Here is a 144,179-nt window from a genome sequence, read left to right as displayed (position 1 = left end):
ACCCCATGCCTCTTGACTAGTGTAGTTATTAGATCCCTCATATATACAATGCCACACTTTGAGAGTACCCCATTTAAAATGTCCCGTTGGGCCATATCCATAAGGATCCACTCAATTAACATTCTTTCACCCACTTATTTCATTCTATTTATAATTTATTATTTTAACTAGATCATCATTAGCATATCAATCTACATCCTATCTCTATGATCTCCTCCCTAACATTCCTCATGCACTCATTAGGATAACGAGGTTTATTAGGTAGTTTTTCTTCCTCCCATACCCTCTCACTGATAATCAACATGTGTGAACTCATTTGTGCATGAATCCCTTTCCATCTAGGGTTCCTAAGCAACATACTACCATATCAAATCCTATGTTGTGCAAGTTGTGAACACAATAGTCCAAAAGGGCCACACATCTACATCTTTGTAGATTCATTGCTTCTCTCTAGCAAGCCAAATGTCAATTAAATTTCATCAATACTAATGGCCCCTTTTATATTTGAAAGCCTACAAGGTGTCTACTATCACCATATGGTGCCCCTAGAGGCCTCAATATAGGAAAGTAAACATAGATCTAAAAACTCACAAATGTCATATGCCTTGTGGACTAATGTTCCATTGCTTGAATAATCTCTAAGATAATAGCTCTCTTCTTGATTTAACGTCTACCTATGTATTCATAGAATTTGCAAGTATTTTTTTCCATCTAATTTATGAAACCATCCATGAAACCATATGTTTTATAATTGTCAAATTATATTTTCCCATATGCCAATATCTCATGGCTTCTCATCCATATCTAGGACCATGAGTAACAAGCGTGTTATGACATCAATAAACATAAAATCTCATTCATGTCCTATAATGTACTTGTCATGTTGTTTGTGTGGTAAAATTGTGTTCACTTGAGGCTCCCAAATCTTAAGGAGCATCATCGCTAGCTCTACATTAATTCATATTTTGCACATGTGTATGATATTTCTGAAACCTATCGCCTCCCTCCAAAGTGGTTGTATTCTATGTTGAAAACTTGCTAATCAAATTTGGAGACCAATATAAGTCCACCATCCTACACAACTAAGTATGCCTCTTAACCTACATATAATGAACTAGAAACTATTTCCTTAATTAACACAATAACAAACCACTTGAAAATAAAAAATAAAAAACACAAGAGAGTACTCATTGTACTTAATTTGCAACTTTTTCCACAATGTATGTCATTATTCATGTGACTAGCATCATTATCCATCCTTATAGACTTTTACAATAGTGGCCTTGCAACTAATACAATAAAACATCTTGCAAACCTAAACACCATTAGTTCCACGAATAACATCACTAACCATATTTACACTTTTAGAACAAATGTACATCATCAATCAAGGTGATGATATCATGTGGCATTAAATCTCATTAGAATGCCATCAGGTGAAAAATCCTTCCTATCCCATATAGAAGCTTCTATGAAATTTTTACTAGGTGAATTTGTCCTCAAGTATTTTTCCATCCTATACCTAAGTGCATGTACTTTGGGTACCCTCACTTTTTTAAACAATTGTCACTTACCTATTTTTCATTGTATCAACATGATCAATGATGTTCTATTTTTGCCCCTACTTGTCTAACATTGTCAATTAGATTAGAATTGTTACTTTTGTCCTCCATGGCCAAGACCACTAGATTAGCTAATGATATTAATGGGTTTTGGAAGTTAATTTTTAGGGTTTGGAGCCTTATTTACAAATTCCCTTTGGAATTTTTTAAAAAAATTTGTCAATACGCCATACTCACACTCACATTCACCTTCAAATATTTCTTTCAAGGTTAGGGAAAACACTACATAAAAGGAATATAAGTTGTGCAACAAGACCACCAATAATTTCAAGGTACAAGATCCACCTTCAAAGTATACCAAGCCTCTAAAGTTCTTAGAAGAAAATTACTAAGGTTTCTCTTATATGCCTTTACTTCACCTAAAACTTTATCTCCACAAGTGCTTCAGCTACATTGGAAAATTCATGTGCCCATAAGTCACACCTAGATAAATACCTGCAAGCCTACCTCTTTCATTTATACATATTAATTTCTCATTGTATTCATGTTGCTTTATTATAACATGATATTTACTTCCTTATCATGTTCTCCTACATTTTCCTCTTGGCTTGACCATCCTTAACCTTGTTGCCTTTACATTGTCTATTTTAAAGTCTTATATACATTGTTATCATTGTGTTTAAAAAAATACATGTTCTACCATTTTCCTTGTTGGGTGTTGATATTAAAGGAGACAATATTAATGTACAAAGTTTCTTATTAAAACATTATCTATAAGTATGGTCAAGATGCATAACTTGATGTGAACATATCTAACTTATGCCAACATTCTTGTGCTTAAATTCTAATAATTTATTTCAAGTAATCCAATTGGAATAGTTTTCAAAGCCAATTGAATATTCATTTCAATAAAAGAAGAATTATCTTTTGAAAAGGATAAAATAATAGTTCATATACTTCTAGAGTAAAACACAAACAACTCCTATCTAGAAGAAATTGCTCAAAAAGAAGATGAAGACAATATAAAATTGATCTTTTTTTAAAATGCCAAAATACCTAAAAAAACATACTTGAGGAACCAAATATTGAAGCATAAATTGATTTGAGTGAATATGGAAGCACAAATAATGAGGAAGTGCTAAATGCATGCATATAGTAAGAACCAAAATTAACTTCTTAGAAGGTATGGCTTTAGAAGTGTATTTATAGTACACAAAAATCTTGAAAACATACAACAAAGTACCACAAATGGGAAAAACATACCAAAAAGATAAAAATAAGAAATAAGGTATAGTCTTACTCCAATTCTCAAGGAGATAAGATAGTTAGACCATATTTAGTGGGGAATTTCACATATCAAGTTACCATGCTTTAAGGTGTTGGCAATTTAAATGAATACTTGAAATATATAGAGATAAATTTTGTAGAAGAGGATTTGGGGATTGTTGAATACAAGATACACTAGCCTACAATGCTTCATGCTAGTGAAAAACCAATGAGGAAAATATTCATTGGTGGGATGCCTTTAATATTTTGATAAGAGCAAGATATATGTTGGGGAGAAAGGAATATTAGATGATTTTAAAATTCAAAAGACCAGTAAAATAAAATTTTATATGGTATTCCAATGCAACTTCCCCAATAAATTTCCTTTTCCTAGTAAAGGTGAACAAATGAGAATAACTTTAGCAAAGCCCTTGCCCAAGTTTGAAGATCTTTTTGTTCAGAAAAGCACTAGCTTAAAAAGAAGAAAAAATGATGTCAAAATAACGCACTACTTTGAAACACAAGAATAACACTAAATATTACTCAAGAAAATTATATATAATATTTGTATCAATACTCATACTATAATAAACTAACCTTACCCACCAAAAAAAGAGTTGTAGAAAAGAAATAGACAAATAAATGTACTTCTCATCGTTAAGAGTTATAAGATCACAAAGCCACCTTCATTATCCTCACTTTGTATACACTTGGTCTCCTCACATAATTAAAACATCAACCCAAAATACCCTAATGATTAGTTTTATCTTTGTATCCATTGCTAGCCAAGAAAAATGACTACACTTGTGCTCATAAAAATCACATAGAAACCATAACCTAAATACAAAAATTTCTCCTATAAAGAAAAGGAGGAAGATCATGATGGGGATTTTCTAAAGTTCCTTTCAATGTCATGTCATATATATAGAGGATTTCTAGAAATACATACATGCTACTCTAACAAAGATTGTCCACACTACATTTGATGTATTTTGAAAAACCTTGTTGCAACTAGATATAGATACATTTCTACCATAGTGTTGGACATATGGCAATAATTCTTAGATTTGAAAATAGATGAGGGGTAAGTATAGATAATCCTTAGCTAAATCCTTGAAAAGTACATTTATCTCAATAAAACCTATTGAATTACAAAAGAAGCCATCAAAATTATCATAGGGTTGTGTGCATAAGAAGAAGTCCCTCCAAAAAAACACAAATGAACAAAGTCACAAAGCAATAGTTTAGACATCACAAAAATAATGAATTTTCTATAAGATATGCGATTATGGGCATCATATGGGGAGAGTAATTGGGCTACTTAATGTTGCTATTGTCCTACATGGATAACTGTAAATGTATTGTAATCTCATTATAGCAATAATATATTGAAATTGTAGTGTTTTGAAGGCCGAGTTCTTTCAAAAGGGTTTTCCGAACATGTTTATTGGTTTTTTCTTATCAGTAATATTATATTTTATTTATTAAAACTAAATAGTACAACTTCAGTAAGATATTTAGCTATCAAACCACTTCCCCAAAAACCACCCACAAATTTCATCCAAACCACCCAACAAAAAACATGAAATTCAAAACTAGTAACCTGTGCACACACTAACCCCACACCCCATTGCTATGAGTATGGAAAGTCACATATTACATCTTGCCATTCAAAAATCTGGCAAATTTTTTTTAAACAGTTCCTAATGAAAACCAAAAAGTTTAAAATTTTCAACTGAAAATTTAACTAAACCAAAACAGAGGAAATTGGCACATAGAAGTACCTTGGCATGTTGTAACAACTTCATCTCCCTTCCTTCCCATCTCCTGCATCTAAGGCGATCGATACTCCACCCACCGAGAGGGACCATTGGTCGTCACTGTTCACTCGGCTACAACATCTCGAGAATTCGAACCTTTCGCCACCCCACCAACGCTGCCAGTCGCACCACCCTGTTCAGCCTGCCTTGCTAGTGCCGTCGATAGACATCTAGTGATCGGTCTCCTGCTTCTCGACTCATCAAACAACATCTCCTCCACACCCACTTGTCGAATTACATCTCAATCTCCATAATCTGGCTGTACACCATCAAGCCTTCCCAACCACGTCTCACATCATCCTTGAACTAATCTTTAACTTTCTTTGGCAATGAAGAAATTGAATTCAAGAATGCCTCACCCACATTTCGACATTATCTTCTGGGATTCCTTCAGAGAGGTTGAATCCCCAACCCGAAACAATCCATTCCAATAGTGACTCTAAATTTAACAGGTACTCATGTGGAACAATATTCTTCAACACCTTCTTGACGTCCACACATGTGTACCCCAATTCCAGTGCCCAAGCCATGATTAGGGAGTAGATATCTGTTCTACATCTATACCTGTGGCCGATAACCGCCACCTCCTCCCCCAAAACCAGTTGATCCACCTTCAAGAACATCGGGTCTTTTTCCAGAATTATTTTCTCAAGCTTTTTCTTTGGGACAGGACCTCAAAAAAGCTGACATCAACTTGGAAGATTGCAAGGTAAAATTTGCTTCCATACTGGGTATCCATAGGAAAAAAGCTCTGCAAAAAAATCGACGAACTCTGCCAAAGACTTGTTTCCTTCACCAACACACAGGTCGACCTCATTAAATGTGCGAGAATACCTAGATTAGAAATTAAGTATGCACACTCCACAACCGCCACCATTTCAGAGGACATTCCGCATTAAATGCTCATTAACTCCAGCCAGTCTTACATCTTTGAAAAAGCTGACTGAAAGACATATATTTTGAATTTACAGGCGTACAATCTTGGCAGGGTACCTTAACTCCATCGGATAATATAATCATTGCAATCTCACCACCTCACATCCCCTATGGAAACCTCACATGCCACATTTAAAAGGCCGTCAAAAATGACATTCCCACCTCTTTTCATATGAGAAATACAAAAATCTTGGAAGGATTTTAGCTTTTCACTAATTATATGTATAAATCTATTCAGCTTCCAACACAGGGTATTGCCTTTGATCAAGGCATTGACCACAACTTGGGAATCATCTTCCAAGTGTACCTTCATTGCCTTCATGTTCATTGCCAAGTCAGCCACAAGTAAGGCTTCTTGAGCCTTCGTCTCATTGTTGGTTCCATCTAGAAGTCTTCTTGCTTTTATGAAAAGGATCTTCCCTTCATCGTCACAGGCCACACATCTCGCACCTAAAGTGCCCAGATTGCCTTTTGAGGCTCCATCAAAATTTATTTTCACCCACCCCCTTTCCGGCTTTGGCCACGTCACAACCTCCTCTTTGAAAGAAACACCCAAAGGATTAACCTTGGGGAACCCATGAATGGGTCGTACATATGTTTATTGTTATACATGTTTATGTTTTTCTATTCTTTTGTATGATGGATTCCATATATTATTCTACCATATTTTCTCACATGAAGGTTATGTGGAATTCACATTTATGGCTTCAAATTCTTAACATCATGCCTCTCAGCTAATGTAGTTATTAGATCTCTCTCATATATATACAATGTCATGTTTTGAAAGTACCCCATTTAAGTTGTCATGTTCGGCCATCTCCATGAAGATCCAATCAATTAATGTGCTTGCACCCACAAATTAAACCATATATTAGTATGCATTTTATTTTCATTCACAATTATCATGTTATTTCATTTTGTTAATAATTTTTCATTATCTTAACAAGATCATCATCAACATATCGATCTGCATCCTATCCATATTGTCTCCTCCCTAACATTCTTCATGTTCTCATTAGAATAATGAGGTCTCTTAGGTAGGTTCCCTTCCTCCCATATCCTCTCACTCATAATCAACATGTGTGACCTCATATGTGCATGACCTACTTGCAATCTAGTGTTCCTAGGCAACATACTACTATATCAAATCCAATGTTGTAGAAGTTGTGGACACAGTAGTCCAAAAGGGCCACACATCTACATCTTTGTAGATTCATTGCTTCTCTATGGAAAACCACATATCAATTCCAATGCATCAATATTAATGGGACCCTTCATATCTCAAAACCTATAAGGTGCCTAGTATCATCATGTGGTGCCCCTAAAGGCCTCAATATAGGAAAGTGAACACAGATCTAAAAATTGAATAATGTCATATGCCTAGTTGACTAAGGTTCCATTGCTCGAATAATGTTTAGGTCATGATATAATTATACCAAAATCTGATCTCTAAGATAATATCTCTCTTCTTGATTTGATGTCTACCTATGTATTCATAGAATTCTAAAGTATATTTTTCCATATAATTTATGAAACCATCCACGAAAGCATAAGTTTTATAATTGTAAAATTATATTGCCCATAGGAAAATCTCTCATGGCTTCTCATCCATATCTAGGTGCTGGTGAAAAAAAAGTGTGTATATGACATCAACAAACAAAAAATCTCAGTCATATCCTATAATGTAATTGTCATGTTGTCTAGTGTAGTCAAAATATGTTCACTTGAGGCTCCCAAATGTCAAGGAGCATCAAGGCTATCTTTATGTTAATTCATAGTTTGCACATGCATGTGATATTTCCAAAATCTATCCCCTCCAAAGTGATTGTGTTCTATGTTGACAACTTTCTAATCAAATGTGGAAACCAATATAAGTAAAAAATCCTACACAACTAAGTATGCCTCTTAACCTACATATAATGAACTAAAACTAATTGGTTAATTAACCACAATAACAAACTACTTGAAAATAAAATTAAAAAACAAAAAAGTACTCATCCTACTTAATGCGTCATTTTTTCCACAATGTACCTCACTATCCATGTGACTAGTATCATTATCCATCCTTATAGAATTTTACAATAGCGGCCTTACAACTAATTCAGTAAAACATCTTGAAAACCTAAACATCATTGTTTCCATGAATAACATCACTAACATATTTACACTTTTAGAACAAATGCACATAATGTTGGTCATTGCTGCTGCTAAGATATGTTGTTGTCATTGATGTCAACATATTCCTGTGATTTATTGCTCTGGTGGTTGCAGGTTGGTTTATTGGAATCATGGTTCGGTGTACGGAGTATTTATCGTATCATTATATTCTTTTGTATTGGTTTCAGTGATTTAGAAGTTTAATTGATCATATCATTTGATCCGGTTTGCAGTTTGGTTCTTCTGATCAGTGCTTTGCAGAATTTGGTATTTCCTCCGGTATATTCTAGTGTGATTAGATCTTGAGTTGATATTTTGGGAGATTGTTTTGGATGTTCATATGTATCTTCATTTCAGATGGATCATTATTTGGTGCTCCGCAAGTTATCTTTTCTTGTGGCAGTTGCTACTATTTGAATGTTCTTGAGTTTCAAATGTTGATCAATGAAGATTTGTTAAGTGGTGTTGGTGTAGTTATTACAGATGATTATAACGTTCTTTTTGGTGTTTCTTAATTATGATCTACCTATTTTGGTGGTCCGCATTGATCCTTGTGCGCATTCTTGGTGATTTTGTTGAACCGATGATATTCTTTGTGTTATGTGGTATTCTTGATGGTGTAGCGTGTTGCGGTTGATCATGACATGATTTCTGGTGGTGTTGCGTGTTCGAGCATTTGATTTAGGTTCATGTTATATAATGTATATCATAATATTGGTCTGGTGGTTGATCTTTGTATCGTGTGTGTAATTTTGTAATTGTGAGTTGAGGGTTTGGCTGACCTTGTAGTCAAGGTTGATGATCGATATATATAGGTGATAAAGTCATGTAAATTTGGTATTGGTGAATTGTCTGCATTATCAAAGAATGGTAAAGGTCCGAACAAGAAAATACATCCTTCGACATTGTGTCTGAGCAGAGATTGGAGTGTTGCAGAGTAGAAAAATGTGCTTAATCGAAACTATCATCGGGCATTTGCAGATGCTATTCTTTCAGTTCATTTGATTTCGGATTGTTGTCCGAATACTTTTTAAGTCAGTGAGACTTCCTTTTAAGGTAGTGAACCTTACTTGAGGGTTGTAGTCTTCCAGGTTATTGTATTTGAGCAGCGGGTTCTAGGCAGTGAGCATGAATGCATGTGCATTCCCCATTGTAATTATTTTCGCATACTACAACAGAGTATCATCTTATTGTGGGTAGGTTCCCACTGTGGTTTTCCCCTTAACTAGGTTTTCCATGTCAAAATCTTGGTGTTGTGTGTTGTGCTATCAATTTTATTATCTTTGTTGTTGTTGTAGTTAATCAAATTTGTATTTGAGGTTAAGTTTGTTAATTCAGTGAAAACTGATTCACCCCCCCTCTCAATTTTCCTTCACTGTTGTTGCCAACAATTGGTATCAGAGATAGATCCTCCGAAAGAATCTTGACTGCTTGAGGTGATATGGGATAGAAACTAGAGGTGTTTTTTTCAAGAAGGAAAGTTCGATATTCGATGGAAGTAATTATCCTATATGGAAGAACCGAATGGAGGTGCACTTGAGATGTTAGACTATTGCTTATGAGCAGACTTTAAGAGTCTTGGAAGTCAGTGAGAAAAGTTGGTTGATTGCTTAGATTGATGAAAGTTGGTTGTGACATAGGAGAATGTGCCATGCTAATTTTGACTCAATGATTAAGATTATTTCTACTCAAGCTGTTAGAGATTTGCCTAAAATTGTTAAGCCTGCTAATTCGGTATGTACGAAATGTCAAATGGGTAAGCAAACAAGAATTTCTTTCAACAATAAGCAATATACATCTGATGGATTGCTAGTATAAGAAGTGTGCGTGGTGACAAATATTTCATGTTGCTGATTGATGATTATTCTAGAATGATGTGGGTTGCCTTTTTGAGGGAAAAATCGAAAGCATTGGACAAATTCAAGATATTTAAAGAAAAGGTTGAGACTGAGATCGGACTAAAGCTAAAATGTTTGAGATCTAACAGAAGAGGGCAACTTTGTTCCAGTGAATTTGACACATTTTGTGAGAAGCATGGGATTAGTAGACAATTATCTACTCCTAGAACCCCACAACAGAATGGAGTTGTTGAAAGGAAGAACCGAACTATCTTGGATGTTGCAAGGACTATGTTGATTGAAGGAAATGTTCTGAAGATTTATTGGAGAGAAGTTGTTAGCATTGTTGTTTACACATTCAACTAAGTGCATATAAAAGGTGATACCGGTAAGACTCCTTATGAGCTATGATTTGGCCATGTTCCTACTGTGAGATATTTTAGAATTTTTGGAAGCAAGTGTTATATCAAGAGAGATGAGGATATAGGAAAGTTTGATGCAAGAAGTGATGAAGGAATTTTCTTGGGATATTCAACAAAGAGCAAAACCTACTGGTGCTAGAATAAGAGACTAAAAAATATAGTGAAAAGTGCAAATGTGAAAGTTAATGAGAACTATGGAAAATAAATCAAAGCATGCAGATATGATGATGATCATAATGTTCTTTTAACTCAAATTCAGACAAAAGAATTGAAGCAGAATGATCCAGTAGAAACTATTAATCCAGATATTGTTGTTACCAATGAAGTGGTGCAGGAACCTGAAAATCAGAATAATTAGAAGACTCCGAGGTATGTAAGATTTAATCATTTTGAAAAATCAAATCATTGGTGATAAAAATAAAGGCATGATGAGTAGAAGAACACTTGCTACTAAAGAGGTATGTTTGATTTCTAAAATTGAACCTAAAGATGTTGTTGAGGCTTGCAAAGATGAAAATTGGATGAAGGCTATGGAAGAAGAATTGAATCAGATTGAAAAGAATAATACATGGGAACTTGTTCCTAGACCTAAAGACAAGGATTTAATTGGTACTGAATGGGTATTCAAGAAGAAATTGAATGAAGCCGATGAATTTGTTAGAAATAAAGCAAGACTGGTATGCAAAGGATATTCACAAAAGGAAGGAATTGATTATGAGCAGACTTTTGCTCTGATACCTAGACTTGAAGTTGTTAGACTATTGCTTGCATATGCTTCTTACAAGGATTTCAAGGTATATTAGATGGATGTCAAGTCGACCTTTTTGAATGGTGATCTTCAGGATGAAGTCTATATTGAGCAACCTGATGAATTTTCATTATTAGATGATGGAGACATGGTATGCAAACTAAAGAAAGCTCTTTATGGATTGAAACAAACCCCTAGAGTCTGGTATGCTAGATTGGACAAGTATTTGCTAAAATCGGGATTTAATAAAGGCACTGCTGATAGTAATCTATATTTCAAGATTGAGAATGATAACATCTAATTGTTGAAGTTTTTTTTTATGATATTATCTTTGGAGGAGATGATAACTTGAGTATGAAGTTTATCGGTGATATGTAGAAAGAATTTGAGATGTCTATGATAGGAGATATTAAATTTTTCTTAGGCTTGCAAATTTCACAGACTAGAAAAGGGATTTTTATATCTCAAGCTAAATATGTGAAGGAATTGTTAAAGAAGTTTGGGCTAGAAGATTCTAAACCGATTGGAACTCCAATGGCGTCTGGCTGCAAATTATCTAAAAATGATGAATCTCCGAAAGCTAATCAAACCTTGTATAGATCTATGGTTGGTGGACTTCTATACCTGACTCAAACTAGACCTGACATTATGCATGTTGTGTGCATGGTTTTTAGATATCAAGCTGATCTGAAAGAGAGTCATGTCACTACTGTAAAGAGGATATTCAGATACTTGAAAGCAACTGTGGATTATGGTTTGTGGTATCTGAGGAATGATGATTTCATGTTATGTGCTTACACTGATGTTGATTGGGATAGTGATGTTGATGATCGGAAGAGTACCTCTAGTGGTGCATTCTTCTTGGGTAAGAAATTGGTTTCATGGGCAGTAAGAAACAAGATTCAGTTTCCCTATCTACTGTTGAACCTGAATACATTGTTGTTGCTAGTAACTGAACTCAGGTAGTTTGGATGAAATAAATGCTAAAGGATATCAAAGTTATCTATGATGATCCTATTGTCATATATTGTGACAATTCCAGTGCTATTAATATATCAAAGAACCCGGTGCAACATTCAAAGACTAAACATGTATCAATCAAGTATCATTTCTTGAGAGAGAAAGTCAGTGAAGTTAGAATATGTGTCTACAAAGGAACAAATTGCTGATATTTTCACCAAGCCTTTGCCTACAGATACATTTGTCTACTTGAGTGACGAGTTAGGGGTATCTACCTCTCCTGATGGGAACTAGATGCATTGAGTTGCATCAATCTAGTACACTTCTTAGTCTTATCTTTTTGTCTGGATTGATGAATATATGTTGCTCCTCTGATGGAGTAGTTTGTTTGTGATTCAGTTTGACTAGTTATAATCATGATTTGTTTATCTAAGGGGGAGAGTAAATTTGGTTTTCTATTTTGAGAACCTTTGTCATTGATGTCAAAGGGGGAGAGAAGCATGTAAATACTATCTTATCTATTGTTGATGAGCTTGATCTTAGGAGGAGTTTGTTGGAGATGTTTTCTTTCTTTGCATTGATTGTTTTTCACATCCATATGTTTCCATCAATGCCAAAGGGGGAGATTGTTGGTCATTGCTACTACTAGGATATGTTGTTGTCATTGATGTCAACAAATTCTCGTGATTTATTGCTTTGGTGGTTGCATATTGGTTTATTGGGATCATGGTTCAATGTATGGAGTATTTATTGTATCATTATATTCTTTTGTATTGGTTTTAGTGATCTGGGAGTTTAATTGATCATATCATTTGATTCAGTTTGCAGTTTGGTTCTTTTGATCAGTGCTTTGCAAAATTTAGTATTTCCTTCGATATATTCTGGTGTGATCAAATCTTGTGTTGAGATTTTGGGAGATTGTTTTGGATGCTCATTTGTATCTTCCTTTCAAATGGATTGTTATTTGGTACTCTGCAAGTTATCTTTCCTTGTGATAGTTGCTATTGTTTGAATGTTCTTGAGTTTCAAATGTTGATCGATGAAGATTTGTTGAGTGGTGTTGGTGCAGCTATTACAAATGATTCTAACGTGCTTGTTGGTGTTTTCTAATTATTTTCTACCTATTTTGGTGATCTGCATTGATTCTTGTGTGCAATCTTGGTGATTTTGTTGAATCGGTGATATTCTTCATGTTATGTGGTATTCTTGATGGTGTAGTGTGTTGCGGTTCATCTTCGCGTGATTTCCAGTGGTGTTGCATGTTTGAGAATTTGATTTAGGTCCATGTTATATCATGTATATCATAATATTGGTCTGGTGGTTGATCTTTGTATCGTGTGATGTAATTTTGTAATTGTGAGTTGAGGGTTTAGCCGACCTTGTAGACAAGGTTGATGATCGATATATATAGGTGATAAAGTCATGTAAATTTTGTATTGGTGAACTATTTGCATTATCAGAGAATGGTAAAGGTTGGAACAAGTGAATCCATCCTTCAACATTATGTCTGAGAAAATATTGGAGTGTTGCAGAGCAGACAAATGTGCTTAACCAGAATTGTCATCAAGCGTTTGCACATGCTATTCTTTCAGTTCATTTGATTTCAGATTGTTGTCTGCATATTTTGTAAGTTAGTGAGACTTACTTGTAAGATAGTGAACCTTCCCTGAGGGCTGTAGCCTTCCCAGTTATTGTATTTGAGCAGTGAGCTCTAGGCAGCGAGCCTAAATGCATGTGCATTCCCTATTGTAATTATTTTCACTTACTCCTACAAAGTATCATCTTATTGTGGGTAGGTTCCCACCGTGGTTTTTCCCTTAACTGGGTTTTCCACGTCAAAATCTTGGTGTTGTGTGTTGTGCTATCAATTTGCTTATCTTTGTTGTTGTTATAGTTAATTATATTTATATTTGAGGTTAAGTTTGTTAATCCGGTGAAAACTAATTCACCCCCCCGCTCTAAGTTTTCCTTCATTGTTTCCAACACATCATCGATCAAGGTGATGATATCATGTGACATAAATTCCATTAGAAGAAACATGCTCCTATTCAGTATAGAAGCTTCTATGAAATTTACATTAGGTAAATATCTCCTCAAGTAATTTTCCATCCTATACCTAATTACATGTCCTTTTGGTGCCCTCACTTTTCTTTTAAGAAGGGTCATTTACCCTATTTGTTCTCATACTAACATGCTCAATGATGTTCTATTTTTCCCCCTACTTGTCTAACATTGTCAATTAGATTGTAAATGTTACTTTTGTCTTCCATGGCCAACATCGCTAGATAAGCTATTGACTTTGGTGGTTGTTGGAAGTTAAGTTTAAGTTCAGATAAGCTATTGACATCACCTAAAAAATTTATCTTCACAAGTGCTTAAACTAAGTTGTAAAATTTATGTGCCCATAAGTAACCCCTAGATAAATGGTTTATAGGTTCTCTTTGTGGTCTACTGTCGAGAGACAAATATGTGTTCTTTGATACTAGATGATTTTGAAGACAAGAGTTACAACCTTCTTATGTGTATTGGTGGAATTTTGAATGCTATAGTTAGCACCATACTATAAATTTTCAAAGTAGTGGGAATCCTAGGGAGGTATATGTATCATTGGACTATGGTACAAAGTTCTTCAAGTCTTTTGTATGTTTGTATATATTATTAATTGAAATAGATTTTGTGCAAGAAAATGTATTTGCAGAAACTTGGGATTGCATATTGGGTTGGATTTGGATGGTAGAATGTCCACTAGTTTGTTTGTTAATATTAATTTGTGGTGCAATTGATTGTGTGTGTGTGTGTGTGTGTGTGTGTGTGTGTGTGTGAAATTAGAAATGGTCATTGTTCTAGCTATGCAAGCAAGTACTTGCATCTACTCAAACTTAAGTGTTGCCATTTGGATTTGGTGTTTTTATTCAAATATTGAGTTGAAGAAAGACGTAGTAATGCTTCTATATGATAGTGTATTGACACCTTTGCTAGCATCTTATCTTTCATGCATTTGCATGGAGGATGAGAGGGTTTTGGTTGAAATTTTGGCCACCTTAGTTGATGTTTTAGCTAGAGCATGTGAGCGCAATGAATTATGTATGGTGCAAACTATCTATGGGAATTATTCTCTAATTGTTTTGAATTTATCCATAACTCCTTATGCATTAAATACAACAAGTGAGAGAATGTTGAGAAAGGTATGTTGCACACCTTGCATTGTAAGGTAACATTCTTATTTTGTTGTGGTGCATTTTAAGATGTGCATATCACACAAGGATGGGGACACTTATAAATTGTATGTGACATTTGATATGTATTTAATTTCAGGAGTCTTGACTTAGTGAGAACATGGTTTATATAATAACACTTAGTGGCCTTATGCAAGCTTGTCCTAGAAAGTAAGCACATGAGTGGTATGAGTATGCACCAAAGAGCATATCAAGAAGGCTGCATATGTGATATAATCTTGAATAAGGCATGGAGTGGGACATGTTACTCCTTATGCTTTTGGATTGATCACATGGGGAGCGTAAATGGGCTGCTTAATGTTGCTCATGGCCTATATGTATAACTATAAATGTATTGCAATCTCATTATTGATATAATGTATTAAAATTATAGTGTTTTGGAGGCCAATTTTTTTTGAAACAGTTTTCCTAACATATATTTATTATTATCTCTATGTTTATATTTTGCTATTATTTTGCAGGATGGATTCTATATACTATTCTACCATATTTTCTTACATGAAGGTTATATGGAATTAGCATTTGTGGCTTCAAATTCTTAACATCACACCTCTCAACTAATGTAGTTATATGATCCCTCATATATACAATGTCATGCTTTGAAAGTAACCCATTTAAAATGTCACATTGGCCCATCTCCATGAGGATCCACTCAATTAACATGCTTGCACCTACAAATTAAACCATATGTTAGTATGCATTTTATTGCCATTCGCAATTCTCATGTTTTTCATCATGTTTATAATTTTTCATTATCTTAACTAGATCATCATCATCATATCAATCTACATCCTATATATATGCTATCCTCCCTAACATTTTTCATGTCCTTATTAGGTTAATGAGGCCTCTTAGGTATTTTTGCTATCTCCCTATCGTTGCACTCATAATAAACAAGTGTGACCTCATGTGTGCATGAATCTCTTGCCATCCAGAATTCCAAGGCAACATACTGATGATATGATGAAAGAATAAGTATCTGGTAGATTACTGAGAGGGGGGGGGGTAAATCAGTAAACTGAAAAACTGATACAAATTCCCAAACTCAAAATAAACTTATCAATCAAATAACTCTGTCAAGATAATATCTCAAAGATTACCAACATCAACCAATATCAACCGGTTTGACTATTATGACAAATTAACAGTAAACAAATTCAATCTTGTAAACATAAAAAATGCTTAATCATATGTCAATATATTCATCTCTCAATGCTTCCAGTTATCATGCCTTATCAGAATAGTTAAGTAGTTAATCAAATCAACAAATAAGATCATAACCACAAAAGAATTCACCACTTGACACAAATATTTATACGTGGAAAACCTAAATAGGTAAAAACCACGGTGAGATGAGACTCACAAGGATAGCTATCTGAACTCTTCTGAAGTTTGCCCTATTAGGAGCCAAGCCTGTTAAAGCTTTTAGAATAAGTCCTGTTAAGAACTGATTCTGTTAGGAATCACCCGGTTAAGGGATTTACAAATATGCCTTGATGAAAAACACAATATCCTGTTAGGAGTAACCTCTGTAGAGGATTTGAGAATCCAAACTAAGGGACCACCTTGTGAAAGGATTTAGAAAGTAACCAAGCTTGTTAGAGCTTACCCGGTTAGGGGATTTCAATTCTGTTGTAATTGTTAGAAAACAATAGGTTTTCTTGATCTGTCTGAATAACACTACATCTGCTTGATCAGATCCTTCTTAAGCTTCAATCTTCTTTCACTCAAAATGCAGAACCATCCACCGGTTAGGCAACCTCACACTCAACTGGTTTCTACCAATCTTGTCAACTTTGCCAACACTTAACAAAACAATATCATCGACCTTAAATACAAATCAACTAGGTTGGTAACACAACAAAAACCTAATTCTCATCATCAAGATTACAAACAAGTCAGTACAATCTTGACCGTTAGAAATTATAACAATCTCTTCACATTAATCAAGAAAATTCCAACCGCTCCATGATCACCGCTTCATCGGACTTGTAACTCATCACGCGTTATGCATTTGATGCAATCCACTTTGCTCCTTTCCAAGACAACAAACGCACCAAAATAACTTGAACTTTTCCTCATACAATGATCACATGTGTCTCCATCATTACCGCTCAACATTAAATCTTAAACCAACAAACTTTGATCGGTTAGGGTTTATCACTAACAACTGGTAGGGTTTACTGGTTACAAAACATAGAAAGGTTTAACCCTTTACACCGATTCAACTTACAAACTACCATATATCGGTTTACAACATCTTCCTCAAAGTTTATCATACCAGTTACAAGACAATAGCAATAACAATAATAACATCAGCAATATCATGAATACCATTCACCAGTTCAATTGACATCAATGACAACATATCATTAATGCAATATATATGCAAAATTCCAACAATCTCCCCCTTTGGCATTGATGGCAATACAAATATCAATGCCTCTAATTGTTGTTGTGGATTGGTGAATGAGAATCCCGGTTTACATTACCAAGTATTCACCATGCTCTGTCTGTATTCAACCTGCTACTGGTTCACCTAATCATACAAATAATTCTTCTCCTCAATCACATAATTCTTCTCCCCCTTTGACAACAATGGCAAATGGAAAGTAAAACATGTAATTCCAAATTCTCACTGTGCATCAACAAACTGCAACTTGATGCCCCCCTTTGGTATACATCCACTTCCACATCAATCCATGTAAGATTCTGCAAGTAACTCAGGGACTGATGCAATCAACATCATGTTCAACTGACCTCATGAAGGGGTACAACCCCTAGTTGTCTTCTAAGACACTCAAATGTAGTCTTAGGTAGAGGTTTGGTAAAAATACCTGCAAGCTACTCCTTGGTAGAAACATGCTCTAAGATAACATCTTTACTTTGAACTTTTTCCCTCAAAAAGTGATACTTCAGTTCAATGTGCTTAGTCCTTGTGTGCAAAACAAGATTCTTAGAGATATTTATGGCACTTTTATTATCACATAAAATCTTTATAGGTTCTGAGATCTTCATCTTAAAACCTTCCAAAATGTGCCTCATCCAAATAGCTTGTGTGCAATTCATATAAGCTGCTACATACTCAGCTTCCGTAGTAGATTGTGAAGTACAACTCTGCTTCTTACTACTCCATGAAACTAGCCTTCCTCCTAGAAAGAATGTTCCACCGGTAGTACTCTTTTGGTCATCAACATTTCCAACCCAATCAGCATCTGTGTACACCTTCAAATCAAAATTTCCTCCATATGGATACCATAACCCATAGTCAACTGTACCTTTCAGATATCTAAAAATTCTCTTGGTTGCTATCAGATGTGCTTCGTTTGGATTTTTCTTAGATCTAGCAACTATACCAACTGCATGGGCAATATCCAGTTGGTTGTGAACAACATAGTGTAATTTGCCAATCATTGACTTGTATTCCTTTTCATCTATAGACTTAGATGCATCTTCCTTGGACAATTTACAACCTGTAACCATTAGAGTTCCAACTGGTTTATAGTCACTCATGCCAAAAGTCTTCAAAACTTCTTTCACATACTTAGATTGAGTAATGAAAATACCATTCTTCATTTGTTGTATCTGCAAGCCTATGAAATTTTTTATTTCCCCTAATAATGACATCTCAAATTCATTCTTCATTTCATCTGCAAAATTGTTTCTCATGACATCATTACGTCCAAATATAATATCATCAACAAATACTTCACTGACCAGTATTTCATCTCCTTCAAACTTGAGATAAATATTGTTGTCAACACTAGTTCTTGCAAAGCCTATCTTCATCAGATGTGTACGATGTCTTTCATACCATGCTCTAGGTGCCTGCTTTAATCCATATAAAGATTTATGCAATCTGCATACCATGTCTTCCTTATCTGTCAATGTATAACCATCAAGCTGCTCTATATAAACCTCTTCTTCCAATATCCCATTCAAAAATGCAGACTTAACATCCATCTGGTATACCTTGAACTTCTTATGAGCTGCAAATGCAAGTAATGTTCTGACTCCTTCCAGTCTTGCTACTGGTGCAAAATTTTTACCATAATCTTCTCCTTCTTCTTGCGCATAACCCTTGCAAATTAATCTTGCCTTGTTGCGAACTACAACACCATCTTCATTTAGCTTGTTTCTGAACACCCATTTAGTACCTATGACATTCTTGTTTAACGGTCGAGGTACCAGGGTCTAAGTGTTGTTCTTCTCAATCTGATCCAATTACTCTTCCATTTCTTTTACCCAATGATCATCACCAAATGCCTCCTTAGCTCTTCTTGGTTCAAAGGTGGAGACCATGCAAGAGTTCTCTCTAATTCTTCTTCTAGTTAGTACTCCAACATCCTTATCCCCAATAATTTGCTTAGGACTATGATTCAGTCTCACATATCTAGGAATGACATGATCATTCTCTTTAGGTTCAACTTCATCATCATCTTCTTCCTTTGAATTTATCTGTTTTGGTTCAACAAGTACATCAAGATTTGCCTTAGCGGTTTTAGATTTAATTGTTTTAGGTTCCAAAAGCAAAATGCAAGGATCTTCATCCTTTTTCTCTGAACTGGTTCCTTCTGAAACTTTAAGACATTCATCTACACGAGCATCAACACTCTCAACAATTCTCTGAGTCCAGTTGTTGAAGCATTTGTAGGCCTTACTCTTGCTGGAATAGCCAAGAAATATGCCTTCATCACTCTTCACTTCAAACTTGCTAATGTAATCACCTCTTTTGATAAAAAATTTACTACCAAAGATCTTAAAATAGCTAACATCAAGTGATCTTCCATACTAGTACTCATAAGGTGTCTTGTCCTTACCTCTTTTCACCAGAACTTGGTTCATTGTGTAGACCGTTGTACTTACAGCTTCTCTCCAAAATGTTTTCGCCACACCTCCTTGTATCAACATTGTTCTAGCAGCTTCAACCACTGACCGATTGTTCCTCTCTGCTATACCATTTTGCTGTGGTGTCCTTGGTGTAGAAAGCTTCTGCTTGATACCATTCTCATCACAATACTTAGTGAATTCCTCAGAAGTGAATTCACCGCCTTGATCTGTTCTCAGAGATTTCATCTTTTTGCCACTCTCTTTCTTAGCTAAGGCTCTGAATACCTTGAATTTACCAAAAGATCATGAAATATCTATCACCTGAACAATCATCAGTGAAGATCATGAAATATCTATCACCTGAAATGCTTCTAGTTCTTATTGGTCCACATAGATCTGTATGAACCAAATATAACAAGTGCTCTGCTAAGAAGGAATTGCTCTTGAAAGTTGAAGAAAGTCATCTTTCCTAACTGACATTCTTTACAAAGAGCATTAACCGGTTTGTCTATCTGAGGTAGACCTCTTACTGTCTTAAACTTGCTTACTTTAACAATATTGTCAAAATTTATATGACAAAATCTCCTATGCCAAATCCAGCTATCATCTATCTTTGTAATCAAACAGTTGCTAACTTTAGGATTAAGATGAAATAGATTACCTTTGGTCTATTTTCCGGTTGCAATCAATTCACCTTTGTTGTCAAAGATTTTGCACATACCATTAAGTTGTGCCACACTCAGAAGATTATGCTTATGACCTTCAATCTAATAGATATTGTCAGCTTTGCTCTTCCCATTAAGAGAAATAACTCCCTTACCTTTAACCATATAGGGTGAGTCATTGCCAAATCTGACAACACCACCATCAAATTCCTTCAAGGAAAGAAATTTGCTCTGATCACCGGTCATGTGATGTGAACAACCACTATCAATGATCCAATCATCAGAGTTATCCATCCTGGACACTAATGCATTCTGGTCCGATTTCTCTTCCTTAATAGCCACAAACACAATATCTTCACTAGCATCATCATCAGATTCATCATCAGTAATACCACTGTCAATAGCTACAAGACAATCTCTCTTGCCTTTACCCTTATACTTCTTGAATTTGTCTCTCTTGTGTTCATTTTCACTATTAGGGCAGTTAGTTGTTATATGACCAATTTTGTTGCATGCAAAACATTTCACCGATAGCTTACCTCTGTATTTTCTAGTGCCTCTAAGAAGTCTTTTTGCCAACAATGCTTCAATCTCCACTAAACTATCTTCATCATTAGCATCTCTGCTGGATCTTGATTCATAGCTATGGCCAATATCTCTACTTCTTCTCACAGATGGGTTAGAGACAGAAGCTTTGAATGCAGATTCCGAATTCTAAACACTACCATCATAGCCATTTAGTTCAAAAGTAGTAAGTTTGACAATGATAGAGTCAAGAGTTACCTTTGTTTTGTCAATGGGTTTCAGCTCCTGAATAGCTGCAACTCGAATAGCATAGACCAATAGCAGGATTCTCAGTATCTTGCTGGTCACTATGGCATCTTCCACTTTCCCTCCTACACTCTTTATTTCACCAACTATCTCTTTTATCCTTTGACCATAATGCTGGATATTCTCACCTTCAGACATTCTCATGTCATCAAAATTTCCTCTTGAACTCTCCTCTTTAGCAATCTTAACATGTTCATCACCACTATAAATCGCTTCAAGTTTTTTCCATACTTCATAAGAAGTTTCAAGACCATGAACATCTACATATTCAACATCAGACAAGGAACTTATAATAGCCTCTAATGCTTGATGATTCTCTTGTTGTTCTTTCTTTTGATCATTAGTCAGGGTTCCAGTAGGTGCAACATACAAAGTTTCTACATGATCCCAATACTGACTTCCAAGACTCTTAATGTAAATCTTCATTTTGTCGCTCCATATCCTATAGTTATCTTTGTTGAAATTTGGACCTTCCTTCTTCATCATGATCTACAAGATCTTTTCCTCAAGATGTTAGGCTTTAGATTAAAGAGGACCTGAGATGCTCTGATGCCAATTGATGGTATGATGAAAGAATATGTATCTGGTATATTATTGTGAGAGGGGGGGGGGGTGAATCAGTAAATTGAAAAACTAATACAAACTCCCAAACTCAAAATAAACTTATCAATCAGATAACTTTGTCAAGATAATATCTCAAAGATTACCAACATCAATCAATATCAACCGGTTTGACTGTTATGACAACTTAACAGTAAACAACTTCAATCTTGTAAACATAAAAAATGCTTAATCATATGTCAACATATTCATCTCTCAATGCTTCCAGTTATCATGCCTTATCAGAATAGTTAAGTAGTTAATCAAATCAACAAATAAGATCATAACCACAAAAGCATTCTCCACTTGACACAAATATCTATATGTGGAAAACCCAAATAGGTAAAAACCACGGTGAGATGAGACTCACAAGGATAGCTATCTGAACTCTTATGAATCTCACCCTGTTAGGAGCCAAGCTTGTTAAAGCTTTTACAATAAGTTCTATTAAGAACTGATTATGTTAGGACTCACCCAGTTAAGGGATTTACAAATATGCCTTAATGAAAAGCACAATACCCCGTTAGGAGTAATCTCGGTAGATGATTTGAGAATCCAAACTAATGGACCACCTTGTGAGAGGATTTAGAAAGTAACCAAGCTTGTTTGAGCTTACTCAGTTAAGGGATTTCAATTCTATTGTAATTGTTAGAAAACAGCAGGTTTTCTTGATCTGTCTGAATAGCACTACATCTGCTTGATCGAATCCTTCTTAAGCTTCAATCTGCCTTCACTCAAACTGTAGATCCAACCACCGGTTAGGCAACCTCACACTCAACTGGTTTCTGCCAATCTTGCGAACTTTTCCAACACTTAACAAAACATTATCATCAACCTTAAATACAAATCAACTAGGTTGATAGCACAACAAAAACCTAATTCTCATCATCGAGATTACAAACAAGTCGGTACAATCTTGACTGTTAGAAATTATAACAATCTATTCACATTAATAAGAAAATTCCAACCGCTCTATGATCACCGCTTCATCAGACTTGTAACTCATCATGCACTATGCATTTGATGCAATCCACTTTGCTCCTTTCCAAGATAACAATCGTGCCAAAATAACTTGAACTTGTCCTCATACAATGAACAAGCGTGTCTCCATCATTACCGCTCAACATTAAATCCTAAACCAACAAACTTTGATCGGTTAGGGTTTATCACAAACAACTGGTAGGGTTTACCGGTTACAAAACATAGAAAGGTTTAACCCTTTACACCGGTTCAACATACAAACTACCATATACCGGTTTACAACATCTTCCTCAAAGTTTATCATACCGGTTACAAGACAATAGCAATAACAACAATAACATCAACAATATCATGAATACCATTCACTGGTTTAATTGACATCAATGACAACATATCATTAATGCAATCTATATGCAAAATGCCAACACATACTACCATATCAAATCCTATATTGTGGAAGTTACGAACACAGTAGTCCAAAAGGGCCACACATCTACATCTTTCTAGATTCATTGCTTCTCTATGACAAACCACATATCAATTCCAATACATCATTACTAATGGGTCCTTTTATATCTCAAAACTTGTAAGGTGCCTACTATCACCATGTGGTGCCCATAAAGACTCCAATGTAAGAAATCAAACATAGATCTAAAAACTCAAGAATGTCATATATCTAGTGGACTAATGTTCCATTGCTTGAATAATGTATAATCCATGATATAATTATAATCCCATCTCTAAGATAATAATTGTCTTCTTGATTTGATGTATACTTGTGTATTCATAGCATTCACAAGTATATTTTTCCATCTAATTTATGAAACAATACATGAAAGCATAAGTTTTATAATTGTCAAATTATATTTTCCTATAGGATCTAATCTCTCATGGCATCTCATCCATATTTCGGTAGTGCTAAAAAAATAGAAAAAAAAAGTGTATTTATGATATCAACAAACATAAAACCTCATTCATGTCCTATAATGTACTTGTGTTGTCTAGTATAGTCAAAATATGTTCACTTGACGCTCCCAAATATCAAGGCGCGTCAATGCTAGCTCTGCATTAATTCATATTTCACACATGCATATGATATTTCCAAAACCTATCCCCTCCAAAGCGATTGTATTCTATATTGACAATTTGCTAATCAAATTTGGAAACCAATGCAAGTCCACCATCCTACACAACTAAGTATGCCTCTTAACCTACATATAATGAACTAGAAACCAGTTGGTTAATTAACCACATTAACAAACTACTTGAAAATAAAAATAAAAAACACAAGAGTACCCATCGTACCTAATTTGCTATTTTTCCACAATGTACCTCACTATCCATGTGACTGTGTGAGATTTTCCCAAGATCAAGAGCTCAATGAAATGTACAAAATAGAGAGACAAAATATAGGACAAGAATAACTGTATTCTCATCAATAGATAAAATGATCAATAGTTCTTACATACAATGAATATGAGCTTGCATATATAGGCAAGGCTATATGGATATGTGAGCACACAAACATGACATGTGGCTCAATAAGAAACAAGGGTAGGTAGGAAATAAGTGTGGTAGGTAGAAGAAACAATAAAATATTCCACATGAGGTGGATCACCCACCGAAGGTGGAATTATCACTCCACAATAAGTGGATATGATAAAGTAGTAACAAGATCAACACCATAAAAGGTGGAAATTCTCCTACACACTATCCCAATGTGGCACAAACACCCAACTATCTCATACCCAAACTACTATAAGATGCATTTCCTAAGTAAACTTAAGTAAGGTGTAATAATATTCAACATGAATAATTAATTACACCAACACCCCCCCTTAAGTGCAACTTAGGGAAATGCACTTAAGTCTACAATGCAACTAAGCAATGAAAGATGGGTCCCAACTGCAAGGCCATTTTAGGTACCCATGTATAAATGCAAATGCATGCAAACCAATGCAATGAAATCTCTCATAAAGCGAGGAAAGAGAGAAAAACCCAATAGGAAAAAACCGTCCCCTAAAAGAGAGATGAAAGATATACAAGAGAACTCTCATAGAAGTATGTGAGGAACAAAACCCCATATGAGGAAAAATTCCCCCCCATATGAGAGAAGAAGAGAAGCTAGGTAGCTCCCCCCTCAATATAGAATCTGCACCAATGATAGAAGCTCGATGGTGTATGAAGAAATTGCTCCATGAACATCGAACAACATTCCTCCCCTTAGGAAGAAACAAAATAAAAGGTGTATCCATGAAGTCTCCCCAATCATGAAGGGAAGATGTATGAAAAAAATTCATGATGAATGAAGTCTCTGAAAACTGCTCAAGTGTCCCCATGTCAAAGAATGAAAGATACCCCTTCCAAAGGTGGTAAAGTTCTCTATACTGTTAAAAAAGGCACTCCAAGATCTAGTGGAGATGAATGTAGAACATCCCAAAGACTCACATGTCTCCTCTAAACATAAAGAGACCTCCTCAAACTGTTGTATATAAGTATCCACAATCATGTCAACCTCGAAAGAATGATCATGTAGAGAATGAACAAGAGGGCCAAAGCTCTCCCTCGCAACAATCGAAGAAGGATCATCTTCATCAAAAAGAAGATGAATATCATCAATGATGTCTTCCAAATCCGCAATGTAGGATTCCACAAACAAACATGCAATGTCTGTCAAGTACTCATCCCAAGAAACTAAAGCTGGAAGACAAGGTATATCATGTTGCACTGAATCACATGAAGGCAAAACTGTCGCACTATCCACATCATTAGGTGCAATAGGTGATGTGATATCAACAGGGGGATATGAAACATAGGGCTCAAGAACAGGGAGACATGTGAGAATCCCCATGTTCAAGTACCCAAAGTTCTCAAAATCTGAATCATCACAAGAAGTGTGATCATCATGTGTAGACTCATCATATGTGAAATCATCATCATCAACAAAATCTGAAAAGGAGTATAACCGAGATGCATGATCAACCACCCCAGTCGCAATGATAGCTCTAGTCTCCAAGTCTCTAATGAAAACTGACTCAGGTGTGAACTCCACAATTCTCTTAGTTGCCCATGTTTGTTTGTCAAATGGGGTACACAAAACACATCATTGAAGGAGTTATCCCAAATAGCAATAGTTCCTTTCCCAGTCACATCCATGCATGTATGATTGTCCATCAAAATCTGCGGCATGGTGCAAGGCTCAAATGTAGAGAACATAGATTGCAAAGATGCCATATGATGAGAAGCCCCCAAATCTATAAGCCATCTCCCTGAATCATGACTTCTAGTAGCACAAAGATCTTTTCCTTTTCTTGTCCCAAAAGAGTGATTCTTCCCACTTGTAGAAGCCATGAATGCTTGCCCTTTCCCTTTTGATTGTGAGAAAGTGGAAGTTGATGAATCATCCTTCTTGTAGACATTAGGCAAATCAATGTTGCACTTTGAGGATGTGTGTGTGAGCTCATCAATCTTCTTAGAATTGCAACGACGCTCCTCATGACCAACCTTTTTACAATAGGCACAAGTAGGTCTCTCCCTCTTTGGTGAATTGTCCCTCTTGGAAGAGGACGAATCTCCTTGTTGTGGAGAAGGAGAAGGTGATGCTTTTTCCTTAGGCTTTGATTGCCATTTCTTCTTGTTTGAGTTGTCCTTTCCTTGATTTATTTTGTTCCCTTGATTTGCCACTAATGCTTGAGACTTAGAAGCCTTAAGAATGCCCATGCTTATCAACTTAGTTTGTTCCATCATCAACATTTCAGTGAAAGCATCAAATGTAGGCATTATGTAGCTTAAACCCATTGTCATCCTATGGGTTTGGAAACTAGAAACAAATGTTGTATATTCTTGTGGAAGCTTGCCCATCAAATTGAAGATCAATTGAGTATCCTTCTTATCAATGCCACAATCCTTGAGTTGTGCCCTCAACTCTTTTTCCTTAGTGACATAATCTTGTATAGTATCAAAGTACTTGGGATCCAACATGGTGAGATCACTATCAATCTGATATCCCCTAATCTCATCAACTTGACCATACAAGTCTTGAAACTTTTGCCAAGCATCCTTGATTAGAGTACATTTCTCAATATGAAAAATGAGATCCTTTGATACATACTTTCTTAAGGTACCAATTGCCATAATATTTTTAGTGAACCAATCCAAGTGACCAACATGATCAGCCTTAGGATCAATGGGAGCAACAATAGTTCCATCAATGTAGCGAATTAGTCCTTTTTCCATAAGTTTACTCCATGCATCAATTTTCCAAGTAGCATAATTATGAGGAGTTAAGAGAGGAAACTTAGAAGAACCCATAGCAGCAAAAAGGAAGGAACACAAGAGACACCCCCCAAATTCACTCAATAAAGGAAACCCCCCCCCCAAAAAAAAAGAAGAAGAAGAAGAAGATGATTTTGGCACTTTATATGTAGTGCGTGTACAATAAGCCACTTGCAAACAATGGAAAGGTGGAATTCTGATTTTGTTTTACAACTGCTCAAATAGGCTGAGAACTACAATGCAAAAGACCAAGAAGATAGATCTATGCAATACAAGTGCCAAATTGGTCAAAAAAGACCATATGCTGAAAGTATAATTTCTACCCAAAATCGCTACAAATTGATAGCTTATTATGAGAGTAGACGTAAAATTATGCACTTTAAAAAAAGAACACTTGAAAAAGAGTTCGTATGAGTCCAAACGGAGTCCCGGAAGTTGCAGCTACGGGGATTGCACAGGTAGTCACCAAAAACTGAGATTTCTAAAAAATTTGTCCATCAAAATCAGAAAATAATGCCACCATGAGAAAGTACATGAAATTCTAGCCCTTTTCAAAAAATATTGCACCAAAAAAGGAGCAAAAATGAGCAAGATATGGCCATTTGAAGTTGAACTACAAAATTAAAAAGCTCAACGGAGGGGGCTTGCCAAATTTTTAAAAAATGATGACGTCAGAAAAAACACGAGGTTAAATTTGACGGTTGTATAACTATCGTGAAAACTTCACCTCCCTTTTGACTGGGCATCTGTACCGTACGAACGAACACGTGGCAGAGTCTGATTGACTAAAAATGCTGATGTGGCAGTACATAAATGCTGAGGTGGGCGATGACGTGGTCAATGATGTGTAGGTCGAGTGGGCGCCAACTGGGCGACCGTATTGCTGATTGTGTAGGGTGACTCTGTTGTGGCGTTGACTGTGCGCCAAATGGCAGTGGGGTCCGTGTGGAAGCACGAAGGGCAGCCGGGAAGGCGGGGCCGGTGCTAGCGGGCGGCGAGGGCGGCGGTTGGAGGGGCCGCTAGAGCAGGAGTGATCACGGTCACTGGGAGAAGTGCAAGAGCCGGCGGGAAGGACATTGGAGGCCGGGGTGTGTACGAGGGGCGATGGCCCCAAGCAATTTTGTGAGCCCTACAGTAAAATGATAGAGGCAAGCTATGGTACAACTTGCAGAGTACGACGATCGGCGGGGGGGGAACTCCCCCCGAAACTATAATAATTTTTTTTTTGATTTTTAACAATCCGAAAAAAAAGGATTTTTTTTTTTTTTAATTTCAAAAATATGTACCGTACCGTCTAAGTTGGGCAAAAAATTTCTCCAAGCCCAAAATTTCACTTTCACCTAATATAGGCAAATTTATATTCAAAATTCATGGAAACAGCCACCCAGACGCAATGGCAAGGTCGGATCTGGTCTAGGATGCCTCCAAAAGATGCTGCTCCTCAGATCTACCTCTTGACGTCGTAATAATGCCTCTCAAAGATGAATCAATGACGCTCTAATGACTCTGATACTATGTGAGATTTTTCCAAGATCAAGAGCCAAATGAAATGTACAAAATAGAGAGACAAAATATAGGACAAGAATAAACCGTATTCTCATCAATAGATAAAATGATCAATAGTTCTTACATACAATGAATATGAGCCTGCATTTATAGGCAAGGCTATATAGATATGTGGGCACACAAACATGACATGTGGCTTAATAAGAAACAAGGGTAGCTAGGAAATAGGTGTGGTAGGTAGGAGAAACAATAAAATATTTCACATGAGGTGGATCACCCACCGAAGGTGGAATTATCACTCCACAATAAGTGGATATGATAAAGTAGTAACAAGATCAACACCATAAAAGGTGGAAATTCTCCTACACACTATCCCAATGTGGCACAAACACCCAAGTGTCTCATACCCAAACTACTATGAGATGCATTTCCTAAGTAAACTTAAGTAAGGTGTAATAATATCCAACATGAATAATTAATTACACCAAGAGACTGGCGTCATTATCCATCCCTACAAACTTTTACAATAGTGGCTTTGCAACTAATAGATTAAAATATCTTTGAAACCTAGATATCATTGTTTCCACGAATAATATCACTAACCATATTTACAGTTTTAGAACAAATGTACATCATCGATCAAGGTGATGATATCATGTGGCTTTAAATTCCATTAGATAAATCATGCTTCCTATCTTATCTAGACGCTTCTATGAAATTTCCACTAAGTAATTTGTCCTCGAGTAGTTTTCCATCCTATATCTAACTTCATGAGCAATGATGTTATATTTTGGCCCCTACTTGTCTAACATTGTCAATTAGATTGGAAATGCTGCTTTTGTCCTCCATGGCCAACATCACTAGATAAGCTATTGATTTTGACAATTTTTGGAAGTTAATTTTTAGGGTTTGGAGCTTGATTTACATTTTCCCTTTGGCATTTTTTAAGAAACATTATCAATATGTCATGCTCACACTCTTATTTACCTTCAAATATTCCTTCAAGATTGAGGAGAGTACTACATCAAAGGAATATAAGTTGTGTGACAAGACCACTAAGAATTTCTAAGATACAAGATCCACCTTCAAAGTATACTAAGCCTCTAAAGTTCTTAGAAGCAAACCAATAAGGTTTCTCTTATATGCCTTTACATCACCTAAAAAAATTTCTCCACAAGTGCTTAAGTTACGTTGGAAAATTTATGTGCCCATAAATCACCCCTAGATAAATGTCTATAACCATACCTCTTTCATTTATAAATATTGTTTCTTATTGAGTTCTTGCTTCTTTATTATAACATGCTAATTACTTCACTACCATGTTCTCTAACATTTGTCTATTGGCTTAACCACCCTTAACCTTGTTGCCTTTACATTGTCTATCTTAAATTCTTATATACATTATCATCATTGTGTTTACTAAAAGATGCCTTCTACCATTTTCCTAGTTGGATGTCTATATTAAAAGAGAACATCTTAGCGTACAAATTTCCTTATAAATGCATTATCTATAACTCGAGTCAAGATGCCATATCTTGGTGTAAACATATCTAACTTAAGCCAACTTTTGTGTGCTTAATTATAGTTTCTTTCAAGTAATCCAATTACAATTTTATACTTCACTCCTATTAAATTATCAATCAAGGCGGGTATGTGTTCAAGGTTATAACTTATTTTCTCTTCGCTCTTCTATCTTTACTAGTAAACTAATAATTGAAATTCAAGGTATCAACAACACACATTCTTGCCCTTGGTTCTCAACCGTGTTTAGAATATAACTTATGAAAGATGCAAATGAAATGTCTTTTCCTATATCTTAGGCCTAAACCTATCATGATATCAAACATGGTTTCAAAACTAAAAAATAATTGTGTTTTTTCCATTCTTGTCAATGAATTTCAATTTTGGCATCTAGATTGCTTCATAATAAAGGCATAGTCTAGGGTTTTGCTATTACTCTACAATAATAAGAATCACAAAACATTATTGTACTCATAAGGTTGAATTCCTTCTCAATTATATATATAATTTTAAATGTTTATCAAACCCAACTTGAAAACAAAGAACAATATTGTGCCTAACATGAAATTACTTATACTGCTTACAAAAGATTGTTTTATTTCAATATAGTGAGGACCTTGCATGTGTACATCCATATTTTGGTTTTTACAAGCCCATTCAAGTGTGATTTTAGCAATCTGTATATGTAATGAATTACAATGTTTGTAATAAGGTGGTAGAGAGATGTCTTCCCTCATTGCTCTTCTACATTCTCAAATCTCATCACCTTTGTTCCAATGGCATATTACTACTGATTTGATTCAATGAAAGCAAAAAGTTAAAACCAATGGAAACATTTATCCTCCTTTCAAAAGTAAACTTTACACTTTCATAGACAACAAGCCCGATTTCAGCAATGGACAATTGTAAACAAAGAGATCTAAGTAGCTCCAATAATATTTTTTATAAAGCCTTGTGATATGAAATCTCGCATTGTTGCCTCTACAAGTTCAATTCAAAATGATAAGGATTTCATATTAATTAATGTACCCATTTTAAAATATTGGACCAATATAGGAAAGAGTGCTCTGGGGATCTTAAGGGTTTTATGCAATTGTTTTTTCATTAGTCAAGCAGTATTAACTAGGGCGAGGACCCTTAACATAGTCAAAAAACTATCAACATAAAACAAGCAACATCAAGAGAGATGATGTTGGCAATTGTTAATATCTCTTCATGGGTTTAGTTTTATTTAGATTAATTTTTCATTAGTTTATTTATTAGGTTTTTCTGTTCCGACAGTTTTGTATAACAGTTTACAACTGTTTTCGCCTCCTCTTTATATCTGCTTGTTTATTTTATTTTGTATGTACAGTTTTTTTATTTGAATATAAATTATATTCAGATTGCCATTCTTTCCATTCTTTTTTATCTGCTGCTAACAGAGATTCCAAATTGTTATTTTCTGCCTGGGCTAACAGTGGTATCAAAGCTTCGGAGTTTGGAGTATATTTTTATGTGAAGCATTTGAAGATTGCTGCTTTCTACATAATCAAAATACGGAAACAAAAATTGATTTAGGTGAAATCAATTTATTTATTTGTACAAGAATTTTATATCTTGTTATATTTGGTAAAGTTTGGTAAGAGATTTTGAGCAATCCTATAAATTTGCAAACTGTGCAAATTCTATATACATTTATTTTCAATTTACAATGCAGTCTATTGTTTCATTGATTAGGGAAATATTAACTGGAAAAAATACTTGGTTGGAATGGCATAGAAAAGTGAAAAATACATTAATTTTTAATGATTTATGGTATAAAATATGTGATGGAGATACCCAACCTACAGAACCAACAGATGTTAAAGAAAAAGAAATTTGGAATTATAAAAATTCAAAAGCCTTTTCTTTGATAAGAGCTTCATATAATGGAGATGTATATCGTCATATACAAGGATGCAAATTTGCTTGGGAAGCCCTTGACAATTTAAAAAAATTATTTGATTCTCATTCAGAATTAGAATTTATTCAATTACAATTAAAATTGTTCAATCTTGAATTAAAAAATGGTGATGTTATGAGTTTGGCTTCTGAAATTAGAGCCATAAAACAAGATGTTAATGCTGCTGGTGGGAAAGTTGATATTTATCTCACTGTTTTTATTAAAGCACTCCTTCCAACACATTTTACTTATCTAGAGTCCCTTCAAGCAAGTAACCGATTGAAACCATTACTTTTGATTTTTGGTTGAAAAGTTGGCTGAACGTGAAAAAGCTTTTGGAAGAAAAATAGATAATACTAATGAAAATGTTTGTTTTGCTCACCAAGAAAAACCTTTAAATAAGAGCTCTTCAAGAGGAGGTTATAATGATAGAGGCAAAGGTAGAGGTCAATGGAGGAAAAATGATAATCAAAATGATAGGCAACATTTATATTGTAAAAGTTGTGGTAGAAAAGGAAGTCATGAAGCACATGAATGCAAGTTGTCATGGGATAAGATATAAAGTTTTAAAGAAAATACTTTTAAGCAAAAAGATAAAACAAAAGTTTATAGTGATGATAAACATTCAGATGATAAAATTCCAGGAGCAGCCCAATTTGCTTGTGATAGTGATGGTGATCAATGTGTGCTTTCTGTTTTTGACTTTGCATCTAATTCCTCATGGTATGATTCTTGGATCTTAAATACTGGAGCCACACAACATATGACATTCCGGCGTGATTACTTTGAGGAATTTCATGAAAGTGCATGTGGTCCAATTTATTTAGCTGATAAATCAAGTCTCAAACCTATTGGAAAAGGAATTGTTCGATTTAAGTTGCCTAATCTTCCAGACTTTGTGCTTCATGGTGTATTGTTTATTCCTCAATTGCAACATAATTTGTTATCACTAGTATTGATTCGACAACAAGGCTACTCTATTCTGTTAAAAGATGGGCAAGTTGTTGTTAGAAAACAATCAAATAATCAAGTTGTATTCACTGGATGTGAGGATGGGAGATTATTAAAACTAAATGGCACTTCTTTTTCTAAATTTTTTGCATATCTTACTGAAGAAGGTAGTCTATCTCTTGTTCTTTTATGGCATGCAAGACTTGGGCATATTGGTTATGATAACATTCATATCTTGCAAAAGAATGGTGTTGATGGATTACCTGTTTTGCCTAAAACAATTGAAAAATGTGAAGCATATATTCTTGCCAACCAACATAGAAATTCTTTTCCTCACTCCACTTGGAGAGCACAAAGAAAATTGCAGCTTATTCATTCTGATTTATGTGGGCCTTTACCAGTAAATTTTGTGGGAGGATCTAAGTATTTCATGTTGTTTATTGATGATTAGAGTCGCATGACTTGGATTTATTTCTTGCAGCAAAAATCAGAAGCTTTTGAAATTTTTACAAGGTTTCGTGTTATGATTGAAAAACAAGCTCAGTCTCAAATTGGTACTCTTCGAACAGATAATGGTGGAGAATTTACATCTCTAGTTTTTGAGGACTATCTACGTCAAAATGGGATCCAACATCATCTTACTGTTCCAGGTACTCCTCAACAAAATGGTGTTGTTGAATGAATGAATAGAACTATCATGAATATGGTTCGTGCAATGTTATATTTTAAAGGAATCAAATTACATTTTTGGGCTGAAGCAACAAGAACTGTAGTTTATCTTCATAATAGATCTCCATCATCTGCATTACACCAATCTATTCCATATGAAGTGTGGTTTGGATATCCTCCTTCTATTCGACATCTTCGCATTTTTTGTTCCACTTGCTATGCTTTAATTCCCAAGGACAAAACAAGTAAGTTACAACATCACAGTATTAAGTGTATTTTTCTTAGTTATTCAGAATCTTCCAAAGCATATCAGTTGTATGATGAAGTCAACAAAAAATTCTTTATTACATGCGATGTTGTATTTGTTGAAACCTCCAACATTGCTAAAAATGATAAATGTAAATTCAAACAGCTTGATACAATTACAAATTTTTCTCCTTTGATAGAAAACTCACAAGAGTTTTCCACATATAGAATCTATATCACCAAGTGATCCAATTCATGTTGCTCCATCAATAAATGACCAAGAAGAAGCCCATCATGATGAGCTTGAATTCTCTGAACTATTAACCACTAATACAACATCTAGTAATGAAATGGTCACATCTTTTGTGCAACCAAAGTCTTCTCATTAGTGGGAAAAACAAGTCCAACAAACATTGAAAGATTTAAGACCTGATGAAATAGGTAAAACAGGTACAAGAAGCTCTTACAAAGCAAGGCTCCAAGCTCAAACCAATAGTGCAGATAACTTGGAGACCATTGGTGAAATCAATCTCATAATTGACTTTGAACCATCATCCTATAATGAAGCCAAAAATATTACAGTATGGAGGAAAGCTATGCAAGATGAGTATGATGCTCTTTTGAAAAATGGCACATGGCAGTTGGTTGATCCTCCACTTGGTTGTAAACCTATTGGCTGAAAGTGGATTTTCAGGAATAAATATTAAGCAGATGGTACACTTGACAAACACATAGCCTGACTTGTTGCCAAAGGTTATGCTCAAAAGCAGGGCATAGATTATGATGAAACCTTTGCACCTACAGCAAAATGGACCACCATTCGTGCTTTGTTGGCCCTTGCAACTCAATATGGGTGGAAAATTCACCAAATGGATGTTAAAACAACATTCTTAAATGGTGATCTCAAAGAATCAGTTTATATGACTCAACCAGATGGGTATGCAGTCAATGGAAAAGAACATCAGGTATGCAAGCTTGTCAAATCATTATATGGTTTGAAACAAGCTCCTCGAGCCTGGTATGAAAAACTTACCGAGTATCTCTTAAAGTTGAATTTCCAACATTTTGAATTTGATGATGCCACACTTTTTGTTAAAAAACTTGATAAGATTATTGTCTATCTTGTTGTTTATGTGGATGATTTATTTATCATTGGTCCTGATGAGAATAATATTCAAAATGTGAAAGAACAACTGAAGCAAGGTTTTGATATGACTGATTTGGACCATCTTCATTACTATTTGGGTATTGAGGTAACTTGAACACCTCATTTTATTTTTATCACCCAACAAAAATATATTGGTGAACTTTTGCATAAGTTTGGCATGGCTGATTGTAAACCCCTTAGTACTCCTATGGAGCAAAATCTTAAGCTCTCTTCAGATGACCCTTCAACATTGGTTGATGCAACTATCTATAGGAAACTTGTTGGTAGTTTGCTTTATGCTACAACTACCCATCCGGATATTTCTTTTGTTGTTGGAGTTCTTTCAAGGTTTATGCAACAACCTAGAGAAACTCATTGGTTAGCTGCCAAGTGCATTCTTCATTATTTGCAAGGTACTCAACACTATGGGCTCAAATACTCCAAGACAAAACAATTTTATTTGGTTCTCTATTTCGGTTCCAATTATGCAGGGGATTCCACAAATGGAAAATCTACATCTGGGTATTTAATGTATCTTGGATCTGCTGTCATCTCTTGGAGATCTAAAAAGCAATCTGTTCCAACCCCCTCTTCTTCCGAAGTTGAATATATGGCCACCTTTGAAGCAACTCGGGAAATCTTATGGTTTCGAAGAATTCTTGAAGACTTGCAGACACCACAGATTTCATCAACTCCACTCTTCATTGACAATCAATCTGCTATCAAAATGGCTAAAAATCCAGTATTTCATGATAGCACCAAGCACATCAATACAAAATTTCATTTGATTCGGCATTATGTGAAAGATGGTACCATATACCTTAAATATTGCCCCACTGCAGATCAACTAGCAGATATTCTTACCAAAGCTTTGGGGAAAGAAAAGTTTGAGAAGCTCAAAGAAATGTTCGACTTAACCCCTTCAGTTTAAGGGGGGGATGTTAATATCTCTTCATGGGTTTAGTTTTATTTAGATTAATTTTTCATTAGTTTATTTATTAGGTTTTTTTGTTCCGGCAGTTTTGTATAACAGTTTACAACTATTTTTGCCTCCTCTTTATATCTGCTTGTTTATTTTATTTTGTATATACAGTTTTTTTATTTGAATACAGATTATATTTAGATTGTCATTCTTTCCATTCTTTTTTATCTGCTGCTAACAGAGATTCCAGATTGTTATTTTCTGCCTGGGCTAACAGGCAACAAGAACAACAACCCAAAGGTAGTTAGCAACAAGCACAATCAGATAGACAAGGAATCATATCCAGCCGAAGAACGAAGAAGACCCCAATCAAACGGAGGGAGACACACCCAAACCTCAATGGGGGGGGCTTTGGGGTAGGGGAGAAGACTTCCCCTTCCCCCTGAGAAAAACCATATTCTAGGCGATGTTGTCATTAGGTCCATCAAAAGAGAGATCGATCGGAAGGGACCCCACAGGGTTACAATTAGTGGTGTCAATAGAGTGATGCAACAAAAGAGTAAGAGGTTGTGGTAGAGCAGCAATAGGCTGTGACAAAACAACAATAGAAGCAGATCCAACAATAGAAGAGTGTGGTTGTAGAACGGGAGAAGCAAGAGTGGGAACCTCGGAAAATGAGGCCACAAAAGGAGCAACGGGAGCATCTGTAGCCATGAGGGGCACGACATCGACATCATCCTCATGAGAGGAGCCAACAGACGCAAAGTCAAGAGCATTGATTATTAAGTGGTCAGCAGTAGTATTTTTCATCAGGTAGAGACACCTTTGTGGCATGAAATAGAGTAGTCTGAAGCAAGATGACCCGTAGAGAAGCATCTTCTGCAGCAGAAGGGGAGGCCTTCAAAATCTAGCAATTGTGACCAAGGCCTATCCCCCACCATAAGAACCACATCTCTCAAGAGAGGAGAGGAGATGTCAATGTCCACAAGAATGTGTGCTAAGGTAATGTGGTCCATTGAGGACGTACCTTCATCGACCTTCAAGAAACGACCAACAGAGTTACTGATAGCCTCATAATAAGAGTGCTCCAAAAAATGAAGAGGCAGACCCAAACTGGACGCACATTAAGTGGTTCAGTGAGAGGGTTAAAAGAAGTTGTCAAATGCTTAACAGAGAGAGAGTGCACTCCCCAAGCCCACAACATGCCCAAAACCAAATCCCAATCAACTAAAGAAGTAAAGGAAGTGACCAAAAAGCCTTTAGCACAAGGAAAAGCTCAATATTGTGAGCCACCAAAAGTCACCAAGAGTCACTTACCCAACGATGAAGGTTCAGTAGAGAAGGCCAGAGCCCGAAGAATCTGCACACAAGAGCACAACGTTGGTAGAACCCAATGTTGTCCATAACATCCTGTCCACAAACCACCATAGGGGAGGATTTGGCACAAGGAAGAGGATGAACCCCCTTCGAGGGTTGGGCAAAAAATCTGGCCACATGAGCAATGTTAAGATATAGCCCTCATGAATCTAACTAATGGTAAATTGGTTATTATTTGGAGAGTGATATATTAACAGAGCATACAGTTTGGAAATTAAACATAAACAAACTAATTGTTATGAACGGTTGCCTCTGTAGGGACATGTCCATACGTGGCAACTGCCACGTATGGACATGTCCCTACGTAGGCAACCTTTCCTCTTGTATTTAAACCAAATTCAATGATGGAGACGATCAATAACTCATGGCAATTAGTCTTCCAGAACTGCCATGTATGGACATGTCCCTACATAGGCAACCTTTCCTCTTGTATTTAAACCAGATTCAATGATGGAGACGATCAATAACTCATGGCAATTAGTCTTCCAGAATCGCTGTCATTATTCTTCGATCCATATTTCACAACATGGTATCAGAGCCAACATATTAAGAGAATAAATTAGACAGCCATATTACTCATAAGCATTTATCGGAAGTAAATAACAAATCAATGCAGAGGCTATATACGCAGAGGATATATCCGACTAAGAAAATATTCAAAATGTTAAGTAATATGAGAGTGGAAGATAGACTCGAAGGAGCCTCCAACTTCATTTCCTGGAAGATACAAATCATTGCCATTCTTGAAGAACTAGAATTAGAGTCTTACATAGAAGAAAATCTAGACATGCCAAATGATGAACCAGAGAAATCTACCTGGAAAAGGCGTAATAATAAAGCAAAGAAAATAATTATTGACTCAGTCAAAGATCATATTCTTCCATCTATAGCCAGACTGCCTAAAGCATATGAAGTATTTAAAACCATTAAAAATACATATGAAGTTAACAATGCGAGCAAAATGTTAACCTTGAAACAACAACTTTTAAACATAAAGATGAATAAAGATGATACAATATCTACATACTTTTCAAGGATATCTGAAGTAAAAGACCAATTACAAACTATTGGAAATGAGGTAGATGATCAAGAAATCTCTCTCATAGCCCTAAGAGGATTACCAATTTCATGGGAATCCTACATTCAATGTATTAGCAGAACACCCCCCTTACCCAAATTTGAACAACTTAAGAATGAGTGCATTAAAGAGGAATCTCGACTAATCTCAAGAGGATTAGGGACAAATAAAGGAGAAATCCAAGCACTTAATACATATACCTTCAACAAAAAGAAAAAGTTCTCCAAACGAAAGAGAAGAAATAAAAACCATCAGAAAAGAGATATGTATAAAATTCAATGTTATAAATGTGACAAATATGGGCACACTCACAGGAATTGTCTAGAAAGGAAGAAAACACAACCTAGTCTAGCCGAAGTCAAAGGAGAAAACTCACTTTTCTTCTTAGCCCTATCAAGCGAAATAAATACAAATAAAAACACTTGGATTGTAGACAGTGGAGCATCAAGGCATATAACTGGATTCAGAAATCAGTTTGAAACACTTAACAGACACTCAAGTGAAGAGGTTACTATTGGAGATAATTCCACATATCCTGTGAAAGGAATTGGGACCTGTACTATCAAACTAAGAAATGGAGTATCTCTACAATTAAAGGATGTTCTGTTTGTACCTGGAATAAAAAGAAATCTAGTCTCAATCTCAGGCCTAGCTGATCAAGGATATCGGGTTACCTTCAATGAAGATAAAGTTCTACTTTGGCCTACAAATACAAATATCAAAAATGCCATAACAGTAGGTTCAAGAGATGGTAGCCTATACAAACTATGCAGTGATCAAAAGGAAGCACTAAATCTTGAAGTTTCAAATAATAATGAATTATGGCACAAAAGATTAGGACACCTAAGATATAGTGCTCTATCCAACATAAAGAAGATTACTTCAGGACTGCCCCAACTAAAATCTGAACACACAGGCATTTGCAAAGGATGTGCCTTGGGAAAGAATGTGAAAGTTTCTTTTCCCTCAAGCAAGCACAAATCGAAAGTTAGTTTAGAACTAATTCACTCAGACCTATGTGGTCCCATGTCAACACCATCCCTAACTGGATCCTTATACTACATAATCTTTGTTGACGACTACTCTCGAAAAACATGGATATATTTTCTAAAGTGCAAAGACTCAAATGAAGTACTATCTAAGTTCAAAGAATTCAAGGCACTAGTAGAAAACCAGTCAAGGAAGAAAAGTAAGGTGTTAAGATCCGACAATGGGGGAGAATATACATCTGACAACTTCAAAGACTTTTGTAATTCTGTTGGGATTAAGAGGGAGTATACTGTACCATATAATCCACAACAAAATAGACTTAACCGAGTGATGGGGATGCCACAAGGTGCAATATATGATGGATGGATATTCTATTTCATCCAAGATTTTTTCGAAGGAACATTAATTAATTGGTCAAAAATCATAAGTCACAATCTGGATTTTCAGCTGACGAATGTGGAGAGATCCAAGTCATTTGCCATGACTTCCTACTTGATGTACCTACTTACACAATTTGTTGCCTACAAAGGGTTGATATGCAGAGATGAAGTCGAGAATGTTAAGATATAGCCCTCATGAATCTAACTAATGGTAAATCGGTTATTATCTAGAGAGTGATATATTAACAGAGCATACAGTTTGGAAATTAAACATAAACAAACTAATTGTTATGAACGGTTGCCTCCGTAGGGACTGCCACGTATGGACATGTCCCTACGTAGGCAACCTTTCCTCTTGTATTTAAACCGGATTCAATGATGGAGACGATCAATAACTCACGACAATCAGTCTTCCAGAATCGTTGTCATTATTCTTCGATCCATATTTCACAACAAGCAAAGCTACGCTTGCCAGTAGGTTTGGGCATAAAACCAACAACATCAACAACAGTCGACCAAGAAGCACCACCAGAAGCCAGAGAGCCGACAACAACAACACCCTCAGCTATAGAGCCAGGGGGTGTGGGTGTTGCACCTGACAAATCCCCATGGGGGACATGGGGAGACACAACAACAACCACCCAAGGAGCATCAGACCACACAGCAACAGTGGTATCGAACATACCGTGGGTCACAGGAGCAGGAGCCCCCCTGCAAGGAGGAAGGAGGGGAAGTCAGAGGACGAGGGAATGCCACAGACATCCGCAACAGATAACACCGTAGAAGAAGAAACCACCGTCGAACCAAACGCACCAACAACACCATTCAAATGGAGAGAGGTGGGAGAGTCGTTGGAGAGAAGCGGGAGAGCCATTTTTTTCGTTAACATTTGTGCAATTGTTAACACTAGAGTACTGCTTTCATTTTAGCAATCTCAAATTTGTTCTCTTCGCAATGATTGATAACACTTCTTCTTCCTTTTCTTGTTTTGTACTAGGAATTGTTCTACTTTTGTGTCTTTTGTGACTCTACTTTTGCATGTTGTTTGGATTGTATGTTTTACTTGAACCCTGATATATTGATGTTAAAATTTCAAAATTTTCTCACCAACCTTGCATTTATTGCCATTAGAGTTGGGTTAGTTAATAAACCTATACTTTGAAGAGGAGTTGGTTTCCCCTGAGCCCTCCGACTCCTGGGAGAAATTAATGTGCTTGATGGTGGTGGAGATAAGTTGTCAGGACAAAATAATGAATTCATAAACATTCAAGAGTCGTCCCCTTAGAGCCAAGGTGAGTTTCAATCTAAGCCCTCATTCAGAGAAGCACTCACTAGAGACACGACTAAAGTTTCGGGCCTTCCCTTGACGACCTTCAGTGGAGAATAGAAAATGGACCAAGATTGCTCATTGGAAGTCGTAGAACTTTTATGAGTCCCAAGGGTGGGTGCTAAAAGTGGAGGCGTAATTGAAAATGGAGACAACGAAGGAGTAACAATGGGTAAGGGCCCCTCTTCTACACCGAAAATCCTCTCCATTTTACTCAGTGGAGATATGGTAAAAGCTTTGCAAGCAAAGGAAAATGGGCTTAGAAATGTAGCAATTTTTTAGTATGATTCTATTCTAATTTGCTTCCTTATAAATTCTTTGATGACTGGATTAATTTTGTATGGGGTAAAAAGATGGGTATGTACGTCATTTTTTGTCGAATGGTGCATAGGGGTTTATTTGTTCTTTCATAATCACATGTGGGAAAGAGTTACCAAAAAAGAATTCTGGAATATAGAGCAATCCCTATTTCGGGCATTCCATTAGAACTCTAATGGACATTTAGAAGAGGTGGTGGCCCGATCGGCCCCTAATTGGTTGAAACTTAAAAATGTCCCTCAATTCTAGAGATTCATCCTTTAAAACCTATTGGGAATGCCATAGAGGTTGAGAAATCTAGGGTTACATTCCCAAATTTGAATGTGAGGGTTCTTATTGCCCTAGACCCTAAAGCTATCATCCTGAATAAGTTGAAGGATAAACTATTGTTTGGGATATCGAGGTTCAGGGGCACTTAAATGCCTTTTTTTTTTTGCAGAAGAAACTCACATCTTAGAAAAGATTTCCCTCTAATCAAGCCAAAACCAGTGAGGACCTTTAACTCTAATAGAAACAAGAATGAGGTTCCTTCTAGTATTAAAACAAATCATAATCCCTTAATTAGGACTACTAAAACTAGTTATGCTCCTCTAGATTCTATTTTGCAAGTCTCTCAAAATGTCAATGATGTGGTTATGGAAGAAAGTAATGACTCCCAGATGGGAGAGAAACAAGACAATGTGCCCTTAAGGGCAAAAAATCAATCTGTCTCTTTATCTGACCCTCATCGAGGATGAGCTTGTTGTTATATTGGCTAAGGATCTTTTCATTCTCAACTCCTACCCTTGTCCTTCACCAGGATAGAGTGCTAACCCTGTTAAGGGTAAGAAAAATCCTCAACAACTAGCTTTAGACTCGATTCAAGGCAACGCTACACAAATTAGAAATATTATGGGCCTCCTTCCTCGTTGGGGCTAGCTGCTTTTCAAAACATTGATCCTTTTCTCAAGCCCAAAGAGGGTTTTACTGGTAAAGAAATTGTTCTTGCCAATAAGTATAATGCATTGGCTGAAAATATTGCTCAAACTCCCTTAGGGGGTCAAAATGAAGAGAGGAACAAAACCACAAAGAAAAACCCACTGCATCATACTCTAGGTTTGAAATGGTTGTTTCAAAAAAAGGCAAAGATATGCCAAAATGTTTGGATAGGTAGTATAAAAATCAAAAACCCCTTCATCCTGCATGAATTTCAATATTTGTTGTTGGAATGTCAAGGCTCTTGAAACTAGAGACAAGAAATATGTGGCTAGGGCCTTTTGTAATTCAAGGCCTAATTTAGATTTTCTCTATTTACAAGAGATTCATGTGGTAAGGTTTCAAGCTGAGAATATGATGAACTTTATTTGAAAAAAGTCTACTTACTTCGTCTCAAATCACGAGAAGGGCAAAGGTGGTAGTGCTATTTTATTGCACCATAAATGCAAATAAGATTGTGCATCTTGGCTCCTCTCCTTGTAATAGAGATATTTGGGTTATTTTGAATGATGCTAATGGACATTGGCATATGCCCTCTCTAGGCTTCCAATGATTATACAGAAAGATTTGACCTTTGGAACTGGATAGCCACAGCTTCCAAAGGTACCCTGGATCTGTATTGGAGATTTCGATATGATAGAGAATAAGGAAGACAAAATAGGTGGTAATGATTCTCTTTTGAAAGGTGATGAGTTGTTTTTTTGGTCAAAATTCAAAAGGCACCTCAACCTGTCTGACCCCTTCACAATTAAGAGAAGTTCCTCTTAAGGCATATGGTTTACTTGGTACGATAATCAGGCTTTGAATAATAGCATATACTCTAGACTTGATAGAGTATATGTTGACAAGGACTTCTTTTCATTTAACCCCTCTATTGACGATACCCTATCTCTGTCATCCTTGCTGCTATTTCTGATCACTCCCCTATTGCATCTAAGATCATTCGGAACAACTCTTCTGAGACCTATTCTGAGCCTAGGCATGGGCTTTTGAAACTTGAGCCTTCTTTGCTTAAGGATGATGATATGATTGTGGCAATCAAAACTGCTACATATATTATTAAGTCTCTTCATAAGAATAAATCTAATTCTGGTGTGGGATTCCCTTGTTGAGGTGTGGAGGAACATGTTTCAAATTGTGGGTAAGAAGAAGGCCCTTGACAGGAACATGATTGAAACTTGTTGCATCAAAAGCTACTATTGCTTGAAATTCAAGTTCAAGATAACAATCCAAGCCCTCAATTAGAGGCCATATTGATCAGAACTAAGACCTAGCTTAGGAAAATATAGTGTTACAGATTTCAAGGGCAGAAAGTGAGACAAGTATGAACTGGCTCAGGGAAGGCGATAGGGGTACAAAATACTTCTTTAATTATATTGGTCCTATTTTTTATGAGGGGCAAGTGTCTAATGATCCAGGTTTCTTGAAGAGTGCCTTTATGGACTTCTTCCAGTCTCTCTTTTCCTCTAATCAGGGCAGCAGGAATAATCAGGCTAAGGTGTTTCGTTTAAATTTGGTCCCAAAGGTGTCTAATGTAGATACCAAAGCACTAGATAGGAGGACCGATGTAATTGAGATTCAAAATAATATCAAGTCTTTACCAAACGGAAAATCCCCAGGGGCTGACGGTCTAATAGTAGAGTTTTACAAGAAAAATATAGAATGGATAAGCCTTGAGTTGATAAATGTCTACAATGCTACCTTCAATCAAGGTTCCCTTGGCATAAATATTAATAAGGGTGTCATCAAAATTATTCCCAAAGATGGAGATAAGTCCCAAATCAGAAATTGGCATCCTAATGGCCTATTAAATGTTTCCTATAAAATTCTGGCCAAAACCTTGGCTAGGAGGCTCATTGAGATTTTGGGGAAAACTGTGTCAGTGACTCAAATAGGATTCATCATTGAACTCGTGAAACAACAAACTCACCTATTTTTCCATCATGATGCAGGTTTCTGCTACAATGGAGATCCCAAAAGACAGATTTATGACTTTGTTGCAGGAGAGAGTGATGCTTGTGTACAAGGCTGACATATGTTCAGCTCATTTCTTTCCGCAGGGGAAGAACAAAGTCAACAAAGAAGAACTTGAGTTGCTGAACAAGTACCTGGAGGAAAAAACAAAGATCACCAAACAGGAGATAGACAAGAAGAAAGAAGAACTTGAGTTGCTGAACAAGTACCTGGAGGAAAAAACAAAGATCACCAAACAGGAGATAGACAAGAAGAACAGCGAAAAGAAGACTCCTTATGAAATCAAGTGGAACACTACTGTAGATCCAGACATTGTGCCTCCTTTAGGCACTTATGAGTGTGACAATGCTGATTGTAGTAATAATTTCATAGGCTCTTGGGACTAGTTCAGTTTCATAACTCTCTCAAAATTACTGGTTTGAACTGTTACTAGTATCTTGCTATTTTGTTGTGTTGGTGATCATTTGATCTGAAGTCGTAACTCCTCATAATGTAATCTGCCTTTACACACTATTGTTAATAAAAAAAAATATTGGACAAATATTCAAAATACAATAAGGACAAGCTCTGATTCCAGCTATATAAAAACTGATTTCATGCCACTTTCAGTTTCTGCAATAAAAGAGAGCACTAAAGATAAGGACATTTTGTATGTAAAAATTCCTGGCAAGTTTCATATCAGACACAAGGAACTGCAAGGGGTTTCTACTTTTATCTCAATTAGATCTACATTAATTATTAACTGTATAAATCTCAAAAACAAACAAAAAAAATACTATCTGAATCTCAACCCAGTAGGTATCTGATTCAAAAAAATAAATTTAATTATGAAGTTTTAACTTAAACAATTTATGCAAACACGGTGTAAGTTTTAATGTCAGACAATTATTTCATGTCCCTATCACTCTTCTATTCTTCAAAATACTTGCAGTAGAAATAGGACATGAAAGATTATGCAAAGTTCAAATCATTGTGACAGCAAGTGGAAAAGAAGCGAAAGAAAATTATTATATACACTCTATCTTGTCTGCACAATGATTGAAACTTCCCAATAGATTTTCCAATGTAAACAGAAGGCAAACTGATTATATTGGGGTTCCATATAGTTCAACTAAATAACTTCCCACGTCTTAGACATGTATAGAACATTTAGAGAAGTTAGGCCTTCGAGAATGGACACATGATGTCAAAATGTTTCATTATCTATTACTGTTTTCAGTAAGAATTGTAAATAAGGTCAAAGCCAGTCACATTCATGACCATATATAAGGGTTTCTGGAAAAGTGAAGAATCTTCTCGGAACAACTAAAATTTTGTAACCCACGATTACTAAGAAAAATCTTTGCTTAAAAACAAATTAACAAAATTTTATCCCATAAAAAAATCTCTGCTGTTAAGAACCCACATCTATCTCTACAAAATGCAACTTGATGAAATTGGTTCTTTTAATATACAACAGACTGACTAAGATATTGCTCACCACAACTCATGGGGCGGAAAAAATATTTTGAATACATAAGTTTTCAACAAACTTCACATTGATGCATAACTGCAATTAACGAGATTCAACGAGAATATATAAAGGTTTTCCATCCAACCTTTCCCGACTCTGCAGAAATAAAATTCGCATTAGAAAATAGTACAAAAACAATGAAGGAATATTTGTGCTCCTTTAAACAAGCTAATCTGACAAACATACTAGAGTTGAGAACATAAAGACTTCACATATATAGACGGTAATATGGAAGAGTAATATTAAGAACTGTTATGCCCCAACAATTTTTTTGTTTTAGTTCAGAGAACAAAATTTCATGCACTTCAAGTCAGATCTTTCACATATTAAAAATGAGCATAGATATTTAAATTGAAGTCTTTCAGGTTCAAATCTCATATATGTTACCAGAACCATGGGTGCTAATGTCAGTGCAGCAGGATCCCTAAAAAATGGATAAAGGGACTCAGCAGAATAATTTCTGTAGGCCAGCAGCATTGCCTGCTAAAAATAGCATTTATTTTATTTTTTCTTCTATGTTATTTGGGTTCGTAGTTGAAAGAGATACAATTCTCCTGTAAGAAGATGTTTCCTTATCTGCTTTTAACAGCCAGCAATATTTCTGTACATCCATAACATTCCCAGCAAATCACACAATATTTTTGAAATATTTTTAAGTACTCTCATTTATACTATATATTGCCCAGCCACAAACCCAGCTTAAATCACTCAGATAACATGGAATCCCACTAATTACACAAGTGGAACTTGAAATTTAAATCAATCAGATAACATAGAATCCCACTGATCACACAAGTGAATCTTTAAGGGTCCAGATTATTGAATAATGGGTTTCTTGTGGCCAAAGAGCTAGACTTCAAAGTAATCGAGCCACATGGACTAAATAGTTTCATCCCTACTTTCAAATTTATATTACCTGTGGTCCAGAGAGTCAAAAAAAAAAACACTTTCTGGAATACTAAATCCTATCCTGGGAGGAAAGTTCCAGGTTTGTTCTAAGATTTTAGTTCCCACTTGTATACTAATCTTGCTAGCTCCTTCTGAGGCTGCCTATCTCAGGCTTGAACATCTGGTTTGCGATTTCCTTTAAGCCACCTCTGGAGCACCAAGGATTTTCACAGAGTGACTGACTTTCAGCTGTGGAAAGAAGAAACAAATAAACAATTTTATTTTTTAGCATGCTACTATCGATTGCCATTTTTTCAATGGCTAACAAAGTACTGGTGATTCCAAATGTCATGCTAAAGATTTAACTTTTCAAGTGCAGACCAAGAAATTGAGGCTGGAAATGGAGCACTTATAAGTTCTCCTTGGCAATTGGGCAAATGCCCCATGTGTTGTTAGCCAGTCTCATCCTTTTAAGGCATGTCAACAGGGAGAGACAAAGAAATTATTCTAGCAGACAAGGTTCCTTGTCATGTTCCGGGTAGCTTTCTCTTCAACATAATGACAATGGAGTTGGTGGTGCTGCAGACATTGATCACACAAGACCCAATTGATGGGCAGTGCTCCCTCAGAATAAGTTTCCTAGGTTGCCCCCCTAGGAATTTTGCTAGTTAGGCATACAAAAATGAAAAATCATAATCCAAATATTACATTTTGGGCAGTTGGAAGTCCTTCAGGAGTCCTTGATATGGCAGATCCCACCAGAGGCAGCTGAGATGACAAACCGAATGAACCTATGCCACCTCCACCTGGTGGTCGTTTAGTGGCCCTTGTTGTCTAAAATTGTTTCTTTACTTGCTAATCATGCCTGTTAATTATAGTTTTCTTGGAAAATGCTAAAACTTTCATGGGAAGATTTGTAGAAGATATGCTTTCATAACCTCTTCTAATGAAGTTTTTATGTTGAGAGAAACATTCCAATACATTTTGCAGCCTTTTCGCATCAGAGGCACAATTCATTGGCTTAGTGCCAAGGGCTGAGGGATATCCATTCCACCAAATTCGCCTGGGACTCAAACCCAGCCTAATCCCTTGTGATAAAATGCCTTTGCACTTGGTAAGAACTGATCACTAATGGTCTCTTTGTAAGCCAAGCAATTTCATCAAAAGACCAACAGCCAATTGATTATTCTAATGATTTTGATTAAAATTACAGTTCGATGTGATTTTCCTTTCCTTTGGCGTGTGAGATCCCCTTCCACCTGCTTTTTTTGTTGGATTAGCAATGTACTTTAAATTTTTATTTATAATTAATAGAATGTGCTATTCAATGAAAAACTATATTGATCCTCAAAAACTTTGAATGATTGAACTTTTCCTTATTGGTAAATAACCAACCCTCATAATCATACTGGAAACCAAAAAAGGTTAAAGTTTGTTATGAACCTATACAGAAATCTGGAAAAAGAAATATGATAAAATCCCACAACACAATATCTGTAACTGATGTGAGAAAAATAAAAATGCTATGGACTGATTACCTGCATCGGTGAGTTAATGACACTGTAATAACGGTTATTTTCTCTATAACAGAATTGTGGTAGCAGAAACATATTTTGGTTATAATAGCAATAGATTAAGCAATAACAGTGGTGTGATTCAAATATGAAATAATAATCCATCAACATAACCAAGTGATTTTATCTCTAAAACCAACAACATAATCACCAGACATAATTATTTAGTTGGGAACTCAGAAATAGAAACATTCTCAGGGTGAAGATAGCCAAGTGATGTGTGGTCTTTCTTGGCCACAAGATCTCACTTTAATGCCTAGGAGCCCATCTATACCTAATGACATATATTTTCCTTCCGTTAAACAAGAGACAATACATTACCTTAGCCCTAAATTTCTTTGCCCTAGAGGCCAATTTTGCCAAAAGTTCAATAGTAAATACAAAGGTTCCAAGATGAATCATTTCTTCAAGTGAAGCACCCGTTGCTATTTCAAACAAACTGCATAGTCTGGTAGTTTCTTAGTATTACCAAAGTAGCAAAGCCTTATCACATGAACCAATGAGCACATTTGGTATCAAGACATGTGCTGCTAAAATTGTAACCACGCTTACAATATTTTCAGTGAGTGTACAATTTGTCAATACAATTGAACCAATGGAAAAATCATTACTTATAAATGTGTCAATATCTCTCTTTGAGGAAGGGCATCTATTCTTTTGAAAAATTTAGGTTTGTACCATCCCTCTCAACAATATTGTACTCTCAAAACCCCTATGCCTTGGGTTCCATCTTTGTTTTACCTACAAGTGCTACTATGCTTGTGACCAGAAATTGATGTCAACATGAGGCATATATGCTACTAATATGGATCTCACTAACTACCTATGATGTATTTTGAGTGCCTTGTCCCTTATTAACTCCTCACACGTCCCATAAAGGGACAATCCACAATGCCGGAACTTTTGAGAGAAGTTGCAGCATAACTTATAACTAACTTGGACTTGAAGTGGGTATAACGGCTAGTTTCCTTGATTTTTGGATATTTGGCTCACCAGCAAAGCTTTTGGAGCACACTTGGTGATCGTATTTTAGTGTTGTACCTTGCAATATTGCAAACTTCTCTTAGCTATTATTTGATCTAGAATATTCCACTCGATTCACCAATAGGATTAGATTGAGGAGCTAATAGTAATCCATTTAGAGTTACATAAACCTTCCAAAATCACACTACTACTGCACACTTGTTAGTTGCTTCAATGGTCCTACTTTGTAGGATTCATCTCCTTTATTTTCATCCTTGCATCATAAACGATATAAGATCATTGATAATGTCATCTCAAGTTATCTTTGCATTAAATTCATATTGTATTTGATCACATGAGAGTGATGTTGTGAAAGTTGCATCCTTGATTCAATCCAATGTGTTAGCAACGGACAAGACGCTTAAATAGTTAAAATGTGTTATGAATAGAAGCACAAACAAGTGTAACAGAGTGCAAACATCAATTCAAGTATTATATGATGAGAAAATCAATGAACAATAAGACACCATGTAAGAACTTTAAAACACAATTTTGTATTGTGCAAAATTGTACATAATTAGAGAGATTGGATATATGGCACAAATGTCTATCATCTATTCCATTTTGTCATTTCTCAAAGAATAGCATACATTAATATATAGGAATTGGAAACGAGGGGACATCATGGTGGTTCCAAGAAATGTAATTGATATTCTCCTATTAGATTGTATCCATTATTTTGTCATTTTTTGGAAATGACACAAAACAATTGTACAAAGCAAGGGTACCACAATTGGTGTTGTGCAACAGAAAAAAGAAGCTAAGTTTCTTGGTATTACCAAGTGTTTTAGAAAGGACCTGAAGCTAGCGGAAGATGGCATTTTGGCAACATATCCATTTGATCAAAGTGTTAGATACTTCAAGAATAGTAGCCCCTCCTAGAGAAGAAAGCATCCCAATGGACTATTGGAATCTTGAGAACCATTTTCCTTGGAAAGGAACTTGACCTACTTTGATGGTCTGGTTCAAAAGAATCTCTTAACTTCTAATGTGTTTGACCTTGGTGTGAACAACTTCATTGGTTTTTGCTAGAATGCTACAAACAGTATTAATCACTACTAGTTAAAGTGAGCCACGTGATACAAGAGTTCATCCTACAGATAGCAATATACAATACTATATGAAAAATGAATCCAATTTGTAAAAGATTTGGCCAAGCATAAGTCTTGTGTCTAGATGTGTCATGTCCATTGAAAGAGTTTGGACCAAAGGTCAGCTCAAACATATCTTGTACTCTATTGGCATTTCCCTTCAAAATTGATGATCAAGTGGAATTGATAAATATATGATCACTTTTGATGTCACTCATATTACAACTTGTTTTATGTTTACTGGAACTATAATAATTCATTATAATATTATTTTCTTCCCCAATATGCAGTGTTTCCAACATTACATGCCTTGTAAATGCCTTAAAAGTCTTGGCCATATACAAGCTGCTTTCTCATAGATGCAATGAATTCCTCCATGCAGTAAGCAACTGGGTGACCAAATTGAGTGAGGATTGCTCTAAGAACATACTTGGGTGGATGAACTTAGTTCTCATATAGCTTTTGATGGTCAACTAAGGTAAACATTGACATGGAACAAAGTTCATACTTGAATTAGTCAAATGTCTTTTGTGGTGTGAAAAATTATGCAAGACTTGCTTTGGTAACACCTTTGCTAAAAAAAAAATCAATTGCAAAATGATGTGAGAAGAACTAAGAACAAACTTCTTTAGAATGTTGCCAAACCTAAAAACCACAAAATAAGAGTCTTAGGTATAGGTCATTCTTGAATGACACAAATCTTGGATGGTTATGCATTTAATCCAAGTTAGTCAATGATATACCTAAGGTATTGTATTTTCTTGTATGGCAAAAGAACAATTTCAATGGAGTTCACCTTGTGTTGTTGCAAAGTGTTTTGCACTTATTGGTTGTGCAACGAATGCTCCGTTTATGTTTTATTGAAAACGAGAATATTATTAAGATAGAAAATAACAAATGAAGCTGTGAACATCCAAAGAATATCATTCATTATCTATATCTATATGAATCTCAAGGGAGCAATAGTCAAGCCAAAGGGTATAACTAACCATTCAAACAAACCTTCCTTGGCCTGGTCAATTGTCCTCTACGTATTAGAGGGTTCAACAGAAGTTTGATGAGATCTATCTTAGCAAATAATTTGGTGTTGTGAAGCTAATCTAATAGGTCAAAAATCCTCGAAAGAGGATAGCGAGCTCTTCAAAGTGACATTGTTGAAACTCTATGCACAACCTCTATGTGCCATCATCCTTAATGATGCACAATGGGGCTGCCACAAGGAGAAGAGCTTGCCTAGTTTATAACTTTCAACAATCTCATAAATCTATCATTTAATATCTTCATTCTCTAGAAATGAATAATATAAAGAGGCAATCAAAAGAGGTAGACTATAACCAAATCAACATTATGATTCATTACACATTCCATTGAAAACAAAAATTTATTAAAGAAACTAATTAGCTTCTTATGTTGCTTGAAATCATATGAATTACTTATGATATGCAATATCCATCTTTATCATCATCTACAATTACATTTTAGGATTTCCTAGCTTGCATAAAGATGAAAAAGATATGAGTGTCAAGTTACACGTCACATGCTCCTAATGACGCTATATCAAAAGGATTATATTGGTTTTGTAGAACAAATGACACTTATAAGTGACATGCTTCTCAAGACCCAAGCTAAAACCATGAAATGGAGTATGGTTGAGGGTGAGGTACCATTGCAAGTTTATTGTTTGCACTACTTCCAAAGAAACTAAGTTCTAATTACCATTGTCAACAATGAAGTGTACATGTTGCCCATTAGCCCACATTTAAAAATGGAACAATCCTTGCTTCTTGTAGATCTGAATTGGAAGACAAGGTCATTATGGTAGTCACTACCATGGCACTCATCTTACAATCAAGATTGATTTTCCTCACCATGTTCTATTTAGTATAACCAAATGCTGACTTGCTGTCATACAACTTCATCCTCAATCAAGCCTAGGTAGCTGCTATGAATGTTTTTCCTTCCATTACCTTTCATAAAGTTCAATTCAAATATGAAGGAAAGGTATGTGTCATTCTTACTAATCCTGATCCTCGGGCCTACATTGAGAATAAATCAAAAGATTAACCACTTTTCTCGTCCCTCATGTTGTCTCTCATGAATCCATTATTTTGTCCAACCATGTAGGACATGTTAAATTCACACCAATGACTGGAAGGAAGCATTCAAGTTCCTCACAAGGAGGCATATTATTTGTCCTTATTTGGGAACTTTTTTAATGATTTTGTGATCACCCATCACCTCGTGCCCTTGTTAGATTTAAAAGTGAATAAAGGATCCAATGTACTAGTTTCAGCACAAACTTTAGTTCTGAAGCATCCAATGCAATTCAACAACTTAAATTTAAGTTAACACAACTCAATATTCAACATCTCTTCGATAAAAGGAAGGCATATAAGAGCCTCATGAAAGCTGCTACAAAAGAGCACCCATCTCATTTGCAAATCACTGATGAGATTTCCTTGATCTCCACCTCTAACTCGAAGAAATGATGACTAAGAAACTAATTTTGAAATCTTGGAGGTCCAAACTAAGAAGTCAACCATGAATTTTCCTCTAGTCCTTGAGTGGAAGGAGGGATTGGAGTTAATCTCTCTCCTTAATTAAGAAGTTGATCATTCCCATGAGTAGGTTGATGTATTTGCATGGAAAGATTCAGACGTACAAAGGATAGATTTTTCTAGCAGGGTCCATAGCATTATAACTAATTGTGACTAGAAAAATATATGTCAAAAGCAATAGGTATGTCTCCCAAGTAGGGGAGAGACTAAAAGGCGCAATCATGTGGGGTTCCATAACCTTGAATTGCTTACTGAAAGGATAATTCTCCTATGACACATGCTGGCATCATTTTTGATACCCCAAATGGATTTGAGATGCTCAAACTTATAGTTAGTTTCTTGGCATACAATGAAGTTTGCATTTCCCCTTGTGACAAGATTCATACCACCCATCAAGGCATATTATATTGTGTTGTGTCATTTACTTTGAAGAACACTAGGCTGCTTACCAATGAGCTATCACCCATGTTTTCATCACCTCATTCATAAGATAGTGAAATATAATGCAAATGATCTTCTTGGAAATCCAATAAGCAAGAGGTGCTTGTTCATTATCTACATCTGAGTTCTCAACAGCTCTAGAAATATGATCTTAGCCATAACCCCACACATTGTCTTGGCATCTCCATCGGCAACAATCTTGGATCAATTGTCATGAAATTTGTGCCCCAACGCTTGAAATCATCTAGCTGTTGAGATTTATATAAGATACGGCCAGCCGTATTCTCTTTCCTGCACATTGTAGTAAGCATCCACAATATGCACTTACTCAACAATGCTTTCAAAGCTGAACTTTGATGTGTTACATACATCCCAAAACCTTGCATTTCTAGGAGGTTCTAACTTTCCAAATAGGTTGATGACATTATCTTCATCTCCTCTCAAGGTTCTTTGCTTGCCATCACTTGTTCAATCGAATTTCATCAATCTTGCCTTTTGCATGTGAAGTTAGTTAGACCTTACATACAAGCAGTGTTCCACGGGGACGCGTCCCCCCCCTTTTTGGGTGCGCCCCCCCCCTTTTTGGGCGCGTCCCCCCGTCAGAGACGTCTCAGGGATGGGGGGATGGGGACGCGACGTCCCCCGCCGCCCCCCCACCGCAACCCAAACGCCGCGGGACGTGGAGACGTCCCCGCGTCTCTGCGTCTCCCAGGGAGACGTGGAGACGTCTAGGCGTCTCCGTGGGAGACGCCTAGGCATCTCCCCGTCCCTCAAGAGACGTCCAGGCGTCTCTCAAGGGATGGGGAGACGCCCAGGCGTCTCCCACGTTCCCACGCGAAAAAAGACACTATTTTTATTTTTTTTAAGTTTTTTTAAAACATGTGCCTTTTGGGGGGGGTTAAGGGGTAACCCTAATTGGACGTGGGCCCCACCCTACCCCCCAAAACAACACAAAAGCATGTTTATTTTGGATTTCACTCTCATTTTGGAAAACTGATTTAATTTCCAGCAACTTGAAGAGGAGGAAATACTTGAAGAAGATTGATTGAAGGGGTGAGAAAAGTGACTGCAAGCGTGATAGGAGCTAGAAGAAGCAAGAAGAAGAGGAAGAAGAAGATTCTTCTACATTTTGGAGAGATTTTTCAAGCACAAGGTAGGGTTTTTCAACTTCTTCTTGTTTTTTTTTTGTTTTACTTTTTGATTTTCATTGTTCTATGTCATTTTTGGTTTTTTTTTCCCTATTCATCTCAAGACTCAAAATGAGATTTGATGTTGAATCTTGAGGGCATCATTTTGCCCTCAAGATTCAACATCAAATCTCATTTTGAGATGAATAGGAAAAAAATTTAAAAATATATTGTTAAACAAGGCTGATTTTATTTTTATTTTTATTTTGTGAAATGTAGTGTCAATTTCACAATGAGCTCCCAAGGCACGAGTGAAGATGACATGGAAATCCATTCTCATAGTGAGAATGATTCAGAATATGAACCTGAAAATGAGGGGGGTGACCATGGGGCTGATCCTGGAGCCCAATCTAGTTCTATGGCAAGTGCACCAGCTAGTACAGGTTGCCCTTCAGAGTTGTTGGCACCATATGCTAGGGGTCATTTTGATCCTAAGTCTCCTCTAAAATAGTTTGCTTCACAAATATCAGTACAAGGCACTGCATCACATTCAAGTGGGAGAACAAAGAAGTGGAAGTGCAATATTTGTGACAGAGAATGGTTCGGTAGCATTAGCAAGGTGAATGCACACTTTCTGTTTTGGAGAGGAAAAGGCGTGAAACATTGTAAGTTTTTGGAGGAACCCAAAAATATACAGTACAGAATTGAGTTTAACAGGCTTTGGGGGGTTCCAGATGACACAAATATTTCAATGCCTACTACTTTGTCTGCTAGGGCATCACTTCACGACAACCAGAATGTGCCAGTGCCACATACTTCTCATGCTTCGCAAGCGGGAGGAATGATGTTTGGATCTCCATCTACTTCCACTTCTACTGCTGCCAGGGCTGGGAAACGTAGGTTGCATACACCACAGAGCAACCCCATTGCTAATATGTTTAATGTGCAGCTGAGAGATGAGATAGATGAATCCATTGGCAATTTCTTCTTTGCCAATGGCATTCCATTTCATGTTACACGGTCTCCTTATTATAGGAAGATGATGGATATGGTGGCCAAGGGAGGACCATCTTATGTGCCACCAGGGGAGACGAAAATGAGGACCTCGATCTTGGATAAAAGCTATTCCAAGATCAATATTTTGATGGAGAAGATGAAGGCATGTTGGGCGGCATCGGGGTGCAGCATAGTTATGGATGGATGGACGAACATTAGCCATTGTCCACTCATCAACGTCATGGTCACATGTGCAGAGGGCCCATACTTCCTTAGAGCAGTTGATTGTACAGGGCATCGTAAAGATGTTGATTTCCAATTTCAAGTCCTCAGGGAGGCTATTGAGGAGGTTGGGCCACAAAACGTGGTCCAAGTAGTGACAGATGCAGCCTATGTGTGCAGAGCAGCAGGGAGACTCGTTGAGGCAGCCTATAGACACATTTGGTGGACCCCATGTTGTGTGCATGCCATGAACAATGCACTCAAGAACATGGGGAAGATTGACTGGATTAGAAGAGTGGTCACCGATGCGAGAGATGTGCAGATGTTTATCTGCAACCACCACACTTCACATGCACTCTTCAGGACCTTCGCGAAGGAGTTCTTGAAACCAGTTGAGACTAGATATGCATCCTATTTCATTCTCTTGGAGAGAATGATTGAGTTGCAAGAGGCATTGCAACTCATGGTTATGACTAATGAGTGGAATAGGTGGGCTAAGGCCAAGACAGAGCAGGGGAGAAGGGTGAAGGAGATAGTGAAGAGTGATGTGTTTTGGACTGATGCGAAATACATTGTCTCCATCATTTCTCCAGTATTCCAGGTGATCAGATATGGGGATGGGGATGCACCTAACCTTGGAGAGGTGTATGAGTGCATTGACTCTATGCTTGACCAGATGAGGGCTGCTGTGCGAGTGAAGGACCCCTCTCTAGCATTCTACAATGAGCAAATCCAGCCTATCATTTAGAGTAGATGGGACAAGTTGAACACTCCTTTGCATATGGCTGCCTTTGCCTTGAATCCTAAGTGGTACAAGGCTAGACCAAGTAGAATGACACCGATTGAGGATGATGAGGTGAAGGCAGGTTTCTTTAGGTGCATAGAGAAGATGTTTGATTCCTGAGATGTCGGCACAATGCGCACTGAGTGGGGAAGATTTGCCACTCTTAGAGGTTATTCAGATGCGGCAAAGATGGATATAGACACTATGGCATAGGAGGACCCACTTTTGTGGTGGACTTGTCATGGCCCGAAATCTTTGCCCACCACTCTAGCCATCCGTCTGCTATCCCAGGTTTCCAGTTCTTCAGCAGCTGAGAGGAACTGGTCTACATATAGCTTCATCCACTCTCTTAAGAGGAACAGACTTACCTCTAAGAGAGCAGAGAAGCTTGTGGCTGTACACAGTGCTTTGCGTCTCATAGACCGCAAGACACTCGTGTACAAGGAGAGTCCAACGGCAGCTTCACAGATTGATGAGGATGATCCTACCACTTCAGATACAGGGCTAGTTGGTGTGAGCTTGAGGGACCTTGATCTTCAAGAGTCCAGCAGTTCCAGTGAGGAGGAGTTCGCAGATGATTAGAGGCCTCCATTAGCTACATTTTGAGTTTTGTCATTTTGTCTTTGACTCTAGTCTCTTTTGTAATGCTATTGCTACACGTATTTGTATTTGGCTACTCATTGTAATGATGAATTATGTAATCATCTTTATTATTATAGACTTTGCAATGGCATCAGATATTCGTATTTTCGTTTTCCTTTTTCGATATTCATATGATAGAAATGAGAAATCTCCAATTTGACAATTTCATTTGTCAAATTTTATTTAGCATTTAGCAATTAGTATTACTAATCTAAGTAATCTAGGTATTTCCTATAGTTTCATTTGAAATCTAATTCTTATACTGTTATACATCTTTTCAAAACTAGTTTTTCAAGTACTATATGTATATATATGAGCACCACCACCCCCCCGCCGCCGTCCCCCCCGCCGTCCCCAAATTTAGGCCCTTGGTCCCCCCGTCCCGGAAACGGGTCCCCCTCGTCCCCCCGTCCCCAACGCCCGTGGAACACTGCATACAAGCCTCATTAAATAAAAACAATCGATAAACAAAAATAGCAAATTTGTTTACTAATAAATTAATAAGTGAATTTGTAAAGAACACATAAAGTACCAGTAACTAATACTTGTTTTGCTACGCACAGCACACCCCTCTTTGCAGGGGACCCCCAATTTTGTCTATCTTCCAGCAAGAGAGAAAGAGACATTCAAAAGAACACAATGTGCTGAGTTTCAGGTTAAAGAAAATGCGTCTAATAACAAAGTCACTAAGAGAAAGAGACATTCAAAAGAACACAATGCGCTGAGTTTCAGGTTAAAGAAAATGCGTCTAATAACAAAGTCACTCATTTAAAGAAAAACCTAATGAAAGTTCCCTCAAAACACATGAACTGCCCGAAAAATCAAGGGACGTTTTAATGTCTCCCCATGCCAAGCAAGTGAAAATCGCACCTTTGGGCTATATGGCCCGAATTTCGTTTTTTGTGAAATGGTAGTCGAATAACAAATCGCGCACAGGCCCTCATTTGGCCGAGTTTAGGAAGGACGTGTTAAAACGCAAGGAAGAAAATCACGCATTTTATCTGACAATCTCGAAGGTAGGGTTTTGCAAAAGACAAAAGTCGCACCATTTCGGCCGAATACCCGAATATTTTTAGGGCAAAGTTGCCAAGAAAGTCGCGCGAAATGCTCAGTTGGCCTGAACATCGCAAGGCACAATCAAAATCGCCCGTTTGGAGGAAAACATCCGAAGTTTCATAAGGTAAGACAAAAATCGCGCAGGTAAGGTCAAACACCCGAAATTGCTTTCACATCGTTTTAAAAAAAAAAATCCAATGCCGAAAAATCGCGCAAATCATCTGAAACTGTTGAATTGCGTAGAAAGCCTAGAATTGTGCGAGTGGGGTAAAATGCGCAAAGTTTTAAATAAATCATATCCCACGTGAAAATCGCACAAAAAGACCAAAAAGCCCGAGTTTAACATCAAGGTGAAAAGCGATTAGAAAGAAGTTGCACATTTTGGCCAAAGTGGCCAATGTTTTTTTTTAAGAAGGTTTGAAATTGGATGCCAAAAAGTAAAAATCACACATCTTAATTAAGAGGCCCGAAAAATTTAGAGTTTGCCAAAAGATCTTTTTTTTTTTTGCAAGAGGCCAAAGTTGCGCATTTAGTTGAAACTGGCCGAATTTTAACCAAGGGGTAAGTTAGGCATTAAAGAGCAAGGTGTTTAAGCTTAAGTGAGAAGGCTTTGAGTGTAAAATAAAGTTCGCTCATTTAGTTTGAAATGGGCAATTTTTATTACAAAGGGAGAGGTCTAAAACTTGAAATAGAAAATTCTCACAGAAGGACTAAATCTCTCGACCAAAATCACACAAAACCTTTAAAATGTCCGAAATTCATAAAAGCAAAATTATTAAAACAAAATCGCTCTCTAAGACAAATCGCTCGACCAAAATCACACAAAACCTTTAAAATGTCCGAAATTCATAAAAGCAAAATTATTAAAACAAAATCGCTCTCTCTAAGACAAGTCACGCAAAGTGCAAATTCGCTCGAAGTTTGGGGGGGGGAATTATATCTTTTTAAAGAGAAAATTAAAGTCACCATTCAGACCTTCAAACCCTAATTTCGCAAGGGATGTTTGAAAGTTAAATATTTTTGTTAAAATTTATTTAATTTTTCAAAAATGGTTAATTCAAAGTGAAATTGATTGTTTGCAAATTGACGACAACCTAAAGGGAAAACTAAAGACCTAATCGTGATTAAAGGTAGAAGTGAAGAACGCACTGCAGATGATAAAATGGAACACGGGGAAGCGCGCCACCGCTGAATCAAAGTTGAAGTTCGCCCTCAAGACCGAAGACGAATGAGGCTCAAAATGCAACAAGTGTATGCATTCTCCAAAATGCACAGCTGGAAGAAATTCTAGAAAATCAGTTTTTGAAACTGAAATGCTTTATTGTACAAAATTGTCTGTGGGCCCCATTCAAGATATTTTAAAACAAAGGAACACAGGACATTTATTTCCAACTACCATATTGACCTGAATTGATGTCAAATAGTGGTCCACAATTGAGAATGTGGTTGGGAGGATAACTGAGGATTAAATGGGCATGGGTTAAAGCTGCCAAGTTCTAGAAGGCAAATCAGGACTATTGGATGCAATCAATCCTGGCCTTTGATTCAATTTGTAAAATCTATAAAAGGCAGGATGCCTCTCATTGTAAAGGGTTAGACAGCTAGAGCAAGTTAGAGTTTTTGTAGAAGGAGATTCTAGTTAGATTGTTAGAAGGTTAGAAATTAGTAGTTAGGAATAGAGTAGAACTGCTGCAGAAATTGTTGTAATGACAGCCAAAAGCAATATATGAACATTGAAAATGGTGTTTGTTATCTTGGTTTTCTTTTGTTTGCATAGTTTCCTTTAGCGGGTTTAGATAGATCCTTTTGGTGTGCAAGTATTTGATGGATTTGGGTTGATACCATTGGGAATATGTTGATTGTGTATCCCTGTGTATGGTTAGTCTGAGCCTTTAAAATCATGCTTAGTTCAATTGCAGGTGTCCGTCTGAGTTGCACCAGAATTGGGTGCTTAGGCATGCACTTGCCGTCTGAAATCTTCTAAGTCTCCCTTGAAGATTGCAATGTTCTTGTGAGGTTCTGAGTTATTATGGCCAAGCAGGGATTGGTTAGGTCGAATCCGTCTACTTGCACACCAGTCTTGTTAATTTTAGGTCTCCTATCCCTTCTCTTTTGCTTTTGTTTCACAAGTTGAGAATTGCAGCAGACGAACTTGTTGTAAACGTAAGGCCCCTTGTGTTCCCAGCAAAACACATCAAACCACTGAGCTATCCCACAATCATGAACTGACAATTGGAACCTTGAGGTTGTCCCCATTGATCAATTAGAACAGCATTATGGATTCCTTATACAAGAGAGGATAGGATACTCAACGAGAACATTATATTCTGTGTTGGCCGGATATAGTTGTAGCAATACGATTTTAGCCACGTGAACAATACTGAATAAGACTATCTTCACGCATCGAAGCCTATTTGCAAGTGCAAATAGTGTTATACCTAAAGAGTAAAACATTTTTTCTAAAGACTCAAAAATAGAGTACTTTCAAAAAGTGGGATATGATTACATTTCAAGCTCGGAGTGAACAACATACTATTTGCATGTAAAGTTGCAAGTCAAACTATATTACATAAATGTGTACCAAGCTCTAGCCCCACTTAGTTATTTTTGTCAAGAATTCAATACGTTACAAGACAATTTATTTGTATCATTAGAGAGCATTTAGCTGAATTTTGTTACCTTGTTTAGCTAATTTTAGAAATCTCATGGATTAATTAACTTTAGATTCTTTTCACGATTTGAAGATACAAAGAAAATCAAACAAGTTAGCATGATACTCAAAATGTGTTTCTTGAAAATGATAGATATATAAGACTTAAACAACAAAATGCAAAAACATATGGAACTCTCTATGGTCATATGTACAAAAATGCAAAGATATCAACATAATATTTTCATCAACCAAATTCTAGAAAAGGTTAATGAGGTCCACGATGTTGTGTTTCAATGCTAAAATGGTGCACTTGTAAAGAGGGTAACTCAAGTTCAAATTCCCACATTGGAACAACGCAACCCACAACTTGGCAGACAACTGTGTACAATAACATGGGCATGACTACGGCCTGTTCATCCCTAGAACTGGTCTAGGCCTGGTGATGTATCCAGTTATCCTTAACAAAAATTGATGAGAATGGAAGTTTGACAAACCAACTTCAACTCGGGTACCCAATGACACAGGCACATTCTACGACCTCAACAAATGTCTACTGTAGTCAAAATATGTTCGCTTGAGGCTCCCAAAGGGCCAAATGTCAAGGAGCATCAACCCTAGCTCTACATTGATTCATATTTTGCACATGCATGTGATATTTCCTAAGCCTATCCCCTCCAAAGTGATTGTATTCTGACAACTTGCTAATCAAATTTGGAAACCAATATAAGTCCACCATCCTACACAACTAATTATGCTTCTTACCTACATATAATGAACTAGAAACCAATTGGTTAATTAACCACAGTAACAAACCACTTGAAAATAAAATTAAAAACACAAAAGTACCCATTGTACTTAATGTGCCATTTTTTTCCACAATGTACCTCACTATCCATGTGACTAGCATCATTATCCATCCTTACAGACTTTTACAATAGTTGCCTTGCACCTAATTCAGTAATACATCTTGCAAATCAAAACATCATTGTTTCCATGAATAAATTCACTAACCATATTTACACTTTTGGAACAAATGTACATCATTGATCAAGGTGATGATATCAAGTGGCATTAAATGCCATTATATGAAACATGCCTCCTATCCAATATAGAAGCTTCTATGAAATTTCCACCATATGAATTTGTCCTCAAGTAATTTTCCATCCTATATCTAAATACATGTCCTTTTGGTGCCCCCACTTTTTTTTAATAGTTGTCACTTACCTTATTTGTCCTCATATTAACATGATCAATGATGTTCTATTTTTGCCCTTGCTTGTCTAACATTGTCAATTAGATTGGAAATGTTACTTTTGTCTTCCATGACCAACATCACTAGATAAATTTTAGGGTTTGGAGCCTAATTTACAATTTCCCTTTGGCATTATTTAAGAAACATTATCAATATGCCATGCTCACACTCACATTTACCTTCAAAGATTTCTTTCAAGATAAGGGAACGCACTACATGAAAGGAATATAAGTTGTGCAACAAGACCACGAAGAATTTCAAGATACGAGATCCACCTTCAAAGTATAGTAAGCCTCTAAAGTTCTTATAAGCAAACCACAAAGGCCTCTCTTATATGCATTTACGTCACCTAAATCTGTATCTCCACAAGTGCTTGAGCTATGTTGGAAAATTTATGTGCCCATATAAATTTTAACTTCGTGGTCTATTGTTGTGAGACCATTATATGTTCTTTGATGCTAGATGATTTTCAAGACAAGCCGCAACCTTCTTATGTGCATTGGTGGAATTTTGAATGCTATAGTTAGCACCATACTAGACTTTTCCCAAGTACTGGGAATCCTAGGGAGGTATATGTATTATTGGACTATAGTACAAAGTTCTTCAAGTCCTTTGTATGTTTGTGTTTATTATTAATGGAAATAAATTTTGTGCAAGAAAATGTATATGTAGAAACTTGAGATTGCATATTGAATTGGATTTGGATAGTAGAATGTCCACTAGTGTGTTTGTTTATCTTGATTTGTGGTACAATTAGTTGTGTGTGTGCAATTAGTAATTGTCATTGTTCTAGCTATCTAGACAAGTAATTGCATCTACTCAAACTTATTTGTTACCATTTGGATTTGGTGTTTTTTTTTTTTTCAAATATTGAGTTGACGCAAGATACAATAATCTTTCTATTGATAGTGTGTTAACACCTTTGCTAGCATCTTACCTTTCATGCATTTGCATGGAGGATGAGAGGGTTTTGGTTAAAATGGTGGTCAACTTAGCTGATGTTTTAGCTAGAGCATGTGAGCACAATGAATTCTCTATCGTGCAAACTAGCTATGGGAATCATTCTTTAAATGTTTGAATTTATCCATAACTTCTTATGCATTAAATACAACAAGTGGGAGAATGTTGAGAAAGGTATGTTGCACACCTTGCATTGTAATGTAATATGCTTATTTTGTTGCGGTGCATTTTAAGATGTGCACACCACACTAGGATAGGGACACTTATAAATTGTATGTGACATTTGATATGTTTTTAATTTTGGGAGTCATGGCTTACTGAGCACATGGTTTATATAAAAACACTTAGCGGTCTTTTGCAAGCTTGTTGTATAAAATCAAGCACGAGGGGTATGAGTATGCACCAAAGAGCATCTCAAGGAGGTTGCATATGTGATAGCATCTTGAATAAGGCATGGAATGGGATGTGTTACACCTTATGCTTTTGGATCGATCACATGGGGAACGTGATTGGGCTGCTTGATGTCGCTAATGTCCTATATGGATAACTATAAATGTATTGTAATCTCATTCTTGATATAATATATTGAAATTGTAGTGTTTTGGAGGCTAAGTTTTTTCGAAAGGGTTTTTCCGAGATATATTTATTGTCATCTATGTTTATGTTTTGCTATATTTTTGTATGATGGATTCTATATACTATTCTACCATATTTTCTCACATGAAGGTTATGTAGAATTAGCATTTGTGGCTTCAAATTCCTAACATCATGCCTCCTGACTAAAGTAGTCATTGGATCCCTCATATATACAGTGCCATGCTTTGAAAGTACCCCATTTAAAATGTCACATTGGCCCATCTCCATGAGGATCCACTCAATTAACGTTCTTGCACCCACAAATTAAACCATATGTCAGTGTTCATTTTATTTCCATTCACAACTCTTATGTTATTTCATTCTGTTTATAATTTTTCATTATCTTAACCAGATCATCATCAGCATATCAATCTATATCCTATCTATATGGTCTCCTCCCTAACATTCTTCACGTCCTCATTAGGATAATGAGGTCTCTTATGTAGTTTTGTTTCCTCCATATCCTTTCACTCATAATCAACACATGTGACCTCATATGTGCATGACTCCCTTTCCATCTAGGGTTTCTATGCAACATACTACCATATCAAATCCTATATTGTGGAAGTTGTGAACACAGTATTCCAAATTGGCCAGATATCTACGTCTTTGCAGATTCATTGCTTCTCTATGACAAACCACATATCAATTCCAATGCATCAATACTAATGGGCCCTTTCATATCTCAAAACCTGTAAGGTGCCTACTATCACCATGCGGTGCCCATAAAGGCCTCACTATAGGAGAGTGAACACAGATCTAAAAGCTCTAGAATGTCATATGCCTAGTGGACTAATGTTCCATTGTTCAAATAATGTATAGGTCATGATATTATTATTACAAAATCCGATCTCTAAGATAATAGCTCTCTTCTTGGTTTGATATCTACCTATGTATTCATAGTATTGACAAGTAGAATTTTCCTTCTAATTTATGAAACCACCCATGAAAGCATAAATTTTATAATTGTCAAATTCCCTATAGGACAATCTCTCATGGCTTCTCATCCATATCTAGGCAGTGGTTAAAAAAGAAAATCAAGTGTGTATATGATACTCATGGATTAATCAACTCAGATTCTTTTCACAATTTGAAGATACAGATAAAATCAAACAATTTAGCATGACACTCAAAATGCATTCCTTGAAAATGCTAGATATATAAGACTGAAATAACAAAATGCAAAAACATATGGAAATCTCTTTGGTCATATGTACAAAAATACAATGATATCAGCATAATATTTCATCAACCAAATTCTAGAAAGGATTAATGAGGTCCAAGCTGTTGTGTTTCAATGCTAAAATGGTGCACTTGTAAAGAGAGTAACTCAAGTTCAAATTTGGAACAAAGCAACCCACAACTTGGCAGACAAGTGTGTACAATAACATGTGCATGACTACGGCCTGTTCATCCCTAGAACTGCTCCAGGCCTGGTGATGTATCCAGTTATCCTTAACAAAAAAATGATGAGAACGGAAGTTTGACAAACCAACCTTCAACTCGGGTAACCCAATGACACAGGCACATTCTACCACCTCAGCACCAGCACGCTCTGCAATTGCAAGGAATGAAAACTGATCAATGCATACAAAGAGATACAGCTCTCATGCGAATAAGTTCATAGAATACAAGCAGATTGAGAACAACAATTTCAAAAGCTTCTTGACATTTACATGCTATTAGTTCAGGACCCCAAATTCCATAACGGATTTATAGTCTCAGATAGACTATAAAAGCCTCTACCAGAAAACTAGGAATATCTTTTCAAACTTAAAGATAATGAGTATGTTCTGATAAAAAGTCTATTCAACATGCAAAAAAAAAATGTCTATTCAACATAAACGTGACATCAATGCATTGAATATTAACTTAAGAACACAATATTAACACAACCATGAATCAGCTCAACCAATTTTGGATTCATAGAGAGAAGCTGTTAATTGCAACACCCATTAGACGAATAAATTATCTAAAAAGTTCAAATCCATCATATACAAACTGACCTTAAAGGAATGCAGAGTTAAACAAACGGTTTCTACACTAGCAATCTCATGAAATATAAAGAAATGACCATATTCCAGGTACAACACATAAGAATGAAACAAAACCATAATTTGAAAAGTATTAGACATACAGAATGCAACAATAGTAGTTGTGGTTGTATGTCATGAATCATCCGGCATTTGTAGCCTTTTCTCACTTCTGTTTTATGGTGTATATCCTTGTGCTAAGCTGGCATTGCCAGCTTTTTTCCCGTTACCACAGTTCTTTGGCCTCAAATGTTAGAGGGGGTTCTATGCAACATTGGCTACTTCCTAGGGTTGTCCAGCCTGACCCCTTAGCTCTGGACCCTCCCCAATAAGCATTACCAGTCTCCGCATTGGTACTCCCATTGTGACTAATGAGATTGATGTTTGCTCCTCCAAGGCATCTGGGAACACGGACACTTGAGGATTCTGGTTCCTTACCTGGATGGACTTTCTGGTTTATTATCCTTGCAGGGTTTTCCACCTCCTTTTTTATATTTGTACTTGCTTTGCAGATTTGCCCCGTTTTTGGTTAGCCAACGTTTGTGTTTGTTTTGGTCTAGGAAATCCTTTATTTTCCCTAGTCCTTTTCTATTGTACCTGTTGTATGTTCCAGTCCAGTTGATCTGTTTGTGGTTAATTGTGGGCATTAATATATTTTCGTTTCTTTCTTACATTCTTTCTAAAACAGCATGACCTCTACTTGCATTTTTCTGCTCTATTTCATCAATGTGGAATCAACTCCCTGGAAGTTAAACCATTATCAGGCTAGAAATAAAGCTTATGTAGCTAAACTGCAATTCCATATTTTCTATTATAGAAAATGCAAAATATAATTCCTTTTTCCAACAAATGATTGCACTAGAATGTACAATTTATAGGTTGATCTAGGGAAAATGTAAACTGAATTAATTCCTGAAAGACATGCAATTGACTTGTAAATGTTTGTTTCATCTAACAATGATGATTTCTTCAAGTCCTGGGTACTGGCTTCTTATTATCAAATATGTGTATTTCTTAACTATTTCATAGATTTAGGTTAAGTTCCCTTTTAATTTGTCTCACTTCAAAACACTAAAAAAAATGGTGGGTATTTCACCTGATTGCTCACATACATGCAGTCGATTCTATGCAAAACAGAAAATATTTAAATACAATCAGTATTTTCTGAAATCATCCGATTGGCATAAACTGTTGGAAATATTGTTGTCATTGATGTCAAAGGAGTATAGAGAAAAAACACTGCTATCATATTGCCACTATCAAAGGTACATTAATGTTAGAGATAAATTCTAAAAAGGATAAAACAAAAAAGGAAATCTTCATTGAGTTTTAGATGTAAATTTTTGAGTTTGATGGGCTGGCTGACCTATGCACTTTTGGCATCCACATTTCTTGTAAAAAATGAAAAATTAAATCTAATTTATGGCGCCCACACTGGTGAATTTTGCCCACCTTTGTTATGGCCCGACCATGCATGGAGATTCACCCCTTTGGGTGAAATTAAAAATTAAATTTGTTGTTTTTATTTGGGCTGACTCTTCTTGGGTGAAGAGGCATAAGGAAGGTATAGATAGAAGTTGTGAGGGGGTAAATGATAGCAAGCAATTAAAGAAATACCTTTCTGATTTATAGCATACTTTCAAGGAGATTTATAGCAGATTTATTAGCAGATTTACAAGAAGACTTATAAACATAATTTTGTGGAGGAGATTCACATGATTATTATGCTTTGAAGAAGCAATTATCAAGAAGACGAAACTTCTGTTCATTTGGAGTTTGGTGCCCCCTAATAGAAAAGATTGGTGTCTCTTGCTAAGTTGGTGCTTAGTGGTGCAGATTGGTGTCTCTAGTGGGTTAGTGCCTACGAAGATTTGTAAAGAGAATTTCATTATTAGCTGGATTTGGATAGTAGATCCAAGAAGTCTTTTCTCCGTGGTTTTCTCCCAAAAGGGTTTCCACGTAAATCTTGTCTCTTAGTTGGTAGATCTTGTGTGATTTCTATTTTCATGGTTGTTGGATTTTAAAAAAGTAAAAGTTTAACTTATACCGATTCACAACACCCCATCCCCTCTCTGTATAACAGTGTGCTCATCAAATACAATCAAAGATCTTTTCCCCTTGGTTTTGCCTTTCCTACTAACCAAAACACTAATGACATCTTGATTTTATTAGAATTCAATCTCCTAAATAGTTAGTAAATAGAAAACCCGTGCTTGTAGATAAGATGCCTTGCTCAAAGAAACTTTCTTTTAGTTTTAAATATCCAGCTTGGCATGTTGGCTGAAGGAGCGAAAATTCAGAACATAATTATATATGAGTCAAACTCATCATAGCTCCATAAGTTTGAAAGAAGAACGCCAAAGATTCGATAAGCTTCTAAAAACTAGCGGTGAAAAATGTCTACATGATAATTTATATGATGTCAACAGTGCAGACTTACTCCTAACAGGTGAGGATTGCTTTCACCATTTATGTGCTTTAAGAAATATTAATCCCCAGGTTTGTCAAGAATAATTTTTTCCAATCTTCATCCATGGTATTTAGTGAGAACCCTGAATTTATCCTAAGGAGGAGAAACCAATGATGCATATCATGACTATCTATGATCAGACATAGATCAATCATGCAATTAAAGATATTCAGTAGTAACGCAGAGTTAATCTATTTTATACAAAAACACTCTCACAGACACATATACCTGTCTCTTTTTATTGATATTGCAGTGCAATGACTGCAACTTCAAAGAAAGTATATAGCGCAGGGGCAAAAACAACTGATGATATTTGTTATAAATGATACATTGTGCATGTATATATCTACCAAGTTCCACAAAGCAAGTTCTCACCTAACAACCTCATGGCTGCACACAAGGTTCCTCCAGTTGCGATCAGATCATCAACAACAAGGGCACGTTCGCCAGGCTGTACTGCTCCTATATGCATCTCAAGTCGATCAGTCCCATATTCTAAAACATATTCCTCAGCCAAGACCTCACCTGCAATTTGCACATGAATATTACAGGATAGAAATCAGACAACCCAGAGCAAATGTACATACAATTTCTTGCAACATTTAAATCTTCTCAAATTAAAATGAACATTATTTTAGACAAATCATATGATTATTTAAAAATGAGATTACAGAAATCTTTCCTGATCCCTCCTTAATGGATATATGCAATTTTAATTTTCTATTGTGATCACCAGAAACACAGGTATATTAACAAAAAATCTGTTGCCCAAAACTAAACCCAAAAGGAGTTTGCATATAGCCTCTGCAAGTAGCTTGAATATTGCTGGTTGTGTAGCATAATTTGGTGGGTTCCATACATTTTGGAGTAGCCCACAGGATATATATTTCTTGTAAATATAAGTGTGTTTTCCAAATTCTTTGTTCTTCTTCCTTCCCAAGTGCTTAATTGTTTAACTATGAGCAAATTGTTAGCTAGTTGTTCATTTGACCTACTTGCGGGTTACATCAAGTGGTATCAAAGTAGAGCCAAGTCCTATGAGTACGCGTTGTGTGAACTCCGTAGCAAAGTACATGTGTGCATATGAAACGTTGCAGGTGGACCAAAGTCGATATAGCACACAAAGGAAGAAATGGAATAGGAAACAAAAGAGAAGCCAAAGGATTGCGCTTGACAAACCTGATGTATATGATGAGAGCCCTTTAGGTGAGGTTCAATATCATGGGGATCGCACAAAGAATATAAATAGTCATGACAAAGGGCATAAATGAGAATTAGAGGAAACATATCGCCACACAAAAAGACATGACAACTAATTTTGATGAGGAAGTCACTATAGAGAATATGTTTTCCTAAGCCACAATGAGAGCTGAAAACAAAAAGGGATTTAATCTTCCAAACTATTCAAGAAGCTTATACCCAAAACACTTGATAGATTAGATAACAAAGTTGGACAAATATTTTGAGTTTTCAACAACTAAGCACCCCCAAAGAGTTAAGTTCACGAGCACAAAGTTTAGGTGGACATGTTGCATTGTGATGGGAATTTCATTAATGACAAGCACCAAAAAGGATAAGAAGAATGTCTCAAATTTGGATCAAATGGTCACTAAGCTCTAGGGAAAGTTAATGTGCAGAACTACACAATGGACTTGCTCAAAACACTTCAAAATTTGCACCAAAATTATACATTTGAAAGAGTATATGGAAGAGTTCTATAGACTCCACATGCAAGCTAGTCACATAAAAGATGGCACACACAAAGTTTCCAAGTATGTGAATACGTTGCACATCTCAATTCAAGACAAAATAGTTTTTCTATGAGCGCATCCTATGAGGAAGCATATCATCTCGTACTCAAAGTAGACATGTCTTGTAGACAAGAGAATGCAAGAGGCAAGGTTAGAGTCAAATAGAGAAAGAAACATACATACAAAAGGAGAAAATGTGCATGCTCAAGTTTTGCACAAAGGTCCAAGGCAAACTGAAATTCCATTCACAAAGAGGGAGGAGGGCACAAAAGTGATGGATTCAAAAATGATTTGCTTAAAATGTGGAGAAGCTAATTAGACAACTAGTATTTAAATGTTTGAAAGTTGAGTAATAACAATGTCATTGGGTAAAAATGTGCATACATGTCGGGGAGTGTGTTGTGACGTTTTCACACATCGCCTCATTGCAAATGGGGACCCCTACTTTTTTTCTTTTTGGAGTGGTTGTCTTGGTTCAGTTGCCTAGCTTAGCAGTAGTTTTGGAACTTTTAACCTCTTACTTGGAAGACGATGCAATGCAGTTTGCAAGTCGTGTCCAAACATGAATTCCATGATAAAGGATCAAGATAATTGATAATCCTCAAGCAAATTTGTATTTCAATGGATAATGATAATTGATAGGTAAGGGATGTATGAAAGAGTGAAATTTGGAATATCAATGGCTTTCCTTGGATTTCCTAAAGGAAATTCAAGTATAAAATCTTCACGAGAGGGAGTTTGCCCTTCCTTTCTTCCACTTCACCTTTGTCCTTGATCACCTTCCATCCTTTTGTCCATCTTCATCCCGCATCCTTCACTCCTTCCTTGACCCTCACCCCTCCTTCCCCATGGCATCCCTTCCAGCCTCCATCCTTACATCCTGCATCTCTTATCCTTCATCATTGCCATCCCTTAAGCCCTCACCACATTCTTCATATCTATCCATCTCCTTCCACCCACATCCTTCCTTCACCTTCATCTTACACTCCATTCTACCACACATCCTTTACCTTACACTCATCCCCCTTCTTTCATCCTCTATATTACATCCCTTATCCCTTCCTTCCATTTCCGCTTCCCTTCACTTCCTTCCATTTCACCCCATATCCTTTACCCTCTACCTTATCCACCCTTGCATCTTTCCTTCACAACTTCTTCCCCTATCCTATCCCATATCCTCCATATAACCTTCACCTTAACCTACCCCTTATACCTCCCATGCCCTTCATCACCTCACACCTAAATATCCCTTTGCACCTCACCTACCTAACCCTCCATCCCTTCCTAACCTACCTATCCACATTACCCACACCTTATATCCTTTAACTTTCTTCACTTCCCTACCTTGCACTACTCCCCAACTCCCATTCGCCATATCTTCTAACCACCTACCTCTGAACCCCATCCTTCACTACATTATAACATTACCCTTCCACCCTTCATAACCTCACCTACCACTACCGACATCCCATCCTAACTATCACTTTCACCCTCTACATCCTTCATCATTTAACCTTCCTATGTTATTCTATCCCCTAGCTACCTACCTTCCTATCCTTCTCTCCCCCCAACATATCCTAAATTTAATTCATTACCCCTACTACTACTTCCCTACCCACCTAACTATCCCCAACTCCCACCTTCACTCCCTAATTACCTTTTTCCTAGCCTACATCCTATCCTAAACCACCCTCTACTTAGCCTAAACCTACCCTTCCATCCTACATCCTAACCCCTACCACTACCTTTATCCCATCCTTTAATACCCTCTCCCACGCAACATCTTATCTCCACCGACCTTCCTTGCTTCCTCTCTACTGCGGCACATTCATCCTTACATCCCTCACTCCCTTTCTACCATGGCCCATCTCAATTCAAGACCCCCCCCCCCACCTTCCTTCCTTCCTTTCCACTGCGGCATCTCCTTCACCCACATCCTTCCCTTCCTCTCCCTCGCGACACATTTAACCTCCCCTCCTAAAGCATTCAACGGGCATGAAAAGAAATCAGCGACAGCAAAGAAAAGAGGGTCCCACTCAAAAAGGAGACCGACCCCACTTTGATCCACCAAGATATGAGAATGAGCTGGCACCAATGTGAATAAGGAATACCAACCTCTTAAAGGAGACATTTCATTCAAAACAAAAGCTGTTGAAAATAAAAACTAATAAAATAAAACATTTTAAAACAAGTTGGTCCATCACATTAGAAGAATGAAGAATTTAAAAACAAAAGCCTAATTTGGCTATGGTGAAAGGATGTGTCTTTTAGAATAAAGCACATATAAAATGTAGATGCGTTCATTTTAAAGTTATTCATGAGCCGATTCTGAGAACAAAATGAAGGAGCAGATCTGCGAATTTAGAGGGCAAACTTGAAACCAGACCTGTTGCAAACTTGTTAAGGCCTTCTATCATCCAATTTTGAAAGTTTTTTTCATTTCTCAGACCTGAACGAATTTCACAAGCAGATATTAGGCGAATTTCATCAGATTCCTAGAGTAAATTCCTTCCATTTTGTGGCAAGTTTATGGATTGAGCATTGGACGAGCTTGTGAAGGCTGATTTGGTGTGATTTTGAAGACATCTTCACCATTTTCAGGGCATGATTTGGTGTAAGTTTCAAGCTTGCAGAGGCATTTTCAGAGCCATTTCTAGATTTGTGATGAGATGCTTAAGGCATGAAAAGTTAGTAAAGACTCCTTGGTTTATCATGAATCTCTCTTACTCTCAGTTTTATTGTATATACATATGGATTTCATTCATCAATATGATTCATTTTCTTTTTTCTTTCTTTTTCAGGTTTGAGACTAGCAATGAAGTACATGGAGCATAAGGATGAAGGAGAAACAACAAAGACATGTTCCACACACTCAAGACAAGGAATTTTCTAATTATAGGGCAAGTCAACATCATCACAACTCCAAGCCAATATCAAGATTCAAGACTAAGAGGAAGTCAATATATACACTTTGCACCTTCATGGCTTTCAGCATTGAGACATTCAAGAGGATAGTTTCAGAAGAGTTAATCAAAGTTAGAAGATTAGCTTGAACAACATGATATAATTTGGGAACATGCCTTCATCATCATTAGTGTCGAAGCTCGATAATGTTGAGTATCAAAAGATATTACATTAAGGCATCAACATCCATTCATGATAAAGTATCAAGTCTACAATGCAAATTGAGGTGGCATCCCAGTCACTACTCACCCAATTAGGAAGTTCCACATTAGCATGTCCAGATGCAATGCACCCGACTCATCATATGAAGGCACAAACTTTGAGCTACCTACTCCCATTTTCTATTGGTTCACATTCAATATTGAACCTAAGTGTAATTTTCTCATTGGCTAAGAAAAGTTTGTTGTAACAAACCCTAATTAGGGTTTTCATCTTGTAATCTTGGCCATTGAACTGAAATCAATCCTGTCCACTATAAAAGGCTTCTCTCTCTCATTTGTAAAGGTTAATAGTTTAGAAATAGTTAATAGTTCAACAATAGCGAATAGTTGATAGATGTTAGATAGCAAGCAGTTAAAATAGAGTAGGAGAAGAAGAAATTGTTGCTAAGGCTTGTAAATGGATATACTCTTTTCATTGAAGATATGGTGAAATGTGTTATTTCAACAAGCTGCATGGTTTCAAATTCTCATTTGCTTTCATGTTGATTAGATGAATGAAAGGAATTGTGAATGACTTAAGAATGATTAATGATGAAATTCATATATCCATACCACTAGTGACTTGTCGATTGTAAGTTTGCCTTGTGTGGTCAACTGGAATTCTTAAATGAGCTTAACTTCAATTGCTATTCACACTTTGATATGCATCGCCTTGATAGTATCTTTGTTGTTGATAGTGATTAGAACATCACATTCCCACCTTAGGAGATCGCACTAGCTTTGTGGAGTTGTTTGTTGATGGCAAAGCAGAGCTTAGTTGAATTTCATCCAATCGTCCATTGTCTCTTGCATTCTTAGGAGTAGCGTAGTCTTCCTAAACTTATCTCTTTTGCTCTTTTATTTTCCAAGCAAGTAGTTAAAATCTGAGTTCCAACAACATCCAAGCGTTCAACATTCATGCATTCAACGTAAGTCCCCTTGGATTACTAACAATCACATCAACCAATTGAGCTATCCACATGTCAAGACGTGACTAAAGAAACCTTGGAGTCGTCTTGGTTGATCACATCATTTAGCATCCAAGAAGATTTTGATCAAGAGAGGATAGAATACATTTGGTATTTTATTTTGTGGTCGATTGTGCTAAAAACCACATCAACAAAGTGAAGCATAAAAGTATAATTCCTAAGCATGGAAAGAATTTGATGTTGCACAATGTGTTGCTAAAGCAAACCAAAAAAATAAAATGAACAATGGTTGAGGAAGTGCATCTTCCACACTACAAGCAAGTCAAGTAATGTGTTGTTGTAATATCCCATACTGAAATATACTTGAAAATTTGCAATTACCACAGACAATGCATGCTCTATTACCACTGAAATAATCTTGGTCTGATTTTTGCTTAAAATTTCCGATTTCTTTGCATTGGCATTTTGTCAAACACTTGACATTGGGTTCAAAATTTGCAAATTCTGAATGTGTTTTCTGAATAAGTGCTTGAGTAAATGAGAAAATTTTATAACATTAACTTTTGCGACTAATTACTACATTCAACATTCGTTAAACTCAGAAGCAATACATCAAACACTTGCCATTCGTTCCAAAGATTGTCAATAACAATATCATCACTTGCTGTTCTGAGTATCACCATACAAAATATTAACATATAACTTCATATTCCAGCCCTTTCAACTGTTTGGTGGTAGTATGTACTCACTCCCAAACCCACCACTAAACTTCCAATTGATTTCAGAACCTTCAAGGGCATCAATCTATGCTCCAAATGGCTTCTATATGCTGCATGCCTTTTGCATTACGGTCACAATACCTACACCAGCCATCTGGAGTTGTTTTCGATAAGCAAAGAAACCTCTATATAAGGTGCGCCAAGCATAGAGGGGATCCTAAGTTGTCACACCTTCCCAAACCTGTAGTGGCCAGCAAACATGGAGTTTTCAATATCTACAAACACCTTCCAAGAAGCACCCAATGTGAAGAGGAATAGCAATAAGAATGGAGAGTGTAAAAACCCACATACCTCCTAGAAAGTCTCATGCCAGCTTGTCTTTTCAAATGGCAGCCAGCTATCAAACTTAAATCCCCCCAAATTACCAAAAACTATCACCCACAAAGATATGTCATCTTTATTATCATGTTATCCCAATCTTGCACTCCTTGAATATGCCCAAACTGATAATAATCCTTCACCTATCAATTGGAGTAAAAATAATAATTTATTGTTTACCTGCAAACCTCTGATAAATTATTCAATCTTCAATCATTCGAAACTAGTGTGAAACTTGTATGATTTCACTTGCAATTAGCTAGTGAGGAATCTTGCACCACCAAAGCCAATCCAATCCATTAGCTGCACCTGTGAATCTTGCATGAATCCACCGAGGTTGGCTGAATTGGGTTTTTGTCCAATCAACCAAGAAGAAACCAATGGTTTTGCGTCTTAGGGCTTACTAAACTGAAAGCAAAGTTCTCCAAGAAAAATAACAAAGTCAAGAATGATCAAATGAACTTTCATAACCTCCTTATAAAGCCCTCCTAGAACTTTCTGGAATATCTATTATAAAATCACTTTATTTTAAATATTAATCTCTTTTTGCTCATAAATATTCCCTCTCATAAAGTGACCCACTTCATAATATTCAGTTTGTTGATTTTTTGTATGCTCGATTTACCATGGGCAATGACACAGCATTGCCCTCCCAACCATAGACGATAAACTCTATCGTCACCCCCGAGCACATCTCTTCTCAATATATATATCTGCTATATGATTGAGTGTATATCTATATGAATGGAGATTCGATCTCCTTTAAATGCACCGCTTATGCCTTTTCTCCAAGAGTCAACCCTCTCCTAAGCAACACGTCTCAATACAAAGAGATGGCGGACATCCAAGTCAGCCTCAATCGATTACTATTAAAGCAAGATGCTAATCGACATGCACTAAGACCTTAATTATGCTTAGCAAAAATGAATATAAATCAGACCTATAATTGTCTAAGGCCGATAGACCAATTAGACAATTATATTAGCTATGTCGGCCATAGAAGGAATCCAACCATAGCTACAAACATCAACACTCCCTCTTGGCTAGGGAGGAATCCTTCTCAATATCTGAATCACATAGTGACATCCACCATGGCTACTCCCATGTATGGAAAGGTAAGTAAACACAAGTGCTTCATCACATAGTCGCTCAACATGATGTTGTCACCTCAATATGAGGTTCACAATGGCTACTCCCAGAGGGTGAATAAGCACAAATGCCAAGTCATGGAGTCTCTCACATGACATCCACCATACCTACTCGTAGAGGGTGGAACAAGGGTTGATACCTCAAACTTCTCTCACAAAGAAGAATGCACAACAAGGGCTTGCACCTCAAACTTCTCTCATAGAGAAGAATGCATTAAACAAGGGATTGCACCTCGAAATTCTCCTCACAGAGAAGAACTCATTAACAAGGGATTTCACCTTGAACTTCTCTCTCTCAGAGAAGAACTCATTAACAAGGGATTGCACCTCGAACTTCTCTCTCACAGAGAAGAACTCATTAACAAGGGATTGCACCACGAACTTCTCTCTCTCAGAGAAGAACTCATTAGCGAGGGCTTTCACCTCAAATTTCTCCATCACAAAGAAAAATGCATTAATCAAATCTTCATGATGACGTGGCTCCCTCTGAAGCAAATATCAACCTTCTGACATCTTCATCCAAGGTTACTTCTGACGATATGTCAGACTCCCTCTGAATGCTGATTCTTCCTCTACGAAGAAATGCAAGCAATTTTCCTTCCTCGAATAGAGATTCGTCAATGCCTGAACCTTGGGTAGAGGGACCACCAATGAAAAGCATAATTCTGGCAGCAGTGTCAGGCACACAAGCCCCAACCGACCACGCTGAGAGTAGTGCTAGTGCAACATGCAGCTCTTGCATCCATCTGCACCGCCCATGGACCCTTCTGCAACTCTTCCAAAACCAAATTCAAAGTGAATTCACACTGGGAAGCTAGCAACAAGAATAGGGCGATGCTCTTAGCAGAGAGGTCGTCCTTGACGTTGATTACATCATCAGCAAACTTGCAGATAGCATCAAGCATTCTATCAATCTGCTGCCGCAAATTAGGATTGGGAGCAATACTAGACTTACTAAGCCAATAATGCCCGACCATGCCGCCCTCGTCCGGATTGGCAATCGAACCAACCTCAAGCTCTTCCAAGGCCTTAAAAGCGCTTTGAAACTTGGGTTCGATCACCTCCATGAATTCATCTGTAAACCCGATTCAGTGGACATCGATATACAATCCGAGCTCCTTGTGCTGATAAAGCCAATCCAAGTACCAATTCCACAAGGCTACGGGCTTCGTCTCTAGCCCTTTCTTCTTCTTCAAAGAATTTGTAACGAGCACAGAAACCTCTCCAGCCACAGCAGCCTGAGTTCGAATCACAAGTTGGCATCTTTCAACGCTGACAATGTCGAGCTTTGAAATCTTGGGCGAAATCCTATGACTGGGCAGTAGGCAACTTTTTGCACAGGTGGTTGTTTGCGTTTCCCCACGGAACTTCAGAAGCAAAGGATTTTGGGCCATCATACTTGTTCTCGAGGCCTAGGGAGACTCGATACCCTAATTGCCACTTGATTTGTTTAGATGCCTAACCAACGCCACTGTGAAGGGCGAAGGTCAGCGAGTGTAATCGCTGCATTATCCTCTATAGTCGCCTTTCGATCTAGAAGAGATCTTAAATCTACAATTGTTTTTGATTGAATTTCCCTTGAGAGCACAGGATCTACCTTCAAGCGGTTAGGCTCTATAGAAGGAACCCGCTCTGATACCATGTTGATTTTTTGTATCCTCGATTTACCACGAGCAATGACACAGTGTTGCCCTCCCAACCATAGATGATAAACTCTATCGTCACCCCCGATGTAATGTGCCCACTTTTTTTTTTCGGTTTTCAAGCACAACAGTATTACAATGCACCCATTAAAGTTAGGAAATATAATTCCAATGCCACTGAAAAGTAACCCTTCCACTTTCTCATCACCAAGAGCCCAATGTGGGAAGGTGAGAGCATACGGTGACAAGGGGTTCGTTATCTCTCTAATCCGCTAGAAATTACAATGCAATTCAAAACTGGGCGGCAAACCAACCCCTTCCACTTTTCAGCGGGATGAAGAACACAAACTTGGCGGTAAACCAGCCAAGGCAACAAAGCATAATAGAACCAAATCACTCTACCGCTTATGCATCGGGAGGACTTTTAAATAAAACTATCACTCAATCACATATCTCAACGAGAGGACAATATCACTCAACCACTTGCTCAGTGAGAGGACAAAACTGAATTACAAACATACAGGCGGCTAAGCCATTCTCTTCCACTTGTTCAGCGGGAAATGCAGCATAGAATGAATTGGTCAGTACTAGTGAAGCAATTCTTACAATGATAGAAATGTGAAAGGAGATAGAGTGAAGTACATATCTTTAGAATTCACTAACACATTCTAACCAATAATACTACTTGCTGTTTTGAAATCAAATACAAGGAAAACGCAGAACCAGCCATCCCGAAACCCACTAAATTGCTTGTAACTCTCTCACAACCCAATGGAATCAAGCCAATCAGAAGCTAATGAAGCGTATGACATAAGCAAACAAAACAGTAGCTTGAAACTGCAAGTGGAGAGCATCAACAGCAATGCACGCAACCCGAGGCAAATCTGGTCATGGCGTTTTTGCTGAATAGTTCGATTTGCAACCAAAAAATGGAGAGTTCTTCATATGCCACGCCAATATAGGGGAACTATCGTCTCTCCGGTACGCTTCCAATGAGCCCTCGCCCAGAATGATGCACTCAACACACCGGCAGCTATGAACAAAAATGCACTTCCAGCCAACACACCAGCAACACCCAAAAAACCAGCAACACACCACTTCTTCACTCACACACCTGAATATCACCAAGAAGCTCACAACTGCACACCACAGCTAGGAGTGATGTCTCACACTCGAAACCGGAAGGAAGGATCTAGGAGGTATTCACCCTCGAAGAATGTCTGGAGTCATTCCGACAGCATAACAATATAATTTCTCTGGTTAATCAAATGAGGAACCCAACACCTATTTATATAGCTTTTCCAATCTGAAATTCAAATGAAACAGCCTTCCAAATTCGCCTCATTCAAATTGCATTTCATTTCATGGTGGACCGAAAGTGGCGCCCACTTTCCTAAGTCAAAATCACGCCAAGGAGAGGGGCCACGATTTTGGCATTATAAAACTTTTTAAAATATAAAGAATAAAATTTCCTTTTAATCTCCAAATAAATCGCCCAGGCATGACTTAAGTAAAAATATCATATTTTGCACAATTTCCCATAGCATCAATCAGTAATAAAAAAATTAAATAATAACCTTAGGATAAGGAATAATATTTAATTGAATTGCTTATAGCTCCAGTACTGATTATCAACAAAATCCGGATGAGGCTGAGCAATGAGGATCACTGAACTGTGTCGGGTCAGGACCAAGTCCGGGACTGCCAAAAATAGAATGCCCCAAACTGCCACTTACTAAAAATAGTAAGTCATGAAATAATGCTCTGAAAATCGTGATCATCGCAACCAGAGAAAGAGTTTGGTGAGATTAGCAACTTTGCACCATCCTGATGACCAAACCCTAAGTTGCTAAAAATAGTAAGTTCACATTCCAACCCTGACAAGCTTAGTCGGAACTCCAAAGAACATGGAAACCCTTAATTCACCTTTCCACATAGCCTACGGGTCTCCGGAATAGGCCAATGGACCACTGAATGCAACATCACAAGGAAGGGGATATTACACCCGAGCACATCTCTTCTCAATATATATATTTGCTATATGATTGAGTGTATATCTATATGAATGGAGATTCGATCTCCTTTAAATGCACTGCTTATGCCTTTTCTCCAAGAGTCAGCCCTCTCCTAAGCAACACGTCTCAATACAAAGAGATGGCGGACATCCAAGTCGGCCTCAATCGATTACTATTAAAGCAAGATGCTAATTGGCATGCATTAAGACCTTAATTATGCTTAGCACAAATGAATATAAATCGGACCTATAATTGTCCAAGGCCGATAGACCAAGTGGACAATTATATTAGCTATGTTGGCCATAGAAGGAATCCGACCATAGCTACAAACATCAACACAGTTGACAATAATAAAGTCAATTAAATAATAAAGGTTCAACATTTAATTAATTAAATATAAATATTCCCGAGAAGCTTAGGACTATTTAAAATTTAATTAATTATTTATTTTTATGACCTTTTTAATAATTAAAATTAGCCATTTTTAATTTATTTATTTTTCAACAACTTAATTTTAATCATTTAATTACTCTCTAAGGTCAAATAAAAGGGGGCATTATAGTTGCAACTTGATAATTGATGGAGGCAACATAGACAACTTGGCATCAACAAAGATCGTTAAAAAACTAGGGTTAAAAAGTTGTCACAGACCCCGTTCCTGACATAGTCTCTTGGTTACAAAGGGGACAACTCATTGAGACTAAATTTGTAGGGTTGCATTCAATATTGCAAGTTATGTAAATAAGGTGTGGTGTGGTGTGAGCCCAATGAATGCATGTAATGTGTTGTTGGGTATGTTGTGGTAGGATGAGAGAAATCGAATCCATAATGGAAAACAAAACATTTTCACAATCAGAAAGAATGGTTATACATTTAATTTGTTGTCGACATAGGTGAAAGAATAAGGCAGAACAAGCCAAGTGACACTTATAAGCAACAAGGAGTTTCTCAAGGAGGTAAGAAATGCAAAGAAGTGCTATACGGTAGTCTTCAAGCCCATGCAAGAGGATAAGGTATCGCACAACTCAAAGGAGCTGGAGGATGCCGCACTACTCAAGGACCATGTGGACATGTATTTCAAATTGCATTGATCCAATTCCAAGGTTCACTTTGCAAAAAAAATACACCACACAAAATGTGTTGAGATATTGGTGTGAAGCTGAATAGATAAGTAGAAGAGTTGTTGGAAAGAGGTTTGGTCAAGAGTGCTCCCTTGCACAATGTTTGTTGTACTTGCACCAAAGAAGGGATGTGACTAGATAATGTGTTGATACTTTACACAAATGGATGACCTATTAGAATATTTGGGTGGGTAAAAAATACGTTTTCAAAGAATGACCTCAAGAATGGTTATCATTGAATCAAAATCAAAGAAGAGTGGAAGACCACACTAAAGACAAAGGATGGCTCGTATGAGTGGATATTGGATGCTGATGTCATTCAAGTTAATAAATGTCCCAAGCATGTTCATGAGGTTGATGACCAAGGTTGTGAAGACATTTCTTGGCAAGTTTGCAGTTGTGTAACTAGATGATATTCCCTATTCAACAAGACAAATGAGGACTATCTTACAAACTTACAACAAGTTTTTGTGCAATTGAAGAAGTTGGTTATTAACTTGACGTCCAATTTAATGAAGAAATTTGTATACTTGGGATTTGTGATATCTTACAAAGGGTCGAGGATAGGCCTAGACTTAGAGAAATTTTTCTACAAAGTGATGCAGAAGTCAAAAAGTTTCATTGTCTAGTGAGCTTCTACAAGATCCTTAGAAACTTGAATGGTATTTGTCTGCCACCAACTCGTTGTATTTGCAAGTGTGGGTTTGACTACATTGTTGCCACCAACTAGTTCCAAACCAAAGGTGCAAGGGAAACCCTTCAACTCCCACACCTATGGGAAGATCAAACATTACCATGTCAACATAAAAGGTGATTGGTTCCTCTTGTGATGGTTGTTAAAATGATACCTCTAGTGTTAGGCATAATTGAGCTTACAAGGGGACAGATTCTAATGTAAAGTCTTTGCAAGTACGTTAAATATTGTTGGTTGGTTAGTATAGATTTTGTGGATTCCATACATTTTGGAGTGACCCAAGGATCCTATATTTCTTTTAAACATGATAAGATTTGTGTATCCATGTTCTTTGTTGCTCCTTCTTTACTGCTTTCATTATGTCACTTTGAGCAACTATTAGCTGGTTGTTCATTTAACTCACTTGCAGTTTGTGTCACATTGTATTTAGATTGATTTGAAATATCTTTATCATCTAATGATGGAAAGAGAAAGCAACAAGTAGAAGATGACCTTCCTAACTCATTAGCCACTGAAAAATTTGGCTAATTTTGGACAAATAAATGCTCCAAGCAACTCTAAAGCTACAATGAATTGGATTCTAAAGACCTGTTAAGAATTTTATTCTAGTTTTCTTTTATAATAGCCCTTTTGTAGCAAAACTATGAAGGATCATCTCAAAACCTTGAAAGATAAATTTCAACTAAATTCTATATTTGCAAAAGAAATCAAATGTATCTTTGCAAAGAAGATTGTACATTAGGATGCAGAGTTTATGAGGGGTCTGATGAAAGCCAATTATGTTCTATTTTATGCTATATTTTAGCTTATTTCATACGCCTTCATACCCATTCCCACATTCCGTTTCCATTCCATTTCCATGCCATTTTACCATTTTATGTTGCATATGATTTAATATATATATAAGTAATATTTAATTTAGTTTCTAGATAAAATACGTGAATAAATAAATATTAGATTGTATTTATTGTAACATGCTAATTATAGAATGCAGACTTCCTATCTCCTTCTATGCAGGAACCTTCCGGTCATTCAGCTCTTTCTTCCATCAGTGCTATGGTGGACTTTGCTCATCATAATTGTCATGGTATCTGCATTCCTGCTTCTGACATGTGTGCTTTATCGGCTTCATTTTTATCTCCTGCTGACCGTATTCTTCCTCAGCATCTGGTGGATTTGTTCACATTGTTCTAGCCATCTACATTTGATGTTTGCTATCTTTGGCTATAATATATATATATATATACAACAGCCACCTTTCACCTGCAAAATGGATTCTCCAGCCCAGCACGTGACTTCTCCAGCTCAGCACATAAGAAGGATCGAATTTAAGCGAAAGAATTCATGATAACAGTTATGCTCGTTAGTAGTTTGGAGAAAAAACCAAAAATCTGTTATTTCCTATTCTCGGCTGCTGTTATAACAAATTTGTTTTTAATCCATGGGCAGCAGTAAAGGTCTTACATAGACCATTATATTATTTAGTTTGGTGGCTGCAAGCAAAAACAAATAAACTATTCTTGTACACGGTTATTATAGGCTTTGTATATATAAGCAGTGTAAGGAAAACTTCTGCATAGAGATTTTTATGTATTACCTCTGGGAAATAAAAACGACATTCTGGTGATCAATCCAGCGTAACTAGCTCTCTTTTGTTTCATCACTTGGCGTACTGAGGCAGGGCCCACTTCTCAGAATGTCGGCGATTTCAGTAGTTTTTATTATTTCAGTTTGTGTGTTTCTGTAGCGTTATTTTGTTATTGATTGGAGTGAATTATTTCTGCATTAATCATGAGAACAGTTTGATTCTTATCGCTTGTAATTCGATCATGAATTGTGGTATTACTTGTTGAACGATTTATCAGTACTTTATCTTACTGTAATTTTTAGATCGAAATGTTTTAGAGCTATAAATTATTGATGTTCTTGTCACAGATTGTTGCAGCTCATGTCATAGTTGTCACAGAAATAGAATAGAGGAATTAGACTAGATTTTTACTTAAGTAGTTTCTGTGGTTCCTAGCTGCATTTCATCCCCACTCAGCTTTCTACCTACAGCCCTTGTGCAAATAGCCATGATACCTTTCACAAGATTACGATCCCCGGATTGACACTTAGACCAAGCTGAGCCTAGTTTATTCTTTACCCTAGTTTCGGCCTATCAGGGTCAAAATTGATCCACCTAAGACTCAAGGCGTCCTATATTAGATAACCACTGAGAATGTGAAAAGATTAATATAATGATATATACAATTTCTATAGAATATTTGTCAGAGGTTTCAAAGGATTCATGGCACCCGAAGATTATTTTTTACTAAGAGCTAATTATAAATATAAGTAGATGCAAATAGAGGCCACTTTCCAACAAATAAAACAGCTAGTGACTTTCAAACTTGTACACTTCAAGATATTTTGCAATCATCTGTATTGCAATGATTCCTTTCCATAGGGGTGGTTATCATGCAAAAATCATCAACCAACTGATTTTGAAAGCAGTATATTAGATTGAAAGGAGACCTTACAATGCATTTTTGATAAAAAGAATTCTGCCTCTCATGAATGTCACATAATATTCAAGTTGTATCTGTTGGCAATCCTTCATCATCAGAACAGACCATCAAATCCTAAAACCCATTTTATTAACCTCGACTGAAACGAGAAAGGAGTAAGAAAGTCTTGAGGATTTGACTTGGCAATCAATAAAAAAAGGGTGCATAAAGTGGTTGTAGATTCTTTGTCTAGGCCAGCTAGTGTATCTACAGATGGACCCTGATGGAAGAAGTATACTGACTAAATATTCCAAGGATGAGAGGGTTCCTGATATGCTTCAAGATCAAGAGAAGGCATACAAATATTCCAAGGATGAGAGGGTTCCTGATATGCTTCAAGATCAAGAGAAGGCATACAAAGATGTCAGTTAATACATATTATCTAGCAAGATGATCTTATATGAAAACCACATACTCCTTGCAGCTAAATCTAGCTTCAAAGATGTCTTATCTGAATGCAATCATCGTCTGTTGTGAATAAAATTTGTTTATTAAAGACTTATAACAACATCAATATTCAGAAACACAATCTTGCTTATAACTTGACAGCGAGTCAAAGACATAGATATCATGTCCTGCCAAAAATGCACATGAACATACAAAAAGTCTTAACAACCCGAAAAGCGCATATAACAAGCCAAGCATTAGGAACAAAGGTAGTGTAACAAAACCTGGCAACTTTCTTGGTTTCCTCATTGGAATGAATTTGGCACCTATTGCTAATGCAATGGGAGGGCCGAAAATAAAACCTCTTGCTTCTATTCCTGTAAAGCATTGCAAGCATCAAAACCACTATGTAGATCCAACAAAAAAGTTTCACATAAAGCAATCACATTTTAGAAAGCAACTCAATTAATTAATTAAAATTGTAAAAGACAGTAGGCATATTGGTATCAATGCAGATCACAAAACAAAAGGAAAGTGTGTTTTCTTAACAGCTCACAATTAAGCACATAAAACATACAATCTTAAGAAACCAAATTGTTAGAATATTTCCTGTTCAAAAACCACTTTATTCCAATGCAAACAACAAAGGTAGTCTTAATTGAGCAAGGCTCGAACACAAAGACAACATCTATGTAATGTCCCCATCCTAGTCAAGGACTTGGGATTGAGGAGTTAGCTTATTTTTGGACCCTTGTAGGCTAACAGAGTATGGATAAAGGGGTCAATAATGCAGCATCTTGAGGAGTGGTTTGTCTATTTGTTCTAGTTCAGTGTTGAGTTCAGTTCTGGTCTTCATTTCATCAGTTTCTGACACTTTATGAGGATTTCCTATTTTTTTAGGGAAAAATTGCTAAAAATAGACATGGTCCTATTTTCATTGACATGATGAATTGTGACCCTAGCTTCTGACAGATTCAGTTTCCGAGCAATAATGAGAGAGATATGAATTTTTTAGTGGTTCCACAGGCAATTAATATTTTAATGAAATATTAATATAAAATCATAAAGTGCATCACTTAAATTTATTTAAGTGAAGATTTATTATCTCCTAAGCTAGGTGTGACTTTTAGGGTTAAGTTGGGAACCCTAAAAGCAAGTTATTATTTTTAAATCCCTAATTGCCAAAAATCACACCTTTTGGGTATTTAGGCAGCCAAGATGGAAATTAAACCTCATTCTTGATATTGAGCATTTGACATTTTCTTCTGAGCACTTGGCTATGGCGGCTAGGGTTTGGACCTGTTTTGGAGAGCGTGCATTCTTCAGAATTCAGTAGCTTTGAGATTGTGAAAGATCAATCGAATTGTTGCAGCTTGGTTGGCTTCATTCAGAAGTCAAATTGAATTGAATTGGGGCAGATTTGGCTTCTTACAAGGCAGATTTGTTGTAGGGTTTTCCTATTTACTGTTTTGTTGTTGATTCTTCTATGGTTTGGAGGCTTCTTTTCCCAAACACACAGCTTGCTCATTTATTGGCACCATCTTCCACTGTTTGGGTGTCTTAGTATTTAAATAAGAGCAGATCTGAATTGTTCCAGAATAAAAATCAGAACTTTGTAAGTTGCTGATTTATTCTTTCTTTTCAATAAATTGGCCAAGGACCTATGGGTATGCTTCTAAATTCTCCAATTCATTGTTTCAGTTGATTAAATTCATGTATTATTCAATATGTGTTGCAACTTAAAGAAACCCTCTTCTGCAACTTCTGTCTATTTCTGAAAGACCATCTTAATAATTAAAAATTACAAAGAAGATCTACAAATTACAGCAGGTTGAAGAGTTGAACCAGCAAGGGTTCATCACAATCTAGCTGATGTTCAGATGATAAGAAATGAAAAATCCAGTTACTGAAATAGCAGTTTAAGCAACAAGTAACAAGCCACAAGTCCTCTTCAATCATCGGGGAAGAAGAAAAATTCCATGTCTTTCTTCCACTTAACACCAAACATTGACTCAGTTCATATATGCTTATAACCCAAAGAAAAATTCATCATTTGTATTTCCTGCACAAGCTCAATAGTTTCAGTTTTGACTTGTAGAATATATCTATATCAAACAAAGTAGAGTGAAAGCATGATAACCAGGGCAATAATTATTCGTATGCACTTCTTGGAGTTCCAATTATGTCACCATGGACATCTAGTACAAAACTAAAATGGCATTCCATACATAAAAATAAATAACGTTTTGATTACGACCTGAAGAGTAAGGACTTAGTCATTAAAATAAGAAACCTTCACATTGTACAAGGAGACTCTTAAAAAGGATTTTCTCAGAGCACAATTAATAGTTTGTCAAACCATCTACAAGGTAGTCACTAATTTTAGTTATATTCAAGTGCATCAACATCCTAAAAATACATAAATGAAACAATATAACTTGTTGAATATGATTGGCAGCAACGGAAGTGTTCATCATAACTAAAACTAAATGTCATAATCAAGAGCGGACAGAAACTAGTCATTAAATCTTCAGAACATCATTTACCATTGTAATCGAGTCTTATAATATATAATTCAAGGATTCTTGCATTATCAATACTATACCAAGCATTCAAACAAACCATTTACCCCTGAATCTATTTATTTGAAACAAAAAATTGCCAATTTATGATTGAAGAAACTATCTTTGTTCAGGAGGGGCATGCATATCTGTAGGAGCCTTTGGGTTGAGTTGAGGAAGCATATCTACAATTGCATGGGCTGGAAACAAAGCACCCATATGAATGAATCGAGCTTGTTGGGTGGAATGTGCACCTGATGACTCAGAATTCTGAGCCATAAACAGTTTTATGTTTCCTCAATATACACATCACATAAATCCACAATTTTGTGTTTTCTTTCATCAATCATACCTTGTGGTGTTGTTGCTGAAAAAGAAGGATTTAAAATAGTTGGCACAACAAAATTTGTAACCAATTGCATATAAGGCAATCCGCTGTACTCCTTAGTTTATGTGACTAAATTAAAGTCTAAGACATGCTCTTAATACTATTATGATTGAAATAGGAAAGGCATAAATACACAGTTAAAATTGAGAAACAGAGGAACAGTTTACGTGCTGGGCATATCTGAGGACCCATTGCATTGAAAATTTTGTTATAGCAGCAGTGTAAGAAACCTTGTAAAAGTTTCAAAAGAATAGGAAATTATACAGCAGTTTCAAATATGTAGGAAAACGTATCATTTAAGACAAAATAGTATAATTAAAAGTACAAAAAGAAGTTGATTTGGTAATTCTTCTGGTTTTTCATGTGGGAGGCCTTTAGAACTCTCTTTACAGTTCATTTGTTTATCCTTAGCATAATTATACCCCATAGGCATCATGTAAAGACATTGAAGAAGATTCAGTTCCATTGAAAAGAATTGCCAGGTGGTAGTAGTTCTTGAGGTATGACGTAACCACAAAAAAAATGTTTCAGCAGTTGAGCATGTCAAGTAATCCACAATAAACAAGCAAAGATAGCATTGTAAAGGTGCTATCAAAAGCCATAATGCCCTTGAAGGCTCAAGCTGGGCACTTGGCTATGTTGGTGTTTTAATTTGTCTATTTCAAGACTAATTAATGTAGAAACTGTATGAGAAATCTTCTCTTCAAATTTTCCGAGGAAGCTCCCTGATCTAATCTACTTTCTAAAATCTAAGACCAAGCTTTTAACGCAATATGATCTTTTTAGAGTTTTGAATGTGAAGAAGAATTTCAAAGCAAACATGACCAATCTAGATTGTCAAAGATATGAGCATGAGACATAAAAATTCTCATCTCCACCACAAAGATATCTTTTTTATAGAACTAAGCTAACCAATTCTACCTACCAATTAAAGAAGCAACCAGTAGGTGTATATGAACTGCATTGATTTTAAATACTAAGGGTATTTAAATGGCAGTCACAAATGTGATGCAAGATTGCTGAACGAAGCAAGTACTTCAAAGAATATAAAGGTACTTTGAGGAATTGAAGATAAGTGCTATGCAAAGTTAAACAAATATCTCCCTTTATTGCTGACTTTCAACTTCTCACATCCACAAACACAATGATTCGACTTCAAAATTTGAATAAAGAATTATGTCGCATAGCAATCATAGCATCAGCTCCTATATGAAATTTTATGCCCAAGGCACTTATTTAATATATAATCCCTTTCACGCTCCACTTTAAAAAAAACCTATCACTATCCTCCATAACAAAGGATCCCAAACCAAACTAATTCTAAATCAACTAAATAAATGAAATCCTACAAATAAGTTCCCAACAGCCCCTTCAAAAAAAGCAACATTTGCCATTTAAGCTATTTTTTGCAAATTAGAAATATCTTTGACTTGCAAATTTGGCTGAATCCTCTACGCTTGGCAAACTTTTCCTGGAACCCATGGAATTTGATTAACAGTCCATCTTTGTCTTGATAAACACTTCATCTTGTCATGATAAACACTCTTCACTTTTCCAGATGTTCTAAAACTGAAACTTTGGATCAAAAATAACCTCAAGCTGGACACTGATGAATTTTGAGAACTATGAATCATGACAACACTAGATCATCCTACAGGATTTGAACAAAAGCTGTAGCCCAAACCCCCATTTTCTACTGCAATTCTAGTAGCATAATTGTATACTGGATAAATTACTCTTGTTTGTGAAACTTGAAACCCTCATTCACGGATGTCTCCATATGTTTTGAACTGCAATTTACCTTTCTTAGCCAATTTTCACCAGGCAAAACTTTGTCAGGCATTTCTCATACTTGGGTGAACTTTTCCCTTGGCTCAAACACTAGAAAAGTGCACCTAGAATGACATATTGCATGTTTCAATTTAAAGCATTCGCTACTTAACGATTTGCCAACATCTAGGCACTATTCTCACATTGCTAAACCAACTCCAAATTGCAACTTTGACTTGCAATTCATAATTTCTACTTGGGCACAGATTTCTACTTGATTAACCATGTTTGGGGAGAAGTTTGTACCATTTTAATTATTGATAATGCACACCTGATTTGTGGCAAAGTGGTTACAAAGCTACACCACTAATTTGGCATGTTTTGTGCCTAACAAAAGTGCACTTGGAATGGTCTTTATGGGACTTTATGTGGCTGGAATGGATTTCTACTGTTTTAACCATGCTTTTGCCACTAATTTAGAACTGTCAAACCATCTTCAAAGCATGCCCCATTTCCAATATTTTCATTTAAGTTATTCGTCACTGATCCATGTGACATTAGCCACCATTTGAGCAGAGCTTTGGACAGGTGGAACTCATCTAATTGTGCACCCGAACGTAAGGCAAACCTGACTAAAGTTATATGGTGTTGATTTGGTGGTTATTAGACCTCCTTTTGGTGTAGATTAATGTTGGCCCCACAAAAATTTAAGAGTGCCATATAAGTGGCATTCACCTTGTCAAACATAGATGCTCAATTATGACTACTTAACCATCTCCTAGGTGTTGATATGTGTCAACTTGACCCTTCAAATAGTGAGACTGAGTCCATAACTTGCCATTTTATTCCCTTTTCCTTATATTCATTTGTCCAAATTAAAGTTCCTCTAAATGACTTCATGATTTCATTGCCTGAAACATCTCTCGTCACTTTTTCTTGAGTGTGACATAATTTAACCCTTCAATCCTTCTACACATATATTTATGTCCTTCATTGTTTCCATAGTTTTGAACTTGTTGAAATCACCTTCCTCTTCTACAAAACAATGTCAAAACAAATAAGACCAACAAGAAGACCACTTTGACAAATTTGGACTTGCATGCACATCAACTAGCTTGTCCCTGATGTGATACCCATGATTTGTCAACAACATACTAACAGGAGGTCAAAAAAACAGAGTTCTGTAGGGGTAACAACTGGCTAGTAAGAACTTGCAAGATGACAATAGAGATTAAAAAGCATATGTTCACTTGTTTTGAGAATTTCCACATTGGTTTTCTTCAAATAAATCCTTGTGACTGTCTCTTTTTCATGTGTGTTTTTTATTCATTTGATTGCTTCACTAACTCAAGCACTTGAGAAAGCATCTAATTGAATAGAAATTGAATTCAATGCCACACAAGTTAAAGAACCACATACTCTTCGCTACAATATTGATCTTGTGGAATAATGAAGAGCCCCACATTGGTGGTAGCTTGGGAAGGGTATGAAATCTGGAATATAGGCTTTAAAAGAAAGAATATTGGCATGTGTGTAATTTAATAAAGAAGATATGATGTCGGAAGAAGTCATAGAGTTGTTCCGGCACAAACATACAACCTTAGGCTGTTGTTTCACTATCGTAGAAATTTGGATCAGCACATAAGGAATGATAAGTTTGTATTGGCAAATCATGAATCGAATATTCATGCTAATTATGGATTAGATGGTATCAAAGCATTAAGGGAAAAATATCAGGCCATACAAGTGGAAAATTTTGAGCAGATGTTTATAATTTCTAGATATTTATTTTTTGGGTATTTTTCCTACGTTTTGTATTTCACATTTTCTAGCTCCTTGAGAGTAGAATTTGGTGATGCAACTATTGGACTGTTCTTACATTCCAATGCAGATTTATCAGTTCATTGCCTAGGCTTTCCAATATATATAATAACTTTCAATTTTGAATAATGGGCTAGGAGGTATGACCTCAAGAAGAGTACCAAAATTTAATATCTCCAATTTCTTTTAGTTTTGAATAAAGTTAAGACTTATCTGACAATACATCTCAACTTCCAAGGCATACATTTGTCACTACCAAGTGTGGTGTCCCTTTGGTTCTGGCAAAATTCCTAATCTACTATTTTTATTAAGTTTTTTGTTTGTTGTTCTCCAACGATTTGTAACAAATATATCCAAAGCATGTAAACGAACTAGAATGCATACATCACTCCTATAGAGTTTGTTCATTTTTGCATAAACTCTCAATTTAAACAAGAATCTATTGACAACTGTATTTTGTTTGAGTTTATTCAATTTCTCCTTATAATATGCTAGGTTCCTCAACTAAAGTATTGTCCTAATTCACCAACTTAATTCAGATTATGTAATGTCCCATTTTTCAGCAATAATGGAAAAACAGATAATTATTTAATTATTATTATGTTGTCCTAAATTATCGAAGGCAAACAATATTTAATTAATAATTATTAAAAACAAAGTGATGCTTGGTTAATATTAAAATATAAATAAATCACTTTATGGCAAAAGTATCCAAATAATAACTAAGTGACCTTACCTAAAGTCATTAATGAGCCAACCATCGAAAAACTGAAAAAATAAGGTTATGAACGGAATCCTTGGGTTTGAAAAAGGTATGGAATGATTTATTTTCTCATATTTTAGTTTCTGAGAAATAGCTAAGATTTATAGGCTCGAGATGGAGACCTGAAAGAACTATCTTCAGCAGTGAAACTATCTGCCCTAGCTAGACTTGGAGGAACCAATCAGATTTCTCAGTTGGACTGAAAATGGAGTTTTCAGGAATTAGAATATTGAGCAGAGTAGCTGGAAACTCCTATGTCCTTCCTTGGGCGGGCGTATCCTTGTATCCGAAAAGGACAGGTATCCGATACAGCCCGGATACACATCGGATATTGTACCCATGCATGCCAAAAAAACCTTGATTTCCAACCATACCATAACTACATGATTTGATTTTTTAAAAACTTGATGTAAATCTCCCTAAATTTAATTTTAAAAAACTTCATTCATCCAATACTCAAAAAAAAAATGGTATAAACAAAACCTACGCAAAATGAGAAAGACAAATGAAATGTTTTTTTATTTCAGCGACCCAATATTTTGGGTTATCTTCCAATGCAACTCCACTATTTTTGCATATTGTAAATTGTTAAATCAACTTATTATTATTTATGTAGCAATTATGCGTCTATTGCCTTTGGAGTAATGAAAATCTCCTCTAATAACTTAGAAAATTATGTTGTATATGTGCATGTGTTTTTTATGAATGCCGTATCCAGCCATATTCGTATTGGGGGTCTTAAAAAATGGCCGTATCCGTATCCGATACCGTATCTATATTTGTATATGTATCCATGTCCATGCAACTTTGATCTTGAGTTATTCACAGGGTTTTAGTATTCAAGAAATAAGAGGTACTTATTTTATCTTCAGAATATAATGATATCATGCAGGTGTTGTTGATTAATTAATTGGAAATTATGTTTCCACTGCATCGGAATTGTATTTGGTGATTACTGTACCATTCAGAATATTGAGATAGCTGATATCGTAACAACAGTCTGTATTGTATTCGAATGCCTGTGCCTAATTTTATATGGAAATTACAGTTATATTATTCAACTTATCTGATGTCTATTTGGCTTTAATATACGTATTAGGATGAATAGTGGTGATTAATATAAGGAAGTATAATGGGAACCTATTGTCTGGCTAGCCGTGGTTGGCCAATATAATTTAATTTGAAGTCTATCATGCTTTAACATATTTGATGTGTGGAGGCGAATGAAATAAAAAAACTATATTAAGTATTTTAAAATATGGAAGTTTGTAGTGATTTGTTGGGATTATACAAGAGTTTGATTGGAGTTTCTTTGGATTTCTGAATTGTGCATGAGTACAGGGAAAAATACGGCAGGAGTCTTTTATTCTGAGTCTGCGTAGTAACCTATGTGTCCCTATTGGTATGAGAGTCTGACCCATATTCCTTTACCGAGTTCTCTCCAGGTGGTGAGATAAATGATGATATTATCGTGGTACTGTTAAGACTGAACAATCTTTCTGGCTTGGTAATGGAAGTGCAATTCTTTGTAGCGGAACAACAGAACATCTCACGCAACATATATTACCTTGGTTCTCATATTACTGTTGAACCTTGACAGGCATGGATGATATCAACCTTATCTTCGGGCTATGAGTATTATTGAGTAGAACATAAGTATTTCGGCTCAAGGTGAAAGTTTATTTGTTGATGAAGATTACGATTGAATGAAAATAGATGTGGCTATTGATATTGGTTTGGTAGCGTAGACATTGATATTGTTCAGTATTGATCAAATGCACGGGACAAAGGAAAAGTCATGTGAAAGGGCTATTCTGGAGTTTTTGTATCCATCAGTGCTTCCAGGCCCATGGGAGTAGCATAAGGTATCACAGAAGTCACAGGTTGACTATTATATATCTGGCAGGGCCTGATAGCCGTCGTAACTAATAAGACGATTCAAAATTATTCGTAACTGAAGATTATATTTACACAAGTATGAATAATGACTGATTGACTGCACCAGAATTGGCTATATACCTTTGCTTTGACTGGGTGATTTTATCAATGATAAGTGGAGACAATGTTCTGTAGCTAGGTTACCGGGTTCGCCTCTGGCCCCCCCTGGTACCGGTCCGGTTCGACCAGAGTTCGGAAAACCCAGAGTGGGTTCAACCCTAGTCGAACCCAGTCGAACCCGGGCGGACCCAGTTGAACCCAAGCTGTTGGGCGGCCTGTAAAGTCAAAAAACAATGAAAATTTAATTTTTTTTTCAATTCCGCCTTGTAAAAAGTGAAAGTTATAACCTAAAATTGACTTCTAAAACATTTTATTGACTCATTTCACCTCATTTGTGTTGCAAACAAAAGTTTTATGAGAGCAGGTTGAAGAAAGGGTGAACAAAATTTGGCTTCCAAGATCAAAGAGGAGGAGTTGAAGACTGATTTTTGAAGCTTCAACAAGTGTTGCAGCATCATTTCCATACATTTTCAAGCTTCCATTGGCTGCAAGAGGTAGGTTTTTAAACATTTTTTTCCAACTATTTTTGTTTCACAAATTGTCAAACATGAAACTTGAATTTTTTTTCATTATTTAGTTTTTGTTTTTGAATATGTTTATATTATTTCTTGCCATAGGAACTAGAATGGCATCTACATCTTCCTCCATTGGCAATGAACAAATAATTGCAAAACAAAGAAATGATCCAAATTCTCCCTTATGGAAATATGTGGACATTATAAAACAACTTCCGGGAGGTGGGGGATTCCGTTGGAAATGCCATGGATGTGATATTGAACATAATAGTTCATATTATCAGGTGGTAGGCCATTTGTGTGGAATAAAAGGAAGAGGCATCAAAAAATGCCCTCGAAAAAATGGTAAACCTATACCAGATGAGAAAGTGATGAAATATATTAGGGAGCATGAGGCAGCAGAAGAGAGGGAAGCCCGTAGATTGAACCAAACCGCATCAAAGAAAACAAAGGGAATGCAAGGCCCTTCTAATCCCACTATTGTAGTAGAAGACCACCCCTTCTTTGCCACAAATGAACCTCAAAGTGAACCGCCCTTGACACGTAAAAGAACAAAGGGGCCTTTAGAAACCGCATTTCAAAATGAGAGTAGAGACAATGCTGACGAAGATATAGCAAGGTGCATTTATGCAAATGGGTTGTCATTCAATGTTGTTCGCTCCCCGTATTGGAAGCAAATGATAAAAAGTGTTAATGAGGCTCCAAAAGGGTATAAGGGCCCCGGTTATGAGAAGGTACGTGGAACATTATTGGAGAAAGAGGTGAAGAGGGTTGAAGATGCATTGAAACCCATAAGGGATTCATGGGTTGAGACAGGTGTAACAATTGTTTCAGATGGGTGGAAAGATAGCAGTGTCCCCTAAAGGGGCAATGTTTTTGAGAGCTATGGATTGTGAGGGCCAAATAAAAGATGGCCAATTTATTGCAAAAATTCTCATCTCTGCCATTGAGTCCGTGGGATCCCGCAATGTTGTCCAAGTCATAACGGACAATGCAAAAAATTGTAAAGCTGCTGGTTTGTTGGTTGAGCAACGCTATGATCACATCTTTTGGACACCTTGTGCGGTACATTCACTCAATCTTATGCTACAAAGGATTGGGCAAAAAATAAAATGGATCAGAGATGTGTATGCAAAGGCTGAGGACATCCAGATGTTCATCACAAACCACCACATGTCTCAAGGGATTTTTAGAACCTATTCGAATTTGGAACTATTGAAGGTAAGTGAAATAGTAATTTAATTTTACATTTTCTGACTTTTTTTAATTTTCAATGTTCATAATATCATCGTGTAAGCTATATTGTGTATTCTTCTTTTAAGTTTGGCTTTATTTTTTAATCATTTGGCATTAATTTGTGTTATAGGTTGTTGAGACCCGTTTTCATCAAACACAATCTTCTTAAGACTGACTTGTGAAAATTAGAGTGGCACTACGCAATATAGTGATCAGCACCAATTGGACTGTATGGAAGCAAAGTAGCACTGAGAGGGCAGAAAAAATTAGGGATAGAATATTGAGTGAGAAATGGTGGGATCTTGTTACATATCTCCTAAGTATCACTGAGCCCATCATGAGCATGATTCGCTATACAGACATGGATAGGCCTTGCATAGGTGAGATTTATGATGGCATTGACTCAATGCTTGAAAAAATAAAGGTCACTATAAATGAAAAAGAGAATGATCCTCAAGAGAAATTCTTCAAAGAACTGGAAGTAATTATTGTAGAAAGGTGGAATAAGATGACCAATCCTTTGCACCTTCTTGCCTATGCCTTGACACCTAAGTACTATAGCAATCAATTTCATGATAAACCAGGAAGGATTCCACCATGGAGAGATCTAGAAGTATCTGATGGGTACAAGGCAGCATTTCTTAGACCATATTCCGATGATGATTTACGAGATGTTGTTACAAATGAGTTCATAGAATTCGCAAATGGGAATGGTCTAAGTGTTGATGCACTTCGTCATAGATCCAAGAAGGATGCTCATAGCTGGTGGTACTTCCTTGGCACATGCTTCCAACACCTACAACCCCTCGCTATAAAAGTTTTATCACAAGTTTGTTTAATTAATTAAAATTTTTAATTTACAAGTTTTAGTTTATTTAATTATTTATAGTTTACTTTGTCTTCATAAGTTGCTAGTAATTTTATTTTTAGTAATGTATAACTTTAATTGTTTACTTTGTCTTCATAGGTTGCTAGTTCATCTGCTTCAGAAAGAAATTGGAGCACATACTCTTTCATCCACTCTGTAAAGCGCAATAGGCTACTATCAAAAAGAGCGGAGAATTTAGTATATGTGCATTCCAACCTACGTCTTCTTTCACACAAACAACATGACTACACACAAGGGGAAACAAAGATGTGGGATATAGAGCCAGAGCATATTGATTTGGATGCTCCTGCTTCTCAGCTTCTTGCATTGACACTTGATGACTCGGAAATTGAGCCAACTTATAGTGCAAGTGCAAGTGGCATTGGCTCATCTAATGTCAATGAGGAGGAGGAGGAGGAGGATGAATTAGATGATCCATTTTATGATTAAACTTTAAGTTTATATTGTTGAAAGTTGAAACAATGATACTTGAATATTTTGTCATTTTGATATTAAACTTGATGTATATGATGCTATTATGGTATGATCATGATGCTATGATTACAAGTTTATGTTTGTTTTGTTGTTTATATGATGCTATGTGACATGCAAATTTTAATTCATGCTTATAGGCTTCACAAATATCAAAATATATATATATATATAATTTACATGTTTTTGTACTAACGAACCCAAACCCGTTTTCAAAATTTTGCCGTACTGGGTTCTTCGAACCTGAACCGGCAACCTAGTTCTGTAGCCATTCACTACTCTTTTTCTCATGCTAGTCATAGATGCTTGTAGAGTGGAGTGCGTAAGGTATTTGGAGAATTGGTCTAGCTTTACAAGGGAGACATGAGGAAGCACACCTCACAAAAGACAATGCGTCTGAATTGGTATTTTCCTAAAACTTTGCAAACAATTTAATTCTCTGTGTAATTGATTATAGTAAATATAAGAATTTAAAATGTAATAGGGGATTGGTTATATATTTGATGTAATGTTCTTTAGAGATGTTGTGCAAAGATTTCTACATTAATGTGTACTACAATTGTTACACTGAATCAAGAATTTGCCACACAAACAATACTCAGGAATCTCACATATACAATTAGTGCAAGGTGTCTAACGAAATTTCAATACACTAAAAGTAAAAAATACAGAGATATTAAGGCTAAATAAGACGGGATGTTACAAATTAGTTGTATGAGAGGCTGAGTGCTCCATAATATACCATCGAACATAGTTAGGATATTCAAAACATGGGTTGAAGACAAGAGATCCATTAGATTATCATCTTGATAGACACAAATGATCATAGATTGGTACCGATGAATGAACTATTGACTCCTCATATGCCTTCAAAGAGTTTATTAAGCAATTCTCAAAAGATGGATGTCTAAGATAATTAACGAGTGTGTCAAAATCATGGATAGAAAGCCTGGTTAGTGGCATTCAAAATCTAGGTAAGTTTTGGTACTCCAAACTTTAAGAGCAAAATTGATGTAGATGTTTTTTATGATTGAATTTCCAAATAGGACAAGACTTTTCTATAAATAATTCTCAAATTTAGAGAAAACCACATCCACTCTCCTAAAAGTTGAACCTCATCTTCACGTGTGTTCGAGGGCAACTTGTTGGTTCTCTATGTATGTTGTATTTTCATGTAGAATTTGGTTGTCAATCCACTTCTTGTATAGGTAGTCTACGAAATCAACTATTGTATGACATTACTTTGCAAAAATTAGAAATGCATTGCATGAACCAAAGGAAGGTATGATCAAGCAAAGACCTCTCCACAATTTGGATGTCTCCATAGCTGACCTAAATGAATTAGGGAATAATCTGAGTGACACAAGATTTCTCAAATCACAATTGCTTATTTTTTGCATTAGGTATTAGTTGGTGTGTCAACACTATAAAGCATAGCAAGGCTTCCTATAATAGTCTTTTATTTAGTGAGTGATAAATATTACTGATTAGTGATGGATTATTGAAGTAGATTTATGTTGTGCGATTGTCTCTTGAATCTTTGATTTGTACATGTGTGCATCTCTAGTTCCAATTGGTAGAATGTTGAAATGATCAATCTTTAAATTTAATTGTATCTCTCTTGTTCCTCTTGGTAGTTTAGGAGTAACTTAGGTTCTACCCACTTGTATGATTCAATTTTATAACTTGTGTTAAGTCGTTTGTGGGCTCAAGGTAATAATCATTCAAAGGATCACACATGCATGATCTCTAAGTTGCACATGCATAAGCAAAGTTGAGGGGATTCAATTCAAAACATACAAAACTATTTTTGATCATTAGTTGCATGTGCGATCTTATCTTTATTTGCTTGGTAAAGGTTTGTAGTTATGTCCATAGTGAACAAGTATAGTCGATGTTTTGTCCCAAGGACTAGTCAATATGGGGATGCCACACAACGGGATGGCAAGGGGATGTTTTGTCCCTATCCTATCAATACCCAAGACATCATTGTTTCTACAACAAGAATTTCATTTAGGAGACACGTCCCCAAGGAAAAATGGTCATGGTTGTGTGCATGTTGTGATTAATAGGTTCAAAAAAATGGCAAATTTGATACCATACAATAAATAAGTCTTTACAAAAAACATAACCAAGATGTTATTTGAAAATGTAACAATCAATTTCAGTCTACGACAACCATTGTTTTCAAACAAGAACATAGATTTCTCAACTAGTTTTAGTCTTCACTATGACATGTTGAGTAAAAATGCCTAGATCCACAGTATTCCATTAATAGATAGATGAGCAGTCATAAGTTTTCAACTACACATATTACACATTCTCCAGATGTACCACTTCAAGCATCCATCCACATGGGATGATAACTTGCCCCATATCCAACATAGCTACACTCGAGCTCTACATGCCTCCGCTAGACACAACCTATTCCGATTCTGCCTTCAACTTTCAACCATTTGAACCGATTGACATAGCATTGTTTGTTGTGTTAAATGAGGTATCACCAAATGTAGATAAGGAATTCGATAGTGCTGCTAGATTTGTCAAAAGGATTCAACATAATCAGCAACATGTTCACAAGTTCTTGCAATGAACCATTAATAAATACAAGCAACGACATGACCAACATCATATACTTCATCAATTCTAGGGGATACAGCCTTTGCTTGCACTTAAATAAAGAAAGACTTTAAGGCCCAAATAGGAAACTTAGGCATTCATGATATGGTCTATACACCATTACCAGGGAGGAGCATGTAAATGGATTTGAATCCAACTAGCAATCATGTCTTTGGTTGCATCTAATGTTCAGTATAGGATTACATCGGCCATATCTTTCACCATTATTGGACACATTAGATGTTGATGAACAACTAAAAAGCATAGAATTGAACCCTGACACTGCCACTCCAATCCATACAGATCAGATAATTAACACATTAATCAAGGAGGTGAGGAATCATCAAATTCCACTCCATCATGTAGTAAAGGGAAGGCATTTTCTGCATTAGGGTAAGTGATTCACCAAGGTTCAAATTAATCAAAAATTTCATCATCTTGTGCAGAAACCAGAAACTAGGAACAAATGGGCCCATTACTTCTCAGGAAGGAATGAAGAATTTTTAAAAACATCCTAGGCCATCCAAGCGCAAGTTTTGACCAAATTTCAGAACATCTTTCTCTGTTTTTATATTTTTCTACTTCTGTATTTTGCATTTTTTAAGCCATTCAATTTGAAACTGGCAACTGTCTCTGCTTATGTGACTGTCCAACCTAAATTCGTTAGTTATCAATGAAATCTTTCCAATGCATATACAAGATTCGAATTCAAGTATGGGGCTAGGAATTCTAACCTTGAGAAGTAGAAAATTAAATAACTTTAAAGAAATTTATCAGCTTCCTAATAAGTTTGTTCTTATTTGACAAATCTGTTGTGAAAACACCCCTTTTTCTTTTTAAAAAACTTATCTCAGAAAACATCAAGATCATGAAATGCATTGAACATGTAATTAACATATTTGTAATCACAAGTTTGATATAGTTTGCAAGTTGCATCCTTCAGCTGTTACAAACTTGGCATTAAGAGTCGACTAAATACCTTGCAGTATTCGAACCCACTGTTGTTATGAGATTTAGAACAGAAGATAAATATTTATTCACTGTCATAATTTCCAACCAACTGCTGCTCATAAAATTGGTCATAGACTCACAAAGTTAACATTCACCATATAAGGAAGATTTAAATGTTCAACATCACAAGTACCTTGGTAAGAAAGCATGATAAATAAAATCTCAGGTCTGCTACAGCTGAAGTTAACAGTTACAACAGCTGCAATCCTTAAATCATGGCCAAGGTAATTGAAAACTTCAAGGATTCTTGTCCAACATTGCTGGAACAGACTACACCAACAGTAAGAGCTCCTTCCTAAAGCCTGGATTCCCACAAACAGCTGCAAAGCAGCTCAAAGGGCCATATGCAATTCTGGAAATTAATTTCAGTCTAGCCCACATTGCTGATCATTGGAGAAACAGAAGCAGTTTTTACGAAATCATTACCAAAGCACCAAACTGACCCAAAAAAATTCCAAATACTCTGTAAACAGTAGCAAGTATCTTGATGCCTCTTTATTGGTGAATAATAGTCTCCCTACCGCAAATCATTAGACTCCACAAATCCCATGCCAACTCCCTAGATAGGTACGGCCTTTCCAGAAAGTTAAATCTGCTGTAATAACACTTAAAGGATAGCACTAATTCGATCACCCAAAATTGAAGAAGCAAACCCAGTAGGCATTTGAAATTTGTGCAACATTTTCATCACTTTCTGAGCATGGATATGGGGTACAACCTTCCCTAGGTAGTTGTATGGCCAGTCTCAAACCCCTGCAACATTACCATTAGAAAAAACTCTAAAGACTTCTAAAACTCATCACTCAACATTATCCAAAAATAAAACTCCAATCTGCCATCAAAAGACCATGAAAATATTTATTTCTCAAAACCTTAGATTACCAAACTCTATAAAAATCAATGTGTTCCCTGTGGGAAAACACCAAACCAGCTAGATTGGATCTTTCACCATGGAAACCAATGGATATTGACAAGGGATTCCATCCTCAATCAACCTCGGAAGAACTTCTCAATTCATTCCAACAACATCCTGTTATGTATGCAAACTTCCATAAGGAAACGAGGGCCAAAACCCCTTCATATAGAGTTGGAGGAAAAGAGGGCAATTTAAATAATCAAATAAATTATTTTCCCTCAAGCCTTTGCACTTTTAAAAAAAACTTTGTCTAAGCCCCCTAGATGTCTACTTAAGGGGGACAAAACCTTAGTTACATGACTCACCTGGACTCACCCAGACTTAGCAAGTCCACAGGTGAGCCAAGCTACCTGAGGCCTAGGGACTCGAGTTTTGCAAGACTTGCCAGACTTGGCGAGTCCCAAGCCTCAGACTTTGCCAAGCGGATAGACAGAAAAGTCAACAAAAAACAAATAAAAAACAATTTTAACTCAAAACAAAAGCACTTAAGATTGTCCCCTCCACCCTAAAGAGTCATTCATTTTGTTTTCAAGCACAAGGAGAGAAAAACAACCTTTTGAGCAAAAATTGTATGCCATTGGAAAGAAAACCAACAGATTTAATGAGGACAAAAAGTAATTGGAGATCATTTAAGCAATTTAGTAGCTGCCATTGACGCATCTAGAGGAACTTAAGAAGGATTTGGAGGAGGCCATCACTGATTTGTAGCTGCATTTCTTCACTTTTTAAGCAAATTTGAAGAGGCAAGCTGGTATTTTTTTTTTTTTCTTTTTTTTTCAAATTTCTATTTTGTTCTACATTTGTTTTATTTTATTTCATTTTAGGTTAATGAAAAAAAAAAAAACTCTAGCTATCAAATAATCAAACCCTAGCTGTTTTTTTTGTTTTTGTCCTTAATTTTTTAGCTACAAACCCTAGGTGATGTGTGGGGACTTAAATGGTTTTTAAAACATACTTATGAGGGCTTTCGAGAGGAAAATAAAAATAATTGAAATTTATAGTGTCCTAATCCCTCCTAACTCTATAAATTGGAGTTTAGGCTCTCATTTCATGATTTAAAGTTTGCACACATAACAAGAATTTGCTGAAGTGAACAAAAAAGTTCTTCCGAAGTTGATTGAGGACTAAAACTCTCGTCAAACCACTAGTTTCATTGGTGAAAGATCCTCCCTAGCTCGTTTGGTTGTGTTCTACCTCAAGAAACACGCTTACTTTCACGGTTGTAGATTGGGGTTTCAAAAAGAATGAAAATATTTAAGGTATTTTGATTGCAACTTTATGGGTTTGCTTTTTGCATTCTTTGTAGATATTTTGTGGTGATTTGGAGGTGTTTAAAGTATTCTCTATGCTAGATGTGCAACTGAAGGTTTTATTATCTTATTGGAAAGGTCTGTTGATGGGATTTTTCAAGATAGCAACGGGTTTTGAAGGTGTTGTATAGTTGGAACTAGCACCCAGAAATGTAATGTCCCCTTTTGGGATATACATATTTTTTGTAAGAAAACAATTCCAACAAATGCAATTTATTTACAAATAGAATTCTATAAAAAATTACATAAATGTTATGCCATTTTAGAGAAAATCCTAATTTAGGTCTTATTACAATATTAATTAACATCATAGTATTAATATCAAGAATCTATGATCGTATACAAGTAATCTCTATTAAAATCGAAGTATCCTAAAATCATTCATATATTTCATAGCTTATTCCCATAGTCAACCATATTAGGAATCCAATGGAAAAGCTTGATGGGACGTCAGGAGACTGTCCCCCTCAACCAAACCCAAGGGCACAAAATGAGCCCCCAAGTCATTCGGCCCCTTGGCCTACAAGTATGGTAAGACCTCCAATCCATCCAACTTGGGGTTGGCATACTTGATGAGGAAAGACCAATGTTGCTTCATCTTCCTATGTTCACATTCATTTCAAACATGACTGCTGATGGAAATTAGGTAAATAATTCCTAACCCTATATTTCCTCAGAGATTGGCAATTTAATCAAATAAGACAGACTTGAAGCTTCCTAACAAATTTATGTTCAGATAAATAAACAAATATAATAATATTTCCATACCAATTACTTTTCTTAATATTATAGATTCTTGTATTTCATTTCTGAATTCTTTTTCCAAATCAGACTTGATGATTTGATGATTGATATTTACATGAACGATTGAATGATCGAATGAATTCCTTTGATTGTATGATTTAAGATATTAGTGAGTGATGATTAAGTGATTGGTGATTAGATGAATGATGAGTGATGATGTAATGAATGCTGGTTTGATATATTGGTGAAAGATGATTAAATAAATGTTCATTTGATACAGTGATTTGCTGATTGATTGTTTGCTAGGTTTGATAATTGATGATTACTTTTGTGGATTCATAAGTGATGATTGATAACTGATCCTTTAATGCTTGAAATGATTTATCCTTTATACTTTATTGGTAAAAGGGTCACAACCTTTCATAAGATTTGAGTCACCACCCTCCATTGCTGTCTTTTTATAGTAATAACTTATTTTCCAAATGGATCTCTCTTGCATGTCCTCCTTAGATGGGCACTGGCTATGGCGGGGGAGAATTTCCACCCCCAGATCATTGTGCCATGTATTGCATCTGTGCACCCGTCAGAATACCCTGCAGAATGTTGGTACACTCCTCCTGCCCCTCGGTAGAAGGTAAAGTTAAATATTATTTTTTTATAAAAATTTTATTTTATTTTTATTTTTTTAAGTTATAATTTTTATTTTTTTTTTGGAAAATGGGGTAAAGATTTATTCAGAAATCAAAGAAATACAAAGATCAGGCCTTAGGCCCACCAAGACAACAACAAAAACTAAAAGGATCCTAAAATAACCACCAACACAACCACTACAAAGTCCAGTGACCATAGCATTAGATCCGACCGTCGGATTTCCAATGATAATACCTTTTCGGAAAGCCCTCAAAAAGATGGTGTAATTCCAAAGTAGGGCCAAAGGCCAGCTACTTTGGAATTACACCAAAAACCAGGCTCATCCGGAGCCTTGAAGGGCCTCAAAAATGACAATGAAAAGGAAACAAACATAAAAGGGAAATTGATCCTACACCACTGAGTGCTCTTGCATCATCATGTCTTCTAGCATTAACCTATCTAAAGTTTCAAGATAATTAGGAGGTAGACCATCCCTTCCACTAAAATCCCAACCATCAACATGCTCTAAAGCCCACTTGGCCAAACAATCAGCCACTCTATTCCACTCCCTAGGAATATGACAAAAGGAGACAAATTCCAATGTATTACACAGTTGTAAAATCTGTTTGACCACAGAAGCTAATTGCCAACTCACATCATTCAAATTTTGTTTGTTCAACATGTCCACAATAATCTGAGAATCCGACTAACAAGTAATCTTTTTCCATCCTAAAGAACAGCCTCACTCAACAGCAATCTTAATAGCTAGGGCCTCCATAAGATTGTTAGAGTGCTGCCCAATATAAATAGAGAAGAAAAAAACTGCATAACCATCATCACCTCTACTTATACCTCCAATACCTGCATGTCCAGGATTCCCACGGGAAGAGCCATCTGTATTAATTTTTAAGATTCCCATAGGAGGGGGAATCCACCTTCCATATCTACTTATCCACTACTTCGCATGTCGACGTCTATTTCCTGCAGCACAGTCCATTTTAATGTTTTCCAATTGCAGATTCCTTACAATAGCATAATCACCCAGATCAACATTTTCAAACAAATTGCACTTAGCCAAGATTGTCTCTTGAAGCCTATTAACTATCTTCTGCCACAGCTGAGGACTCCCTACATGTGAATCACAAAAGACCATTCGATTCCTTTCCAGCCACAGATTCCAGATAATAAGGGTTGGCCCAATAGCCCAAGGCACTTGAAGAAAGGAGGTCTTTGTTGGGGGTCTGCCCAAGCTATCCCAAAAGTCACTTAAGGAGGTAGCATGAAAACAAGCATGTTGCCAAGTCTCCCACCACTTGTGCCAAATCTCCCTAGAGAAAGGCCATAGAAAAAACAAGTGAGAGCAGTCTTCCTCATTATGCATACAAAGATAACAGATAGATGGTCCCTGGAAGCCCCTCTTACGAAGATTCTCCCACGTGAGGCATTTCCTCTGAGCAACCAACCATAAGAAAAAAACTACATTTCGGCCAAGAGAAGCTATTCCAAACCTTCTTCCACAAGGGAACATCCGTCAGGCCATGCAATTGCCTATCAAGCTGAGCATAACTTTCAGCAACAGAAAACTTGCCTTTTGGGTTAGGACCCCAAGCCAAAATATCTCTCTCCTTGAGGGAACTACATAGCCTACCCTCCAAGATATTAACCAACACCACACGATCTTCATCCGAGCCACCCAAGGGCCATTCAAGAGGATCCTTCCAGCAAGTCACCTCAACCTGTCCAATGCACCTAACTGTTTTAAAATTCTCCACCTTAACCCATCCAGCATCAATGAAAATGTTGCAAAGAGGCTGAAGTTGTGGATAACTAGACAGAATAGGAGGGTGACCATCCCAAGAGTCCTACCAAAAAAGAGCTTCAGAGACTCTATTACAAATCCAGAAAAGGCCATCTTTAATAAGTTGGGCACCATTTTTAAGAGTATCCCAGATACAAGAGTCCCTGCCCACTAAACTAAGATGCAACACCTCATGATCATTAGTACCAGGGAGATATTTGTGGGTTAAAATCTTGGCCCAGTCCTAATCCTGATTGTTACACCACCTCCAATACAGCTTAGCCGCCAAGGCCTTGCTAACCAATGCAATAGATCTGAGGCCAAGACCCCCAGCATGTCTCAGTTTACAAACAGAGTCCCATTTAACTAAACTCCACTTAGAAGAAAGAAAACTACCAAACCAAAGAAATTGACAGGAAAGTGCATTGAACTCTCTCACAAAGCTGGAGGGGGGAGCCTACACAAAACACCTATAAATGGGAAACGCTTGCACCATAGTCTTCAGAAGAATCACTCTTCCAGCAGAGGATAACCACCTATAAGTCCAATGATTAACCTTGCAACAAAATTTATCCAAAATTCCTTGGCAAAAATCTTCGCGCCGAACCCCCAAACCTAAAGGAATCCCAAGGTACAACAAAGGAAGGGACCCCGTTTGAAATATGAGGATCCTGGCGATCCTATTCTGAATAAGCCGAGTATTAAAGAAATATATGGATGATTTATCTTCATTAATTTTTTGACCTAAGGCTTTGCAATAGATATCCAAAGCTCTCCTGAAATTCACTGCCTCATTGATTCTAGCCTTGCCCATCAAACCTATGTCATCCACAAACTGAAGATGAGAGTAGGGAGGTAGAGCATTGCTCCAACTCCAACCCTGAATAAGACCATGTCTCACCTGGGAAGTGAGAAATCTGCCAAGACCTTCAGCCATGAGAATAAATAAATAGGGAGATAAAGGGTCCCCTTGCCAAAGCCCCCGCGAAGCACTAAACAATTCCGAGGGTTCCCCATTAATAAGGACTAAGGAGGTAGAAGTCACACAACTAAAAACCCAATTCACCCACTCTTCTCCACAACCAAAAGCCAAAAGGATATTCTGTAAGAAATCCCAACTCACCCTATCATAAGCTTTGGCCATGTCAAGTTTAATAAACATAGCCTTCTCCTTAGAGGAAACCATCGAATGAATAGCCTCCATTGCTATCACAACTCCATCAAGGATCTGTCTTCCATCAATGAAACCACCTTGCTCCTTAGAAACCAAAGTGCAGAGGAGAGGTTTGAGTCGTTCAGCAATCAATTTAGTGATTATCTTGTAGACAACATTACATAAAGCAATAGGCTTGTACTAATCCAAACTATTAGCCCCCTCCTTCTTAGGAATGAGAGCCAAGAAGGTAGAATTCATAGATTTGAGCATTTGTTTATGCCTATGAGATTCCTGAACCACATCTAGAAGATCATACTTTATAATCTCCCAAAATTCTTGAAAAAAACTCAATAGGAAACCTGTCAAAGCCAAGAGCCTTGCCTTTTTTCATTTGAAACACAACCCCCTCAAGTTCAGACAACAAAATGGAGCGCAAGAGAGCATCATTCATTTCAACAGAGACAAGAGAAGGAATACAGTTCAAGATGGCCCTCTCTTCCACCATAGCTTCAGGATCCTCTTTGGTAAACAAATTAGAAAAATAACTGACATTTTCCCTTGCAGTTACTTCTTTAGATGAAAGATGAACCCCTTCTGAAGATATGAGAGAGGTAATAGAGTTACCATACCTCCGAGCCTTAACAGAATTATGAAAAAAAGTTGTGTTTCTATCACCTTCTTGGAGCCAATCCACACGAGACTTTTGTTTCTAGAAAATTTCCTCACGCAAATCCCAGTATTGTAAGTCCTTAAGAGCAAGGGACTCGACCATACTGAGCTCCACAGTCATCCCTTGATCCCTAATTTGAAGCGTAACCTCATCTAGCTTGGATTGAGTTGCCATCTTGTGTCTATGCAGATTCCCAAAACATTGTTTATTCCACCTCTTCAGCCTATATTTCACATGTTGTAATCTCTTCCCAAAGGTGTACATAGCCCGTCTGTGGGTAGGCACCCCTTCATACCACCAATCAACCATAAGATCCTTCAACGACTGATCACAAAGCCACATCAATTAGAATTTGAAAGAGGGATTTTTGAAGGTTCTAAAAGATGTAATAGAAAGCTTAATAGGCCAATGATCAGAACCCCTCCAATCAAGAATTTCTGAACTGGTGGACCACCTATCATGCACCCAATAGCAAGAAACCAAAAATCTATCAAGCCTTTCAGAGATAGCCTCAACACCACTCGTATTATTCCATGTAAAGACACCATTAATTGGCTTCACATCAATGAGATTCAAGAGACCAATATTATCGCTGAGTAAATTTGAGGAAGGATCAACCCTGAATAACCCACCTCGCTTTTCCTCCAAACTAGTAACGGCTCTCCAGCCAAAATCCAAGGGAGAAAAGGATCTTGAGTCCGAACAAGATTGATGTGAGCCCAAAGATGTGACTTACCCACAAGATCAGTAGGAGCATAAGTATTAGAGAAGAGGCATCTTTCTCCAATCTCAAAGCTAGAAGTGACCATAGAAATGGAAGACCTGCTAGAAAACCACCACAAAGGGGAAACTTTCCTCAGGTTCCAAAAACAAGCAATCCCCCCTGAACTACCATGAGAGCTCACTCCCTGCCCAAGGCCCTGGGGCCAGACATGCAAAGCACAACTAGCCAAACCATCCACTGAAAGCTTGGTTTCCTGAATAAAAACAACATCAAGAGACTCAAAGTCAATTAATCTACGAACAGCCTTCTATCTAGGGATGTTGTTCAACCCCCTTACATTCCATGAGAGCACGATCATTTGTGGTTGAGAGAAGTGGGAATCAATGGGCTTCATAGACCCCGACTCAATCAAAGTATCACCAATAACCTTAACCTTTTCCTGATCCGTTTTTTGTCCACTCCTTAAAGGTTTGTCTAAAGAACCCTTTTTGAGGGTCTTCTATTGCAAGCCTAAAACGAGCAGGGCTTTGTTACTCTTCACAGAATCTGAGACCACTATAGTGGAAAGAGGAGTAGATGCCATGACCACTGCACCTCCAGGGACCTGTGACCCACTAAGATCTTTGTTGTCTTGAACATGGGAAGGCAAATCCATAACCATTTGAACATCATGTTGATTCTCCAAAGATAGGGTCCGACCCTCTTTCTTGGAATCCCCATCCAGCACCTCATGCTGAAATTGGGCACCCAAGGCCATTTCAACTAGAACTCCTTCCTCTTGGACCAAATCATCTAGAACATCAAACCTATTTAGGGTGACATCATTTTACCTATCCAACTAGGTTCTCTTCTTTCCTTTGCCTTTATTCTGAGGTTTGACAGGAATGAAAGCCATCTTTATCAGCCCATCAAGCATAGGGGCTTTCCCCTTATCTTCTCCTAGAACAGAGTGAGGAGGACCAGAAACGGCCAATTTAGAAGATTTATTTCTAGGAGATCTCCGTTGTAAATGACCATATTCATGACAAATTATGCATCTAAATGGTAGGGTCTCATAGTCCAACTGTTGGATCCAAGAAGATGTCCCCAAACAGATTTCCATAGAGTCTGGCAAAGGATTATTTAAATCAACTTCTACACATATACGAGCGTAGGAAATTACCTTTCAATCTTGAGTTTGTGAGATCGAGTGAAGAATATTTTCTCTCCAAAATACCAACGGAAGCCTCGGCAATCCGATCCACAAGGGCACACGAGAGGGAAGCTCCTCAGCAGAACTAAAGCCAATATGCCAAGGTTTGATAAAGAGTCCCACCTGGTTGAAAAAATAAGGGGCACCCTCAAAAGCCTTGTTCCTCTCTGCCAGCTTGTAAAAAATAACCAGAAATAGTTATTGGCTACCATAAGTAGCTCCATATCTCCTTCAGGATTCCAGACACGGTGTGCCCAAGACTCTAAAATAGGTATAGAGAGGCAAAGACCGATAAATTTGCATATGAGAGCATGATTACACCAATATTCAACATCCTCCGAAATTTGCTTAAGTTGAATAACCAGAACTGGACGATCTTGGGATCTCTCCAAACAACCATTCACCTTTTTCATGCGAAAAGGCTCTTTCGAAGAAGAGACGCCTGCCCCTGATTGGGAATTACTAATGTGTTCCTTTCCACATGCATGCATCAAATGAGACGGATCCGCCATATCCAGATCTCTAGAGGTCATCTGAGAAGAGGATAATCCTCTACTCTCCATGGACCCAAAGAAAATACCAAACTAAGAAAAAGAAGAGGGGCAGAAAACCCAACCCCAAAACCCCGCACACGCCCAACGGCAACCCAGAGCAAAAGAAACAGAAAAGGGTTGCAAAAAAAACCATGCGGCAGCCTAGAAAACCCGACCACGGGCAAGCAAAAACCGACCCCCAGCAAGCAAGAAACCCCCCCCCACCTCCCCGAAATGAAGCAAGCAAAGAGTAGGGCACATGCTAGGGCACGTCGGCCCTAGCACGACACCCATGCAAACGCAAAGCCATCCAACAATCCTTTTTTAAGTTATAATTAATAACAAAATAAATTAATAGTTTATTATATATTTAAACAATTTTAATAATAAGTTATATGTTTAAATTTTTTTTTTTAAAATATTTCTTTTTAATAAAAAAAGTCATCATATAAATAATTAAGTAATTTTAAGATATATATTATATATAAATTTTAATAATATTACTTTTAACTTTTTAAAAATAAATAGATAAATAACAATTTTTTTAAAATATATATATTTATTTTTAAATTATAAATTATATGTTTAATTTTTTTAATTTTTGTTATTGTTTATTTTAATAGTTATTATTATAGTATATATTTTAAGTTAGATATTATTTATGTGGAATTATATATTTAATTTTTTAATGATAATATATAGCTTAAAACATAATTGAACATATAATTTATCATTAAAAATTAAATATATAATTTAACATATAATAATATATAACTAAGTGATTTTAACATATATATAAAAATGAAAATTAATATATATAATTTACCATTAAAAAATTAAACATATAATAATATATAACTTAACATATATAACTAAGTTAGATAATATATATATAACTAAGTGATTTTAACATATATAAAAAAAAAATGATACATGTGAAAATCAATAAGATAAATATTATGTGTTATAATATAATAATAACTATTAAAATAAATAAGAACAAAAAATTAAAAAAAATTAAACATATAATTTATTATTAAAAATTAAACGTATAATTTATTATTAAAAATAAATATATTTGTTAGAAAAAGCTATTATTTACCATATATATATATTTAAAATGTTAGTAAGACAAAGAATAAAAAAAAAATGTCCAAGGGGTTGAGCTTGGTTAAAGCATTGATAACTCAATGTGGAGACCCAAGTTCAACTCCCATGAGGGACACCTTTGTGTAGAATTCTAAGTTGTGACTCTTGGTCTTCCATTGGTTGTTTAAAGTGGATTTCTAAGTTGTAACCCTTGGTCTTCCAATTGTTGTTTCTAGTTTGGTGCTCGAAAGGAGCTAGTATTTGTAATAAGTTTGCTCGAAAGGAGCTGGTATTTGTAATAAGTTTGTAATGTGGATGCTCAAGGAGCAAAAAATGAGCTTTGTGATTCTATGATCTTTTCCCTTCTAGTTCTTTTTGATGTCCGAGTGCCTCTATTAGCTCTCGCTTTCTTCCTCTTCTTTCCGGGTTTCTCAATCTCTTCTTTCGGTGCACTTGAGGTTCCCTCATCCTCCGAAGACTAGGAATCGAGACTGCCCATCATATGGTATGTAAATTGAATTCCTTCATGGGTTAGTCTCTCAATCTGCTGGGATAACCAATGATCGGTATACCTTCCTGGAGCTGCCATAACTGCCTCAAAATCAGTAATCGGATCTTGAGACCAATCAATGCCCAGCAAGGGGTATTTTACTGCCTCAAACTCTTGGAAATACAAGCAATTGCCAGAATCTGTCACTTGATCTGAGACCCAACGGTACTCATAAAGCCGCATTTGCTCAACACTTAACCTCGAATACTCACGTCGTCGGACCTCATAGTCATCGGAACAATTGCTCCAATAGTCCTCAATTGATGTCTTTGCTCTGTAGCGCCTGCCATAGGCTCTTTTTGCCAAATTGTCATGATCGAAACACTTCCTTGGGAAATGTTCATGTAGGCCATAAGATGCTAATTCAGCGAGTGACTCATCAGCTTGTACCGAATTCTTGAAATGCACATCGGGGGTACCCAAAATCATACGGAAGGTGAATCCGGACTGTTTTTTATCTCTGAGTAAGCTGCCCGTTGGATGTGCCTACCTTGCAACTTCCATAAGGACTATTTTGTCTGTGGAATAGCGTGGAAGTCGGAATGGAGCTCCCTCAAAGCCGGCTATCCTGACATAGGTGAACCTAGGGAATTGAATAAACCATGCGTCGTACTTTTGTACCAAAATGGTAGCCTGCTCTGAGAGCCTTATGTGCAATCCCCCCTGCATCAACCTGACTAGGCGCATTGTAAAGGCGTCATTGACACGCTCATATTGACCAATTGCATAAGCAGTGTTGTTCTTTTCACTTTGAGCAATGTCATGGTAGTGCAGTTGAGGGTAGCATTCATACACCTTGACTTGATTTGGGTTGTTCCCGATTTCACCCTTCTTGATTAATCCTGTCAGTGGCTAGTGTCGGGCAAACATGTAAATCGGGTAGGAGGTCATGGTGAAGTACTTCTTTTCCTAAAGTTCGACCAGCTGTGTATGGATATTATCACTGATGATCTGAGCCCAGTCGAACTTGGATTTCCTAGCAAAGACTTGCTCCGTAAAGTAGAACATCCATTCTTCAAAAAAGTTAGACTGAGGGAGTCCAATAACCCGGCTGAGTAAGGTGACCATATCACCATGCTCGTTATGAAAGTCACTTCTGGGGGTCTTTTTACTGATCCTAATACTCGAGGGCCTTCTCTCCTTGTACCATTCTTCGTTTATCAATGTCCTGCATTTAGCAGGGTTCATGTCGTAAGCAACTTGTGCCTCATCTATAGTTGTAGCAATGGGATTATCAGGAAATGGGATGTCAAATGCATCCCCAATGGCCTCAAGTGTGAAGTCAGCTAGCACCATATTTTCTAGAACCACTAATCTGGTCTCTGGCTGATAATGTTGGGCAGCCTCAACTACTAGCTCATAATTTTGCACGGATGGAGGGAAACCTGCTGCCTGAGCGATACCACTTTCCATCATCTGCCTAGGCTTGCCATAGGCGTTAGGAGAATACACCCTGTTTCTGAAATCTTGAATGTCTATGTAGCCCAAATCAGTATCACCTATGTTCTCCCATATGCTCTAGACTTTTGACTTCCTCACTCCTCCTCTTTGATACTGGTACTTCATCTTCTCGCCTTTGTGGAGAATGTCAGATTTAGAGACCCGAGATGTTTCGGTTGCACTAGGTGTTTTTGAGGATTCTACCGCCGATTTAGGCATTTATCCTACACAACCGGACGCGGATTACGAGACGAGGTGAAGGAAGTGAACAGGTTAGTCAAAATAGAGGATGATGTTAGCACATAAGGATCAACGGGAAAACCGAAATTTGAAGAAAGTACGATGCTTTAGTAAAAGAGCCTACTTACCCAGAAGCGAAATGCTACCTGAACTGGAAATTAAGCTCTTTGTTTAAAATTTGCCACTTGGCTGCAGTTCAGTTTTCAAAAAATGCTCAAAATTTCCCCAAGTCTGAATTTTTTGCTTTGCCTTTACGCTATGCTTAATGCTTTGCTTAATACCTTTCAAAAGAAAATTATGATCTACAAAATTTCATCTGATTAATTCTCCATTAACCGTTAGGCATAGTGACCAGTTTTGCATTTATTTAATGACTTTAAAGGAGACAGAACGAGTCATACCTGGTGAACAAGGTGCTTATCCTGCGATCTCTCCAAATTTCGGGTTAGAAAAGCTTTGTGCAAGTTTGGCCTGCAAGGCCCTTTTGTAAACTTTGAAAACGCCCTCCTTGCGATATTTGGACTACGGAGGGGCTTTGTAAATTGCGCGGGCCTAATATCTCTTCCCCACGTGATTTCCAGCTAGGAGAGGCGCTTGGCAAAGCCCTAAAGGCCCTTTCCACACTTAAAGTTTTCGGTATAGGGAGGGTTTTTTGCGAACTTAAAATTGGAAAAAACTCCCTACTCCTCTTTTGCAAGCAATCTTTGGACTGAAAAGAGGAGATGCAAAGATGGGAAAGCTTACGCCCAATCACCTTATTTGCGATTTACCTTTGCCTGTCCAATTTCGGGCCTGAAGACTAAAATGCAAACTTTCAATCGCCTTTGACGCAATTTCCAATTTCATCGATGCTTGCCCATTTTCAGGTTAGGAAGTCTATTTGCAAATTTATAAAGTCTAATGCCTTCCTATTTATCATGATTTTCACTCTCCTTGGCGATTTTCGAGGCAAAATGGAGTTTTGCAAACTTGAAAGTGAAACGGCCCCTTTTCTGTCTTGCGAAATTCGGCCAAGAGAGGCCTTTTGCAAAGTTACGCTTGTTATGTCGGGTTTTTCGGCCAAAAGACATTTTTTGAAAAGTTTTACCTTTCAATCGCCCTTCACTTATACCCTGCGCGATTTCTGTGTTTGCCCAATTTCAAGCCAAAGAGACAAAATGCAAACCTAACCTTTTCGGCTTCCTAGGCGTGTTTGGAAAGTTCGTGAATTATAATGCCTTCACTTTGATTGGCATTTTCGGGTTGTGAGGCCCTTTTGCAAGGTTTTATAATTTCGCAATTTCTAGCGTTTTATCCGATTTCGGGGCAAAATAGAATTTTTGAAAAGTTCACTTAACTTGCATTTTCGGGCTAGGCGTTACTTTTGCCAACTTCACCATTTTCAGCCTGGGCGCTACTTTTGAAAAGTTTTTAAGATGTGTTAACTCTTTGCTTAGGCGATTTTCGACCTATGAGCCCTTTTTGAAAAGTTTTTTAAGTTATCGCGATTTCACTCTCTTTGCCCAATTTCAGGCTAGAATCAACTTTTGCCAACTAAAAAAAATAACGCCCTTTCCACACTTAGTGAAATTCGGCCCATAAGGTCTTTTTGAAAAGTTTTAAGATTTTAACGTTTTCACTGTATTTGGCAATTTTCAGACCAAAGGCGACTTTTGCAAGCTTTTCAAACTTAGACGTTTCTCCCTTGGATTGATTTTAAGCATTCAGATTGCGACACTCAACTCCGCAACATGACCCCCGAGCCACACGACTTAAAACTAATAGACACCCCATCTCCTAATGGCAACATAGCTCAAAGCTTCACTACTACTTGTTGGATCCCAAAAATGGTGGATAAAAATTTACATTTGAAACTCAGCAGGACGAAGGCTGGAAAAGAAATGAGGGGGACCCTGTCGGCGACAAGGAGTGTGTGCAATGCACAACACTATATAAAAACAATGAAAATTAAAATATATAGGGAAATTTAAAATATTTATATGAAAACATATAAATCATGCACATATACATTATAGAACCTTAACATATAAGAACTAGCAGAGTTCTTATGGCAAATTTGTGTTAAATTGAGAGTCAAAGTCAAATTGCTTATAGATTTCATTGTCAAAATTCGTTGTCCATATGCAGAATTTATGGGGACATCCCCTAGGAGTCCTATGTTCCCAAGACGTACCCGAAACGTGGACACCTGAAAAAAAAAACATAGGTTCTCTCATTTCCCCTTATTCGATTGAACGTCTTTTGATCTAATTCTAGCCAATTAAGTTGAAAAAATTTGATCTCCTTTCTTCATCATAATTAGTATAGACCAAAATTGATCTTTTGCCCATTGCAAATTCTGCCCTATACATCTCACTTTCCTTGAATGATCAATTCTTCACAAACCAAGGAAATCCGGAACATGTCTAGCAAGGGTACCATCTAGTCTTCCTCATAAGTTAAGAATTAGAGAAGAACAAAAAGAAGGAAATAAAAAAGAATTAGTTGCATTTAATTTAGCTGCACATTGAACAATAACATTTCATTTGTGTGCATAAGCATAGCATAAACAAATGATCTATGAGTGCATAAGCAAAAACAAAACATCACATAAATTCGTAACAGCATTTTAGTCAAAAATCAATTTATGTTTGTGTATATATTAATAGTGTGAGTTTGTACAAAATCTCTTTGTAAAATAGCTCCTCTTAAGTCCAACATTTGGGGGCAAGAGAGTTTAACCGTAGTCTATCTACAAGAACCTTGAGTTTCTATTTGTCTAGGACTCCTTTCTCTCTCATGGCTAGAGGTCCAACCTATGAAATCTTGTGAGAAAGCATCATTCCTTTGTTGCTCCCTCCATGTGTGGAGTTGCCTTTGTGCCTATGTGAGACACTAAGATTGGTAACCTCAGCCCACAATTTGGCTATCTCTACTCAACCAACCGCTAGCTCCCTCAAACAATCCCACATGGGTGCAAAAACATCTAAGCACCTCCTATTGCACCTATCATCTCTATGATCACCTCTAGGCTCTCTAATGGATGCAATTTGAATAGAACTAATAATTGGTGGCTCAACACTCAAAAATCTCTCAAGGATACTGTTATCACAAAAGTTTGCACCCTTGTTGAGCTATCAACTCAGCAACCTTGTGAAACATGGAAACAACCCCGAAGGGTGGGACCTTGCGCAAGGGGGATGAATCTCTGGAGAAGACCAGCTTCCTTCTCAATCCAAGTGCAGGTGTTGAACCAACTCAACACTCCAAATCTTACTTCTAAACCTATCCTAACAGCTTGCAGAGGAAAAGGGAAGAGAGAAATGCTTAAAATGAAAGGAGGTGACGCACCAAGATAAGAGATGTTTCTCTTCCCACCCGAAATGGCACAAAGAATCAACTGAAATACCCAAGATATGCACAAATTTCAGTTCCATGAATGATCTCAACGCATGTATGGAGGTTAGACCTTGTTGAATGTCAAGGGGGAGAAGGTTTCCCACAAGTCACACCCAGAAACAGGTTAACACAGCATATATGTGAAAGAAAGCCACAAAAATACACTCATAATGAAGGTAAGAACACATACACAACATGCATAAGTTGAAGTAAGGCAAGAATGATGATTTCAATTCATTATAAGGCCAGTGGCCAAACTTTTAGTTGCAGAAATGCAAGATAAATACAAGTCTTCAAGAGAAGTGAAAGAGCATAGAAAAGCTCAAGCCAGCAGGGAGAGAACCCTTTACAATGAGGCTTAACAGCCTTTATATAGAAAACTGGTCACAAAGGAGAGACCATCAGTCAAGGAAGAGAAGCCTTGACCCTTGTGTGTGCAAGAAAATGTCAGTCAAGGAATGCAGGGAAGTGCATGCACCTGACATTGTGTACATGCAAGCAACCTGGCCATACCCTGACAACGCAATCCCAAGAAGAAAGGGACTTCTAGAAGGTAGATTGTTTGACATTCCAAAGTCAAAGCATGCAGACATGACATAAGTAACCACAAATAAGCATGGCCATGTACTTCTCTTGATGAAAATCCTGCAAAAAATCATTAAATGCGCCCCTGTAGCTCCACGAAAGAAAGTGTACAAGTCGCAAGAGTTGGTGGAGCATTAAGAGCCTTGAGTGTTGATCACGCTATCCGAAAGTGTTGCAAGTCGGAAGGAATTCGGAAACTTGAGTTCCCGAAGTGGGGAAGACTAAAGACTTCGGAAACACGGGTTCCCGAAGTTGGGAAGACTTAGGCTTGGGACCTCAGGACCTTAGGGTTCCGAAGTTCCAAGGAAGAGAAGAAGAGGCTAAGGAAGGAACTTCGGAACCTCGGGGTTCCGAAGTTCCGAGGAAGAGGAAGAGGAACTTCGGAACCTCGAGGTCCCGAAGTTCCGGTGAAGAGAAGAGGAGGCTAAGGAAGGAACTTCAGAACCTCGGGGTTCCGGAGTTCCGTGGAAGAGAAGAGGAGGCTAAGGAAGGAACTTCAGAACCTCGGAGTTCCCGAGTTCCGGGGAAGAGAAGAAGAGGCTAAGGAAGGAACTTCGGAACCTCGGGGTTCCGGAGTTTTGGCAAGAGAACACTTCATACTTCATAATTCCATTGCTTTCTCCTTGATCAACTAAGGCAGCGTTGGTCCATAGAACATATCTCTGATAAGTTCTCACTGATGGACCAAGGGTGTCATAAAATGCCAACATTTTTGGCGACCTCTGCGGGATGCTTGCCTGCTAAGCATAAAGTCCAGAAGCCTTGAGCATCCATTGGGCACTGAGTCATTGAAAAGACCCAAAACATGTGTGTGCCATCACTTGGAGGGAAACTGGAAACTAAGCACACACCCTCTTAAGGAGAATGCGGCACGTGCACAAGCACTTATGAAAGCAATACAACCTCTAATCTACTATTAACATTGTCTTATATGGAAAGGAAATCAAACAAAGCCATTGGCTGGCTTATCAAAATAGTTGCCTTTCCTAACCAGCTTCTGATGCTCTTCATGTTTGTGGACAACCAGCCAGGAAAAGAAAAATGATAGGCACCCGACAAGCTATTGGAATGCCTCCCAAAGCTTAAGAACAATGAAGTTCACCCATGTTTGAATGTTGTCCTCCTCAGGTGGATGGGTGAAAAGAACTTGCTCTCCTTCATGCTCAACTTCATGCTTAGAGGTAAGCATGACATGGGACGACCTACAAATCTCAATCCGTGCCAGATGCCTGATTGGACACCCTCTTGAAAATTCTAAGTTCAAGCAAAAAACATTGAACTCGCTATCTTGCTCAACTGCCTTGATATCTTGCTGGCTAGCGGGGGTTGGCATTGATGACTCATCTAATGGAGTGTGAATCTCTTGTTGTTGTTGCTCATGGCACTCCTCCAGTTGAGGAGACAATGATCGGATGTGGATGGATGAGCAAAAAACTTCCAACTCATCCCAGAATTGATCTTCATCAATCTCCTCCATGCTAGGAAATGCCCCCACATCACAACAATCCTAATGATTATTGGGAGAAGTATGAAGCTCCTCCCTTTGGAACATCAATTCTATTGTGATGTTATGCATAGGTTGAAAGACACCCCTATGCATGTCAATCGTTTCATCCTCGAGGAAAAAGTTGTGCCCATGCTTTGCCACTTCCATCTCAGTCTCATGCTCATGTTGCAACTCCCCATCATCCTTGACTTCCATCTGCTGATGATTCAAGACCTCATCAACCGTGGGCATGTCCTCTTCCTCATTCTTAAAGAAGAAAGGAAGCTCATCAAATAAGAGGAATGAATCCTCTTCCTTGTTGCCATTGTTTGCCTGCATAGAGGTTCCTTGAGAGTGATTATCTTCAATCACCTCATGCAACAAGCCTGACAATGCACCCTCATGAGCGTGTGAGAGCTCACAAATTGTAGGCTGCAACTCCCCCTTCCCCCGCTCATTGGCATGGTCAACTCTCCATATGACACGTCCGCCCTTGAAGAGCGAAATAGTATCAAGACAAGACGGCTCAGTGGGTGAAAAATTTTGCAAGGGCTGAGGCTCGAATTTCTGGCATAGGAGAAGACCCCTGAGGTGGGCACCTCTGCGAGAAAGTGGATTGGGAGCCTCTAAATTTTGGGATGTTGAATCTTGGAGGCTCAATCGAAGGCTTAAAGGGTGCCCCCTGTCGGAAACCTGGAATTTCAAACATGGGCACCTTAGGGGCAGACCCTTCTTCCTGCATGAGCTACCTCTCTTGAGCTGCTAATTGTCTAATTTGTTCCTCATAGACAGCAACCTGCTCTGAGAGGAACTGCTCATGTCGTTGTTTATGTGCCTCCTCATGTTGTCGTTGGAGTTGGGCTTGATGAGCAAGTTGCGCCTATCGTAGGTAGCTCTCTTGCTCCAAGTCAATGGCCTTGAGTTGCTCTTGAAAGCTTTGCATCATACTTCTGATGCTCGGGTCTTCTAAACTTTTCACATTTTGATGTTGGCTGGGAGGATGTGGATGTTAAATGGGAGCAACAGAGGCATCTTGGGGTTGTTGATAAACATATGATGGATGCCAAGAAGGTTGAGCAGGGGTGGGTGGGTGGTAAGCACTAGGAAAATACCCACCTGCTACTGAAGTGGAGTTGCTTGGGTCGAAACTAGGAGCAGGCCTAGTTTGATATTGTTGGCAAGGAGGCGGATAATAACTTGCATATTCATGAAATGGAAGGGGAAAAGGGCATTGCTTATAATATCCTTCCATGACAGTAACATAGAGAAGGCCAAAGCCTATCTAAAAGATGTTGTAAATAAGAGTAACAGGTCTACTCTAACCAGAGAGCTGGGCACATACCAACAGGGTCACCAAATTGATTGAACCACGGAGTCGCCAGGTGCTTGAAACGTGCCTATTGAAGGCTAAGTGTACTGAAGAACGCACCAATCTTCATCTTGATGAAGAACTTGTCCCACCGGGCGTGCCAAAAATTGTTATCACAAAAGCTTACACCCTTGTTGAGCTATCAACTCAACAACCTTGTGAAACATGGAAACAACCCCGAAGTGTGGGACCTTGCACAAGGGGGTTGAGTCTTCGGAGAAAGCCGGCTTCCTTCTCAATCCAAGTGCAGGTTTTTGAACCAACTCAACACTCCAAATCTTACTTCTAAACCTATCCTAACAGCTTGCAGAGGAAAAGGGAAGAGAGAAATGCTTAAAATGAAAGGCGGTGATGCACCAAGATAAGAGATGTTTCTCTCCCCACCTGAAATGGCACAAAGAATCAACTGAAATACCCAAGATATGCACAGACTTCAGTTGCATGAATGACCTCAACGCACGTATGGAGGTTAGAACTTGTTGAATGTCAAGAAGGGAGAAGGTTTCCCACAAGTCACACCCAGAAACAGATTAACACAGCATATATGTGAAAGAAAGCCACAAACATGCACTTATAATGAAGGTAAGAACACATACACAACATGCATTAGTTGAAGTAAGGCAAGAATGATGATTTCAATTCATTATAAAGCCAATGTCCAAACTTTCAGTTGTAGAAATGCAAGATAAATACAAGTCCTCAAAGAAGTGAAAGAGCATAGAAAAGCTCAAGCCAGCAGGGAGAGAACCCTTTACAATGAGGTTTAACAACCTCTATATAGAAAACTGGTCACAGAGGAGAGACCATTGGTCAAGGAAGAGAAGCCTTGACCCTTGTGTGTGCAAGGAAATGTCAGTCAAGGAATAGAGGGAAGTGCATGCACCTGACATTGTGTACATGCAAGCAACCTGGCCATAACCTGACAATGCAATCCCAAGAAGAAAGGGACTTCCAGAAGGTGGATTGTCTGACATTCCAAAGTCAGAGCATACAGACATGACATAAGTAACCACAAATAAGCATGGCCCTGTACTTCTCATGATGGAAATCCTACAAAAAATCATTAAATGCGCCCCTATAGCTCCACAAAAGAAAGTGTACAAGTCGCAAGAGTTGGTGGAGCATTAAGAGCCTTGAGTGTTGATCATGCTGTCCGAAAGTGTTGCAAGCCGAAAGGAAGTCAGAAGACTTCGGAAACTCGAGTTCCCGAAGTGGGGAAGACTAAAGACTTCGGAAACACGGGTTCCCGAAGTTGGGAAGACTTAGGCTTGGAACCTTGGAACCTCGAAACCTCGGGGTTCCGGAGTTCTAGGGAAGAGAAGAAGAGGCTAAGGAAGGAACTCCGGAACCTTGGGGTTCCGGAGTTCCAGGGAAGAGAAGAAGAGGCTAAGGAAGGAACTTCGGAATCTCGAGGTTCCGGAGTTCTAGGGAAGAGAAGAGGAGGCTAAGGAAGGAACTTCAGAACCTTGAGGTTCCAAAGTTTCGGGGAAGAGAAGAGGAGGCCAAGGAAGGAACTTTAGAACCTCAAGGTTCCAGAGTTCCGAGGAAGAGAAGAGGCTAAGGAAGGAACTTCGGAACCTTGAGGTTCCGAGGAAGAGAAGAGGAGGCTAAGGAAGGAACTTCGGAACCTCGAGGTTTCGGAGTTCCGGCAAGAGAACACTTCACACTTCATAATTCCATTGCTTTCTCCTTGATTAACTGAGGCAGTGTTGGTCCATAGAACATATCTCTGATCAGTTCTCATTGATGGACCAAGGGTGTCATAAAATGACAAGAGTTACAACTTTACAAGTGAAAATTGTCATGTCCCTTCCTAAAAATAGCCACTTTCTAAAAGTAGTAAGCCGACTGTCCCAAAATGGCAAATCAAAACTTATCAGCAAAATGGAAAATAATATTAATGTTAGTGATATGGTTTGAACAAAGATATTATTTTATCACCAAAAATAAATAAATTAAATAAACTTTCCAATTTGTGGCATGGGAAATGGGAAAGTTTCTTTTGGCATGTTTTGTGGCTCTTTGGAAGCTTATGGCAAGTTTTGACAATTAGCAGTTTGCATGGAAAGTAGGAGAGCTTGAAGGAAACTTGGCAACAATAATTTCTATTCTTGGCATTTTGGTGCCCAAGCTTGCATTTGAATGTGGTTTTGATCTATATTCACTTTTGCTATTTGTTGTTAAGCTTTTCTTTTCTTCAAGGCTGATAAACCTGTGGAGATAGAGGCTCACAAACAGGAGTTTGAGAAATTCCAAGTTAACTAAGGACAGGAGTCTGAGGATCATCAAGGTGCAATCTCATTTAGAGTTCTTCACTGTGCAAAAAGGTTTCAAGTTTCATAGTTTGTTTCAGCAATTTGCAGGAGATTGCCAGTAGATTTGAGTAATATTTGTAAGATTGCATTCTCAGTTTTCTGAACTTTTAGAACAGCTTAGAAGCTGTGTTTTGCTGTATTTTCATTACCAAAACTCATATTTTGTCATTGAGATCAGATATTGTTTGGTAAAGTTTCATTATGAGATAGTGTGATTTTGTAGTGCCTGTCGGCACCCTTTTTGGCAGTATTTTGGGTTTCTATATAATCTGAGTTGCAGAAGCCCATTGGCAGCCTTGAGACTGTGGATTTGTTGTTTTTGATATGTATTTTCATGCATATTCTCAATAAATACTTTGCTGTGAAGTTTTGTGGAGTTTGTTTGAAAATACAGTTGTTCAGCAGTGGCTGCCAATATTTTGTGTAATGATCCTACTTTGAAATATAATTTAATAATAAATAATAATAAAATTAAAATACAAAAGAATAAATATAAAAATTAAAATTAAAATATAAAAGAAAATAATTAAATATAATTAAAATTTGATTAAAGTTAATGAAAAGTCAAAAGGCATGAAATGATAAGTTGTGACTTCCTCAAACGTGAGATATAAAAGGGAGAAGAGAAACTCATTTGAGGGGGGGAGAATTTGAAAACTGAGAAGTGCAGATCTGATTATGAAAGGTTATGTCCCTTTCAAAGGGCAGAAATAATGAAGAGTTGCACTCTTTCAAAAGGTGCTAATGGTGAAAGGGTGTGTCTCTTGCCAAAGGGCATGCATGATGAAGAGGTGTGACCTCTCCCTCACATTGAGAGATATAAAGGAAAGGATTCAAAGCATCCAATAACATCATCATGGATTGATAAGATCAGAACTGTTATTAAGTTACAAGCAGTAACATCTTTGTTCTTGGTGGTATGCATGGGGATGAGCTGAGTATGTATGCTTAATATATGAAACCTGATAATGTTCTTATGCAGAATTAATAGTAATATTAATATGGACTGCAATATGTATGACAGTCATACTTAATTTCATATATATTCATAATACAAAAGAAATTAGTATACTTATAGTCTAAATCATGTTATTACTGTCAGTATTTAAGAAGATGCGAATGAGATGTTCCAAAGAAGGGCAGTCTAAATCCAAGCAATAGGTTAAGTCCCAAGATAGGGTGGGGATCAGCGACCCATAAGCCTTGAGGGTATAGACCCAAGATAGGTAAGGGCTTGAATCTGTAAACTTTGAGGGAACCTATTGTATTTGATCTCTAAGCACTTTGGTAGCATACATAGACCTTTCTCCCTTAAAACTGAAGTAGTAGCAGGGTCTGATATCTATATTAAAAACTATGAATAATGAAATTAATCATCTAATGAGGAAAATAAATAAGAACTTGTTAATAACAAATTGAAAAATATCAATCAATTTAAGTATATATTGAAAAAGATCAAGTAGGGGACATTACATTTTGGTTTTTAGGTTTGAATAATTGTTGAAGAAGCTATTTGCTGTGTAAAATCAGTTTATGACAATAAATAAAGACTCATTTCTTGTTGCAAATCTGAGTATTCAATTATAGAGCAAGTTCTGTGTGGATTTGTCTCTTTCTAGTGAGTTTATTCCAGCATATTCCTTGGCAGTTTTGATATAGTTCAAGCTGTTGATAAATACCAAATTCAAGAAGTTTAAAAAGATACCAGACTTGAATTTAAATTATTTTCAAGGAATATTACAGTGGTATCAGCTTTAATTCTGGCAGCTTAAGGGTTTACTCAGCTTGCCAGCATGCAGGGTTTCAAGTTTTGATCATGGGAGGTTTCTTTAGATCTCTTACCTTGAGTTTTTGCGATGGACTCTTAACACTCAAAACTTCAAATTGGTTTGATGAACATTTGAGTTATAAGAAAGATCTTACATTTTATGAACATGCAAGGTTTGCAGGGAAATAAATGCCTCAAGAAGGAAAGATTTTCAAATTTTTTGAGGAGTATCTTTCAGCAAACAATTTTGAAGATTATTACATGAGAAGAAAAAAGGAAGAAAAGTTGGAAAAAGCTTCAAAAATAAGGTAGCAAGAAGAACAAGTGAAGGTTGACTCACAAAACTTTATGAAACAAATCAATCAATGAGGAGGAGAAGAGAGGCTATACCCAAAAATATGAAGGTAAAATTCCATTGATAGAAGATCCTAATTTAAGTTCTAATCATTATATGTTTCAGCACAAAATTTATGGAGCCAAGGATGAAGGGCTAATTTTACAAGAAAATTATAGGACTATACTTTTAGAGGTTTCAACAGAGAAGTTTGCTGATTTTGAAAATGGAACCAAGGAAGATGTTTCGGACAGCCCTAAGTGGGAAGCTTGGAGTCACAAGAATGAAGGCATCGAGTTACCTTAATCATACCTCTAGCAGATAAGATGGATGAATATCTTTATTGCAGTCCAAGGTATGATTTAATATTTCCTACCATGTCTCTACAAGATTTCTATCAATTTGGAAAATGTTCTAAAGAGGAATATAGGAATAAGGATGTAATTTGCAGCTTAGACCATTAAGGCATATTAATTCCATGTCAAGATTTTTTTGGCATATGGGACCCAAGTGATAATATGTTCCATAAGATTTCAGATGATTTTTTCATATTTCTCTCTTATTCATGCATGTTGGAGTATGTAGCATTATAGAAATAGGTTTGGAAATAGTTCATGTTAATCCTTTCACCTTTAAAGCTTCAGGTTGGTTGTGTTTCATTGACAAGCTTACATTTGAAGAAGTAAAAGAATTTAAGGGAGGATTAAAACTTTTAGACATAATGGATGCAATGGAATATTGGTATGACTCCAAGGTGACTAATACTCCAAACTCAAATCATATCATCCGCACTCTTGACACACAAGAGAATGCCACACTGAGGGCATTTGATGGATCTATGGTGGTAATCGACTCATGTCTTGTGTTTTACATTTCTGATTTTTCACATTGATGTTTAGAAGACTACGGTGTTGCAAGAGAAGCTGCGTGGACATCAATTTGTTTGATGATGAAGAGCATGCAAGTTGTGATTTTCACCAGCAAGCATCATAAATCTCATTCTATTATTCCACTGCTTCCATATCAACAAAAGTGTCTAGACATATGCCTCCAGGATTATCGTTGGAGAAGATATTTCAGCATACCATTGGTTGTGAGGACACCAATATTATTTCATATTGTGATTTGACATCATGTCACTCTCAATCATCTATTTACAAAGAGCAGATGGAGCACAATCTCTCTCTTTATAGGGTGACTTTCCAATTCACAGTGAATCAAGTGATGAATTTTGATATCATTATTGTTGATGATGTTTTGATCCTTAAAAAGTTTTGGAAATAGCTATGGGTATATATCAGCAACAAAAGTTCTTTTATAAGGCACCTTCTTGGGGAATTGACAACACACACTTGGGTTAGGATATTGGCACTCGAGGATATGTTGTTTTAAGAAGGAGATGTACAGGGATGCTTGCTCTTATGAGAAGGTAATCGGTACCACAAGGAAACTCTAAGGAGATGTTCAGCATGTCACAGTAGTACTACATAATCCTTGTGCAATGATTTTTAGAGGGTCGCTGATTTTGAATGATTGCAATAGCATACAAATGCTTATGGAGGGAATAACAATCATTGTATCAATGTATGGTTAATCCAAGTTTTCCTATGGTATATATTGCTGATGCATTACAATTGTATTCAATTAATATTGCTGATCATAATATTTTCCAAACTTGTATGGCTGATTGCAATCTTGCACACTTGTATACAAGTTGACATGACCACTTTCATGAGTGTTGTAGCTCATGTTCCAATGGAAATTTCAAGCTTGGGAAGGAATGTTTTTCAGTTTGTGACTACTCATGGACATATTGCATCCCTTACATGGTTTCTCACCCATCTTACAAGGAACACATCATGGTTTGCTACTCAAGTTGACCACTTGAGCAATTGTTGCATCATTGATATATTGTTGATCTCAATAACCTTTGTTTTGATTAGCTATAGATTGTTGCATTCGGAGATTATTTCCCTGCATAATGTGGTTGGACGATCATCATTGTCAATGATAAATGATCCTACAACCATTGCTTTAATTTGGAGGAGACATTTCATTGAAGGAAATCATTTGGAGGAGAGTGATGGGCATATGTAATGTCCCCATTTTTGTGAGTATCAGACTCACAATGAGATTAGCCTATTATCTTGACCCTCATAGGCTAATAAGGTTGGATAAAGGGTCCTTTAAGGGATGCAGCTTCTTCAGTAGTCAGAGCTATGAGGATTGGTATCATCTCCAGTGTTCAGAGTGTTTCAATTTGGTCTTCGTTTGGCATCATTCGGACATCATTTGCTCTACTTACTATTTTTGGTAAGTTTTGAGATGTTAGAGATGGACCCCTGCTACTTTTAGTAAAGGGGGTATGATCATATGCAGTCTCCTCATGTTAGCTCCTAGTTCAGACAGCATTCAAAAATACAGAGTAGTCATGGAGATATTAATGTTTAATTGGTTCAATTAAACATTAATTATTTGGAGATTATATTATAAAGTTATAAAATGACTTTATATTATAAAGCACTTAAATGAGAGTCTATTTATCATGAGAAGGGGGCCAAGTTTATTAATAATTTATGAGCACATAACCCAAGGTATAATTACATTATTGATGCCAATGAAATATTATAACATTTTAATGTTAATTAAGAGCTTTTTGAAGAAGTTCGAACTTCTTGAGGAAATATAAGTGTGCAAAAGGAATCGAACTTCATTATGTGATTGATTAGCATTTTGACATTGTTTATTCCTTGGGATTGGCGATCTGCTCCAAGGGTTTCTGCAACTTGAGGAACAAAAACTCTTCAAGGTGATCAGCATTTGAGGTGTTGAAATAAACACTGAAATCTGCTAATTGGATGGCTTATGTCTGAGTCATCATTGGTGCATAATTGGTGAGAGCTTCATGAATTTGTGTGCCATTCAAGGGCAATTACAGTCATTTATTATCTGCAGACCTGGATGTGTGAATTTGCAGCTATCGACAACAGATTTCAAGTTTTCTAATATGCTGCTACAGTGCCTGCATCTACAGTGGCGTGAACAGTAAACGCTACAGTATATTGCATCTTAGTTGAGTCTACTCAAGGGTTCTTCAAGGGTTTTAATTGCTGCTCATTTCCAGATTAGTTGCCGCTGACATGACATTGAAATCTGGGCAGAATTTATGATTGTTGGAGGCTACATTTATTGCTGTTAGTACCACTCATTGACACATGGGAATTACATGTATGTATGACAAGTGTTTGTGTTAATAACAATCTGTTGTAAGTGCATTTTGGTCTCTTAGAATGCATGCCAAATGTTTGTAGAAATGTCTAACAGCTGTAGATGCATATTGTTGTTTGTAACTAGGCAAAGATGGGTTCGGATTGCCTTAAGGCAACATCCGAACCCATATAGGACTGGGTCCTATCCTAAAGGGGTAACGTGCCCCCAAGATTGAGCCCAGCCCTATACCTCCACGCCACCCAAAATACTCCACGCCACAATAAATAAATTGGTGCCAAAAGAAAGAGGCCGACTTGGATTTAATAAAGGCTAAGGACTCATATAAATAAAGTCATCTTGCAAATACAATTCAATCATTCATGCATTCAGCGAACTAGCTCTGCAAGTAAAAGGTGCGAATTTATACAAGGATTGTGCGAACTTGTCCAAGAGGACATAGGCCTTTTTTGGTGCAGACTTGAAGTGCTTAGAAGTGCAGATCTGTCATACAAAAGGGATCAGATCTGAAAAGGAAGCTAAGTATTGTATTTGTGCTATTAAGAGAGAATATATAATCTGACCTGTGGGTCTTTAATGCGGAGTTTTTCCTCCTTGGAGGTTTTCCCAGGGTATTTGTGTTGGTCTTTTGTTTACTCTTTCATTTCTGAGTTTACTGAATTATGGTTTACTAAAATGTTACAAATCTGATTAACAAACTAGGGCATAATTAAAAGACATAAATCTGATTACTGATCTAGGGCACAAAAACTTACATGGTATCAGAGCTAAGGTGTCACTAACTTCAGATTTTAGTAAATTATTTGTTGCATATCGCTGTTGTTTGTTTTCAGATTAAAATGTCAGGTTTGAGGGCTGAAGATAGACTTGATGGAGCCCTTGATTTTGCTGCTTGGAAAGTCCGTATTCTATTGATCCTTGAAGAGAATGATCTGCTGAAATTCATAGAAGAAGAAAGGTCGTCCCCTCCAGAAAACGCTGAAGAGCTGAAGCAGTTCAAGAAAGACTCCCTCAAGGCTAGGAAGATCATAATTGAATCCATCAAGAATCATCTTGTCGCTGTCATATCAAAATTTGCGTCTGCTAGGGAAATGATCAAACACTTGGAAGGGATGTATGAAGTCAACAACCTCAGCAGGGCTCTTGCTCTAAGACAACAGCTTCTTCACATGAAAATGAAAGAAGACTCAATCATAGTCTACTTCATGAAGATCAATGAACTAAAGGACAAGCTAAGTACTCTTGATTGCCAAATTTCGGATAAAGATCTTGTTATGATTGCATTAAATGGTCTACCTGATGAATGGGAACCATTCATTCGTAGCATTGGTGGAAGAGTCGATCGTCCCAACTTTGAGCGTCTTCAATCTGATTGCATCGAAGAGGAATCTCAAATTGAGGTAAGAGGAAAACTCAAGAACTCTCACAAAGATAATCATGTTCTCTTAGCTAAATCTAGGAAAGGTGGACATTGGAGGAAAGAAAAGAGAAGCAAAGATTTTAGATCCTCCTCCTATGATCTAAGGAAGAAGTCAAGAGATTCCTCTCACATTCGTTGCTTCAGATGTGATAAGTATGGTCACTATGCCAAAGATTGTCAGAATGATCCAAAAGAAAGGGAAGTCAATTTAAATGAAGTTGCTAAACAAAGTGAGGATTATCTTCTTATCTCTTCTCTATCCAGCAATGTTCCTACAGACAGTAATACGTGGATACTTGACAGTGGTGCCTCCAGACACATCTCAGGTTTTTGTGAGCATCTTTCAGATCTGATTGAAAAGGACACCAACCTTCATGTGGTAATCAATGATGATGCTCGATACTCTGTAAAAGGTTCTGATACTACCTCTTTAAAACTAGATTCTAGTATTTCCTTACAACTCTGTGATATTCTCTTTGTACCTGGTATTAAAAGAAATCTTATTTCCATTTCTGCCTTAGAAGATAAGGGTTTGCAAATAGCATTTTCTGAAGGGAAAGTACTCGCTTGGTCTAAGAAATCTAATTTCAAAACTGCTCGTGTTATTGGAAATAGATGTGATAGTTTATATAAGCTTGCAGCTAATCCAATTCAAGCTCTCATTCATGAGGCCCCTGAATCATGCGAGCTATGGCATAGAAGACTTGGACATCTACACTTTCAAGCTCTTCCCACTCTCGGTAAAATGGTTAAAGGTATGCCTAAACTTAGTTTATCTCATGATGATGCTTGTAAAGGTTGTGCAATGGGTAAGAACGTAAAGAATCCTTTTCATAAAAGCGATAGTAGGGCTAAAGAAAAGTTAGAACTTATTCATTCAGATTTATGTGGTCCTATGTCTATAGCATCTCCTAGTGGTTTCCTGTATTATGTTATCTTCATAGATGATTTCTCTAGGAAAACATGGATCTACTTTCTTAAATCTAAAGAGTCTGAAGAAGTCCTAAACAGATTTAAAGAATTCAAAGCCTTAGTTGAAAACACTACAGGAAATCGAATTAAATGTTTAAGGTCTGACAATGGAGGTGAATACACCTCAGGTAGTTTCTATGACTTTTGTGTTAAGGCAGGAATTAAGAGGGAGTTTTGTGTTCCCTACAATCCTCAGCAAAATGGAGTTGCTGAAAGAAAGAACAGGACCATTGTTGAAGTTGCAAGAGCCATGATCAATGATAAAGACCTGCAACCTTTTCTATGAGTGGAAGCATCCAAAACAGCAGTTTATATTCAGAATAGATGTCCTCATCATGCCCTAAAGGATGTAACTTCTGAAGAAGCCTTTACAGGAATCAAACCTGACATCAGCCACCTAAGGATATTCGGGAGCCCGATGTATGTTCATGTGCCTAAAGAAAAACAAACCAAGTTGGATCCATCTTGAAAGAAAGGCATCTTAGTGGGATACAGCGAATCTTCCAAAGCCTTCACGATCTACATTTCAAGTCAAAGGTATGTTGAGGTAAGTAGAGATGTAACTTTTGAAGAAGATATTGCTTTCAAAAGATCTAAAGGTTCATTATCTGACAATAATGATATGGTGATTGAAAATCAAGATTCAATAGTTGATGCTAACCCTGAGATACAGGAGGAGTCTATTGACCTTCCGGATCAGGAAGTTCAGAATGACCCAACAGAACCCATGCACTCTACCGATATACCTCAGGATATTGTGGTCTGAAAGAAGAGACCACTTTGGGTTAGAAACACGATTCAAGATGCTGAAGGATTTGCTGCTCCCAGAGGAACCTTTAGAGATAGCAAGAGATTCCAAAATCATGCCAACTACATTTCTGTGATGTGTAATATCATTGAGTCTGAACCTCACAATGTCGAAGAAGCTATGTCCCATCATGCTTGGAAATCAGCCATGGATGAAGAGTATGGGTCTATCATCAAGAATGATGTCTGGGACATTGTACCCAGAACCAAAGGTAAGTCTGTTGTTTCCTCTAAATGGTTGTTTAAAATTAAGCATAATGCTAATGGTAGTATTGAAAAATACAAATCTAGGTTTGTAGCTCGTGGTTTTTCTCAAAAGGAAAGAATAGATTATGAAGAAACTTTTGCTCCTATTGCTAGATATACTTCTATTAGATCTATAATAGCTATTGCTGCAGCCAAAGGTTGGGAACTGCATCAAATGGATGTTAAGACAGCCTTCCTCAATGGTGTTATTGAGGAGGAAGTCTATATTGAGCAACCAGAAGGTTATGTAATCCATAAAAGAGATTCTCACGTTTGCAGGTTGAAGAAAGCCTTATATGGGCTCAAACAGGCTCCTCAAGGTTGGTACGAAAGAATTGATAAGTACTTACTAAGCTTAGGATTTCGTAAGAATGATGTTGATGCTAACATTTACTTAAAGATTTATAATGATGATATGCTTATTTTAGTTTTGTATGTGGATGATTTATTTCTCACTAGTGAAAATAAATTAATCATAAGATGTAAGAAAGAATTAGCCTCAGAATTTGAAATGAAGGATTTAGGACTAATGCATTACTTCCTAGGGTTAGAAGTATGGCAAAAATCCAATGAAATTTTTCTAAATCAAGGAAAATATACTATTGATATTCTGAAAAGATTTAGAATGATGGATTGTAAATCCATGCGTACTCCTATGGAATCTAACTTAAAGAAGTTAAGTGTTTCTGCAGCTAACACTGATTTTGCAGATCCATCTGAGTACAGGCAGCTGATTGGATCATTAATGTATCTAGTCAATACAAGGCCAGATATCTGTTATGCTGTGAATGCCCTCAATCAGTTCATGAGCTTGCCTAAACTTGTTCACCTGGTGGCTGCCAAGCACATCCTAAGATACCTGCGTGGCACTATTGGTTATGGGCTGAAGTATTCGCTTAACACTTCAATCTTCTTGGAAGGCTATTCAGAATCAGATTGGGCAGGAAGTGTCAAGGACAGGAAAAGTACTTCGGGTATCTGCTTCAACTTGGGTTCTGCAGTGATCTCTTGGGCATGTAGAAAGCAATCTTCCGTACCATTGAGCACTACAGAAGTTGAGTACATTGCAGCATTTGTTGCACCCAGAGAAGCAGTGTGGCTTCGCAAACTCCTCGTTGGATTATTTGGTCAAGCTAGTGGTCCTACCACCATTCATTGTGATAATCAAAGTTGTATAAAGATGTCAGTAAATCCTGTGTTCCATGACCGGTCCAAACATGTGGAAACGCACTATCACTTCATTCGGGATATGGTGCAAAGAGGCGCCATTCAACTAAAGTACATCAGCACGGATGAACGGGTTGCGGACATCTTTACCAAACCCTTATCCAAAGTGAAGTTCGAATACTTCAGAGACAGACTTGGTATTGTGGAAAACGAAACCCTGATTGAGAGGGAGCTCCAATCTCAGTGACTATTTGCAGCACTTTGATCATTCTTTGCTTGTGTGAAAGAATGCATTGTGTCCAATCTATGCTTGTGTGCTAGATGGAAAATTGTAATTATGTAAAGACCCACTTGTGTATTACACTTTCTATGCTTGTGTGCTAGAACCACCCTATGCTTGTGTGCTAGGTGGAAGATGTAATTCTATGCTTGTGTGCTGGATCGAACTCTAAAGGTTCAGATTATGTATTCTCTTCTTCCCTAGTTAAGAGGGAGTGTTGTTTGTAACTAGGCAAAGATGGGTTCGGATTGCCTAAGGCAACATCCGAACCCATATAGGACTGGGTCCTATCCTAAAGGGGTAACATGCCCCCAAGATTGAGCCCAGCCCTATACCTCCACGCCACAATAAATAAATTGGTGCCAAAAGAAGGAGGCCGACTTGGATTTAATAAAGGCTAAGGACTCATATAAATAAAGTCATCTTGCAAATACAATTCAATCATTCATGCATTCAGCGAACTAGCTCTGCAAGTAAAAGGTGCGAATTTATACAAGGATTGTGCGAACTTGTCCAAGAGGACATAGGCCTTTTTTGGTGCAGACTTGAAGTGCTTAGAAGTGCAGATCTGTCATACAAAAGGGATCAGATCTGAAAAGGAAGCTAAGTATTGTATTTGTGCTATTAAGAGAGAATATATAATCTGACCTGTGGGCCTTTAATGTTGGGTTTTTCCTCCTTGGAGGTTTTCCCAGGGTATTTGTGTTGGTCTCTTGTTTACTTGTTTCATTTCTGAGTTTACTGAATTATGGTTTACTAAAATGTTACAAATCTGATTAACAAACTAGGGCATAATTAAAAGACATAAATCTGATTACTGATCTAGGGCACAAAAACTTACACATATTTTATATGATTTCAGTCACACATTTTCATTGAAAGGTTAGTGGTAGGTGTTACATTGCATTCTCATTTAGTTTTAGACTTTGATATATGGCCTTTTGAGTTCAATGAATGCATATTATCATCTCATAAATCAGAATATCAAAAAGAAACCACAATCAGCAAATACAAAAATTTCATGACAAGTGTTTGACAATATTCCTTGAGCATTTAAATCAGAAATTTTCAATCAGATTTGGCAAGCGATACTACAGCATAGTGGTTTCTATGATAAGTTTTGGCAAAGGTTTCAAGATGGTAGCTATAGAGGAAGGGAAATGAATTCAATTTCCATATTGATAGGACATATTATTTTCCTAAACCCAAGATGAAGAGGAGGATTTTGTGGGCAGCTCCTTACAATCTGTATATAAAGGATGTCAAGTATGTGGCAATGGATGAATTCAGTGAGTACTTCACTTTCTATCAGGGTAAGTTGTTATCCACAGTTTGGGCACCCAGAATGTTATGGCATGAATGTTGTTGTTATATGTTAATATTTATTACTCCATTGTTGTGCCTTAACTGTTACATATCAGTCCATGAAGTTGGAAATGATCCCAACAACTCCAAGATAAAAAGGGTAAGTGTTTCCAAGTTGTGTATTCACTACTTTGGAGGATTCTTTTGTTGCTCTAATAGTCCATTGTGTTGCATAAACCAAATTTATATCATTAGGAAAGGTTGCAAGCTATGTCACCGCGTTCGAATTCGAGTTCAAGTTCAAGTTCAGCAACTATAAAATTCGGATGAAGTTCAACAAGGACGAAAAATTTGGAAAAAAAATTCACATTATATAAATTATTATTATTTTTATTCAATATAAATAAAAATGATAAAACAATAAATAAATCTAAATCTATTTAATAATAATAAGTAAATTAAAGTAACATATATATAGTATGAAATCTTTAATCTACTTAATATTAATAAAAAAATTAAAATAACATACATTTAATGTGAAATCTTAACTTAAATATATAATATTTTTATTTAATATAAATAAAAATGCTAATATAATAAATAAATCTAAATCTATTTAATAATGATAAGAAAATTAAAATAACATAAATTTAATATGAAACTTTAATCTATTTAATATTAATAAGTAAATTAAAATGACATGCATTTAATATGAAATCTTAAGGACCAAAATAACAAAACTAAATTGAATATGCCTTCTTGCATTGAAGGTATAATGGCCTACCTAGTCGAGTCGGCGATGGACAAAGAGCTCCCACGGCGGCACTGCGGGGAAACAGTAGCGACAGGGCAGGGGTTCACACCCACAAAGCACGAAAAAATAGCAGGCTGCAACACAAACAGATACCTTCAATCATGCGATAGACAAAAAGAGCAAAAAACCTTCAAAATGGACAGATGTGGCTGAGCGGGGAGTATTTGGCAATGAGTATTCGGCGACCTTCAAACCTTTGAGAAATGTGTCAAAACCTCGACAGATATACCCTAAAAAAATGCTACATTTCTGCAGTACGAATTTTACACGAACTTTTACAAATTTTATTGATGTTTATAGGTTCGCCAAATTTCGAACCTGAAGCCGAAAATTCAGCAAACGCGATGACTAAGGTTGCAAAGGCTTTTGGTTTAGCTTTCATAGTAACCATGCACATAAACAATCTTGGAAAAAGATCGAAAGGGAGAGACTATTAATTGCAGATGATGCTAAGCATGCTACAAATCCTGTAATGTCCCCTTTTCAAAATAGGATTTAACAATAAAATTATAAATATAAAAGAATAAAATTAAACATAACCATAACTAAAATTTAGTTAAGTTTAATAGATGGTCAAAAGGCATAAGATGAAAAGTTGTGACTCCCTTAAACATGAGATATAAAAGGGAGAAGAGAACTTCATTTGAAGTGGGGATAATTTGGGAATCGGAAGTGCAGATCTGATTGTGAAAGGTTGTGTCCCTTTCAAAGGGCAGAAATAATGAAGAGTTGCACTCTTTCAAAGGGTGCTAATGGTGACAGGGTGTGTCTCTTGCCAAAGGGCATAAATGATGAAGAGTGTGACCTCTCCCTCACATTGAGAGATATAAAGGAAAGGAATCAAAGCATCCAGGGACATCACCATCAATCCGATCAGATCAGATCAAAAAAGTCATTAAGTTACAGGCAGTAACATCCTTGTTCTTGGTGGCATGCATGGGGGTGTGCTTAATATGTATGCTTAATATATGAAGCATGATAATGTTTTTATGCAGAATTTAATAGTAATATTAATATAGACTGCAATATGTATGACAGTCATACTTAATTAAATATGCATTCATAGTACATAAAAGATTTATATAGTACAGAATAAGTATAATAGATTTATATATGATAGTGATGTTAAGAAGATTTATAATATCTTGATAAACAAACATATATACTTGAAATAATATCAATAAGATTATATATATATATAGAATGAATAATATATATTATGGATAAGATTATAAATAAATTACTTTGATTATTTATATATGTGTGTATGTCTTATCTCGTAATCAATCAAAGGAATGAATGGAGGAAGTAAGTTAGGGGATTGCAGTTTCTCGGTTCTCCCAAGCTAAGTAGGCCACCCCAAGGGATGGAATTGTCATAGTGGGACTTTCCTGCCTCTTAAGGGCCAAGAGGTGAGTTGTCATAGTGGGACGCTGTGCACTCTTGGGCTTAGTTGGGTTGAGCAGTTTAAAGGCACTCTCTCAAGGCTTTCCTACCAAACTAAACTATGATTGGTTATAGGTAGAAAGACAGGTTTATCATTCTTTGTAATACATGTGCCATTAATCCATGTGTTTATTCGTCACTTTGTAAGTTTATTGAATGACTAGATTAAGTCACTCATAATTTGAAAAAAAGATAAACTATATCGTGGAATTACAAATTTAGGACAAAATTAAGGTAATCACTAGTTGGGGACATTACAAATTCATTGGTAATATGGGATATGAGGTTGCATAATAAATATTGCTGTCATGATATCACACAGCATAGGAACATTTTTCAGAGATTTTTTAGGATGTTTAAGAAGAGAAAGCAACTTCATTCAAATATAGGATCAAGGCTTAGTATGCAGTTTGGAATGATTGATCAACTTGGCTACATAATCTTGGAGCCACATGTTTACAATTGCTTGAGGACAAGCAATTTTTGGAAGGGAGGACTTGTCATGTCCTTTCTAAAAATGGGAACTTTCTAAAAGTAGTAAGCCAACTGTCCCAAAATGGCAAATTAGGACTTATCAACAGACCGGTAGATAATATTAATGCTGGTGATATGGTTTGAACAGAGATATTATTTTATCACTACAAATAAATAAATTAAATAATCTTTCCAATTTATGGCAAGGACCTAGGCAGTATCATTGGTTTAAAATCTACACCAACCTCCAATTCAAGATCACACCTACAATTTGTAGATGATATGATTCCTACTTCAAATATCTGCAGCAAGGACCTAGGGCAGTTTCATTGGGTTGAAAGCTACACCAACCTCCAATTCAAGATCACACCTACAATTTGTAGATGATATAATTCCAACTCCAAATATCTGCAGCAACTCCCTATCAAGCTTTGAAAAATCTATCCGAGCAAAGTAGGCACTTAATTGCTTCCACATTCATGAATAGGATTGACAACAAAACAATAAGAGAAGAAAATCAAAATGGATCATTTCCCACAGAGTTTGAAAATAAACCTTTATGGTTAGTATTAGGCAACCGAAGCCAATTGGAGCAGGTTGTCTCCTCGGATATCATGATAGTATTAGGCGACAAATAATTATGCAGGGGCCATGGTGCTTGTCCAATGCCTAAAATTGGTAGCTGAGAGTAATGTGAACAAGACTATCATAGACGGCAACTATATGATTATAACGAAGGCAATGATAAAGCTAAAATGCCAAGCTGAGAGATAGAGTATGCTTTAGAAAGCAAATCCCTTGTACAAGGGTTCGAGGAAATAACATTTCCACAACATTTTTGAAAATTCAATTGCCTAGCGAACCTTTTAGGCAGGTTTAGCATTGGGTGGGCAACTAACCACTAGAGTAGGGACCTTACCAAAAGATTGACAATGCATGCCAACCCTTTTAACATAAGGTAGCCTAGCAATTTAGGAATGGAAATACAAAATCAAAGAAAAGAAAGAGCGGAAATACTAAGATAGCGATGAAGAGAAAAATTTTGTTAATAAAAAAGGAGAAAAATAAAATCACGGAGCAAAAGGGAAAGAATGATAAATGGAAACTTGAATGCACAATCTTTGAAAAATATTCACTCCTTTATGGCGTGTGATGCAAGAGACACCAAATTTGCCAATTACTGCCATGCTCACCTCATAAACTCACAAGGTTAAGTGGTCTAGACATACATACGCATTAATAGTGAATACAAAAACAGTTGCCTTGCAATTGTGTTTCAATGGTTTCAATTGCATTTTCATTACATTTTGGTGTGATTTTGGTGCGTATTCGATAGAAGATTTTGTCAACATCAGATTTTTTACTTTGTCTGTAGATACCATGGGAATGATTCAGGTAGGGACCACCATATGCAGCGGCAATTTCTAAAAGTGGCTGGCGACATTTCAAATTGAGTGTTGTGACACTTTTGCTATGGTGAGAAGAATATTGGGCGAGGTGGGTGAAGGTGGATTATGCAACATGGGATGGAAAGGACCAAAGCATTTTTTGAGGCATACTTCTAGCTTAAATAAGTTGTCGCGGTGGACGAGGATGTATACAACTGAATTGTGGATTGCGTTGTTGGGTGATACTTGTATCTCATGGCAATTAAAGCCCACTTTGGAAGTGAAAGACCCAAGCATGGAGGAGAAAATGTTGGTGCTACATAAAAATTCAGGCAGTCTGCAAAATAATGAAGACCATAAGATGCATGCAGGATGTAGGGTTCATCGTGAAGGGTTACTTTACATCTTTAGCTCAATTTCATTCCCTCGTCTTGAAATAGTCAAAGGCTATGTACAAGCCCCCTGTCAAGCATGCTGTGCACATGCTGGCTGTTCAATTGGGATTGTCAACAAAAATATCCAGACTATCTGATTTGGATATGTAGAAGAACTTCGAGAACCTGACCTATCTTTCCACCCTGAATGGAGCAATGAGCGTGACACTGGGAGCAGCAATAAGAGATTTGAAGCCTTTAGGCTTCACCCATCGTGAGTAATGGAAAGAAGCCTCGGCCATTGAAGAACAGCAACGCTCTCAGTTCGGAGAGGTCAGGGTTAATGAATTGTCTGTTTTTGAGTGTTACTGTTCTTATGCTGTAATGTGTAATCATGTATAGTTGGGGTGGGAAGTCTGCCGATCGTTTGTGGGGTGTAAATGTTGATTGATGTGCTGGTTCCACTTCCAATGTAACGATATTGTGTGTATGAAATTTGGGAAGTTGAAATCTGTGTTTTTGTTGTAGTCCTCTATGATGGGATTATAAACGTCATACATGGCTAGTACTCTAATTTGCGGCCTCGTTTTAGTCAATAATATCCAGGGTGGTTGTATATGTTAACAAGAAAAAATGAAAATATATTAGCTTATTAATACATGTAAAGTAGAATTTCGTATGGAGAATGGTTGTTCACTTTGCATTTTCACTTGGCAAGAGCCTCTCTTTTTTGGGTTTTAGTTGGTTCAGGCTGCTTTTAGCAGTGGGGGACCAGTCGCTATTTTAAAAATTAAATTAAATTAAAAAATGGAAAAGAAAAGCATTTTCTTAACACAAAAGTTCACAGCTTATTTGATAGTTCAAAGCCCAAGGTAAATGAGTGAACAATAAAGAATTCTAACTACCATAAAAAACATATACAGGTTAATCCTGTGGAAGAAATGACTGCCCATTCAGTTACAAATCTTAAATGTAGCAGACAGAATAATTTGAACGGTATGCAACTAGCCTGTGGACAAAACAATGCACTTAAAAGTGCCCCAGGAAATGTATTTGAATACATCAAAAATAACTGTAAAAGAGCAAGAGCTCACCTGCAACGACAGAAATATCCTTGTCCTTATATCTCTCAACAAATATGTCAATAGCGTCCCTATATGCCTTGTGATTAAGAAGAAGCGTCGTTATGTCTTGAAACATTATTCCTGTTAAAATTAACAACTGTCAACAGAGTCAATTCTCATTGAAGTTGACATTTGTATACCTTACCACAAACATGATACACCAGTCGTTATTTTATCTCGTAATTTTTCAACAGCAAAACTGCAAAGCAACCAATATCAAACACACAGTTGGCCATTTATGTAGCCAGCGCACGCAAATTGCCGGTGCAAGTGATCTTACGCCGTAGATTTATTCATTCTTCCAATTTCTGTTTGAAGTAAGAATATTTGTTTCAAGCTGCATTTCCTAACTGAGACTCGTCATGAAATTACCACCAGCAAATCTGGAAAACAGAAAGCAACAAAGTGAAAAAGCTCTAACCGGGCTTGGGAAAATCTGGCACAACGCGGATAGCGGAAGAGATGCCGCGAAGCCGACTGTCGCCCTCCTTCCATGCGGCCATTATTAATGTAAATCAAAATGGATTTCGAGACTTATTTATGTTGCAGGGGCCACGATTAATCATAAGAAGCAGAGCATTACGGAAGTGGAAGTGGAAGTGGAGTGTTGGGAAGGTGATGTGAGCAGTGGCATGGAACAGTGCATTGAGGTGACCTTTTTCTTTGCTTAGCCAATGGAATCGATCCCACGACCTTCGAGACTTGATCTTGCCCAACCCACAACCTGCCCTACGCTCAAGTGACCCCAGGAACACTTTTACAAAGTGCATTGAATAGACGCCTCGCGTCCGGTCGTAGGTGGGGACCCGGCACAGGCCAGACACGCGAATCCCCACCGAATTTTGGTGGGGCGTCCCGCTGAAAGCGACTCTGATACTAGTCCACTGCTATTTGAAGATTTGGAACCCCCATTGCCTGAAATGGATCGGGAACTTTAAGTGCAGATTCATTCGCCTGGCCGTACGCCGGCTTTTTCAGCCGCCTGCCTGCTTCCGCCGCCGTTGCCATAGGAGCTTCGCGGGCCCAGGTTCCATGACAACTTAGCTTGACCGCATCCTTACCAAACCAGGGCCGTAAACTTAAAAACCATTGCAGCAAATTCAAGAAAGCAATGGAATGTTGAATACAACTGTCTTTTAGCGTATTATGGTTTTACCAGGTAGTCCACGCAATTATCCCATTTTGGTCATTTCATGGCAGCGAAAAAGTTAAAAGTAAGCATGCGGACAAAGTAAATTGGGAGGAAAAAGGTATATACTAAATGATTGAGTTGGATTTCATTTCATGAGGGATTTTATATCATTCAAGATTTTCTTATGGGAGTACGAGTTTTCGTTGATATTTTTTTCTTATGAGAAAGATTAAACGTGTGGAAGATTTATTCTATCAAAGTCTAAGAGACAAGCATTAATGAGTGTTAATGTTGAATTTTTTGGTTAAGAGATAAGAATTAAAGAGTATTCGTTCTCTCAAAATAGTTCTAGGTGCGATCTTGATCTCGTCTTTCATATCATATCTTTGAAGGTTGGATCCTTGGCAGATGGCGTGATCAAAGAATATACCATCACCTATTATAATTATACTTGACTATTGAGCTTCAACACTTTGATTAAGTTGAATTTCATGAATATTGTTAAAATAATAATTTTAAGAATAAAAAGTAAATAGAAAATGAAAATGTTTATTACTTTAATTAATTATTAGTTTGTGTTAGATATGCAAAATAGGTAGATCAATGATTTCAAATGAAAGAAAATGTATTTTTTGTATCTCAAGCAAGATTGAAATAAAATGGTACTATATCATAGAATGTTCAACATATGAAAGCAACTCAAACAAATACTAGGAGAAATTCCACTAGAGGATATTGGTACTATACAAGTTGTGGCCTTACTATTCATTATTTTTCAACATCTCACTTATTTGGTCGAGTGTCTATAAATCCAATGGACTATTTTGGTCTCATGGATATTATCAAAATCTCTATTTATCTATCTCCATGATCAACTTTTTACAAAAATATATATATATTTACTTAAATAGACTTCAAAAAATTATTTATGGTGTAATGGTGAAAATTGATTATTCATGTCCTTATTCTTTATGTTTTGGGTCCAAGATGACTATGTTGCCTTTTATGCATCAACTAATGTGTAAGGTGGGGTGTTTTATGTGGAAGTTGACAAATAACATTATTTAATCAAGTAATCCCATCATCACTCGTTATTATAAGTTATCTTGTTTCCCATATTTATCAATTAACAACTTGGTTTAGATTTGCATATGCATAACTAATTCATATTTATTTATTGTAATATTGAAAATCACATATACATGTCCTTTTTCCTTATGTTTTAGGTCTACGATGATTATGTTAACTTTTATGCACAACAAATGTGTAAGATGGGGTATTTTATGTGAAAACTAGCAAATAACGTTATTTGATCAAGTAATATCATCATCACTCATACTTATATGTTGATCCACTTCCCCTATTTATTATTTAACACCTTGGTTAGAATTTTCAAGTACAAAATTGATCTAAACCATTTTTGCATCTATGATTTGAAGCTTGAACTTTTAAATTCAGGTTTTAAATTTGGATACATTGTCTTCATCTCAACTAGTCATGTTAGTCAACTAAAGCACAAATATTTCAAATAACATGTAATAATGGAGTATTTAAGAACTAACCCTAATTCAAAAAGAAACATCAGGAATATGAAAAATACCTAGGCATAAGAGCTTAAAGTGGAATCAACTTGTAGTGTCTACTTCTAACATCATCATGGGAGAATATTGCAGTAGATTATATGTTATCCTTAACCTTGGTTCATGTTTGTTAAATCAATCTATCCAAGGGTCTAACTAAGGAGAACATGACAATCGTAATTCAATATATTCTCTAAAGATGTTTTTAAACACTACTTATTCCTCATCAAATTCGAAGTGCATGTATAGAGTTAGACAAGTTCAATAGAGCATAATCTAGTTAGATCATATCCGTGAGTTTATGGATTTAGTTTCATATATGGGTTCACATCTACACTCGTTGAGGTGAGCCAAAACTATGCATAGTCATTTTTTGGGGCTAATAACCATCATCTAGTAGGTTCTAAAATTGAGACATCTTGAGAAATGGACTTCTAATGCCTATACAATGGTATCTATAGACACCTAAAATTATCCTATGCTTATGAATGTCAAATTCACTAACTATATTTAATTAGTTTGAGTCTATTATTCTAAATTAACATTATTCCTCCGTTTCAAATTCATAATTCGAATTTCCCTCTAATCAATTAATCTCTAATCATCTCCCTCCTAATACTAATCAAATAATTTTATTATATAATTAATTCCAATTACTTACTTTGATTAAACGATCTTTATTGCTTAATTAAATCAATTTCTACTATGTTCCCATTATTAAATAATTAAACCAAATTATTTAATTAGCTAATAATGTCCTCTCAAATTAAATAAATTTCTTAATTTATTTAATTTCATTTCTCTTCAAATTCAAATTAATTTCAATTTCAATCACATTTTCAGAAACCCAAAATTTCCTACATCACATGTCAAAAATGGCTAACCGCCACTAACTCACAATGGCTCATCAATCACCTTTTTCTAACTAATTGAACCATCTTCAGATCGAGACCGAGTAGGCTCAAACGCAAAGGCATTTACAGGAGGGGTAGAAGGAACAATTACAAAGCGAGATCGATACCCAGTTACTCTGGCGGTTCAAGTTCCATGACCATAGCTGGCATCATAGCCCACAGATCCATCAGTGACAGAGAAAATAGTTGATCCAAATCCAATCCAAGTTATTTATACGGTTGAAGCATCACTCCCAACATCTTACTTAGTTTTCTTTTAACCAGCAATATCGTACGTACCTCCTTAGACTTATAAAGGACCACCATAGCTAAAGGGGATGTAATCGCAGTCCACCAAAACAAATTGCACCTTATTACATCATTTGAGAAACTACTACCTGAAACAATTCT

The 144,179-nt window shown here is 36.8% G+C and overlaps 1 protein-coding gene across 2 annotated transcripts; it reads right to left on the bottom strand.

Moving 5' to 3' along the window:
- Positions 1 to 45,616: 45,616 nt before the first annotated feature.
- LOC131068490 (adenine phosphoribosyltransferase 3) lies at positions 45,617 to 141,249 on the bottom strand. 2 transcript variants are annotated; one of them, XM_058003678.2, is made up of 6 exons: positions 140,585 to 141,249; positions 140,134 to 140,260; positions 85,134 to 85,226; positions 68,727 to 68,876; positions 65,345 to 65,403; positions 45,617 to 46,041 (listed from the first exon to the last, which is right to left on the bottom strand). In XM_058003678.2, the coding sequence occupies exons 2-6, from the start codon at positions 140,237 to 140,239 to the stop codon at positions 45,988 to 45,990; spliced, it is 462 nt and encodes a 153-aa protein (XP_057859661.1). In that variant the 5' UTR covers positions 140,240 to 140,260; positions 140,585 to 141,249; the 3' UTR covers positions 45,617 to 45,987. The 2 variants fall into 2 exon arrangements, with proteins under 2 accessions (XP_057859661.1, XP_057859660.1); XM_058003677.2 differs by having other exon boundaries at positions 140,134 to 140,244; positions 140,585 to 141,236.
- Between the last annotated feature and the right edge of the window lie 2,930 nt (positions 141,250 to 144,179).

The sequence above is a fragment of the Cryptomeria japonica genome, chromosome 3 (genome assembly GCF_030272615.1).
Source record: "Cryptomeria japonica chromosome 3, Sugi_1.0, whole genome shotgun sequence".
NCBI lineage: Eukaryota > Viridiplantae > Streptophyta > Pinopsida > Cupressales > Cupressaceae > Cryptomeria > Cryptomeria japonica.
Note: the sequence above shows the minus strand (reverse complement) of the source record. Positions and strands in the feature narration are given on the sequence as shown.

What these genes read in the sequence shown, in the direction of transcription:
- LOC131068490 (XM_058003677.2), bottom strand. Translation starts at nt 140,666, where the DNA reads ATGGCCGCATGGAAGGAGGGCGACAGTCGGCTTCGCGGCATCTCTTCC. An exon ending in GAAACCAAGAAAGTTGCCAG is followed by an intron (nt 68,877 to 85,133) that starts GTTTTGTTACAC and finishes TGCAAATTGCAG; the next exon opens with GTGAGGTCTTGGCTGAGGAA. An exon ending in TTGGGTTACCCGAGTTGAAG is followed by an intron (nt 46,042 to 65,344) that starts GTTGGTTTGTCA and finishes TTATTTCTGCAG; the next exon opens with AGTCGGGAAAGGTTGGATGG.